The sequence below is a fragment of the Arvicola amphibius genome, chromosome 1, assembly GCF_903992535.2.
Source record: "Arvicola amphibius chromosome 1, mArvAmp1.2, whole genome shotgun sequence".
NCBI lineage: Eukaryota > Metazoa > Chordata > Mammalia > Rodentia > Cricetidae > Arvicola > Arvicola amphibius.
In genome coordinates, this window is record NC_052047.1 from 141151088 (window position 1) to 141289657 (window position 138570).

The following is a 138570-nucleotide window of genomic DNA, read 5'->3' on the forward strand; positions in this document are numbered from 1 at the left end:
GCATAAGAGAAAGTTAGAAGCTAGCAGAGGTGCATTTTTTTAAGCTCAGAGAAGAAAAGGAAATTGAGAAGAAATTGGCAGCCTCCAGCAACCACTGAGGGGAGGTTCAGACTAATTCCACTATGTGTGACTGTGCAGTACCCTAGGAGGTGTCTGCTCAGCAGAGGCTCCAGATGTGCCAGCACCACCATAATGGGACACATGGCCCACGGGAGGAGCCAGTTTGATTGCAGCCCTCACTCTCAGTGATCCTCTTGACCCAGCTTCTTTGAGCGCTGCCCCACATTCTGAACACTCCTGCGTGTGTCTCAATTACATTACAGTAAAGCTCTTATTTCTACTCTTTCTTTTCCAGAGAGAAAACAGTGTGCCTATGAGGACCCTTCAAGTGAGATTTCCATTATGCTCGATGGGCCATCCACAGTCCAGGAAATTCTTCCCTTGTGTGGATCAGAACGTATCCCTGACTGGAGGAGGCCCCTTCTGTCCTCATCACACCCTTGATAGTCTAGGGTTGTCACCCTCTGTGCTGAAGTTAGGAGCTTGCTCAGTGAGAGGTCGGTGAATGGATTAGAGCCCTTTGAAAGCACCTAGAAGTTGGTTGCCCTGGATGGTGAGCTATGCGGCCAGGTGTGACTGCTGCATTCAGCACTGTATATTTCAAAGCCCAGTAGGCAGGGGAAGGAATGAGAAGGTTGTCTGAAAGTATTAAGTTCATTTTATATTTGTGTCAGGAGAAATGATGCGGTATGGTGCAGTTGACCGAGTGGTTATAGACCTTTAGGTCAAAATCAGAGGAGAGCTTACAGGATCAGACACATAGGTCTTTTCTTCAGTGGCTGCAGGATTTCTGCTGGGAAATGCACTAAGTGCACTTGGTCCTTCTTGTTGTCATTCATGCCATAGTTTCTGATGCACTTGGACAAGGTTCTAACCCAGTTATTGCTTCCCTAGCTGAGTCTGACATTGGGTTTGGTCTTTGAGTCTGAAATCTTCAGTCCCGAGTGCATGGTATTGTCTGATTTAAATGGCTGCCTTCTCTTGGTCCATTTGCTGTACTCAGCACTGAATAGCCTGTATTGGTGATGCTGCCAGATCTGTAGGTGAGAGAAACCACTGGGTTAGAGACTGCTGGACTGTGCAATACAGGTATCTAGAAACTGTCTCAGTTCCGGGTAGCTCCCTGCCTACCAGAGCTCCTGGCCCAGCTCCAAGTGAACCTGCAAGAGACCAGTAGCTGATTGGGAACAAAAAAAAAATTGCACTGGAAACTCAACCCACCTCACATCCCTCTGTTTCAGTTGGATCATGGCTTTGCATGTTGTGTGCGTGTCTGAAATAACTTAATAATAACCTCGACACTGTAAATCACAGGTCTGGGAACTTCGGTATTTGATGTTGTTTGTTTTAAAGAAAGACTCTGTGAGAAAGAGAGGCATGTAAATAGGTACCAATGCCCATGAGGTCATTATTGTTTATGTGTAAAGTATATGTACATAGAAAGGAAAATGGCTCAATGAATGTTAGGTAATATCCCACAAACCAAACTGCGTTTCCACCCAGCTGTATTCCTGAAAGCACATGATTAGCTGGACGGCTGTACTCGCTTTAGATCTCATTATGGTTATTCATGTGTCATAAGCACCTTCTTGTCACATGATCCCAAAGTTGGATCTGAACTTTGGGTGCATGTGTGTTGGGGGGTTTACATGTGAGCCTTGGTTACCAATTCTTGCTGCCAGTGAGCGTCTGAAGAGCTCATGCATTTCAAAAGTAAGGTGCATTTTCTAAACCCCAGGCTGAACCTTTTACCCCAAGTGCTGGGTTAGTTGGGATTCCCTCCCACATTCGAGCTCTTGCTGTTAGCTACTAAGAGAGGACACCTGGGCGCAATGGCAAGAAGAGGGACCCCGACGTGTGCTCCAGGAGCTCAAATTGTGTCACTGAGGTGTGGGCCTTGACTTCGTGTTGCATTAAGTTGTCAGCCGGCTCACTCTGTGTGTGCATGACCCAGAACAGCATAAGCATTTTCGTTCGTCTAAACTAGGAATCCACATAAACCGCGGAGTCCTTTGTGAACAGCCATGTGGTGTCCATTTCGTTTCCATGGTCTAGCGTTCTGTTGCTGAAGGCCTACGGCTGTGACTTAAGTCTCTACCCTTGCAGACTGTGTAGCCTTCAGGAAACCCGAGTGCCTTACACGGCTTGTAAACACCACCTGGGAGTCAGGAGGGAGGGTGGAGAGTGGCTTCGAGGCACTGATAGTTGGTCAGCTCTTGCCATCACTCCGTCATTGAACCCTTACGGTGGGTTGTGTTATTACACAGTGATGGATTTAAGTTTAGGCTCAGGAAAATCGTATTGTGAATATATGTATCAAAGCATATATTTATTGTATCTTTTCTAAAAAGCTTTATTGTAAACTTATGCAAAAAGGAGCAGAACTTGGTTTCTCGTGGCAAAGTGCCAGGCAGTATTTGTGTTCAATGAAGCGATCCTTCACACCCCCTCTCTAAACACGTGACCTTTCCGTTCAGTGCTAAACAGTATTCCCAGGCTTAAACTAGGTTTGTATGGTGGTCAATTATAAATTTTACACATATTTTTGTATTGTGGTTCCTATAATATATACCAGAGAATTTTTACTTATTTGTAAATTATTGTACAGTTTTAATAAAACCTGTTTTAAATCCTAGCTCAAGGTGTCTCCATGAATATTATCAAAGTGTGAATTTATTATCTGTGTTAGCCTTTCCTGTCTTTACCACCTGGCCAGCAGTGCCTCTTTCCATTCCAGAAAGGGAATTTTGAATCTTGTGCCCACTGGGGAGGGAAGCACACACCTTACCTGCAGCCTCTTCCAGAGATACCTAAACTCATTGGAAGGACAGTCCTTTAGTAGAAAGAATCTGGCAGCTACTTGCCTAGAGTGGCAACCAGGAAGGTCTCTTCCAATGGCTTTATCCAGTATGTAGCATGGAGAAGAATTCAAGTAGCTAAGGAAGGGACAAGAACTTTGGTATCTCAAACAGTTGGCTACATCCATTGTGGAGACTCTCACATTGCGGAGGAGTGGAGGTTTACGGGTGCACTTGGGGAGTGGGAGGTCCCATGGCAGGTGGGAAGGAACCCGGATGACAGGTCCATGGGCTCCCAGTAGAGTGTCATAGCAACTTACTGTCCCAGCATGTGTTTGAAAGGAGTTGACTGAGTGGACAATGTGAAGGTGGGGGTCTTTTTGTTCAAAATCCATCATTGGAGATTCCACAGTGACAACAATGATTGTCCTGTGACCTTCTGGACTAGGGGTGTATCTGAGAGCACCTCTTCCCTGTCTCATCGCAAATCCTTGACCTTGGCTTTAGAATAGGCTGTTCTTGCAGATCCTTAGACCCTCTTCTTGATCATGACCCAGCATGGATGCTCCCACAGCACTTGGAGTAGAATAGACACCATCTTCATGGCTCTCACCAGGCATTCTGAGTGTGGGGCAGAAGTTGTGTCCTGAGGGCAAACCACCATGGTCCTTTAGGATAGTAGGCGTCTCTGGTCCTGTCCAGCTCGTTCAGCACCCTCTGCGCATGGACAGCATCAGTTCAGAAAGGCATCTGTGGGAGAGACTCTGAGGCTGCAGCACTACCAGTTCCATGGGTCCTGCAAACAGACCTCATGCTGACAACACCCGGCCTCAAATCTCCCACTCCCATCGTGATGGCATCGTGTCCCTATGTGTCTGTGAAGCCTCTGGCTGAACTCAAACTCGGCTGCCGTTGTCTTCCCTGCCTTGAGGACGCCATGGAAAACAAGAGGCTACCAACGGATGCAGCACTTGGCAGGGCAGAGATGCTAGAGTCAGCAAGCTACACCGGGAACCACGTGACCCCTTGGAAGGACCCCGAGGGTCCAGCAGAGATGATCCAAGCAACACAACCTGTTTTCCGGGCCGCCTAGCGTGGCCCCAGCCAGCGGGAGCCCAGCAGGTAGAGAAAGCAGGAACCAGGCTGTGGGCAGGATGTCGTACGGTGTACCCGAGAAAGACCAGGTGTGTGTCTGTCAGCTATGGGTTCCTCTGGATTTCTCTACCCTTTTGAGTCTCCACCTCCGTCTTCCCCGGCAGTCCCCAGCCCAGCCCTTTCATCTCTCTCCGTCTGGGCTGTTTCTCTCTGTCCCTCCAACTTGTTCTCTCCCTCCTGCCCCAGACTGGTGTGGCCTGCCAAAGAACAGTATGCCTAGCCACCACGGTTCCGTGGTCTCGTCAAGCTAGGCTCTTGCGTTCCAGCCTGAAGCCATTCCTTAAAGATGTCTGAATTTTGCTAGAGATACCAAGCTAGATTCCGGCTCCTGCAGAGCCTCCGCCCAGATGTGAGAATTGGTTTTGAACCCTGGAGCCTGGGGTGCCTCAGGCCACCACAGAACAAGGCTAGGTGGGGCCAGGCATCCCTCCTATCCTTCCCCAATGCAAACTTCATACATGTTGGTCCCGACAGGTCACAACCCATTCTTCTCCACTCAGCACAGGCGGAATGGGGTTCAATGCTCACAGTCTGTGATCTCTAGGGTGCTTTTGGGGGAGGGAAGGATAGAAGGAAAAGGAAAGGGGAAGGGAGAGAGGGAGAAAGGGAGATCCCGTGCAAGCAAGCACAAACGAGAGCGGGAAGGAGGGGCCCGGATGCAAATGAAATAGGTAGGCGGGGCCCACATGCAAATGAGTTAATCGGAGCCCTGCGCCCGGCTGGCTCACTCTTGGACTCCCTAAGCTCCGCGCGTGTCCCCGCCGGCAGGTCCAAGCCCGCGCAGCCCCTACCGGGGACTCACAACCCTCCCGCGGATCAGGATGTCCTTCCAAGGCAAGAAGAGCATTCCCCGGATCACGGTGAGTCGAACCCCCGCCCCCGCCGCGTCTGGCGCCCCTTGCCCACGGCGGGAGTGGCTTGCAAGCGCAGCCGACGATCCTCCGGGCCCAGCCTGTGAGTCCCACGCCTGCTTTAGTCCCCGGCCAGGCGCCAGCCTTCCCTCTCCTCTCCTTCGTCTGCTGCCAGCAGCGGAGAGAGCTCTCCAGGCCGCGTGGAACCCATTGCTCAGCCGGTGCACAGGCCCGCGGTCCGCCAGCTCTCAGGACTCTGGTGGTTGACTTGGATAGGCGGGGTGAGCGGCCTGCTACCAGGAGCGTAGGTGGCCAGCTTCCTGCCGGGTCTGGCGTGGGGCAGATGGGGATCAAGCGGACATTGCCTGGAGTTCTGTCTCCAGGATGTTCGGCGGTCGCAGCCTTTGTTGGCCCCGGGCCTGAAGGCACTACGATGTCGGATACTGTTCCTAGAGCAGCCCGTGGGCAGCCTACCCCCTGGACGCGCCGCTTCGGTGTCTTTAGTGCTTTGTCCGAGACAAAGCGATTTAGCCCTGACTACTAGATCTGGTGCCCCTGGAGGCCCCGAACCCCCGCGCGAAGCTGGGTTCGGAGACTCCACGGGAGGTGAGTACTAACTGACCGCTCCTACCAGCATCCCTGCAGCACTCCCTTTCAGGACAGACCTCCCCAGAAGCAGAAGGTCAGTGTGTCCACCGGGCCGGCCAGGAAACAAAGCCTTCCTACCGGAGGGGGGTGGAGGACGGCCCAAAGCCTGGGAGGAAGAGAGGGAGGCTCCTGTGGTCAGCTGGACCAGGTCAGGAGCTCTAGGGGGTCTCTAAAAAGCTCTGGACTTGTTCCCAGCCTAAGAGCTCTGGAGTCTAATTGGGGAGGTTAGCTTCCTAGCCTTCTGGGGGGAGTCCTCTCCTTTAGGAAAAAAAACCCTCAAAGAGGAAAGAGGCCCCACTTATAGGGACCAGAATTACTTCCTGCCTCTTGACAGCCTACTACTCCTAGGGATCCAGGCCTGAGGAGGAAGTGCCATTAGCCAGCTGGCAGTGTGTGGAGATGGTGCTAGCAGATTCCTGCCTAGTCAAGCGGTTCTGTTCATGGAGAGGGAGATGGCTCGAAGGAACCTCCATCCCCCACTCTTCTAGATGGGGCCTATCACAGTATGACTTGTTTCCCCAAATTCATGAGGACCCCAGAATGCAAATTCCACTGCCTGAAAACAGGAGCCTAAATAGGGACCCCAGAACTCAAGATTTCTGGCTCAGTGGTTTCTTCTAATGGCTGAGTTTTCCTAGTTGTTTTTTTTGTTGTTGTTGTTGTTGTTGTTGTTTTTTCTGAGAATGGCTAGAACAAGGGGGAAGAGGAGGGGTGTGGTCCAGAGTAGCAGCCCTGCGAAGTGGGTGGATGCAGTAGGCCTAGGTAGACACTAGTGCTCAGTGGGGCTGGTCGCTGAGCAGCTACAGACATTTGAAGAGAGACTTGAGCTGTAGCCAGGCTATGTATGGTCAACAGGCTACTTCCACCGTGGGCCAGACGGTAAGTCCCTTCAGCTTTGTGTCTGACCGTACCATGTCTGTCTCACTTAAGGACTCCTGGGCAGGGTGGTTTCATGGGCATGAATGAATCTATGAACTTCACCTGTAGACACTGACATGTGGATTCTGTAGAATGTTTACAAGTTGTTCTTTTCACACACACACACACACACACACACACACACACAATATAAAACTTGAAAACTCTCTGTGATTCTGTGCTGTACAGGCGGAGGGCTGGGTGGTGTGGGCTGGGACATAGTTGCCAGGCCTTTGGAAGTGTGTGATAGTGTTAGGCAGAACAGGAGAACCCAGAGAGTTCAGTCCAACACTCGGCTGCAGGGCGGAACAGAAAACTATACAAAAGACCCCCCCCCCCCCCCACACACACACACATATCCTTGCAGGCTCACAGGGCTCTGCTTGCCACACTCTCAGCTGCTTCTCCCGGCCTCAGACGGATGCTATAGCAGAGCGGAAGCTGGCCTGGGCCTGGCCCAGCTGCCACATGGGTCACAGAAATTTAGGCCATGTGTCCAGGCTTCCTTGTTCAGTGTCAAGTGCTTTCCTGCTTAGTTCTCAGGTAGAGTTGTGGCTCATGATGAGCAGAAAGGGACATCAATAGGTCTCCCCTCTCACATGTGCGCCCCCATTTCGTGAGTGTTTCCACTGTTCTCCACCAGAGCCAGGCCCTCAATTCTGAGGACTGTGCACAGTTAGTTCATCCGCAGTCTCGGCTTCCTGCCTGACCCATCCCTCCTGGTTGGTCCTCGAAGTGTCTGTCTTATGGGTGCTAAGCACTGGAACCAATCAGATTCCGTGCCTCTATTTTGCTGAAGTTAACCCACAGGGAGCTGTCCTTATCCACAAACCCTGTCTTCACACACGTGAATGTCTTCACACTGCAGCAGAGCCTGTGGCCATTTGATCCACCCCTGCTCCCCCACCTCCACTGCCCTCCCACTCCGGCTGCCCCCCCCCACTCCCTCCCATCCCTTCACGCCCATGGCCTCTCTATCCGTCAGTTCTCTCCATCAACTCCCAGCCCATGTTTTCTCATGCTTATGTCCATAAACACTGGCTAAGAGCCTCTCACCTTCCTGAACAACCTATGAAGCCACTTAAACAGCAATTGTGCCCCACTTTCTATATCATAATCTGTTTTTCTCCTGAGAGCCCAGGTGATCTCTGTATCAGTCATAACTGATCTAATGCTCTGTCCCCAGTATCCTCCCATGGACTCCAAATCCTGTATGTCCCAACCTGCACAGCTCCAATTTCTGCTCTTGCTCTTCCCACTAGCTGTAGCCCTTGTGTTCTTTTGAGAACCAACCCAAAGGCTTTCCTGCCTCAGGGGCCTTTGTACAGCTGCCTCTAGACTGGAACAATTCCCCCCCCCCACTTCTGTCACATTGCACGAGTGCCCCCAGAAAAGCCCTGTGATGCTCAAGGTGGCCTGAATCCCTCTCACCCTATCTCTGTGCTCTTCTCTGGGTTTCAGTTTGTTGACCTGTGCCTTGGTGGAGAGTAGCAGAGACACACTGCCTCCATCTGTCTATCCCTAGACTGTAATCTCTGGAGCCAAGACGAAAATGTCTGAGGTCTGCTCCGCCCCACACCTTCTGATACCACCACAGGCCTGTGGCATTCTTATGTATCAGCCTGGCTCTGTTATTGCCCTCCTAGCTTTGTCAGTGCAGGTGGGAGGAAAGCACGCAGGTGCCCCTTGAGAACGGTTAGGTCACCAGGTTTTCCCTTAGGCCCATCTTATTTTCTGATATTCAGATGGCAGGTTTCAACAAAGCAGCTGCTTCACCATACGTTCACCAACACAGCCTTGCCCTACTGTTCCCATTCAGACTCCCCCTCCCCCTACCCCGCCTTCCGCATCTGCTGAACAGTTAGTGCCGGGGTCATGTTGGACACTGTGCTGAGCACCCTGTTAGGAGTACTGTAAATAAACCTTTGAGCTGTTTCTTATGGCTGCAAAATGCATCCAAACATCTCAGTCATTCTAAGGGAAGAGGTTCCTAATGGTCCGGAAAGTCTCTTGACACCCGTTGTTTTGCCTCTTGTCAGAGTGACCGCCTTCTCATCAAAGGTGGGAAGATTGTGAACGATGACCAGTCCTTTTATGCTGATCTGTATGTGGAAGACGGCCTGATTAAGTAAGTTTCTACACGGGGGCGTTTATAGATATGTGTGAAATGTGTGAACGTTGGTTACCTGGCACTCAGGTGTCTGCTTTGGGGTGAGAACCATGCAGACGCTTTCTTTTCCAAACCCCTGACCGTGGGAACCATCCTGGAGGCATGCCAGTCTTCCCAGATAGTCACGAGTCCTGGAGCAACACAATGGGACCAGTGTCCGTGTATCTTCATGCTATCACCGCACTTAGGACAAGTCTGGTCCCCTGCAGACGAGCAGAAAACACTGACCTGCTCTCTCCTCTGCTTGGTGTGTCACGGAGCTCCGGTACGGGTGTGCAGACAGCAAAGAGGGACTCCAGTTATGGTCATTAGACAGCAAGCAGGGGCTTCAGGGGAGACCAGGAGGAGAGCCATGTTGGCATAGCACTGGGCCCTACACACTGCCCTCCTGAGATAGCAAGTTTTATTCTCTAGCATCTGGGCCCCCAGCCTGCTTTTTTTTCTCATGGTCATGACGCCAAGCCCTCGCTTCTTAGAGCCACTGCCAGGGAGCGTGTCTGAGTTCTGATCTGAGATCTCTATGAAGTGATGACTCTTTTTATTGCTTTCAGACAAATTGGAGAAAACCTCATCGTCCCTGGGGGCATCAAAACCATCGATGCTCATGGCCTGATGGTACTGCCTGGGGGAGTTGACGTCCACACCCGGCTGCAAATGCCTGTGCTGGGCATGACCCCGGCTGATGATTTCTGTCAGGGCACCAAGGCGGCCCTAGCGGGCGGGACCACTATGATACGTGAGTGTGCAGGCCACTTGCCAGGTAGTCGTGAAGCCTTGAATAGCACACTGGCTCTGGTTTCCGTGCATATTTTTGTGTTATCACAACACTTAGTATGAGGCTGGGCTTCTGTGGATGCTTAGGCACGCTGGGACAGTGTGTGACCCATCTCCTTGTTGCATGGAGTGGTTTCCTCGGTTCTGTTTCAATATTATAACTCCATCTAAAATTCCGGGCTTCTTCTGAGCCAGCTGCCCCGGCTAGCTCTAGGATACTGTTAGGCTCTGGATAAGCAGATGTGGGCCCACTTATTCCTTCCATGGGGCTGGCTGCTGGCCAGGAACTGGGGTTCAGAAATGCTGGTGCTCTGAACCAGGAGAGTTGAGCCTGAACCTTGCCTCTAATGTCTGTTTGAAGTAAGTTCTTGCCTGTGTTGAGAATTGAGGCTGTGGTGTTTGAAACAGGACATTTATACTACCCTGTTTGATCCCCTCCTGTGCACATCTCTATTTGGTCTCAATATTATGACCCCACATACTCAGGCTTGTATGCCTTCTCGGCAGGAGGAAAAAGTCTCTCCTCTCCTCTAGAGTCTGAGGATGAAAGATTTACCACACACATTTCTTTGTACACCTGAAACACAGCAAATACTGTCCCCGCTGCTACTAAGGAGTGCCATTCAGGAGACTCCGGGCACTTCCCAATGACACTCAGCCATTGCTACAACCACAGCTTGGTTTGGTTCACTCTGTCAGGCTGAAGGAAAACAAGCAGCAAGGTGGGCCACCTCAGGCTCCTGTGGCTCAAGTACATGCGGTGGGCCAGGTGAGCCAGTACAGCTGCTCTGTTAATGCCACCCGTTTGGGAGGTGTCTCCAGGAGCACAAATGGCATGCACACAGGGCTGGAGCATGGGCTATGTCGTGCATAGGCCTGCTCCCAGGGTCCTGGCTGGTGATCTGAGGGATGGATAGATGGGATGGAGGTACAGGGAGTACGGTATGGAGATGAGGCAGCCACTGGTTCCTGAAGTACATCATTTTGCTTAGTAGCCCCTCTGAGCTCTCTCCTGGTGCATCCCAGGCTTGGCCAGTGAGCAGTGTTTGGACTTTGGAATGGGAGGGAGACAGCACAGTGGCCATGTGCAGGAATGATTTGTACTGTTGGGGGCTTGTGGAGTCAGTGAGGCCATGGAAACTGACTCAGTGGAGGAAGTTTTCTAGAAACATGCATGTCCACAGGGTCAGCACTGTGGACAGCTGACAATCCCCTTCCCCCCCGCCCCCCCACAGTCACTGCTGTCCCCTGAGGAGCTGAGGTCTAGGAAGTGGGGGGAGGGGCGTTGAACTCAGGTCTGCCCAGGCCTGCTCAGGCCTGTGAGCTGACTGGAAGGAAAGGAAGGTGGACAGGACCTCCCTTCGCTGTGTCTTCCTCAAACCCCAGTCTGGTCTCCAGAATGTGAAGACAAATGTGAAACCCTTAGAGACAATAGTGGGACACCTGGGCCAGGCTTGGGAACCTGGCTGGACATGCTGCCCTCCTCCCCCCTACAGTGGACCATGTGTTTCCCGAGGCTGGTGTGAGCCTGCTGGCAGCCTATGAGCAGTGGCGGGAGCGAGCCGACAGCACAGCCTGCTGTGATTACTCCCTCCACGTGGACATTCCCCGCTGGCACGAGAGCACCAAAGAGGAGCTGGAGGCCCTAGTCCGGGACAAAGGTAAGTAGCAGGGACGGGTGGGGGTACCTGAGGACCTCTGTGCCTACAGGCAGACCGAGTGTCCCCTTCTGGATCTCCTGGGATTTTCTGCAGGCTGCCAGCCTGAACCCAAGGCAGGTGTTTAGGAATTGAGTTGGAGAATCGCCCAAGGTCAGCTGTGCTCTCAGAGGCTCTGGACGAGGGGGGCCCATGCCATGAGCACATCCTGTAATTCGTCTTCCCACAGACACTGCCCTGACCATGCTGTTCTTGGCTCTCTGTTTTCTAGAAAAGAAATGCCAGAAGACAAAGAAGTAGCCACATTTACCATCACTTGGGGGCTTTCTCTTAAGAGGTTCTTTTAGGCTCTGTATTGAAACGGACTCATCTGTAAATAAAGATTGACCCCATTCTACATAATCATCCTAATGTTAAAACCACACCAGAGGTTCTCAGTGGGCTTGACAAAGTCATACCGCACTGGGTGCTCACCTCACTGCCTTCCACGCGCTCTCTGTAGCTCACAGAAGAGCATACCCGTAAGGGACACTGCTGCCTGTCTGCTATGACCCCAAGGCCATCTCCTTTGGTTTGTGGTTCCCAGAGAGTGGCAGCCCTCACATTGGTGCCTTTCGGGGCATAGGACCCACATCTCCTCCACCTGGGTATAGTGGACTCTGCTACCCAGGTAGCAGTTAGACCCCTGCAGCTTCATATCCCTGACCCAGGTGCCTGCAGAGCTCCCTCTCCTTGTTGGGATTGCCTTCTAATCAGAAATTGTCATCAGACATCACACACAAGTTATCACCTGTGAGGATGGCACAAGGCGACTTGGCTTTTCCCAGTGTGGTCCACATTATTATTTTTTTTATCCAGCAAGGGAGACAGCGCCCTTGGCTGGGTGGGTTTGGGGCTGCCTTCAGGCCTCAATGGACCTTCATAGGTCCTGGTCCTGGGAGGTAGGCAGATGCTGGCTGTCCAGGAGTTAGAAAGGCTCAGCCTTGCTTCTGATTGGACTCTACTATTGTGAGCATCAGCCCCTCTTCCTCCTTCCTATGTGTCTGAGATCCCAGCCCTGAGACTCTCCTGCCCCTCGCAGAGTGTCATGAACATTCACTATGAGCTGTGGTATCGTGAAGCAGGACTCAGAACCTGTAGGCAGGTGACATGCCAGATGGCCCAAGAGAGGCTCCCCCAGCATGCCAGGCCTGGTTGCTTTTCCTGAACACAGCATATGGGACTTGGGCCACAAACAAATTGCACTACTCTGTGTCCTGCAAGAGTGGAGATCTGCCTGAGAGTTGGTGGTGAGAGCAGGTATATTCTTACCTGTGTGCCCACTAGGTGAGCAAACAGTCCCAAACGTGAGCAGCAGTGAGGCAAATGGCTGGGGCATAGCCGACTCTATCCACGTGACCTGGCTTGTTGATGGGGAAGACTTGCCTGCAGGATGCTATGCTATCTAGCACAGCTTCTGTGGGAGAAATGGCCCTGTCCCTGGTGTTCCTCTCCAGCGGCTGAGCCTCTCTAGCCTCTTTTCCAGGTGTGAATTCCTTCCTGGTCTTCATGGCATACAAGGACAAGTGCCAGTGCACTGACGGTCAGGTGAGGCCAAGTTCAGATGGAATGAACAAGTGGGGTGTCTTGGGCTGTTGCTGGAGAGACAACCCTACAAACACGGGACTCTGCCTTCTTCACAGATGTATGAAATCTTCAGCCTCATCCGGGACCTGGGAGCCTTGGCCCAAGTGCATGCAGAAAACGGGGACATTGTGGAGGAGGTGAGAGAGGTTATACCACCCATGGGGGTGACTGGGTAGGTCAAGCTGATGCCTAGTTTGTGAGCCCCAGTGGGCAGACAAAGCTGGGTGGAGTCTTATGAGAGCTGTGACCTCTCTGACACTTGGATGGGAGAAAGGAAATAGTAAGTCAAAGGTCAAACAGCCCATGAGTTAGGAGATCTTAAAAGACACTGAAACCACAATGTGGCTTTTTCTATGATGGTCACAGATCTTGCCAAAGTACCCCTGCCAGTCTCCTGGGAGATTGCAGTGTGACATCCAGGGTCAGGAGGGGCAACCGGGGCTGGCTGCCTACCAATAGCCTGAACCTTGGGCCAGCCTTCCCCAAGCCCACTCTGCTATGCATTCTTTGTGGTTGCTCTATTCTGGGATGGTCAGAGGCCCAGGACCATGTTCAAAGTATGGGGCTTGCTGGCAGGCAACTCATGTCCAGGGTTTGGGATCCTTGGGACTGGAGCAAAGCGTCCTATTGGTCATTTAGGAACAGAAGCGCCTCCTGGAGCAGGGCATCACCGGCCCTGAGGGCCATGTCCTCAGCCACCCAGAAGAGGTAAGTCAGCCCTACTGAGTATACCATTTCCCCCCTGACCCTGGGCTAAGCTGGCCCTGCTTCATGGCCTGAGCCATACCTTGCTCATCTTGTTCTCACCTTGTGGGCTTATGCAATGACCACTTGTCACCCCACGACCCTTACCTGAGGCAAGAAGGCAGTATACTTTGGGTCCCGAGAACTGAGTGTGTCAACCTAGATGCTAGACACTGGGCCGTAGGCTGGGTTCTTGCTCCAGCAGAGATGCATGCCCCCAGTGCCTATAGTCTCGGGTGATCTTTGGGTGTCCCAGAACTCACCTGGTCAGGAAGTCTCAAGGCTTCTCGTGTTCTGACTGTCCTCTCCCTTCACCATCTTCAGGTAGAGGCCGAGGCTGTGTACAGAGCAGTCACCATTGCCAAGCAGGCCAACTGCCCACTGTACATCACCAAGGTGATGAGCAAGGGAGCGGCTGACATGGTTGCCCAAGCCAAGCGCAGGGGTGAGTGCCAGTGCTCACTTCCTACGTGTTCCTAGCCTCCCTGAGCTCTGCTGACAATTGAGGACCTCTGGGCACTAAGGAGGAGAAGACCCAATGAAAAAGTAGGCCTCTTCATGGGGCACCTACTTATTTGAGTCCTAGGGGCGCAAGCTCAGGGGAAATTTAGGAGCCCTGTGTCCCCATGAGGGATGGGGCTAGACCTGAGTCTCCAGCCTTGTTAAAATAATAACTGCCTACTATGGGTCTTTAGCAAACTGGGGCCTTGTGTATCTGTTCCCAGGAGACCCAAGGGCAGAATTCTCTGAGTATGTATCTAAGAGGGGTTCTTGAGTCCACAGGAAGTCTCACTTTCCTATTTGCCATGGGTTCAGGAGCTGGGTGTCCACATTCTGATGGCTAAGGGACTCCAAGACTGTAACACCTAGACTAGCTAGAAGCAGACACCTATGTCCTGGCAGATTCATAGCTGTGGTTGCCAGGGGCTAGACTGTGTGGCTCACAGAGAAGCTGTGAGCTCAGAGGGCCAGAGAAGCCCCTGCGGTCACCAGGGTACAGGAGAGGGTCACAATTGGGGTGTAAGTCCAAGGTCATGCGTAAAAGAGGCAGCATGTTCAAGAACAATGGAGAATCTGGAATCCATTTTCCCACCCAGTCTCATAAATGAGACCTCATTTCCTAGTCCTGCTTTGAGACTGTGGAGTCCCTGGGGTGGAAGTGGATGCATACAGGGACAAGTTTTCTTCCCAAAGATTGGCACAGAAACCCACCATGTTTACATGGGAGAGGATCAGTAGTGTTGCCAGCACAGGATGAACAGACCCTGCAAGGCTTACCCAGGAGCCTCAGTACTCCTTCCAATTAGCTACTCTGCAATAGGACCAGTCCCTACTCCACTGAGTCTGGGGCTCATAGGAACAGCATCAGCCTAGTTCAGAGCTCTGGTACAAGGCCCAGACCTCTCTGAGTCTGAACTGACAGGTTTAATTGGTTAAGTCCTACTCTGTGGCCCAGCGGGAGTGCCCAGCAGTCTGACCCTCAGCAGAGGTTGTAGGTATAGAAAGGATCATTGTCTCAGCTGCTGTACCTCCCAAAGAACCACTCCACAGGGTCAGCGACTACTCAGGAACTCCAGAAAAAAGCACAAGTTTTTCCTGGTCATGAAAGCAAAGGACAGAGAGGTAGCCATGTGAGACCCATGCTGTGGGTGCAGGTTGCTGGGGTGCCTGCCATAATCCTTGCTCACTTTAGGGGTGGTCGTCTTTGGGGAACCTATCACTGCCAGCCTGGGCACTGACGGCTCACATTATTGGAGCAAGAACTGGGCCAAGGCTGCGGCCTTCGTCACGTCACCCCCTATCAACCCAGACCCTACCACCGCAGATCACCTCACCTCCCTGCTGTCCAGGTGAGAGCCATCCCACCAAAGCTCTGGTCAGCCTGAGGCCTCCGAGTCTGTGCTTCCTCCGGGCACCCCTTGAGGAATCCCAGGCTTCTTCAGGAAAGCCAGTTGGGGAGGTACAGGGCTCTCTGGTCCCAGCTGGGATTCCCCCACCCCTACGCCCTTCTCTTGGCCCCTCATAAGTCTGTCCATGGCCTTCATATTGTACCCACATTGTCCATTCTCTCCTCTCTGGACTTAAGTACCAGCTCAGATCCCTCACAGCCTTGGCTGGCTGCCTAGGAGGCTGGAGCTGACCCAGCAGTGGCCAGTTCTGGAGGGCCTGTCCCTGGGCCACTCTGACCCTGGCTTGTTCTCAGTGGGGACCTCCAGGTGACAGGCAGTGCACACTGCACCTTCACTACTGCCCAGAAGGCTGTTGGCAAGGACAACTTCACACTGATTCCAGAGGGTGTCAATGGTGTAGAAGAGCGCATGTCTGTGGTCTGGGAGAAGTGTGTGGTAAGCCTGGGCCTGGGGGGGGGGGGGTTGTGGCAAGGGCTGTGAACAGCGTGCTGTGGGGGGACCCCGCCACCAGAAATGCTCATGAGAGAGACCAGCCTTATCCCTTCAAGCCTTAGCTTAGCCATCCCTGGCACCTAGATTCTCCTTGGGAGGATATTATCACATCCATAGATAACCCTCCCTGGAGGTTAATGTCATATTCATCACCCTGCACACCACAAATATGAATTGTTATATGTTAATGAAAACCTTTACATTTTTGAAAATTTGAATGAAATGACATAAAATGGAAAGAATTCATTATAGCCAGGCAGGGTGTTGCAGGCCCATAGCCCCAGCACTCTGGAAGCTAAGGGGGGAACTATTTGGAGTTTAAAGTCAGCCTGAGCTACACAGGCAGGCAGGCAGGTATGTACACAGGCACGGGTTTAGAAGGTAGGTCTCCCTCCTCTGCATGCTGGCCCCTCTCTCGAGATCATCTGCCACGCGTAAAAACCGGGGTGACTGTCACAGTGTCTCAAGGGACATCGGTGTTAGTATCAAAGCATCCTCATTTATTCAGAGAGGCAGCGAGAAATGGGGCTGTGGCCACAGAAGCAGCCACACCGCTAGTCTGCCTTGGCACTGCCATTGGTGCCCTGTCTGGGTGGGCATTTGTACCACTATTGTTGCCATGGTGAGGCCATGGCTGGAGCCCCTCCTGAGCTTGGGATACCCCATGACATCCGCAGCCCACCCTCCCCCTCAGCTGGCTCTCTCGCTTCTCAGGCTTCAGGGAAAATGGACGAGAATGAGTTCGTTGCTGTGACCAGTACAAACGCTGCCAAAATCTTCAATTTTTACCCCAGGAAGGGGCGTGTGGCTGTGGGCTCTGATGCTGACCTGGTCATCTGGAACCCCAGGGCCACAAAAGTCATCTCTGCCAAGAGCCACAACCTGGTGAGAATGCCTCCCTTCTCAGCAGGGCCTCACTGGACCTGCTTTCCAAGGGAGCTACCAGGATAGGTGGGCAGGTGTCCACCCTGAGTGTGGCTCAGTGGGCAGCCCTGACCTAGACAGAGCACATCTGCCCAGCACCTCACTCAGCCGGTGTCTCGGCTGTTGTCCCCATGGGTGTGTGACTGGATCTGTTGACCCATCCTACAGATAAGGAGACTGAGGCAGAGGGTGCCACACCTGTCTAGGCAAGGACGGGCAACCCCCCTCCCTCTCCTCCCTTTGACAGCAGAGGAATGCCGTGACTTGGGGTGCTGGGTTGCTGAGAGTCCTTCCTTCTGTGTGTCACTTGTCTCAGTTGCTTTTTTTTTTTTTTTACTGGGTGGGGCCTTAGCACAGCGCGTGCAGATTACCTGTAGTGCTGGCCAGCTGCGGGGGGGAGGGAGGTCAGGGCTGAAGGAAGCTGCACCTGTGGGCCTCTCCCCAGAACGTAGAGTACAACATCTTTGAAGGAGTGGAGTGCCGAGGAGTGCCCACAGTGGTCATAAGTCAGGGCAGAGTGGTGCTGGAGGACGGGAACCTGTTTGCCACTCCAGGGGCTGGCCGCTTCATTCCCCGGAAGACGTTCCCCGACTTTGTCTATAAGAGGATAAAGGCTCGCAACCGGGTAAGAGGCTGACCCGGGCTGACAGGACATCGAGTGGGTGGAAGGCTTGGAGTTCCAGATACAGTCCGTGAGCTCTGGTGTGAGGTTCTGCCTCCTGGCTGACATGGCTTTGGAAGGCAGGGTGGAAGCCGTCACTTGCCCAAGGCCTACTAGATCATTGCGTGTTGTAGGGGGAGTGGCCAGGAGGCCAGTGGCAAGCCTGGTCCTCCTGTGCCTATCATCAGCTGCCTACTTGGTGATGGTGGTATATCCCTTTGGTCACAGTGGTCTATAGGAAATATGGGTATAAACTCATTTATAATCACCTCCCTCCCTGTGTAAATTCCCACGAAGATGCTAATGCGGTCCAGAGCACATCACCAATCTCCACTCCCTCTGAGGGATAGGGCAGGAATGGAGACCCTAGAAGGAATCTATAGAGGACAGCTCTGTATGAGGAAGGCCCAGTTCCATTTGCAGAGGGAGAGGGGACCATGGATGCTCACTGTCATCTGCTGTGCAGTGACACCCCTTCCCCTTGCCAATAGGATCTAGTCCTCCAGGGCTGGCTCAGACTACACTGTTGAGTAGGCCCAGGAGCCCAGAGGGGGGTGTCAGCCAGGAGGACAGGCCCATCTGACGTCACTCTTGGGATCACTGGTCCATGCTGGGGCCCTGGGAAATGCCTCAGGCTTTGGGAGCCATTTTCAGGGCAGGCAGAACCTAGAACCTCATTTCCATGCTGCCTCCTGACCACAGTTGGGACCTGGATCTGGCTCCAGTTCCAGATGGGGCTGCTTTGCTCTTGAGTGGCCTTGTCTGAATGTTTTTGTGACTGAGGTTACACTGATCTCTCTCTCTCTCTCTCTCTCTCTCTCTCTCTCTCTCTCTCTCTCTCTCTCTCTCTCTCTCTCTCTCTCTCTCTCTCTCTCTCTCTCTCTCTCTCTGTGTGTGTGTGTGTGTGTGTGTGTATTTGTGCACACTCAGGAACTCCTGAGAGGCACAGGTGTAACCACATGTGTCAGCTGATTGCTATGCAGGGAGAGCACTTAAGAGATGTGTGAAGCTGTGTGTGCTCCTCTATGCAGGGGAGCATGGGATTACTGAACTGGGATGAGGTGGGGTGCAGAGCAGATAAGCAGGGTACTACCTTCCATCACCTTAACTGGCTAACCCCCCAGCTTTCTCGGCCCCACAGCTAGCAGAGATCCATGGTGTGCCCCGAGGCCTGTACGATGGGCCTGTCCATGAGGTGATGCTACCTGCCAAGCCAGGGAGCGGCACACCGGCTCGTGCATCCTGTCCGGGCAAGATCTCAGTGCCACCCGTGCGTAACCTGCACCAGTCGGGGTTCAGCCTATCTGGTGAGTTGGGTCTGGACATGGGGTAAGAAACTCTCCTGCCAGGTCCAGCCTGTGCCCAGAGGGCTCTAAGCTCAGCTGGGAATCCAGGCCTGCCCATACACAGGGCTCATCTCAGGGGTGGACCTGTGGCTAGCCAGTGTGGATACTGTAGAGTAGAAGGTACTGACCTTGGTGAAGGGCCTCATTTGGGATCTTATGAGAGGCAAAGAGGTGTGCACCCCTCCTGTGGAAGCCCATTTCTGTCCCAGCATTTGCCTTTGGGGAGTGCTGTTGAGGTGAATGAACCTGCATCTTGAATCAATCTTGGAGAAGACATGTCAGCCCAGAACTTAACATGGAAAGAGAGGTGTCACCTCTGTGGGGACCCAAGCTATAATACAGCTTCCTCAGCGCCACAAGCTAAGAGTCACCAGTGAAGTATGAGGCATGGATCTGAGCTGTGTCCTCAGCACTTGGGGACACTCTAGAATCTACCTGCCATGTTGACCAACAGAGTTGCTTTTACTGAGTGGCTTCCCAGTCCCCCATCTTGCCTACAGACCAAAGCCAGACCACCTCCACCACTTTCCTCACCCTTGAGGGGGGACTACATTGCTATATTGTCTTTGTTATTTCCTCTCTCTCTGCTTGGGAGGTGATATTAGTTCCTGGTCACTTGGTAGGATAAGCTGGAAGTCCTTCAGAGTCCAAGATCACCGTGAAGGAGGGGCAAGCTCCCGCTATCACCAAGGGCCCACACAAAGACCAAACAGGGCAGGCTTCCTGGAGGGTTGGCCTTTGCCTTCCTGTCCCCACAGACTGTAGGGTCTTTGCCTATACTTTTCAGCCATACGGATAAGCAGCCTGCCTGGCCACCTTGCCCTATCAGCCTTGGCTTTGGGGAGAAAACCCACCCTGGGTGCACATTGTATGAGGTTACATAGCTTCTTTATGGTCCTGGTTTAGTGGGTACAGCCAGCCACTAAACCTTCCCATCCTTACCGCACTTACTTGCCCTTTCTCCAGGTTCTCAGGCTGACGATCACATCGCCAGACGTACAGCTCAGAAGATCATGGCACCCCCTGGAGGACGCTCCAACATCACCTCTCTTTCCTAGACTTGGGGTCCAGCACGCGGGTGCTTTCCCCACTGGCAGGGTGTGGGGACCACTCACTTCAGTTAGCCTCTTCCTTCATAGATGTTATCGTGAAAGGTGCTCAACCTTGCCCTCCTGTACCCCATAAACTCTCCCTGTGGACTCCCAGATCCCACTATGAGGTACCCCCTCCAGAGGGCTGAATCCAGGGAGAGTTCACTGCCAGAGAGAGAGGACGAGGCATGGCAGTGAGCTGGTGCCTCTTGCCCACCTGGCCTTACCCGGAAGGCCCTCCATGAGAATTCTCTGCCTTGAACCTGTGAGCTTTCTAGGGTCTGGGACTAGGCAGGGTGGGCATTTGCTGCTGCCTCCCTCTAAGGAATCACTGCCCTGTGGAAGCCCACAAGCTTCCACCAGCTCTGTTTCTAAGGTGCAGCTACCCCTTGGGGGGCCTGTCCCCCTGACTGCCCTGGTGTAGGGAGGAGAGCGGGCGAGTGGAGCCTCCGTCTTGAGGAGCTGCTGTGACTTCAGGGATCCACCAGTTACTCAGTGCAGGGTCGCTCCCTCCCACATAGACACTTACAAGGACCAAACCTGAGCTCCTATAGCAGCCCCCTCTAGGGGGTTTTATGATCCCTTAGCTAAGACACTTTCCTTTTCCTACAAACTGTGTTTCCATAGGTTTATTAGAGTAGCAGTTTTGGAAACCATAGCCAGGGATCTGCATGCTGCTGTACCAGATGCCGGCCACAGGCCACCGGCCACGCCTGGCGTGAGTCGGGTCAATAAAAAAGTCTGGGTTAGAAGCTGCCTGTGTGTTGCCAGCCAGACTTCCTGCCCTCCCAAGCAGTTGCACAGGGACCAGGGAGCCCCTTCTGTAGCTGCCACCTCTGGTCGGCTGCATGCTGTCTAGCAGAGTGGTCTCTGCCTGTTCTGGGCCATGGGCATGGCTGGATCTGAATGGTGGGAGGTGGGCTTCCTCCTAGGGTCTTGGGCTGTGATCCTCAGCCAGATGGTCAGCAGGAGGACAGCCATGTTCTGACTGGCCGGACTCGAACCACTCCAGCTGTGATGAGGCAGTGAACGGAACACTGAGGCGTACTCTGCAGGTGGGATGTGGTGTAACGGGCAGCCCAGGGGACCAGGGCAGGCGCTCATAGCCGGGCCCCACCCCTGGAAGGCAAGTGGCTAGGCAGTTCCTACCAGTGCCTTCTTGGGGTTTGAATTGCTGGGCTAGCCTCCTGGCTGCAGCCTCTTCTCATGGAGGTGGGTGGGTCTCAAGTTCTTTATCTCAGGCAAGGGATCCCCCCAGAAGCAGGAGGTCTTTCCCACACTGCTTGTCCCTTCTCCCCTCAACAATCTATTCTCAGCAGCAGGAGCATGTCCGTGCGGAGCTGACTGCGCTGTGGATATCCAGGACTGTCATAAAGTTTCTCTGGTCCTAGCAGCAACCCTACTGAAGGCCCAACCTGGCAGCCCTGCCACTGTTTTGGGAGGACATGTCCTCTGGGCCACATACACATGATTTTTTTTTTTTAAGACCCAGTCTTATTATGTAGCCTTGGCTGTCCTGTAGTCCCAACTGGCCTTGAACTTAGAGATCTGCCTGCCTCCCAAGTGCTGGTATTCAAGGTATGCACTACTATAACCCAGCAGCTTTAGACTTAAACCCTGGGCTTTGGTCAGCTGCTGTGCAGTGTTTTTTCTGCTTCCGCCGGCAAGGACAGGGGTGATGAAGAACTCTACATCCCTGCCACAATCAAAAAAGAGAGTGCAGTCTCACCAAAGTCACCCCTTACACACTTGTACAGACCCCCAGAATTATTCCCTTGGGTGTGCCTGACCTTGCCAGTTTTTCACTCAGAACCTGGCGACCTGAAGGGGCTGCAAGGAGGTGGTAGTGACCTGGGTACTTTGCTGTCCATCCGCCTTTGTGTGCCGTGCTGTACCTCTTAGGCGTAGGCCTCACTGGGAGCCCTATGGTTAGCCAATCCCGCTGGGAGTGGGGGGTGGGATGGAACCAGACAGGGCTAGGAGCTGCCTTCTCAGTCCTGGGGTTTTAGCTCCATTCTCAGCACAGTCAACAATTCAGACACTGTGGTCACTTCAGAGCCTGGCTAGGCAGGAGGACAGCATTTACTGGGATTTACAGGAACCACAGACATAGGTACAGATTCGTTGTATGATAACCAGGTTGGCAACTGCCCTGAGAGGGCACCATTCGTGACGTGGGATCTCCCAAGTGAACACACACAGGCCTGGGAAGCCCTGGGCTGGAGGGGCAGAACTCATCCTTGGACAGGAGAAGCCAGGGAAGTGGTTTATTCAAACTGCCTCTGTGACCACGGAGCCCTGGGGCAGATGTCATATTTTAGGATGTGATCCTCCTGCCCAGCCCTGTAGAAGCCATGTTGTCTGGTGCTACTCTGAGGCTCCTCAGCTTTTGACAATTACCGCTTGTCTTGGACCTTGAAATGGCTCTCAGCTGCCCACTTCTGGTTTCTGCCAATGCTGGGGTAGCCACTGCAACACCACTGTCCCGTGGCACCCGCTCCCCGGCTGCCCCAGCCCAGTAGACCTTCTCCAGGAAGACTGCAGGCACTGGAGGTCACCACTCCACAGGCAAAGGACATACAGAGCAGGCGACACAGCAGTTCTTAAGACTGTAATTCTCAGAGGTGAAAACTATACACAAATTGCAGAAATTGCCAGAGCAGTGTGTATCTCTAGAAAACATCCTTCGCCATCCCACCCACTCCCTCCCCCAACTCCCACCCTCCATGACATATCAGAATCAGCAAGGCCTGTTCCCATCCCCACAGCCTTGAGCAGCAAGCTCAAGGACATTCTGGCCAGGCCACAGCAAAGACTGGCCACAAGGCTATATACAGCCAATTCCAAAAGGGTCCAGAAATTCAAGGGCTCCTGCCCCAACGTACCACTCTGGGCATCTGTAATCTGCCAGCCTACAGTTAGAGGGGCCCACCATCATGATGGCTGCGTGACTCCCTCTATGTTGCAAATAACCATTGTCTAGGTACCAAGGGTCCTCCTTGCCCAACCACCTCTCTCCATGGGCACCCGTGGCTCCCAGCAGTTTCACCATACTGACAGCCTTGCGGGCAGGCTGGGCGGTCAGGCCTTTGCTCCACTGCTGCCTCCTCTTGGCCGTCCTGAGTCTTCAAAGCAGCCTGAGAGAGAACTGCCCTTGGACGCGGTCCACTTGGCCTAGCTGCTCCCAGATGAGGGGCAGATGGAGCCACACATGGGCAGGGCTGTGGGCTCTGGCTCACTGTCTGCGGTGGGATCTGTCATATCTGCAGTCTCAGAGCATGGGAGAGGCTCGTTCATGAGTTCCTGGCTCCTCTTCAGCCTGGGGGTGGGGGAGAAGACACCCAAGTGGATCTATGTAGCCCACCAAATGGCACAGCCTCTCTAGCATCCCCGGGACCCACTGATGCAGAATATATATGGCTTTTCCTGGGACCCATGGGATGCGTCCTTCAGGGATGTGGTGTGGGATGCCAGGAATGTCCCTTGTTGGAAGCCCTGTTCTGGCACATGCTGGGAACACAGGGAGCTGGACCATAGATACAGATGGTGCGACCATTGGAGGTATGGGAGGCTCAGCCCTCTGCTGCTAGCCACAGGCTCCACATGGCAGCTTATTCAGAAGAAGCCGAGGGAGCTCTAGCTCTAGCTTGGGGCCTGTTTCAGTGGGCAGTGCTGGAACAGCTTTTCAAAGAGCGTGGCCAAGCCCACAAGTCATCACGTCCTCTAACCACAGGGTGGGGCCAGTGTCCTCAACCAGACCCACATTGCTTATGCCTCTTCCCCAGCCTAACACAGAGCCACCGCCTCTGGGAAGACCTCCCTGCTTCCCAGGCAGGGGGAGTGTTGACCCCTTTCTTAGGCTCCACTATACCAGGCTCTCTTCACTGAGGCAGATATTAGCAGTCTGTGACCTGGCACTAGACAGCAAGGAAAGCTTTTCTGAGTGACCCAGCAGCAGGTGTGACTAAAGGGGCCACCAGGAGGTAGCTGGCTCTGGTCTGAGCCAAGTGTGTCCCTGTCCCTGAGATTCTAACCCCTAGATCTGAGTTCACCCAGAATGTCCCCAGGGAGCCCCTGCAGGGGCCTGAGAAGAGGCTGCTCAACTTGATCTTCCATATCCACTGCTGGTTCTTCCCCGAGAGCACGGACCAGGCCTTTCAGGCCACGTGGCTGCTGGGACATCTGTGGTGTGTAAGCCCTGTGCCCCACTATGGCCTCTCACATACATACACTCACTTTTCTCTGTTAAAAATCACGAAATCTTGCTGGATGGCATCCAGACAGTCTTGCAGGTAGTCATTCTCCTGTGGACAGAAAGACCGTCTCGGTGACTCGTGCTGGATGCCAGGGCCAGTTCCCAAGCGCTGCTCCGACCACCATCTCCTGAGCTCTGGGAAGGCAACTCCTGGCTTCTGGGGAGCTCTGCTCTTCAGAAGCCTGGATCTCCTACCTCTGAGAGCAGACGCACCTAAGACCAGCTGTGGGGGTGGGCATGGCAGGGCAAAGACACCGCCTCGACTCTCCTGTACTCACTGAACCTGTACCCGGCCCCTGTGTGTGTCCCTTCCCAGAGAATCTGGTAGGGACCCTGAAGGCCCTACCTCAATAGCCAGCTCCACATACCATTTCTCCCCCAGAATCTCATTTGTGTCTCCCAACAGCACAGCCAGGCTCAGAGGTGACGGGCTCTCTGGGGGGAGGGGGGCCTACACAGCACAGCTAATGGGTACCAGTGAGAACCAGGACAACAGCTTGGGAGAGGGCTTTAGGGCCATGGATGGGCTGTAAGTCAGAACATGAGACTCAAGAGCTGTGTCTCCAAGAGATTTTCTCCCCTGGCTCGGAATCAGTTTCCTGGTGTGGGTTGGGTTTCAAAACACGACAGGATGATTTTTGGAAATCTGGTTATGGGGTTCAAGGAAGAGTCCATATCATCTTGGAAGAATGCGGAAAAGTGAAAACACATGCCTGGGCGGACTGAAGATTAAAGGTCGAAGGACATACAAGATGGCCATGTTCTCCTACCACAGGGTGATAAGCAACAAGCTGGGGAGGGGGTCCTAGGATAGGAGATATTGCTAGAACCCATCTCCTTGTGCCCATGGTAGTGATGGTGCATCCAAGAAGCTGAAGCCCAGGGGGGCACACTGAGTCAGGAGGAGCATGTGGTAATAGCCAGCGGAACCTGGAGTTCTTGGTGGTCAGAGAGGTCAGAGTTAGCTAGGCAAAAGCTACCAGCTGCCCAGGGGCAGGAGGCAGAGCTGCACACCTGCTTTCTAGATCCAATATCTGTCCTACAATCCTTTACCTGGAAGGGGTTCGGTCCCCTAAGTGGGAGAAGGGATAGGTTGCAGCAAATGCATGCTGTGGGGACCAGGTCCCTACAGTTGTCTCCACAAAGGGGGTGTCCAGTGCTTAAAAGTCTGCTTAGACCTCAAGCCCTGCTCACAGAGCCCAGTGGCCACAGACCCACCCTTTCTCTGGATGCTGAAGGCAAGACCCCGGTAAGGCTTACGGCATCTGTCAGTGCTGGCTTTCCCACTAACTCGACCTGTGGGAAGCAGCTGTTATGATGAGGGGTGGAGGAGGCAGATGTAGGTTGAGAATAAAGTGTAAGTTATGCAGATCAGCACATTTGAGGGACCCAGTGTGTAGCACGGTAATAGGAGTTAACAATGCTGTGTTGTATACTTGAGGTTCCTAAAAGGATAGATTTGGAAATTCAGCCTTTTCCCCAGCTTCGCTTTGATGATTAGTTACCATTTTTTGCTTGTAATAACAGAGCAGTTTGTACACCGCAAGTGTCTATAGCTTTCAGGCCAATGATTCCTAAATAAAACTGTTTTTTAAATAGCTGTTGTAGGGGGCTTGGGCTAAGTATATAACACATTGCAATGCTGGGAGGCAGAAGCAAGCAGGCAGATCTCTGTGAGTTCAAATGCAGCCTGGTCTACAGGACAACCAGGGCAATCACACAGAAAAATCCTGTCTCAAACAAAAAACGGAAGGAAGGAAGGGAGGGAGGGAGGGAGGGAGGGAGGGAGGGAGGGAGGGAGGGAGGGAGGGAGGGAGAGAGGAAAGAAGGAAAGAGGGAAGGAAACAACAAAATCACATTGCAAAATGCAAGCCTGAGGATTAGGAGTCTGATTCCCAGCAGCAACTTAAAAAGATAGGTAGGCACGATAGCCCATCTGTAAGCCCAGTGCTGGAGAGGTAGAGGCAGGGGATTGCCGGGGCAGGCTGGCTAGTTGGACTAGCTGCATCAGTGAGCTCTGGGTTGTTCAAGAGATCATGCCTCAGGAAGTAAAGTCAACAGAGTGAAAAAGATATAGGACATCAAATTCTGTCCCCTCACCGTATACACATGTTCCCACATACCTGCACACATGTTTGCTCCCCACCGAACATTCACATTAAAAAGCAGATGTTATAATAAATACCCCAGGACCAACCAGCCTACACAATTACCAAGAAGCTTGTCACCCAGGCTGAAGTGACCAAAAATGGCTACAGTCAGAGACATTCATCCTCACCTCTGTCTTTCCATTACGGTGTCTCACAGATTTCCCATTCTGTTCATAAGTCATTCTGTAAGAACCAAGGTCCCCTGGGAATAGCCTTCCAGGGTTAAGGATGAGTGGCCCATACCTTATACCTCTTTCTACTGGGAAAGTGGCACAGACCCTGACCTGCTGCTTCATCTGTAGGAGGCAGATGGTTTCTTCATTCCTGTACAATGCCCTCCAGAACTCATCTTGACACCATGTCAAGGGTAGGCACATAAACCAGATGTTCATGTGTCTGTGTGTATCTGAGTGTGTGTGTATCTAAGTGTGTGTGTGTGTATCTCTGTGTGTGTGTGTGTGTGTGTCCGTGTATACACGTGCATGCTAAATGGTCCTTTCCTGTGGCTCTCTTCCCTGTCTTGGGGTCTCCTCTTCTTGTATCTACAGCAGGTACAGACCAATCAGTACTTGGCTGAAGGCTTGAAGGGACTCAGAAGCTCTCCATATCTCTACAGCTCTCTCCTTTGCAGGAGATAGTACAGCTGTGGCCACCCTGAGAGGGGCCCTCATCCAGCAGAGGAACTGACTTTAGTCACCAATAAGAGGTTGGACTCTGTTCCTAGATGGGCCTCGCTATGTCTCTCTGCATACCCTCTGATGGTGAGCAGACAGACAGAAAATCCTAGTCTGAGAAGGCAAAGGCAGTCACAAGCTCAGGCCCCTCAGGGATGAGGGTCTGAATCGCAGTTTTAGACAGGAATTGTCCAACTAAACACTGAGACTAGCAGAGGTGCATTGTGGGGGTGGGAAGGAACCAAACTGGCACTGAGGCAGTGGTAAAATAAAATCAAGTATCAGGCGTGGCCCTGACCATGCAAGCAGCACCCTAGCAGGGCGGTGGTCCATCCACTAACTGCCACATCGACACATTCCTAAGAAGACAAGTGCCCAGCGGCCTAAGGAGCCCCTACAAAAACATCTAATAAACGTGTTTCTGAGCTGGACCGTGGTGGTGCACACCTTTTTGGGGAGGCAGAGGCAGGCGCATCTCTAAGTTTGAGGCCAGCCTGGTCTACAAAAGCAAGTTTCAGGACAGCCAGGATGGTTATACAGAGAAACTCTGTCTTGGAAAACAAACAAAAAAGTGACTCTGAGTGAGACCAGAGATAGAATTGTGGACTCTGAGTGGCTCCACGAGCCTCTTTCCTACAGACTCTGCTGTAGCTGGCAGTCCTCTCTGTCTTGCCTGGTCCTGCTGCACCAGCTTCTTAAGTCTTCCAGGGGCTGTCCTCAGGAGGCCTCCTATGGTGTCTTCCTGAGCTGGTTCTACTGGGCCTCTATGCTGAGTACCCACGTTCAGCTCTTCTCCAGTGGCCTACAGTGGGCTGTTGGAGCCCTTGCCAATACACACAGAGCCACCGAAACCTAGGTCAGGTGTAGGAGCGTGAAAGCTCGGCTCCTTTAGAACTGGTCACATCCGTGTCACAGTCTGTGCCCTTGCTGGCTCAGGCTGAGGTGCGCCGCCTCCATGACGGCTCCCAGGCACACTTCCTTAGTGGATCATATCTATGCCGGTGAATCCTCAGGTCAGGAAGACATCAGCAAGGCTGGATAAATGCTCAGCGGCAGTACTAGACTCCAGATGCTGACAAAGAGCCTGGGAAATGGAAACCAAGTCCAACCCTGCAACAACAATCTGCAACAGCAATCTTAATGCTGTTGCAGACAGATGTGTTGAGGAACTCGGGTTCTGTTTCCAAACTGCTCAGAATTCGCTAGAACTGTAACAGATTCAGACCAGCGCAATCATCTCGAACAAAAAGAACAAAGTGGGAAGAGTTACAATTTCTGGTTTCAGCACTGACTTCAAAGTGACAGCCACCAAGACAGCACATGCTGGATGAGGACAGATCAATGGGCGAAGAAATTAATCCATAAATAAACCCTGCTATTTATAGTCAGAATGATTTTTGAAAACGGTGCCAAGAAGTTCCATGGGAGAAAAATAGGCCTCTCAACACATCTCTGTAACCATCTGATATCCACAATCAAAAGAATAAAGATGAACCCTCCCCCGACACCACACATAAAAATCAGCTCAGAGTAGATCACACACATAAATACGAGACCTGGAGCTAGCAACACACAGGCAAAATCCTCAAGACTACAGGTTCGGTGACTCCCCCACACAAAATACAAGCAGTGGATGCTCCCAGGAGCCCAGCATCAAAGACTCCAGCTGCAGATGACATGCCCACAAGGAAAAGACAGTCTGGCAGGAGAAGCAAGCATATAGCAGTCATCCATCTGATAAGCGTTTGCATCAAAGTGTAAAGAAATAACTCTTAAAATGAAAAACACCATAAAGATTTCTGCATGGGGTACTGCTCTGTAAACTACTTCCACGTTGCCACTCCTATTTTTTCAGACAAAAAAAAAAAAAGTTGATGTGCTGGAGATCAGAGGCTTTTCTTGGACCTGCCAGAGCTGAAGACAGGGGGTCAAGGTGCCCCCAAATCTACAAGGACAACAGAGTCCCAGATGAAAAGGGCTTCCCTGGAGCTAGTGGATCAAGAGCTGCAGGAGTACTTCCTGGAGGACCCCTGAGACTGTATTCCTAGGGTACCACCACTCGCCCATTCCTTTGTGGGCTTCATTCCAGGAAGCCAAAAAGTATTCATGGAGAACCCAGAAAGGTTCCTCACTTAGGACTAGAAGAAGAGAGAGGAACCGCCAGGTGAAACACACCCCAAGTCTCCCCTGTGGAAGTAGAAATTGGTTGTCCAAGGGAAAAATCCACTGTAGTGGGGAGGAGAGCTTTCTGAGAGCAAACTCTGCTAGCCTTGGCATCACCTGAGGGGAGGGAATGAGCTGGGAAACGTTGGTGAGGGTGCACACGTTAATACAGACTACAGACTCTCCCCACCTGACTTCTGCACGGAGCGAATGGCAGGGCATAGCACATGGTGAACAGTGCTGACAGGAAGGGACTTCCCACTGGATGAAGTCATGTTGTCTGAAGGTAAACTTTAATTGGCTATCGGCATATTGCAAATTCCACTACAACCACTGGAAATACTTTAACATTGATTTACGTGTGTGCATGTACAAACACACGTGCCATGGTGCATGTACAAAGGTCAGAGGACAACCTTCAGAAATCAGTTCTCTCCCTCCACCATGTGGGTTTCAGGAATCAAACTCAGGCTATCGGGCCTGTCAGCAAGCACCGCTCCCCACTGAGCCATCTCGCCAGCCCTCCTAAAACTATATTGGAAGAAGCGTAATTGGTGAACTGAGGGAGGAGATGGGGGAAGATCATGTCATGCTTCATGAAAATCAGAGAAGGCGAAGCTGGATAGGAAAGAACAAACACGGTAAGCGGACTGGCTACAAACAGTAGCCAGGAATCCAAGGACGTCAGCGTGAGGAGTGGTGCAAACACAGCACATTGTGGGGTACAGCAGGGCACACCCCTAATCCCAGCACTTGAGTGGTAGAAGCAGGAGATCAGAAATTCAAGGTCATTCTTGACAAGAAAGTGGGTTTAGGACCAGCCTTGGTTACAAGAGACCCTGTCTCAAAAAAGCAACCAGAAACCCAACAGAGAATGCAAACAAAATACTCCATCAAACCAAACAACATATATATAAAATCTTCACTGCTTCATACTCAGTGTGCAGTCCACAAGGACTTACACACAAATCTGCAGCAGTGTTACAATGATTCAAGAGCAGAAGTGGCCCAAAGCCCAATCAGGTGACAAATGGCTAAGGGAAATGTGATATAGCCGTGAATAAAATACTAAACAGAGGGGTTGTTTCTCACAATCAGAAGATGGAGGTGCTGGCCTTTGGGACAGCGTGGGTGAGTCTTGAAAACATTGTGTTGAGTGCAATAAGTGTGCAGGACCACACACTATGATTCCATCTAGGTGAACTGTCAGAGCAAGGATATCTACAGGGACAGAGGCTGCTGCCATGCCTGCAGGGAAAGCCTGGAGAAGAGTGGCTATAAGAAGGGGCTGTGGGAGAGCTCTCCACTCAGATTGTCCTGGCAGGTGTGCTGGAAGCCAGCGATACTGCACTCTGTGTGTGTGTGTGTGTGTGTGTGTGTGTGTGTGTGTGTGTGTGTGTTGTATGCTATGTGCCTGTAAGAAAATAAATAATGTGCCTCAGTCTCGAAGTTCTCAGTTTTCCATAAGAACGCTGGACGTTTTTCCAGTGTTAGCCGACTTTCAGAACACTTCCCACCCTCCATCAAAAGCCCACCAACTGCTGCAGGACGGCGCCGAGGTCTGCCCGGTGTAGGAGTCTACCAATTCATAGCCTCCAAAAGTCTGCACGGCAGTTAGTGTCTGTATACTCTCCACATCTGGATTCCCACACTAGGTCCCCACTCCAACACAGAGCCAGTTTCGATTCCCCAAAGTCCTGGTTCTAAGCACCCCAGCCAGAACCTCTGCCATGTCTACTCTTGGCACCTGGCCTAGGAGCTATCAGGCTGAAAAATGTAACACATGGACACTGGGGTGCCACGGGCAGTTGGAGGAGAGAGAGAACAGGAGCCCTACCTACCTATCTGGCTCTGAAAAGTCAGAGCATCAAGAGGATGACCCCAGCCCTGTATCCCACACCCACTCAGGAACAACACAGAGCCCATCAGATCTGGGAGGTCATACTTCAGAGAGAGAGGCCCAAGTATAGGGCAAACACTGACCATTGATCCTACCACTCGGGCGTCAGCACATGACGATTGCTCTCACCAGCTGCACCCTGGCATCAGGAATGAGACTGTGACTCCCCCCCCCTCAAATGTTCAGGATCTAAACCCTAGAACCTGTGGATGTGACTTTACATGGGATGCTCAGATTGGCAGCCACCCCAGAGCCAGAAGGGCGAGGAAGGACTGCCTTCTTGGAGGCTTCGGAGAGCAGAGCGTTGACAACATTTTGATTTTGGACACTGGTACCCCTGAGCACTGATGCACCGGGACACAAATCACCTGAGCACTAATGCCCCTGGGCATAGCATCAGGGGCTCTTCGCTCTCAGTGTGTGCCCCCCACTGGTCAGTTGGTTCTCCAGTTGATTGATGTATAGAAGGAGCAAGCAGCCGAGGGCAGCTTTGTGGAAAGGCCAGGTATGACCAGGGACGCTGGTAAGGATAGGGGAAAGTCCTAAGCTTCCTTGGGACTTTAGGAGACTATTGCTGGACTAGAGAGCACACGCTCTACCAGAGGCCATGCCAGAGTGCTGTGAAGTGACCTTGCACACCACACGCAGGGGTGGGGAAGACCAGCAGCCTGAACGCAGCACTCACCGACTGCGAGCTGTCCCTGCTGCTGTCCCGCGACTTGTTCTTAGCCAACCGCTTTTTCTTTTTGTGCAGGGGCCTCGACTCCAGGATCATCTCTTCCAGCTCAAAGGTGGGGTCACAGTGCAGGCGGCCTTTCTGTGTAGAGACAGGGTACTGAGCCCAGCCTGCGGGTGCCACCCCACCCCACCAGCCTGGACTTGCCTGTCCCAGCACATGGGCTTCTTACATTGGGCACAAAGCCCGGCTCCACCTTCTTCTCGCTCAGGTCATCCCAGAGCACATGGGCCAGTGATGGGGCTGTCTGCATGTCTTGGAGACTGGAAAACCGGTGCTCAGGGTTCACGGTGAGGAGCTGCAAGGAGCCCCCCTCTTAGACGCATCCCACAGAAGAATGGCCACCTGCCCTAGGTTGAAGCAACCCTTGAAGATGTCCACGGGTCTGAGGTGTTGGAACCTCAGGATCACAAGTGGCACGAGAGGAAAGGTGGCATCAAATAATATGGCCCAGGGGGTTCTGTGATCCCAGTGCCCTGATGCCCAAGGACAACAGAGGACCTGCAGGGATGTCCTACCAAGATTTGCCAGCAGGTGGCAGTGGTAGCCTGGTTAATGTTCTCTGATACTAGCATGTGGGCCTCTTATTACCGCGTAGAACCTCCAGGCTCTAGAAACCTAGGCATCTATCAAGTCGGTAGGGCTAGGTATCTCCTGTTCTGGTCTTGTATATAATAACCATTTCTCACACCTGTCCTGACTATGGGCTCTGCTATCTGCATCGACCCCTTGGGATGCTCCGATCAACAACACATTTAGAGAAAAGCTCATCATGTGATTAAGCAACCCGTAGTCCAGTCCCAGGATATGGTGTCCCTGCATCCCTGATAGCCGTTATCCTCCATCCTCCTTCCAGCCGTTATAGACAGAACCTGGCTGTGAGACAGGGACGGGGAGGTTGGCTTTCTTCTTTGTTTTCTCCCTGGGAGTGGTGAACCCAGGCTCTATGTACCTTTCAGGGTGGGGGCAGGAGCAGAGGAGACAAGAGCACAGTTTGAGCCATGCACCAGCTCGGTACCCTCTCCCTCCTAAAGGTATAATGCAGAAGGCTTGATGCCTGAATTCTTTGCCTGGGTCTGAGTATCTTGCGAAGTGGGTGATGGCGGCGTCCTAACGCATGGGTTCCTGGCAGGATTACAGACAGGGCTATGCCATTATTTAAGCCACCACGAGGGAGCAGTCAGGTTGTCTGTGAGACACTTCTGCAGAACTAGAAACCCTCTTCGCTGAGCCAGACAGGGTCTCAGAGTGGTTGTCCAGGAAAGGTTATGTGCTGGGGAAGGGGTCTGTGCCCACGGCAAGATGGGGTACCTCTCTGAGATGCTGACAGAGTGCAGAAGGGATAGGATTCTGCCAGGGGAGGGGGACGAGGAAGGAGGCTCACCTTCCGTAGCAGGGCGACCATCTCCTTGGACCAGGTGGGCACATACTGAACACTCACGGTGCTGAACAGCTGAACGAGCGACTCCACGGCGTTGTTCGAGTGGATGTCATAGGGCCTCTGTGGGCAGGGATGTACTGTACCCGGTGCCCCTCCCCACCCCTGCACCCAAGCACAAGTGCAAACACCCTGGGAGCCCATCTGCACTCCCTGGTACAGGACCAGCTCTGAAAACAGCAGCTACTTGATCCAGAGCCCAGGATCCAGCTTGCACCAGGACAGAACCGGGTTCCACAGCCCAGAAACTCAGCTGTCAAGAATATGTGTGCCCTACCATCACCAAGACCAAAGGCCTGGGTGGGTCAGTCTCAAAGGATGGGAGGTCCTGTGTTCATCAGACTGAGGTAACATGGAATGGTGGGGGTACCCCAAGAGAGGATACAGAGGGCAATATGAGGCCTTAGCAGATCAGTATCTCTGTTCTTAGAGAAAAAAAGCAAAGTCCCTTCCAGGAACCTGCTGGACACATGTCCTGTCCATCACTGGTCACTCAAGGAGACTCACTTGCTTAGGCATCTATCAAACTTTCCTAAAAGCCTACGTCCTCCTAGGTTTGGGTGTACCATCCTCCCTCCCTGGCTCTCAGCCAGTCTGGGGCAAGGAAGTGGCTAGCGTAGGGTCACAAGTCTCCATACCCATCCTCGTAGCAGCTCGTAAGCCATCACCCCCACAGACCACCAGTCCACCTCGAAGGAGTAGCCAGTCCCGCCATTGACGAAGGAGTGGAAGATCTCTGGAGCTTTCCAACAGAGAGAAGAAAGAGCTGAGCTGTGGGGCCAGAGGGCCTGATAACTGGGCAGCTCGCAGCCAGGCCTGGAAAGAAGGCTGCACGGGATCTAAAAGAGAACCTACCCACCATGATTCTGTACTGTTCCACCTGCACGGAGTAGCACCCTCCTGGAGAAATCCATAGTAGCTAAAACATTGTGCATAGCTAGACCATTTGGTTCAAGCTCAGCTCCTCTGTTCTAGGGAGTGTGCAGGGATGGAGGGGGCCATCTCATTTTTCCATCCATGACTCTCATCTATACCCGCAGAGTTTTCTATACATACACAATTGATCATATAAAAAAAAAAAACCCTTTCCCGTTAATCCTCTTGTGACTTTATGTCTGACCAAGGCAGGGGCATGGCCCTCCATGGCCAAGTGTCACCTGAGACCTTGGGCTTACCCATGTATGGTTTGGTCCCAGCTAAAGCTGTTGCCCTCTCCCCATCTTTTATGATGGTGGCGATGTTGAAGTCGGTCAGGTGTGCATGTCCTGTGAAGAGAGGACAGACACGGTTGTCCAGGTCCTGGGCTGGGTGCACACACTCCTCGCGGTGTCTCAGAGCTCCAGACACTCACCTTGCTCATCCAGGAGAATGTTATCAGGCTTGACATCTCTAGGAAGACAGAGGGTGACAAGAAAATTAGCTGGAACCCACGCCATTCCCGCCCTGACATCTCTGACAGTCAGGGGCTCTTCAGACGCTCCACCAGAGGCAGAAGCTGGAAGGCATGACTTGATATTTAGGAAGAATCCTAACATAGGACCTGGTGTGAGGTATGGAGGACACCCTCCACACTATTCAGAGGGCACCAAGGCCACTCAGAAGCCAGCGACAGAGAAGCCACCAGAAATCCATGTTCTGAGTCGTGGTGGCCAGAGAGTATCTAGGACTGCACAGAAGGGCACATACAGCTGAAAGCCCCCCAGGACTGTGGAAGACCTGCAAGGCCATGTTCCCTCCCCAGAGCGCCGGAACTACACGGAGGTGAACTCATGTACATTTCTCCCACAGCTCGGTTTTGGTCTTCTCCCCTTGACTTCCAGACACACAACTAGTACCAGTAATGATCACACACCCAAATTATGGTCAGATGACAGAACCCCCACGGCAGAGAGGCAGAAATCAGGCTTTTTTGACTAATAACACACCTCAGTTTCCACCAAGGCTGCAGGATTTCAGCCTAATTTCTGCTCCCTAATTCTACCTGCTTGCTAATTAGACATTTCCCAATCCCATCTGCTTTGCAAGAATACCTCAATCAGTGTGAAGTCCCAGGATGTGGTCATGGGACAAATAAGAGTCACCTGGATGGGGCCTTGTGATCCACCCATGAGGACTAAGTCCTCTGTGTCGAGACTCAAATGGGGTTGTTGGACAGGGTTGAGGAACAGGCATTTATGGGAGGGTAGGATACGAAGCCAGACCAGACTCTGCTAGACCAGGAATATCATCCCCTTAGGTGGTGTGACCCAAGGTTATTACCTGCCAACCATTCAACCCAGCTAGGCGCGTCATCCCACAGGTGTTCACGCACCTGTGGATGATGTGCTGGCTACGCAGGTAGTCCAGGGCCAGGGCCATCTCACAGATGTACAGCCTCACAGTGTCCTCTGAGAACTGGACGTTCTGCTGTAGGTGGTAGCGCAGGTCTCCACCCAGAAGCAGGTCCACCACCATGAACATGTCCTCCTCATCCTGGAAGGAATACCTGTGGGCGTCAAGGGAAGACCTGGCATGTGAATGACTGGGGAGCCGGAGCAACGAACAGCTCCTGCCTCACCTGGTCCTTCCTCCTTCCAATCTGACCGCCATCCTGCCTAAGGCAGCGACTACATCCTTGCTCATAGCTGCACCAAGACACCAGGGAAAACAGAACAGCCATGCCCCTGAGGGAGGTTTGGCTGTGGGGCAGGGATACCCATGAGTGACAACTGGAGAACCAGAAACAGTGACAATTCCTGGACTGTTTCAGGTTTCCCTGGTTTCTTCTATGAGAATAAACAAAACAAGACAAAAACACTGTTAAAAGAACATGAGACAGTACCAGTGAAATGCTTAGTACAGAGCTGGGCAAGAAATTGGTATTTAATGACCAGAAGCCATGGTGGTGGTAATGGTGGTGATGATGGTGACAGCAATGGTCATGATGGTAGTGGTGATAGTGATGGTGGTGGTAATGGTGGTAATGTTGGTGGTGCAGGTGGTAGTCATGGTGATGGTGGTGATGCTGGTGGTGCTGGTGGTAGTGATGGTGGTGGTAATGGTGGTGATGCTGGTGGTGCTGGCGGTAGCAATGGTGATAGTGGTGATGCTGGTGGTGCTGGTGGTAGTGATGGTCATGGTGGTGATGCTGGTGGTAGTCATGGTGATGGTGGTGATGCTGATGGTGCTGGTGGTAGTGATGGTAATGGTGGTGATGCTGGTGGTGCTGGTGGTAGTGATGGTGATGGTGGTGATGCTGGTGGTGCTGGTGGTAGTCATAGTGATGGTGGTGATGCTGGTGGTGCTGGTGGTAGTGATGGTAATGGTGGTGATGCTGGTGGTGCTGGTGGTAGTGATGGTGATGGTGGTGATGCTGATGGTGCTGGTGGTAGTGATGGTAATGGTGGTGATGCTGGTGGTGCTGGTGGTAGTGATGGTGATGGTGGTGATGCTGATGGTGCTGGTGGTAGTGATGGTGATGGTGGTGATGCTGGTGGTACTGGTGGTAGTGATGGTGATGGTGGTGATGCTGGTGGTGCTGGTGGTAGTGATGGTGATGGTGGTGATGCCGGTGGTGCTGGTGACAAACTGATGGTTATGGTAATGGTGATGATTGCGGTGGTTGTGGAGAGAGTGTTGGCTGATAGTGTTGACGGTGGTAGTGCTGTGATGGTGATGGTTGTGATATTGATGGTGATGGTTGCAGTGGTGGTGGTGATAATGAGAGTGGATTGGTAGTGGTGATGGTGTTGGTGACAGCGGCGGTGGTAGTGGTACTGATGACGGCTGTAATGACAGCGATGCTGGTGGTAGCAGCGGTGATGCTGATGTTGGCGATAGTGAAAATGATGGTAGCGGTAGCAGAGCAATGCTTTAAGGATGTCCTTCCACTCGGTAATGTCTTTTGTGAGCTCTCGGTGGTAACTCTAATTTTTACACAACTGACTCAGAAGAAAGTTACAGAGAATTCACTTTCATGTGATGTCCCACTCCCTGCCCTCCACAGCCACCCTCTCTCATCCTCAGTGGAAGGAGGCCTGAAGAAGGTGGCCCAGGCAGGAGTCTAAGGAAGGGGTCAGGAAGAGGGTCAAGGAGCAAAGAGAGCTGGGATGTCATGGTGACCCCATGCACACAGCCCTAGATGGAAGGTGACATCCCTCAGAGGGATGCAGTATGGAAAGCTAGAATGTAATATAGATTCTGAACTCCTAGCTTGTGGCCCAAGTCACACCAACACCCATTCAGCTGTGCACAGCAGCACTGGGGATCTCCTGTTTCACAGACGAGAAGACTAACCACAAAGACATCAGGTGTGCTGTCTACAGCATGGCAGGGGACTCAGTCCAGAACCCATGTACCCGACCATTAGGCAACACTGTCTTTTCGAAAGCCTGGGGAGGCTGGCTTGCTAAGGTCCCAAACAGGAAAATCTTGGTCTTCCTCTTTTCGAAGACATCTCAGTGCCAACGCGGTGTGGCTCCCACCTGACAGCAATTCCCCTCCTTTCTCCTGGTCCAACACTGTGCCTGGGCCTGACCTCCCGAGCTACTGCATGACAGGAGCAGGTTGGAGGGGCACTTCTCACTGAGACCTCCTCCCCACATTAGAATGGTGCTCAGCGTACTGACAACCAGATGGGATGTGCACCACAAAAATGCTCTCTGAACCCATCACTCTCCGGCCTGCCTGGCAGACAACAGCCATAGCACACTAGAGCGTCTGAGTAGGAAGGAAGCCACTGAGTCATGCCGCGTCGCCTCTGGGAAATGACCACTGTCCACTTTGAAGTTTCTTGACCCTACTGTAGCAAAAATAAAACAGCAGATTGCAGTTGTGGGGATGGTTCTGCGCTCCCCAGCCAGTCTTGGGTTCACTGCCAAACAGAATACACTTGCTTTCCACTACCCCAAACAGCAGTTAGCTGCTCCTTCCTGAAGCTCTGCTGATGGACACAGGGTCACCCACAGGGGCGGGACACCTGTGACTTCTAAGGGCTACTTTGCCAGAGATCCCTGCTGTTGGAAACCCTGTGGTCCACCTAGCCTTTGTCACTCATGCCTGTTGAGGAGCACAGCACAGGACGGTCTATGTGGGAAGTCTATATAGCCCACTATAGGAAGTGGTCAAGGAGAACCCCTGAGTCCAAGAGATCCATGTACTGGAGGGGGAAAGGCCCCTTTGGGTCAGGGAGCAGTCCTGCCATGGAGTGGACCCTAGGTCCTTCCTGGACAGCTCACAGGTTCTTATGTATTTAGCCCTCATTTTGTGCAGTGTGCTGGCCTGAATGGAAATGGCCCCCCGTAGGCTCATAGGAAGTGGCACTATTAGGAGATGTGGCCTTGCTGGAGTAGGTGTGGCCTTGCTGAAAGAAGTCTATCACCAGGGTGGGCTTGGAGATTTCAGAAGCTCGGCCTAGGCCCAGTGGCTCACTCTCTCTTCCTACTGCCTCAGGATCCAGATGTAGAACACTCAGCTACATCTCCAGCACCATGTCTGTCTGCATGCCGCCATGCTTCCCCCATGACAATAATGGACTAAACCTCTAAACTGTAAGCCAGCCCCAATTAAATGTTTTCCTTAATAAGAGTTGCCATGATCATGGAATGCTAAATCCTCGGCTCCTAGCAGACCCGTGGAGAGTCTATACAAATCCCAGCACACCATGGGCCCCTGGAACCAGTAGGCTCTGAGCACAGAAGCTGAAGAGATGGTGGGGACAGGGAAGACTTAGCAGCAGTGAGGCAGGGGAGCATCCCAGCAGTATTAGAGCCAAAGAATAGTAGGGCCCCTTGTCCCATTCCAGAGGGGCATCCCTGGCAGGCCCTCGGTGGGCTCACCAGAGGTTCACCAGGAAGACATGCTCGATCTCCTGCAGGATCTCCAGCTCCCGGAAGACGTTGCGGACCTCGTCGCGCTCAATGCATTGCTGCTTGTTCATGTACTTCATGGCATACATCTTCTCCGTGTCCCGCTTCTGCACGATGCACACCTGGGGGCCAAGGGCCAGTGAACAGAGTGCCGGAAACCGGACTCTCCAGCTGCCTCCACCCTGAAAGAGCCAGGGTTCCCAGCCGGCCGTGGGACAAGGCTGTGAACAGGCCCCATTCTACAGACCCATAGAACCCAGTCTCAGTGCACCCAGACAAGAGTCCTAGCTTCATGGTGGGCTTTCCCTTAAGGAGTGCTAAGCCTCCCCACCAGCCATGAGTGTGCGTGGTCACACCTGACACCAAGCTTCAGCATCCCCTTCCTTCTCAGGGCTTGCATCAGCAGGCAGCTTTGAGGGATGCTGGGAACTCTGGTGTGGTTTGAGTGTGAAATGTGCTCTCCACAAGTTCCTGTGTTTAAGCACCTAGCCTCCAGCTGGTGGCGCTTTTTTGGAATCTTGCAGAAGCTTTAACAGGTAGAACCTCGCTAGGAGAAGTAGGTCACTGTGTTTGGGAGCAGGGGGTGTGAGGTATAGTTTGGCCCTACTTCCTGTCTGCTCTCTGCTTCCTGGAAATGCCCTCACAAACCCTTCCAGAGGCATGTCTCTTAGTTGATTTCAGCTCCCATCAAATTAATGTTCAAGATAACCATCACCTGAATAAAGGAGAACCCACTTAGCACAAAACTGTGCGTCGGGGAAGCCTCCACCCACCACCGGATCATCCTTTCCACCCAGCAGGAACTGTCCACGATAGCAGGGCCCTGTACAGTCCTTAAGGCACAGCACTTTCTGAGCCCTGCACTGTCATGGTCAACCACCAGTGCTGACTGGCATCACTTAGCAGAGAAGAACAGGTGAGAAGAGGACGAGGTGAGCAGAGCCGCTGGTATCCTTTGTGGCCAGGAAGTGTCTATCAGAACCAAGGACAAATACTCCCAAAAGGAAACAGGAAGTTAACACTCAAAAAGCTGGTGCCAAGCCAGTGCCTGCCTCCACTGCAAACCACAGTGACCCTCTTGAGGACAGGTGACTCAGGTAACCAGAGCCACTGCTGAGGGTTTCTACAGACTGTGATCTCTAGGGCTTCATGGAACACTAGCCGCGGGTCAGAATAATTCTGGATCTCAGGGTGGGTAGGGCTCCCAGGTGTCTCTGGAAAGCCTGGAGCTTGCCATACACCCCAGTGGCACTGGCCTCAGACCAAACCTCTGGATCCACCCTGAGGGGACCCACATTCCTTTTCCTGGGAACACACACAAGGTAAAGGTTTCTAGGACTGGTGGATGTCCAGGCACGGCAAACTAAATGACCGCCACTCAGCCACTGAAGAGTCACCGAAAGGACTTTTAATGACATGTAACAACTTTGGGACACCAAGCAAGGACACTGAGCTGTGCAGTATAAACAGGAGGGTGACACACAGTCTGCACAGAAGCTAGACATGAGCCATGGAGACAAAAGCAGCCGGGGCAGATGGAAGCTGTGCAGAGACTTCTTGGCTATGGTTTTTGTCATTCTATTGTGAGGTTCTGGTGACAGCCGGTGGCGCTTCTGTGAACCCTGCCTTACAGCAATGGCAGTAGAGCTGTCTGGCACTCTGGTCTTGGATGAGGGTCTGTGGATGAAATGGCTGAGCAGTTCCTCTCAGTCCTGAGCCCTACATATCCTCCCACCACCCAGAGACACACCCTCTGTGTATCCACAGCTGCAGTTTCCAAGGCAACACTGCATACATAACACCTTGCCCACAGGCATCGTAAGCCCAAGGGAGCTAAGTCTGAGACATGAGGCCAACATGGTATGGAGGAAACATCTGACTGCCCCCGGGAGCCCATCCACCTCAGCAAAAACTCACCAGCAGCACAAACACAGCCAGGTCCCCATGCAGGCTACAAAGATCCTTGCAAAACTCTTCTGGAAACTTCCTCTGCAGGGGCTGATGCTCCAGGGAGACTCTGGCCCAGGGATAGGAGCTCACCCTGAAAAGGCATCAGCTTCTACCTCCAACGGCCACCATCACCCCTGCACCCCTACCTCAGCATTGCCTTTAAGGAGCAGGCCTATCGGAGCAGGTAAGGGGTACAGGGCCCATAGAGGATATTCAGAGAAGGGGTCTTATCTCTGAGGTAGGTTTGGGCAAAGATCCTTCCCAAATCTTTCATTAACAAAAATTTCAAAGCCAAATGGGGCTGAACTCAGTTGACAGAGCAGCTGTCTAACATGTACAAAGCCCTGGCCCAACCCCCAGCATTACATAAAACTAGATGTGGTAGCACATTCCTGTAAACTCAGCAATGAGGAGATGAAGGCAGTTCAAGGCCAACCTTGGCTACATGGTGAGTTCAAGGCTAACCTAAGTCATATAAGACCCTCTAAACACAAGAAAGAATAAAGGAAGGAAGATGTGGTGGTGGGGCCTTGTTAGAGTAAGCGTGCCACAGTGGGGTGGGCTTTAAAGGTTTCAGAAGCTCAAGCCAGGCCCAGTGGCTTCATTGCTCTTCCTGCTGCCTGCAGATCCAGATGTAAAACTAACTCCCCGGCTACCTTCCCAGCACCATGTCTGCCTGTGTGCCACCATGTTTCCTGCAGTGATAATAATGGACTGATATTTTCCTTCATAAGAGTTGCCATGCTCGGACCTTGGGAGAGGGTTGAAGAGGAGGGGAGAGGCATGGAGGGGAGCAGAGAAAAATGTAGAGCTCAATAAAAATCAGTAAAATATATATAATAGCTAGTTAGAGTGTAAGATCCAATGTCAAGCTACACAGCTTCGGAATGTCTGTCTCAGCTCCATAGGCGTTTGCTAAAATGCATAGACTTTGGATCTGACTAATTTTGATGTGTGATTTTTTTTTTCTTATTTGTAAATTCTTTACAATAAAGTCTTTATTAAAAAAAAGAATTGTCATGCTCATGGTGTCTCTTTACAGCAATAAAACCCTAACTAAAACAGAAGGGAAAAAGAAAAAGGGGGAAAGACAGATAGACACATATACACAGGTGGGTAAGAACTCAAAGGTTGTTTCCAAAAAAAGCCATAGCACTCACTAGCTGGCTGCCCAGGATATACAAGAATATAAATCCAGAATCTCCCCCAAAAGGGCCTCAACAGTCAAGTTTAACTTACCTGTCTGTGTCCCATAAGTGTTCCATGGACTGTCAAACTAAGTCAGTCACCCAGAAATCAGAATAACGCAAAGGAGAAGGTGAAAAATCACAGCTACTGGGCAGTTATGCAAATATGTCTGAATAAGCCCGGTGGCACTGAGAGCCAAATCACCCTCTTCTTCACACTCGCTCTGCAAACGCTCTCTCAGGACTTCTGAGCCTGCCGAGAAGGCAGCTGGATCCTCCTCTTGTGAGAATATCCAAATGTCCTGCAGGGAAGCTGCAGGCAGGACCCTGGGCAACAGGCAGAGCTGAACCCCAAGGTCAGGGTTCAAAAAGAAGGAAAACTCAGAATGCCTCAACAACCCTTCGGTAGGTAGCATCTGGCCACTTCTCAGAGTTCACCCACCCCAAAATCAGCTCTGGCACAAGCCCAGCCAGGTTTGTGTACAGGCGACCAAGTCCCTGAAAAATCCTGTCTGGCTCTCAGACTAGTTGGGTCTCCTGGGCATTCTGAATTTGGACAGACCTTGATACCAATCTCACTCCGTCACTCTAACTGTACAGTTGCAGGGAAAGGACCAAAAGCTGTTGCCAGAATGAGCTTATGGGCTAGAATAGGGCACCTCAACTCAATCTATGACTCAAGCCGAGTCAGCCACCACTGGGTACTAAACAACAGGCCTATTCAACAGTCCTGCCCACAGGGTTTCCCTCAAGTCAAACATGGAGTTCCCTCAAGTCAAACATGGAGCACAATGACAGTCAGGTCAGTGAGGGAGTTAAAACTATTCCACTCTGGCACACAGACTATTTTGAATTAAAGGTACTTTTAAAAAGAACAGGCATATGTTGTGGGACATTATTCAAAGATGCGTTACATTTGTCTATGTTGTGGAACATTTGTTTAATGATGCAAAGATGTGCTGCATTCTTTTATGTTGCATTTGTTTAACTCTGTGAAGCTGTGTTACTTTGCCTGCCTAAAACACCTGATTGGTCTAATAAAGAGCAGGATGGCCAATAGCAAGGCAGGAGAAAGGATAGGCTGGGCTGGCAGGCAGAGAGATAAATGGGAGGAGAAATCTGGGAGGAAGATGGAGGAGCAAAAGAAGGACGAGGAGGACTCCAGGGTCCAGCCACCCAGCTACACAGCAAGCCACAGAGTAAGAAGAAAGGTATACAGAAACAGAGAAAGATAAAAAGCCCAGTGGCAAAAGGTAAATGGGATAATTTAAGAAAAGCTGGCTAGAAATAAGCCAAACTAAGGCCAGGCATTCATAAGAATGAATAAGACTCCATGTGTGTTTATTTGGGAGCTAGGTAGTGGACCCCCAAAAGAGAAAAACACAACCAACTACAGGCATAAGCCAATAACTGATCATCCTGTCTCCTAAGAGCAAGAGCTGAAATCCCCTCCCTAAATTGGCAGGGAAATAACATCCTTATTCAGAACCCAAGACCAGGATGGGAGAGCTGTCTAGACCATACTTACAGCTGTTCCTGTTTAATCCTCCTGCATGATCTGTTTGCTCCTTTGCAGGTCAGTAGCTGTGTGGTGCCAGAAGCTCGACCATCTAGACAGTTACCTGCCTTCGGTGCTGCCTAAGTATTGGCCTTCACCACTACTGCCCTGCAGACCACAGAACTGCAGCCCTCCTTGGGCTCAGCTCTGTCCAGAGGCTTTACACTATCATGGAGCTGCTCCCCATTGGCACATGGGTCACGTCAGCAGCACCCACTGTCTCCTGGGCAACAGGAAGTCCCATTTGGGGACGGCACCTGTTAGAGGAGCTTATGACATCTCTGGTTTAAGATGTCTTTAAAAGAAGGTTGTGGAGCCGGGCGGTGGTGGCGCACGCCTTTAATCCCAGCACTCGGGAGGCAGAGGCAAGCGGATCTCTGTGAGTTCGAGACCAGCCTGGTCTATAAGAGCTAGTTCCAGGACAGGCTCCAAAGCCACAGAGAAACCCTGTCTCGAAAAACCAAAAAAAAAAAAAAAAAAAAAAAAAGAAGGTTGTGGGGCTGTAGAGATGGCTCAGAGGTTAAGAGCATTACCTGCTCTTCCAAAGGTCCTGAGTTCAATTCCCAGCAACCACATGGTGGCTCACAACCATCTGTAATGAGGTCTGGTACCCTCTTCTGGCCTGCAGGCATACACAGACAGAATATTGTATACCTAATAAATAAATAAATATTTTTTTAAAAAAAAGGTTGTGACTCAGACATTCCAGGCATCAGCAACCACCAAGGAGACCCAGCAACCTCACCCTCCTGTCTTCTATTTCCCTACTGGTGACAGCAGTCTCTGCAGGAGGCGTGACCTTCGGGCACCAATGCAAGGGCTGAACGATCGTTTGTCATCTCAGTCCTCTGCAGTAGGGACAGAGATCAGTAGGGGGAGAGATGCTTTGCAGGATTTTCTATTAATTAAGACTCCTAGACCAGGCTAGACCTCTTATCCTGTAGACAGCCTTAGACATGGCCCTCTGGCCTAGGCATCCCGGCCCCAGCTTTCTGGTAATGAGATTGGCTGTAGATTGATGTGAATGCCCCTTCTCACCCCCTGGAGCACAAAAGCAGAAGTCATGTGTTCCTTCTCTAAGCTCCAGGTGTTCCTCCCTGCCTCAGCTGCCCCCAAAGCTTCTGCGCCAAGACATTTTTGGGTGTCTGTGTCTGTATGCACTCTGCCACCTTCTCATGTACATGAGACCCATCCTGGACCATTCTGGAAAGCTTTAGGGGTTGTTCTGTGATCACAGAGAAACCTGCGAAGGTCAGCCATGTGGCCCCTGGAGGCGTCTGTCTGGGTCTGAGGCTAGTTCAACAGTGTTCCCGGAGTCCTCCCTCTGAGACGCACTTGCCCCCCACCCCTTCTCTCTTTTCCAAGGTTATGGCAGGCGGGCATACAGCAGACAGGGCAGTAGCAGAATGCTTGGCATAGGCTGGCAGAAAGCCCTTTTTTTTTTTTTTTGGTTTTTTGAGACAGGGTTTCTCTGCAGCTTTAGAGCCTGTCCTGGAGCTAGCTCTTGTAGACCAGGCTGAGTCTCGAACTCACAGAGATCCGCCTGCCTCTGCCTCCCGAGTGCTGGGATTAAAGGCGTGCGCCACCACCGCCCGGCCAGAAAGCCCTTTTGATGGCATGTGAGGGACAGCTTTTGTGGCTTGTGGGTAGGGCAGTGGGTGCTGGAAAACGTTAGTTACCCAGTCACTCACTACAGCTCCTAAGCAGGTCCTCTCCAGAAAGTGGGCGACACAGATCACTTTGCCCTACTCCATGGATGTGACAGAAAGAGCCTTTGTAGGGGGGACTACTGGGACATCAAGTGTGTGGACAGAGGACTCCTGAGGGTTTGAGAGGCCACGCCTACTCCACGACTGAACCAGCAGCAGGTTGGCAGACCACAGTGTCAGAACGACTGGAGAAAGCACAGGTGGCCAAGTGTTGAGCTGCAGACACCTGCTCCCACCTCCCACTCCCCACCCCCAGCTAGCTACAATCCTTTTTCAAATTATTATTTTGAAAGCCTACTGAAAGTTTCAGAATGAAAATAAGTGTCAGTCACAGCAGGCCACCCAACCTACCTGGTCCTGGTTCCAAGCCCTGCTCTGAGTGATGCTTCATTCTGCTCCCAATGAGCAGAATTATGGGCCTGCCAGTCCGAGCCCAGGCCAGTCAGAGAACGGACATGGAGGCTTCCTGTCTCCCCCCAATACACCCTCAAGCAGGAGGCAGAGAACGCCAACTACTTCCAAGACAGAAGTGGGCAGGCTAGGAAATTACCCAAGGAGGGCCTACCTTTTGGGGGCAGGAGAAGTCTTTGCCTGGCAGATCCAGAGTCCTAGGTTATTCCGTTCCTTTTGTGCTTCTCCTATGAAAGCCGCCTGCATAGCCCCCCTCCGCCTAGGGTCAGTCATATACACACACATACACACCACAGGCCCTGTCTGCAGGATCCCTGGGGAAAACATGTCCTCTCACTCAGCGTAGAAACCCCACAGCTATTGCCAGGGAGATAGAGTCTCCAGGGAGATAGAGAGTCTATAATTTTCACACTGCTGGCCCCAACAAGGAGCCACCAGGAGCTGCTACTAGCTGCAGAGCCATAGAGAAGCAAAGGGAGCAACATGCAGATGAGGTTTTCCTGGGACTTTGGGCTCATAATTCCGAGGTCTAAGGTGAGTCCAGCTATGGTGAGGGTCTCCGAAAACATGACCAAGCTGAGGGTCTGCAGGTCATGGATGGGGTTGAGCCCTAAATCAACAGCAGATATCCTCACAAAAAAAAAAAAAGTGGTAGAGGAAGACATTAAGGATAAGGCCACATGGAGATGGGATAGGTGTGAACACACTGGGCCTGATAATGGAGGCAAACGGTCACAAGCCAATGTTTGCTAAAGATCATGGAGACTTTGACAGCCTCCAGGAGCAGGGAGAGGCCAAGGGTCTTTCTCCCTTACCTGCGTAGTGCACCCTCAGCTGGGGGCACCTTCTCTCTCTTTCCTATCTGCTGATCTTGTCCCTCTTCCCTTCAGCAATCCAAACCTTCACTGTCTTTCCACACAGGCTGGCCTGCCCATGTCACTGCTGAGTAGGGCTAGCCACAGAGTTCTGGACTAGGGACACACTCAAAGCTGCTAGGGATGGTGCAGAGTTTTGCCCTTAGAATGGGCTTCATTAATTGCATCTAAGTGCCCTTTGGTGAAGGCCGCTGAGGACGTTTAAGCCTAGCTAGAAAAGCCTGGCTCTGTTGGAGCCAGGCCCTACAGAGAGACTCTATGGAGGAGTTTTATGCTGCCCTGATTTAGAGGGACTGCAGGTGTGGCGGATCCAGCAAAGCAATGTTCCAGAAGGTGAAAGGAGACTCATGGCCTCTTCCAGCTAAGCCTTTGCTGCAGACCCCACTGATTGTTTCCTCAAAGGAAACTGGTCTGGGCTTTCTGGGCCACTTCCTCAGTAATCCACTTAAACCAGACAAAGAGGAAGTGAGATCAGATCTCAGAGGAGTGAGCCCTGCTGCTCCCGGGGCGGCAGGGCGCCCTGCAAAATGCCACTGCTCAGCCTGGAATAAGCTGGTGACTAATGGCAGTGTAAGTGCCATTCTAATTGAACACTGTTTACGCATCTTGCAGATTTAAGTGATTCACCCCAAGCTCTTTTTCTTTCCAAGTCATTTTTGTTCCCCAGAAAGCAAAGGGCTGACAACAGGTACTTAAAGCCTTGGAACACTATAATGAACGCACCTCCTGGGAGTAGAAAAGCCCAGGGAAGGCAGACTGGACCACAGGGGACCAGGTAAGGATCCTGCCTTCCCAAGGATTCTGTTGGTTGCCAATGCCAGCAGAACAAAAATCATAGGATGGGTCCCGGAGAAGGTGGCTGCCAGATATTGGCAGGGGTATCTGGGTAAGGCACAAAGAGAACAGTGTCTTCAAAGAGAGCCAAGCAACCCCTGCAGAAGCACAGAAGGGCAAGGGCTAGACAGGTCAGAAAAAGGGTGCTCAGACGACTCACAGGAGTCCCTGACAGAGCAAGAGACCACACTAGTCTCCTGCTTCTCCCAAGAGGCTGTGATCTTGATCTCTGAGAGGTCAGCACTCCTCAAATCCCATCCGGGGCCCCTTCCTGGACCAGCTCCTGCTATTCCCCAGTGCCCAGCATCTCTCCTCAGCCTAGACCAACTCCCTTGCCTGGGTCTGCATCCGGCTGTCCCTTACTGTCCCCTAACCTCTGTGCCTCAGGGACTTCAGGGGAATGCTTGCCCCTGAGGAGGTACCATTTGGAGGGGGTACCTAGCTTCATGTAGGAAGGAGAGGGACACAAGAGGAACACACACAAGGAAGAGAGGAGCAGGGGGACAAAGACTTGGCTTTCTCAACTCTTAAGCTCTGCTTCCTGGCAGTGGCTGGTGGAACTAGAGAAGTTGTGGACGTCATGATGTATTAGTCACTTCTTGTCATTGTAACAAGACACCTGACAGAAGCAGCTCAAGGCTCAGATGATTTATTTTGGCTCACAGCTTTAATAAGGCACAGTTCACCATGGTGAGGAAGGGTACAGGAGGCATGACGGAGTTCATGGTAGCAGAAACCTGAGGCGGGGACTCCCCATATCCCACAGGATCGTGAAGCAGCAACACATGCTGGTGCTCAGCTTTATCTTGTTTTCTTCCCCTTTTCATTCAGTCTGGGTCTCCAGCTCATAGCATGGTGCTGGGCCTGTTGAGGATGGGTTTTCCTCCTGAGTTAAAACTCTGGAAACACTCTCTCACACACCAAGTGGTTACCTCTTATGAGTGTGTGTCTTATGAGTGTCTTATGAGTGTGTGGCACCGATACGTGGAGAGAAAGCAGGCCAGTGGGACAGAAGAGAAAATCAAGAATCACACCAAGCTTCACAAGGATACTTCTTGTGCCATTACAGGTGGCTTCTCAAACTTAAGTAAAAAAAAAATGACTTTTTAAAAAGTGATGTTGGGATCAACTAAGCCGTTGTATGAAAATTTGATCCATGCCTGACGTGACAACTCAGAATAATTAACTCCAGGTTATGAGTTTTAACCTGACACATAAAACCTAGAAGCAAGAGAAGAAAATATGAAGATGTCTCTAAATAGAAGTAGGGACAAATTAGGCTCTGAATCCATAAGAAATTTAGAAAATGATTGATTAAAAAAAATAAATAAGTAAAAATGGTTGCATAAAAGAAAAACACTGTGTATGGGAAAGAGTGTATAAATGAACCTGAAAGACAAGTAAACTGAGAACATATGTTGGCATTCCTATTAAATATATATCGAGCCCCAGTAACAAACAGAAATACCAACTAAAGAGGAAAGTGAAAAATAGGCAAATTAGCCTACCATATGAGAAATGCAAGGCAAAGCTAAGTGCGCTGCTGTGCCTTGTCTGTCAGGCTGGCAACACGCCCTATGGCAGGCACCCTGCGGATGGTAACGGTGCCACCCCTGTGCAGGGAGAGTTGGCAATTTCAGCACAAGTCATGTGCGCCACCCTCCAGCCCACGTACTCCACTTCTAGGAACTAGCCCAAAGCCACACTGCAGAAGCACACAGGCATGGCTAATGCATGAGGCAGAAGGACGGTGGGGCTTGTTGGCACACCTTCAGACTTAACGACAAACCATGGCATAAATGGCTGGCAGAATGATGCCCTCCGGGGGTGCATGGAACCTAATCCTGGGACCTGTGAACGTGTGCATGGGAAAGGGACTTTGCAGCTACGATGCTGATCTTGAGAGAAGGGCAGCATCCTGGACCAAAGGCATCTGATGTGGCCACATGGTCCTTACCAGGCAGTAATGGAGGCAGGAGAGTTCAAGTCAGAGAAGTGACCTAAGGCAGAAACAAGAGGCCCAAGGGGCAGCAAGACCACCAGCCAAAGAGTGAGGACCTCTTCTAGACGTGGGAGATGGATTTAAAATGGTTTCTACACAGGCGTGTCCGGAAGGAATGCAATCCAGCCCACACTAGGCTGTAATATAAGTGGTCAGCACTCAAAGACAATGGCTGCCAAGGTCAGCTGCACACAGGTCTCAGGCAGGAGCAAGGCTCTCTGGTGACAGCGCCTTGCCTTCAGTTACAGATGATCTGATAAAGACAGGGTCTCTCAGTACAGAGCAACCTGGGCCTCAAAAAGACGACACAGCAGGGGAAGGAGGTGCAGATGCTGAGCAAGGAGAACAACCCACTCTTGTACAAAGGTACTGTCAACCTGACTCAGAGAAGTAGTAATAATAACAGTCATGAGGTCACCAGAACGCTGATCCTGACCAGTGCTCATAGGACCACTCTTGGCTAGTTTGGCATGAAAAATTCTGTAGGTATGTTTTTAAAATATCCTTGTGTTGTGGAGACAACAGCTGAAGTTCAGAGGGAAGGGATGGGCTGTTCTCTGTAATTCAGTTGAATGCATAAGAGAGTCAAGAGAGAGGGCTGGCTTCCACAAGGGCGGTCAGGATAGACCCAAAGCTGCTGTTCATAGTCATCAGCGGAGAGGTACAGTCAGCTTAGCACTGGGCTCTGCTCTATGCAGAGGCTTGGTTAGGAGGAGATGAGGATGGCCTTCCTCTTGTCTACTGTCTCTAGAAACTTACAAATTATCACAAGGCATGAGACTCCCACAAGGGGGCAGCACACAGAGGCAGCTGAATCAGCTGTCTCAGAGCAGAGATGGGCCTCTGGAGTGCCTAGGCAGAGAAGGAAATAAGGTGCATGGTGAGCAGCCTAGACCTCATGCAAGGCACCCACAGCCTCCTGCGAGCCTCAACGCATGACGTGTCTCCTGGAAAGCTCTGTTTGCCAGCCTCGTGAGCTTCACCAACAAGAGGATCTCCTCGGGGCCCAACAAGCAGAGGGCAACCACCCTGCTCCTGACAGTCAGCAGGGCCACCCTCAGTTGCACACACCCCTATTTGGTCCTCCCAAGTCAAGGCTGCTCAAGGACCAGGTATAGCAGGGGGATGGTAATGGCCTTTAGCCGGGAAGAAAGCAGGAGCTCTCCTCCTGAGCCCGTCGCGAGGGAAACAGCTATTTTTAAGGTACCAGCACTGCCTCAGTGACCCTGAGAGGCAAGCCTGGCACATTCACATCGTGTTTTGGCCCACTTAGGAGCGTGTGATAAATGCTCTGCTGCATGTTGGCTCCGTGGGGTGGTGGCCGGGAGGCTGCTTTCGTCCTGCAGTGGCAGCAGAGGCAAGCCCAAAATGGAGCTGTTAGAAGAGGGTCTGGCCACAGGCTGCTGACGCCACAGGATTCCCAGACTTCGCAGTCCCCATGGCACCCTTGGTGCCCATAGTACCCAGAGCTCCTGTGACACTGCTCGGCTGCCACAGCCCTGGTGGTACCCTCAGCCGAGACTTTCTATAACTGCTCTCAGGAAAACCCCTCTGATCTAGTTAGGGAGGAAGCCCCTCTCCTTGGTCAGCTTCACTGTGGCTGGTGCTCACTTCACCTCCTGACCTTTGAGGAATCCCCCTGTAGCTATGCTCAGAACTCCTGTGGGTTTCACCTCCAATCCTGGAAGGGATGGAGTCCTGTTTGATCCTTAGCATTTTCCCCTCTTCAAAGTCACTGAGGCCAGCAGCCCTGGCTTTCATGGAGAAAGGCCACTGGTGGGGACAGCCTCAGTATGGGAGGGTACAGGGAGACTCCTGGAGTGAGGATGGGGCCCAGATGGATTCTAGAAGGGTCTGCACCTAGAGGCCCACAGAAGAGAAGTTCAAAGGACATTTGGTAGATTGAGTGTGCCAAGACCACTCTTCTAATGAAGGTCCAAGGCAGAAGAGTTCACAATTCACTCAAAATTTAAATCTCAGAGCCCGCCTGGGCCTGAGTGGCAGAGCTCTGAGGTGGGAAAATGTGGACAAGAACCAACAATGGCTGGGCCTGGCATCCACAGCATAGTAGCTGGGCCAGCCTGTACGGAACTCACTGAGACCTGACTACTGTCCATGCTGAGGGTCTCTACGGCCCTCCGGAGTCCATCTGCTGCTGTGGCCCCCTAAGAGGACACCAGGTCCTACTGGAAGGGCTGCTCACACCTCTCTTCCCCTCCACTAGTGCGAGCATGTTTTCCGCCCTCTCTTTCAATCAACAGCATCAGCGAAAGCACAAGCGAGAGTCGGTTTCAAGCCATCTTAGATCACAACCAACACAGTCAACAGATGCCGCTGTTTTGAGGTCTCTGGGGCACACTCCCTGACAAATGAGATAGCCCACTAAATGTGCTTGGCCCTAGAAGGTCTCATCAACCTCTGCCAGAGGGGTAGACTCCGCAGGACATCTGTGAGAGCAGACCAGGCCAGTGCATTAGCTAGAGCCTGTGTGCTGTAGGACCACAGGCTGGGGAAATGAGGCTCAGACACACGCAAGGAGCACAACAGCTACGTTCAGGACCAGCAGCACCAGGCGGCAGGCAGAGACTTCTGTAGCTATAACTGACATTGCTAACTCTAATAGCCACACCTCGCACTTACATTAGCAATGCTCGCCATAGATGCTACCTACCTTGTGTCAGCCAGGCCCATGATGGGCCATAAAGCAATGGCTGACCCTGATACCCACAGCACAAAGATTTGAGACGCTAAACCGTAGAATTCAGGATGCAAGCCCTGAATGTCTTAGGAGGAAAGGGTGGGGCTAATCTGAAAGGAAAGGAAGTCACATGGCACTGGCATCAGCATCAAAGGTAAGCTGCTGCCTGCATACTGCCCTCCATCCTGCTGATATCAGAATCCACTGGCTGTGAACATGGAGGATAGATGGTACCATCTGCCCAACGAAGCTGACATAGGCTGCCTCCCAATGAACTTCTCATCCTGGTGTCTTGGGTAGTCCATGCGGGCTGTAGGCATAACTGGTTCCAGCAGCCCCGGGGATGATCTAGGATCCATGATTCAACACTAACAACTGGGTCATATCCCAGAAGTCAGACATCCTCTGAGTTCTCTGTGGCTATGACTGACTCCCCGCTGCTGTGTGGAGCATCTTAGAACCAGATTCTCCACAGACAGACTCAGTGAACCATAGGCCCAGTGATGTCCCACAATACTCCTGGCAGGATGCAGCCGCTGAGAGAGGTTGCCATGGCAACCACAGTGCTGTCTTGTCTCTGAGATGCTGGGCAAACGCAAGGTGTTATCAGTGGGGGCTACATAAACAGATCCGCCAGGGAAGGACAAGGGAGGCCCTGACCCAGCCTCACACCAGCTAAAAGTCCCCAAACTGCATGTCCACATCTGAGGATGAGCTTCCTCTGGCTAAAGTCTCTTCTGGATCTATCTGAGGATTTGGTGATTCTGTAAGGGACAGAATTCCTGGAGTGGTTGGGGACTATGTCAAAGGCATTTTGCACCCAACTCTCCTGGTTTTTTACCCATAAGCTTAAGAACACAGAATTCGGCACATGCGCAGTGTTACAGGACAGCAGGAACAGGGTGACCCTGAGTGCTGAGACCCTGCGCGATGCTGAGCAAGTTTCTGGGCCCACGCTACCGGGAACTGGCCAAGAACTGGATCCCCACTGCCAGCATGTGGGGTGCCGTGGGTGCCGTGGGGCTGGTGTGGGCCACAGACTGGCATTTGATCCTGGACTGGGTACCTTACATCAAAGGCAAATTTAAGAAGAATGATTAGGAAAACTCCCGTCACACTCAGGATCTCCCTGGCACTAAACCCTGCTATCTCAGGAACAGCTCAGCCTAGTGAAGGACGCTGAGGAAGCTGGACACGGCGAAGTCCTGCAGCACCCGAGGGAGCCTCTGCGCTGATAAACACTTGGGCTGCCTTAATGAGTGTAGCATTAAACCTTGTTCTCACACCTCCAAAAAAAAAAAAAAAAAAAAACCACAGAATTTGTCTGTGAATTTGGGCCTAAGCCTTCCTACTGGTATGTACTCCCTCCTTACCTTCTTACCCATATAATGGCTCCATCAGTCCTTCTGAGAGCTCTGAGCCACAATGTTAGGCCCAGCTCCTTAGGAGGCAGACTTCATGCCCAGACTATAGTAAGAGAGAAAGAGGCCAGGTGTCCCTCCCCAGAAATCACTGTGTCCAGGCACCCTGGAGCCTCTGTGTGAGCTGGGACTGGCCTTAGCATGTGATGGAGGAGTGTTTATGTGTTACTTTCATTATTAATAAAGAAAACTGCCTTGGCCCTTTAAGAGGACAAAAAATTAGGTAGGTGGAGTAGACAGAACAAAATTATGGGAACAAGGAAGTAGAGTGGGGGAGACGCTTCAGGCAGCCGCCATAGGGAGTCTCCATGCTGCTCCTCTCCGAGATGGACGCAGGTTAAGATCTCTCCTGGTAAGCCACACCTCGTGGTGCTACCCAGACTACTAAATATGGGTTAAAGGAAGATGTGAGAATTAGCCAATAAGAGGCTGAAACTATGGGCCAGGCAGTGTTTTAAAAGAATACAGTTTCCGTGTAATTATTTTGGGTAAAGCTAGCCGGCGGCGGGTGGCGGGACGCAGCCCCTGCCGTTTCTCACTACAAGCATGGGGACATAAAGAAAGAGAAAGAGGGTTTAAGGAACATAGGGTGACCAGGGAAGTAGGGGGGGGGGTAGAAAGAAAGATGGATGGAGAGATCCATTCAATTGGAAACTGGGCCCATAAGGCCCTATGCAGGAGGAACATTCCTGCTGAAACAGCAACTTATGCCTGTTCTTCCAAAGCCAATTGGGGTGCTAAAACCCCACCTGGACTAGGGCTCCTGCAGGACATCCAGACTCGGGGGTCCTTCCTAGAGCTCCCTTGATCTTCCACTTACTGATAACAGTTCTCAGAGAATCTTCAAGACTGCCACCTTGCCCTATTGATAGCACTGACATTAACATTCAGCCTTGAGCTGAATGCACCTCTAAAACTCCCCACACCCATGGAAGCTGAAACCAGGTCCTGTCCTCCCAGCAAGAAATGCCCACAGGCTGCAAGGTCACCACCTTGACTGCATGGACCCCAGATGGGGTACAAGTCCTGTATTCAAGCCTGTCTAGTCTCTGCCCAGCCATAACAGAACTCAAGGAAGCAGCCTTTCTCTTCACTTCCGGGGAGTCGTTGCAGGGAGAAAGCCGATGGGCAGGGACCTACACTAGGATGCACAGACCAACCAAGTTTCCAAATGGAAAAATAAACTGCTTACTACAAGAACCAGACACCGTACAGAACGGTGTAGCACACGCTCTAAGAACATGCAACAAACAGCAAAATATGGGGCATGTGAAGGAAGGGTTCGGGTGACAGCCCCAAGCTTGCCACTTGATAAAGGACAGAAAGTGAACAAGAGCAGGAAAAGTTTCCTAAGAGTGCCCAGGTCTGCTCAAGACATGCCCTCCAAGGCCCTTCCCCTCCCCCTCACTATCAGTCTTCCCTTGTCCAGGAAGGCCTGCCCCCTTACAGAGGGCCTAGAGGCAGACCTGCCCCCAGAAAGGCTTAATCACAAGCCAATGCAGCTTACTTATACCAACAAGGGCCTCTGGGTGCTCCCAGATATTTCATGTACTCTCCGAGGGAACACTGCTTCTCAGATCTGACATTTTGGAGTACTCATTTTTGCTCGCCATGATGCCATTATACAAAAGAAATTCAAAGCTAATAAATACAGCTCTTTCTTCCTCTATGGTCAGCTCTGTCTCTGTGTCTCTGTCTCTGTCTCTCTCTCTGTCTCTCTGTCTCTCCTCTCTCTGTCTCTCTGTCTTTCTCTCTGTCTCTGTCTCTCTCTGTCTCTCTCTATCTCTCTGTCTGTCTCTCTGTCTCTCCTCTCTGTTTCTGTCTGTCTCTCTCTCTGTCTCTCTCTGTCTCTCTGTCTCTGTCTCTCTCTGTCTCTCTCTGTCTCTCTCTGTGTCTCTCCTCTCTCTCTCTGTTTCTGTCTGTCTCTCTCTGTCTCTCTCTGTCTCTCTCTCTCTCTCTCTCTCTCTCTCTCTCTCTCTCTCTCTCTCTCTCTCTCTCTCTCGAATGTCTCAGTGATACTGGTAGCTGGGATGGAATCCAGTTTTCTGGAATTAAAACAAGAAAAGTTTGGGGAGTTCTCAGACACAGCCCTCTCCCAACCTAAAAGGTTGCTAAGGTTTTAGTCAAAATGCGTGACAAGAGAGAGGGCGTGAGGGGAAAGGTAAGGCGTTGTAGTTGAAGGGCTGGACAAGCATCCATACCAACAGGGAAACAGATGTATTTTCTCGGAGTCCTGATTATTCTCACCTGGATGGTATGTCTTAGAATTAGTTAGGGCCACATCACTCCCTAGGCATCTGTTCGTTGAGGAGAAGATGGGATCAGGGAGGGACCCTAAGGGCTGTACTGCCTCCTGCAGAGGTCCTAGACCCCTGGGGAAGAGGCACACAGACCGCATACTCATAGGAGGAGCCTGAATGGTCCACAGCTCTGAAAGAGGCACCGCTGGAGACAGGAGAGTATCCCATCTGAAGCCTCATTCCCTCCTGGCATCCTCTGAATATAGTCAGGCTGTCATGATGCCCAAGGACCAAAGGGGGGGGCTTTACTCCATTCCCACACCTGAGGATTTTATTCCCAAGGTTGAAGAATGAAGACTGTCCCATCCCCAGCCTCCTCTCTTTCTGCTCCGAGATGTGACTTCTTCAAGTTCTCAGTAACTGGTGGATTTGATTATATCTCCTGCTCTTTAAGGGCAGCCTGTCATTTCCAGGATGGATGGAAGCCTGGCAGAAGAGCAAATCTAACCAGCAACAGCACCACGCCATTCCTACAGGGATGTCCAGGATTCCCATAGGATGTTTCTTCGGGCTTTGGTTAAACAAGGAAGCTGAGTGTGAAGTTCTAACCCCTAAGTCAGGGAGCTAAGAGCCTGATGCCGCCTGCGGTTGAGCCTGAGCGCCCAGTTCATGCTTGATGAACAAGTACCTTGCAAAGCCAATGTTCAGAGAGTGGTCAGGGCCAAGGTCATTCATTCTGGTTCGAACTGATGATGGGCATTTCAACCAGTCCCTTCTAGTTTTCATCTTTACCGCCATGACAGTCATTCAAGGTCTATCTTTCAATTTCTGTCTTCCTGATTTAAGCGATATTCCCAAGCAACTGCCTGTGTGTCCCAGTTCACTCCACCTTATGGAAACAAGGATTTGTTTCCATAAAATCCAGCAGCTACTTCTCCTAGAAACAACTTTCAGGGACTTCCTGCTCAACAAACCCATTACAACAAAATCAGCCCTCAACACTCCAGCAGGAGGTCAGGAGAGCCCAGACCCTTCCACAGCAGAGGCTTGAGTTCCAGACATCTAGACGTCACCCTCACAGGCTCCTACCGAGGCATGAATTTCATCAGCATATCTGTCTGTCACCGTCAGGGAAACACAAGGAGACAGCCTCTCCCTTCCACTGGGAAGGCTATGACCCAGAAACCCCCGACCCTGACAAGTACGGGAAGGGATAGGGAACGGTGTGCCCTGTGGTGGGACTGTAACATGGCGTAGCCTTTATGAAATAACATGGCAATTCCTCTAGGGTCACAAATAAGACTGCCCTGTGATATGGCGAGTCCACCTGAGCAACAGAATTTAAAACAGGAACACCCAGAAACTGTTGAACACTCATGTTCATGGCTACAATCCACAACGGTTCATCTGTGGAAGCAACCCAAGAGTCCATCAGCAGGAAAGCACTGGGCACGGGATCAATAGGCTCGCTCTACCTTCAGCGGAAGGGGATTCTGACACACGCTACAACACAGACACAACTTTAAGAATATTTTGCTACAAGAACCTGACCAGAAACAAAAGACAGACTCTGCATAATTCCACTCACTACCTCCTATTGGATGCTTGAGTCCCCGCAGATTTGCACATCGAAATCTTAAGCAATGAAAATTGATAGTAGCAGATTGTGAGGGTGGGAGGATTCCTGAACAGGACACTCCCTGAGCCGGAACCCCAGGAAACGCTGACCTCTTTCCACCATGCGAGGACACAGCTGGGAACTCAGTCTCCACCAGACACCATATCTGCCTTCATTCTGGACGTCTGGCATCCATAACTATGAGAGATATTTATTGCCTGAGCATCCAGTATGTGGTGTTTCCGTCACAGAAGCTAGAAATAACCAAGGCAAGGTGTCCTGGTACTCAAAACCAGAGATAGAAGCAGAACTCTGCTGCCAGGGCCCAGAACGAGGGCAAGGGAGAGTTATCACTAAATGGAGACAGCTTCATCTTCGCAAGATGAAAGTAGTCAAAGTCAGTCCTACAACATCATGGCCATGGGGACACGGGACTGTGCGCTCAAAACAGGATAGGTGACAAACATTATGTCAAATGTAGTTTACCAGTTTTTTTTTTTAAGAAATTGGGGGGAAAAGGTCAAGGAGTCGTTATAGCAAATTCGCATAACCTATCTCCAAGAGTCATAGCCCCAACAGGTGGAGCAGCCATTATAGTGAAAGGAACATTTGACTGGAAACACTGGTTTCAGATGCACATGCCCTGCTATGGCCTGGCACTCGGTGGGGCTTCAGTGGGCTTCGTCTCCCCTATAGAAAAGTGACTCACCCCCCTGAACCACAGCATACAAGTGGATATATTCTCAGTTCTACCAGACATCCCAGCTTCCTTTTCTGGTCCCCACTCCTTCCTGCCTGCGTGATGTCTACAACTGTGGCCACTGAGAGCAGCTGGAAGAACAGACCCCGACCTGTGACAGGCCTTCTTCTGACACCCAGCCTAAGACTCCCAGTGGCCTGACTGGGCAGCTAACTGGGATCAGTGGTCTAAGCACTACCCACGAGCTCAGAAAATGTGCCTGTCTCCCCGCCCCCACAGCAACCTGTTTCCAGGCCAACAACTTTCAAAACCAAGACTTGGTAAGAGGACCCATAATCTTTGGGTTCTGCAAACTTGTCATATGACAGGATACCCTCATGAGGACCAAAAATGCCCCCTGAAGGAGTGTAGGTGACAGTAGATGCAGGAAGGGTTGGGTAATAGATACCCTGAAAACCCCCAGAAATAGGACAGAAATAGGAAGAGTCCCAGAAAACAGCACCTACCCCTGCTCCTCATGACCGCAGGCTAGCCCACTAATGGTGGTCTTCATCCTGGGATGTGACAACCCAGCCCTCTCCAGACCTAGTTTGTGAATGTCTCCCAGTTCCAGTACCCTCTTGGCTACTTTCTTGAGCCCAGTTCCAGTACCTCCATTAGCTTCTTTCCAGAACCTAGTTCCAGCCTCTGTCCTCCACTATTCCACAACCTCCCTCCACCTGTCCTTCCTGCCTGCACCCTTTGTAGCTCTGGCAACATCAGCACAGAGGGGTTTCAACTGGTCTCAGTTAGGCTAACCATCTTCACAGTCTCCAAGCAGTAGGCCTGGAGGAACCCCTGGGACCCTGGATGTTAGGGACCCTCCCTATAGTGTTTTCAAGCCTGTGCAAAGTGCTCATCTGCTTTGACTTACATTCACCCTGGGCTCCAGCAACCAGAACAGCCATCCTTTGTGATCCAATGAAGTAGAGGCAATTAATCACCCTCAATCACCCTATGCTTTGTACTCTGGTGGCTGTACAATCTCTTTAGAGAGGGCTTTCAGAGCCTAAATAGACACAGTGCCCAGACAGCTGTGAGGCTGGAAGGGAGGGAGGTACCCGGACAGCTGAACAGAAACGTCTGTTCAGGAGGGGTCCATCCACAGCACACCACGCTGCAGAAGCCGAGGGCTAATTCCAGCCTTTTCAGAGCCCTAGTTAAGTCTCTTTGAGTTATAATTACCCCCAATCTGTAGCTATCACAAGGCAGCAATCAGGAAGTTAGATCTGGCCAAGAAAGAACAAGGCAAGTGGAGACAGGCTCAGCAAGCTGCCTGCTTGAGGGGTAAGAGCTTCGGGGTTGGTCTGAGAGAAAGCAGGCTGGGCCACCACACTAAGTTCTGTCCCCTTGCACCTAAGAAACAGACATAGGTACAGCCTGGCCTCTGGACTCCAGTGTGGCCTCAGCTGTTGTTTCGTTTGGCAGATCCATCAGATGTCACAGTAGCTCGGGGAGCTGGCTACACAACGCAGCCCTTCTAAGATCCCCCCTCATTCTAGGCCACAGTGCACCCCTTATTGAGGAATTCACTCGGCCTGCAAGATAGCTACAGTATCCTGAGTGGGTGGGTGTTAGAATGCAGAACATTACAGGGCGACAAAGGTTCTACAGAGCTAAACCAGGACACTTATTCTCAGCTGAGTCAAGAGCCCAGAGATCCTGCCCAGAAGGTGGTGGAGGGCTGTGCTGACAACCCCAGAAACGCCCAGAGCCCCTGCTTCTTCCCTGACCATCCTGAGCTTTTTGTCCCAGTGACGGAACTAGCTTTTCCGAGGAGTGATGGAGCAAGTCTGCGTGGCTCTGTGGTCCCACATGTCCCCAGTCTCCACTGGCCCACCCAGAGGTTCTTCCTTACCTTGCCAAAGCTGCCCTTCCCAATGGCTCGCAGAATCTGAAAGTGGTCGAAGTTCACTGTGGAATGAAGCAGAGAGACACCAGGTAAGGTGGTGGAAAGGCCCTGTGCCAGGCACAAGCCCCACCCTTGAGAAGTTTGCCCCTGCTTGGCAATGCTGCAGGCTATCAGAGATCGCCCACTTGACCCCTCAAGAGGGCTGATCATGTCTCTGGGTGAACTCCAGGTATACAGAGGATGGTTCAGACCCTCCTTGCAGGACTTGCAGGATTGCTATGGAGTGGAGGCAAGTATATGATCACCCGTAGGACTAGGGTTAATGAGCCAACACAGGCTCCCAGACTTCCTCTGCTGCAAACCTGCACCTAGCAACTCCCCTGACATCACACCCCATGAAAGATGGGCAACAGGAAGCACAGGCCTCTGGGCTCTTGGAGCACCAGCCCCTGCTCTGGGGTTCTCCAGCAACAGGAGGGAGCATTGGCCCCGGCGGCGGAGCTCACTGGACGAGCCCAGGATTGCAATGGTCTCTGATTAACAATGGGGGGCAGCACAGGACAGCATACAACACAGCTGGTTGTCCTTTCCAGGGGTCACCAGGGCCCTACTGATGGTGCCTCTTTGCTGTCACAGGCCTGGTGAGGGAGGCACCCTCTGCCGGTGCAGCAAACCTTTGTCAGTGGAGGATTCTGATCCCCAGACTTCCTGCTGTGCCCTGCCTGAAGCTTTCCTATGGGGTCAGTACGGGTCAGTCTCTCTTACTGTCCTTTTCTCAGGTAAGGCCTACGGGATGGGCTCAGGCAGCCTAGATTTCTATCTAGCCCCACTGAGTCGGACCCCTCCAGGCCAGCTCCCCAAATGTGTAATGCCACACTCTACCCCTTGGAGGGTCTACCCAGGGCGTTCAGCCTAGCTGCACAGACACTTACTCTGGGGAAACCTGACTGCCTATGGCTGGTGGTGTTACTAATTCACTTCATAGCCACTCCCTCCCACACCAGAGATTTGGGGCCGAGTGGGACTCCCATTTCTAGCTTATGTATATAAGACAGGTACTCGGCTGCTGCCCCAGACCAGGAAGCTGATTGGTACAGGCCTAAGTAGAAATTGGGTTGGTTGAGGAGCAAGATGTAGTAGATAGGGTGCCAAGAGCTGGACTGGCCACAAGGTTGGGAAGGCCCATAGAGAATGGGTCCACTCTTCACAGATGACAACACACAGTCACCTCATCCAAGCCTGTGCAGCACCAGATATCACATACCAGGCAGGGACCCACTGACACCAGGGCTGGGCTGCCTAGCTTGGGGCCACCTGCTGGAGACCTCAGCTTATTTGGTCATGTTTTGGTTTTGGTTTTGGTTTTTGAGAAAACTGCATACTGCAGAGAGAAAGCAATCCCAGCAGGGTGGGTGGCAGCCAGCCCCTCCGCCCCTCCTCTGAACAGGAAATCATGGTTGCTGTTTCATGTAAGCCACTGCATCTACCAGCCTGGGGAGGAAGCCTGGTTGTCCGAGCCTAGCCACATGGCGAGGACAAAACTAAAAGGATAAAGGAGAGGGTGGCGAGTGCATGGTGGGTAAGGGGGGGCTGTGCAGACTCCGTCCAGCAGAGGCTCACACGGACCTTGCTCTTCCCTTAAGCCCTAGGCTGTCCCATAGACACGGCTCTGCTCGGAGCTACGAAGCGAGGTGAGGGTGCCCTATGCTGAAGCCACTGCAGAATCTTTCCACACCTTGCAGTTTATGCTCACCCGTGACAAACACACCAGTACTGCCCGGTGATGAGTGTTATGCAGGGTTCCAAAACTAAATGAGCAGGGGTGGGGGAAGGGATCTGGGGTCAGGGGCAGGAGCAGCAAGGCTGGGAGTGGAGGTGAGGCGCTGCTGACCTTGGGGTTTAAAATAAGGTCTGCATCTTGATGATGGAGGGGAAGAGGCCTGGGCCGGCCATATTGCAGCTTCTGGAGAAAGGCTCTGCCAGCAAGCTTTGGGCCAGGGTCCCTCTGCCTCCCAATCAGAACTCAGATGCAGCTGCTGTTACCTAGAGGTCCCTGGTCTCCTATAGCTGCACAAGAGACCTAACACACTCAGGCACCCAAGTTAGGCAGCCTCGCCCATTCCCAACAGTTGATGAGATGCCCGCCTTCAGAATGGCAGCGTGGAGTCTGTTGGGCTCTATCCTAGCCCCATTGGTACCCAGAGTCCAGCCCAATGCCACTTGAGAAACAAGTTAGGGAAGCTCACTGGGATGTCCTCCGCAGCCAGCACAATGCAGGGGGCGTCAAGTGTCAGCCTGACAGCGGTAAGTTCACACAGGAACTCAGCCAAGACAACTAGCTTTTGCAGAGCCTAGGTATAATGTTCTGAGTTTAGCCTTTACTGGAGAAAAAGGATGAGAAATAAAATACATTAAATAACAGTCAGAGGCATGTGCGAGTCTCCTAGCAGCTGTCCCCTTCCATGCTCAGACACCTGCCCAGTCGAAATCACCATCCAGATCTGTGGGAATGAAGCCTTCTAGGAGGCTGGGTATAACGGCACATACTTTTAATCCCAGCACTTGGAAGGCAGAGGCAGGCAGATCTCTGAGTTCAAGGCCAGCCTGGTCTAAATGTTGCATTCAGGCCAGCCACAATACATAGTGAGACCCTTTCTCCAAACAAAGGGAAAAACACCAGAAAAGACTCCAGGCTCCTAGAGAAGAACTGGCAGGATCTGCTGAGGGACAGAGCCAGGAGGTGCACAGCGAGAGCTGTGGTTTGGACACTGGCTTGTCTGTGGCCTCTCAGCAGCCCCCAGCTCCCTGCGATGGGTCCTAGTAGCTCTGGAGGAGCCCGCAGTATGCCCATCTCCTTGGATCCTTGGTTTCCTCCTAAGCCGAGGGCCCATGAGGATCTCACCTGCCAGCTCCTGCAGTGGGTGAGGGAGACAGGCAAGCACTGCTGGCTGCAGCCCTGAGAAGATGCAGGTGCCAGGTGGCTTCAGGTTTCAGTACGCAACCCTCCTAACCTCATAGGCACATTCATTGGTTACAATTCCGTAACCAATTCATAAAAGCACACAGAGATGTGGTTGCCATGGGAGTTCCCCAGGGTTGGAAATCAATGTGGCCTGTACAGGGAAAAAACCCTGCTAAGACAAAGGGTACTGGGTTCGTTAAGTTGACCCACCCTCCCGGTAATTGGCCCTTGGAATGGAAAAAAAAAATCAAAATGAAGATTCTTGACTTTCCCCAAACATGTCTCATTACCAACAGTTTTGTTTTTCAAAATGACCAGGCCAGTTCTATTTGCTGTCCATTTCCTAACAAACTAAGCTGGCTTCACTTCCAAAGACCCCAGAACCCAGCGCTGCTACCCATCCCCAGATGCAAGCTCCTCCCGCTCCTTTTAGGTTCCCATAGCAGCCAGAGATCTGGCTATACATCCTAGCACAGAGAAGAGTCTAAAACCCTGGCAACTCTTCTCAGGCTTGTCCTTGTTGGGGAGACACAAAGAAAATTCTGCTGTGGAAGAAAACACTCTAGACAAACAAATAAGTAGGGGGGGGCAATGCAAGGAAAGGGGGTACAGACTGCCTGCTTTTACAAAGTCACCACAGGGACGCTTCTGAGCATGACCCTGAGCAGAAGAGCGGGCCTAGGGGAGGGCTGATCAAGTCAGTTTGCCCAGCTCCAACACTAGTTAGTTGCTCTGCAAGGGCAGGGTGAGATCCCTGCCTCTCCCCCGCCCCCACCGCCCAGTGTTAAAAACCTCGTAAATCCTCAAGCAGGTAGAAGAAAACACTAGTTCAATTCCCTACAGGTCCTTCTTATACGTCCACATCTCCTGCTTAAATCCAGATTTGCTATGCAAGAAAATGGCCCAGCTCAGAGCTCCAAGCCCCCAGATGCTCTCCCATCGTACAACATACTGAAGAGCGTGGGCACAGACTCTTCCCAGGGCAGATAAATATTTCAAAAATCAAGGGTTTTTAAAATATTTATTCTTCGAGGAATGCTTTCATTTTGCGGAGTGTGGCTGGAAGCCATCATTGCTATATGGGGACAGGTCACCTCTCTTGTACCTATAGCTCTGTAGCCTTTTACTACAGGACGAGGCACCAGGTGAGGTATCAGGGAGCCATCGAGAGTGCTGTTCAAGCCATTGGCTGGGGTCCCAACCGCTAAACCAAACCAACAGGAAAAAAGAGGGTATCTCGGCATCCCAAGCCAACAACTTAGAGAATTTCCGGACACGTGTTCTCCCAGGGTAGCATGTGACTACGATTCTGAATGCCCCTTCGATACTGAGGCTTAGCTGGGTAAGAAACACACACCATAGGAATGACAGTCGGCACTGCCTTTTCCCCTGGTTTCCCTGTGACTGCCGGCTGCTCTGACTGAGCAGCCTGAGCAGGTGTTTCTGCACACACGTGTCCTCGGCACCTTTGGATCACGTAAGGAGTGTCGCCTGTTGGTTTTCTTGCAGCAAGCAAATCAAGGGTGGCTGGAAGAGGCAGAGGGGGGCAATCATTCTGATGACAACATCAAGACCATATGTCGGCTAAAAACAGTCAAGAGAAAGCCAAAAAAAAAAAAAAACCAGATTCGTATACAGTTGCATACAATCCTAAGCAAAATCTACAGGTCTTATTTGAATGTACCTCTCCTACAAACAAACACCCCGCCTGCAGTTGACAGGGTCAGGCCTCCTCCCCTCTTCTACGTGGCTCCTCAGGTCTGTCACTGGGTTCAGTGCACGAACTGTGGTGGGCATAGAAGCAGTGCTCCCTAACAGGAAAGCAATGGGGAAGCGCTAAGTCACTAGGTTCTAAGCTAAAGCAGATAAAGGCATGCCCCTGTGAGGAAGGCAGAGGGAAGATGGTCCCTGGGAAAGTAAAAATAGACCAGCGGCTGCCGTGAGTCACGCTATTGTTATCGGTGACACAGTCAATGCACAGCCTGAAGGCCTCCCCCGCAGGCCTGGAGGGGCAGCTATGCTCGCTCTCCACATCCCAGAAAAGTCTCCAGAGAGCCCTATCCAAATCCAGGACGGGCCCAGGAAGTTAAGTGCTGGACAGAGAAAAGCCAGGGGTGAGGGGTGCTACCCACAGCTTCCAATGGATCTGAAGTTGGGAACCTTTCTTGGTACAGACTGCCCCTCCTGGTGACCTATGAGAGCCTCCTAACCTCAGCATCCTCCCACAGAGTCTCTCTCACCCACAGGACAGTTGAACATGAAAGTGAAACTCTCTGAAGTGACCATAAAGGATTTCAGGTTATAAGGCGAATTGGCTGTATAGTTTACAACCCAGGAAAAAATCTCATGAAGAAAATCTCCCACCCCAAATGACTAAAGGCCTGGTTCAGTATAGTCCTGTGACTTCTATGAAATGTGTTTATGGCCCAGGATCATGGGCTACCTGGGGTTACAATTTCTTCCCTTGGTAGGAACCAACGAAGAGTCAGGCAGCCCAACTCAGCCCTGCAATAAGCCACCAACATGGTACAGACAGAACCCAGGAGTGGCCCTCAGAGCTGCTCAAGACTGTGACAGCTGGCCTTTCTTTTCCTACATGAGGAAGCTGAGTGGGGCAGACCAGTTAGGTAGCAAAGGAAATTAGGTATTATAAGGGGTGAAAAAGAAGAACGTTCTCTACCCTGACTTGACCTCAGGCAACCTCTTTCCTCAGCCGGAAGATGTCTCTGGCCCCAAGGGGAAAAGTTCAAGTGCAAGGGGCTGGGAAGTAGATGTGTGTTGTAGCTCTGATGCTGGACTCCTCAGTTCAAAGTATTAAAGGTGTAGGTAACCCTGAAAGTTCTCGCTCATGGCTCAAAAGACTCAGTCAACGTTCCCCACCTTCCCCCACCCTGGCCCCAGGCAGAGCAGGGCAGCAGCCCTCTAGGGCCATGAACTTGTGGCCTATGCCTGTACTACCAGGGATGTTGTTCTCAGCAGTCACCCAGCTAGCCAGGCCACACCAAGAAGCAACCAGGCCCTGAGCCCCCAACTGGGAACTGCTTCTGAGAGCCTGCTTCTGCCTGGCCATCCGCTGCTCACCTTCAAGCCTTCTCTCAGAAGCTGACTGAGGTCTGGCCCCACCTCAGAGCACCGCCATTGTATCTTCCTCTAGTCTTTGTCTCCAGCCCTGGTGCTGGAGCCAAGGCCTCTTCCTGCGTTTTCTTGCAGCAGACACAGGATTCAGAAGTAGCTGAGATAAAGCTGAGGTCCCAAGGGACCCTGAATCCCAGAACAATCCTGGCTTCCTATAGCCAGGATCAGAACAATCCTGGCTTCTTATAGCCAGGATTATGCCAACAGCCAGGGGACCTGGTGCACCCTGCCACTAGTCTCCATGAGGGCAGTGACCTGGCCCATCCCCCACCTTTTGTTTACAGTAAATGCTCCTGGTAATGGCTTCCCAGACTGCTTTGCCCACTCTGGCCCCGCCACCTGAGCCAATCTGGAATCCTGTTCCCGCGTTCCATTTTGACATCCCCCGCCCCCCCAGACTGCACCGGAAACTTCCATAAATTAATGATTAGGGCAGCAGCCAGATCAATACGATGACTCTGGCCAGCCACAGCTCAGTTCCTGGGGCCTGCAGGGAAGCTGCCTGGGATGGGCAGAGAGCCTACCCCACAATGGTCAGAACATGGGGTTCTCCCTCAGTTGTGGGCAGCAGTGCTTCCCCTAAGATTACCCAGGGGAATCCTATTGTCCAAAGTCTGATTTTTGCTAACCGCTCAGGTGATCAACACCCTTAGAACCACTAGGGACAAACTTGGGAAGCCCCAGGTCCATTAGTACCCCATTAGACAAGGGCCTACCCTGTTAGACTCAGTCAATGGACACAGGACATGCTGTGACGTGTGTGGGGCGGGGGGGGGGGAGCTTTGCTTTCCCCGGCCATGACTTAACACTGAGACCCAGGCGAGCACCCCTGCTATAGCACCACAGCTGGCTTCAGTCACCACTAGACTTGGGCCTCCACCACCTCCTGCACTCAGGTGTTTGGGGAGTCAGAGACCCCAAACCTGCCTGGAGCCTCCATCCTTGAGATCTCTGAACTGGGAAGGCAGAATAGAATGGGGTTTTTATCCAGGCTCCCCTCCCAAAAGACCATAAGGATTTGGGGTCCAGCTGTCTCACAGGATCCCAGAACTGTGAACTCCCCTGCTACCCCAGGTTCTTCTCCTCCCCAAGTTGATCACAGCCATGCACACTCTTGGTAGCCCTCACTGCTCGCGGCTGTCCACACCTTGACTCTACTCTCTCTGGAGCTCCCCCCACTGTGAGCCATCCTGATCCTTTCAGGACACGGGAGCCCCTCTCCCCAGCAAATATGAACTCCGGGTTTGAAGAGCATGCACCTCCCGCTTGCTGGGGTGGGGGCTGGAGTACAGCAGTGGCTTCCGCAGCAAGAGTCCAGCCAAGGGCCTAGAACATTAGGCAGCTCTCCAGAAGTGGTACCCGGAATGTATTAGCCTTGCGTGAATGTATGAAGCAGACAGGCCAGCCTGAGAGAAACCTAGGATGGCCTCGCGAGGGACTTATATTTTTTTAATGTAGGAAGCAAGGAGGATGGAGGTGGGGCATGTAGCCAGACCAAGGCTTAAAGGACTCTACCCGAAGCTGCCCTTCCACCAGCCACTGCAGGCTCTGGACTTCTGCTGCAGCTCCACCAGGTTTCAGGCCACCAGTGTGTCCCCCCCCCACAGAAGAAAACAGAGGAGCCCTAGGAAGAGGCAATAGCCTGGCCGCCAGAGGCAATAGGTACTAGATTCCCAGTTGTAGACCTGGGGTGGACCTTGGCACTTCTAAACCGCTTCATAGGTGGGGGAGCCGCATCTACTGGGCAATCTGTGATACAGAAGAGGCTGAGGTCCCACGACTGACCACCCTGCAGTGAAGGCCAAGCATAGCAAGGCCCACAGAATCCAGGAAGGCCATCCACCTGTGCTAGCTCTGCTGCTTCTGAAATTAGTCAGGACCTGAGCTAGCAACTGCCCGCACACTCTGGCAAGTAAGTGTCTTGCAGGGGAAAAGCTGCCACCAGCACTTACATTCCCCTGCTCCTCCTAGGGGATGGGAATGGCGGCCCAGCTATGTGGACTCCAGGACTACAGTAGGAAGCAAAACCCAGCCGCAGGTCATGCACAGTCTTGTGCCCACCGCCTCCTCTCCACCACACCTGCAGAGACTCACTGCACAGCGATGGGGGAGGGAGAACAGCCAAAGTGGTGCCAGCGGCTGCCTAGTGCAGCAGGGCTTCCTCAACCAGACAGGCGTGAACTCACATCTTACTCTCGCACATTAACACTTCCAGAGAGGCGAAAACACCTTCCCCGACTGTCAACAGCACTTTCCCGGGCAGCCTCCTCTTTCTTGGAATGAAGGGCACAGGGGGAGCAACTGGTGCCCTGCCTCCCAGGGCTGTGCACTGAGGACAAGGGACACGTTAGGTGCCCTTTCTACTTGGCCTGCCAATCACAGGAATGGCACTGCCCCACACGCACACCCTGGCCCATGAGTGACAGGTTGAAAGGTTTTCTACCATTCCTCCACACCCTGAAGGGACAAGAGTTGGGGCTCTGATGTGGTACCCTGTGCATCTTGAGTCCCAGTTGCCAGTCCCTCTCCACACAGTATGCACAGATTCTCAAAAGAAGCCACTCATTGTCCCCTGATGTTTATGTCTCTGCCCTACTGACACAGGCTAGGGTACACATCTGAGTGAACCCCAAAGCCATGGCCCCCAGATACACTTACTTCGACACACTATAATCTCATCCCACACACAGACTAGGAGTGAGACTGGGCCACTTCGTCACCAAAGAGTTTTCTTCTAAAAATGTTAATAATAAATGGTAGGAAAATATCAACCTGCTATAAGCAGGCCCTCCACACTGGCCCAGGGACAGAACTCACTGCCTGAGATCTCTCTTCAGGGCATCGGGAGATCCATCGCCTCCTCGATGGCCCACAGGACTGAACCAGGAGATGCCAGAGTTAAACATTGCTGCCATGACACAGAGGGACCAGTCACCTCCACCCTTTGGGCTCAGGAAGCAGAGGAGTTCCTCGGGACAAACCAGGTCACAGCCAGAGCAGAGCCACCCCAAGGCAGCCCCTTCATGAAGCCCACAACCTAGGCAGCCTCCTCCCTCCTAGACTGCCCTGACCATAGGACAGCCTACACAAGTGGGTCAGTGGTGGTACTGGGCCCCCTCCACACACTCAATTACAAATACTTTGTTCGGGACACACCCTTCTCTGCTTTCTCATTTGAGAGGAAGGACCATAGCTCACCTTGCAATCTGAGTAGCCCTACACTCAACAAGAGCCAAAGGTTCTGCCTGGACGCAGCCTTGGTCTCAAGATCATGGGGCAACTCCAAGGAGGAGGTGGCCAGGCTCACTTGACCTAAGGCAATTGTCCATCAATTCCCAGGGTATCAGTCAAGTTAGGAGGCACCCGGGGAGCAGGCTATAAGTCCTCAGAAATTCCAGACCAGGCGGGCCCCACATCTGGATTTCATCTCCCCGGGCTTTGACAGGTCCTACCCCACTTCCCACTCCCATACCCTCCCCATCTCCTCCTCCTGGAGGGTTGACCGTGAAGGAAGCATCCAGGACTCAGCAGGATGCATTTCCTACACCCTTCAGCAAGACAGGGGCTTGCCAGAGCTCAGAAAGTTGCTAAGGCAACGGGCAAAGTGCAGTGTGGGAGGAGTCTAGAGCATTCATGAGCATCTGTGTCTGTACACATATCAGAGCAACATGAGGCTGTCTCCTCACACTCGTACCCATTATAACCCAGGGCCCAGAACATAAGGCACAGTCTTACACACTCAGCGCACAACTCCCACCCCCCACGCTCACACATTCATCTTACCCACACTGGCATAGGCACACTCACATTTTCACACAAAGTCATATGATTTCACACCCACGACAGTTCACACCCGCCCAATATACACACAGACTCTATCTGCTCCCTACCCAGTCCAGAAGCCTGGGTGGTCTCATTTCCCACCGGTCACTTATGTCCGGTCTGTAACAGGGAATTTGAAATTGTGCTTCAAGTTCCCACCCTACAGGAACAGGAAGGGACCAGGAGAGGCATTTGCCACAGAAACACACCCCTCCATCCCCAAGGTAATCCTCCTAAGTCTGACCTCAGCCATCACTGGACATTAAGCCTCAGTTGCTCAACCCCAAATGCAGCTGGCCTTGAGAAATCCTGCCCAGTACCATGAAAATATCAGCCATGAACTGAGAACACAAAGACTGAGCAAGCTAAACTTCACACAACAGGATTAGTCAGTTCTAAACCTCAGACTTGGGACCAAAGAGAAGAATAGCTGGGATCCTGAAACCTCTTGGGTACTTGGGGAAAGTCTATGGCATGTGGAGAGATTGCACCGTTTTATCTGACTTTTCTGGCTCTGCTCTGCCCGACAGAATCCCAAAAGACAGACACTGCTGAATTTGACAAGCCTCTATTATAGTTCAGCTCACAGAACTTCCTGTGTTGGGGACACTGGGACACAGTAGCCAAGTTGGGAATGCTGGGATTCTCTCGCCTGGGCACAGCCAGCAAAGTCATACACTCTCCAATTCACATTGGTTCCTCAGCTGTTTTTGAACACGTCAGGAAACATTTAAGGTACACATGTGAGAGAACAGAAGAGCAAATCCTGGGGACCCCCGGGTACACCCTTACTTCTCCCCTGCCAGACCTTAGCGTCCCAGTTTTACTTCACAACACCAGGCTCAGCGTGACCCTCAGGCCTTACCAGGACCCTCCATCGCATGTGCCTCCTGGAGTCTGTTCCCCTTCACAGCTGTGGACTACCCATAGCAATCTGTGTGGTTCTTTCCACCTCTGCCTGGCTTTCCGCTGAGGGTGCACACTCTCCCAGCTCTCTTACTGGTCCGTACCCAGAAACACTATCAAGAGGAACCCTTCTGTTGGGTCCCTGGGCTTCATCATTCCCTATGAACACTAGCCAGTGGCCACAATGTGGCTTAACAGAGTGTACGTTTGTTATCTTGTGGACCTGAGGACTGAAGTCTCGAATGGGTCTTGCTGAGCTGAAATCCAAGTGCTAACAGGCAGAGAGAGCATGGGTCTGCCCAGCTACATATATAGAACCTCCCCTCAGGGTGATGGCACTAATAGTGGGATCCTTCAGAGGTGTCAGGGCCTAAGGGTGCCTCATCCCTTGGGGGCCTTATAAAGGAAGATCCAGAGGACTCCCTGCCAAGTCCACCAAGTGAGAACATGGCAGAAAAGACACCATTCATGAACCAAAAAGTGGCCCTCAGCAGATGATAAATCTGCCAATGTCTTCATCTTGGACTTCCCACTTCCCACACTGTGAGACATACATGTTTGTGACTGTGAGAACGAGGACGGCCCATTTTCCTGAGGCTCCAGTGAAGAATCCTTCCTTGCTCTCAGTTTCTAGGGGGATTGCACCCTCTGCAGCTCCTCTTCCCTTCTCAGCCAGCAACCTACCTTCCTCTAGTTAGTCTCTCCCAATCTCTGTCTCTGCTCTCACAGCTCCCAGCCCTGTTGCCCTCCGGCCTCCCTGCCATGAGGGCAGCTGGTTTGCACAAAGGGCCCACCCCGGTATTGCATGGCAACCTCCTAGCCTCAAGACCTTTGGCTTAGTCACATTTGCAAAGTCCTCTTTGCCATGTAAGGTGACAGTCACAGCTTCTATAGAGTTAGACATGGCCACCCTCAGAGCACTGTCTGACCCCCAACGGCACGTGAGTGTGGACGGAAAGCCCCCTGGAGTTGCTAAAGGGACGCAAACCTGGCGAGGGCTCGGAGCCTGCCAAGCAGAGGACTCCTCCTCTCAGAGGGACTTTCACTTGCAATGGTTTGCCAGGTGATGCTTCTGGGTGCCAGAGTCATGTGGGGAAGGGCTGCAGAGCCCTGCCTCTCCCTGTGGGTTACACACACACACACACACACACACACACACAGACACACACACACACACACGCACGCAGAGTCGGAAGACTCCTACCTCATCCCCAGGCTCTGAACTCACTGAAGAAACACGTCCTAAGAAGACTGTCAAGCAGTGATCTCCTCCCCAGGCAGATTTCTTAAGAGGCACTGTCCCTACCTGTGTTAGGGTTTTCAGTGCTGAGGAGAGACACCATGACCACAGCAACTCTTATGAGGAAAATAATTAATTGAGGGGGCTTGCTTACAGTTTCATAGATTTAGTTCATTATTATTACAATAGAGAGCACAGCAGTGTGCAGGCAGATGTGGTACTGGAGTAGCTGAGATTCCTATATCTTGTAGGCAACAAGAAATGACTGTCCACTGGGTGGTATCCATAGCTTAGGAAACCTTAAAGCCCACCCCCACAGTGACACATGTCCTCCAACAAGGCCATACCCACTTCCACAAAGTCACACTTTCTAATGGTGACACTCTCTATGAGATTATGGGGGCCAATGACATTCAAACTACTACATTCTACTCCCTGACCCCCATAAGCTTGTAAAAATATCATAACACAAAATGCATTTAGGCCAGCTTCAAAAGTCCTCATAGTCTATCACAGTCTCAAAAAATTTTTAAAGTCCAAAGTTCAAAGTCTCTTCTGAGATTCATATAATCTCTAAACTGCAATTGCCTATAAAAATCAAAATAAAAAAGCAGATCACATATTTCCAACATATAATGGCCCAGGATTTACATGATCATTCCAAAACATAGAGAAGGGAGCATAGCAAGGAAATATTGGACCAAAGCATAACCAAAAACTAGCTGGGCGAACTCCAAACTCTGCATCCCCATGTCTGATGTCAAAACACTCTTCAGCTCTCCAACTCCTTTCAGCTTTGTTGACTGCAACACACTTCTTTCTCTTGGGCTGGTTCTACTCCATGTTAATAGCTCTCTTTGACAGGTATCCCGTGACTCTGGCATCTCTAACATCTTGGGTTCTCTCCAAGGCAATCCAGGCTTCAACTTCATAGCTTCACGCAATGGCCTCTCTACTAGGCCTCCATTCTGGGACACCCCTGACACATGCCTGTCTCAGTTTCTTTCTTTAGTCATGGAGGCAAATTTCAAAACCCCTTTCTTCTATCCTTAACTCTAAAGCCAGAACCATGTAGCCAATGCTGCCAAGTTCTGCTGCTTCCTGGTGCTGGAACACGGCCCTCTTGTTCAACTACATCCTCACCAGCTTTCTGTCCTTTGCTGCCTAAGCTTGGCTATCCTGAAACTTGCTCTGTAGACCAGGCTGGCCTCAAACTCAGAAACCAGACAGCTTCTCCTTTCCCAGTATTGGGATTAAAGGTGTGTCCCACCAAGTCCAACCCTAAGTTTTTCTTAGTTCCTATTCATACGTAGGAAACTTAGTTAAGTGGGATCTTGCCCAGAGGTCACCATTCCCTTTATTCCATTTCTTTATCCATTTATCTCCTTGAACACAGGATTTAGCTCTATTCCACTTCTTGGTGCTCTTTTCCCCTCAAAATTTACATCTTGTAATTTATCCTGTTCACCTTGCTTTTTGTTTTCATTATAAATTTTCATTAGAGCTACCATTAAAATCTACACAACAGAGTCTGTACTAAGCTGTCTTAGTTTGGGTTTTATTGCTGTGAAGAGACACTATGAGCATAGCAATTCTTATAAAGAAAACATTTAATTGGGGTGGCTCGCTTATGGTCCATTATCATCATGGAAGGGAGCATGATGGCGTACAGGCAGACACGGTGCTAGCTACATCTTGACCAGAAGGCAGCAGGAAGTCAACTGACAGTCACACTAAGAGAAACTTGAGCAAGAGAGACTTCAAAGCCCACCCCCTCAGTGATAAACTTCCTCCGACAAGGCCACACCTCCTGATAGTGCCACTCCCTATGAGATTATAGGAGGCCAATTACATTCAAACTACCACACTGCCCACCACTACCTGCCTGCCGAGCCGGCTGCTCTGGCGACTGCGGGCAATCAGCAAGGCTGCCATCTCCCAAGCCCATCATTACACATTTAACCAGAAACCATTCCTATTTGGAGACTAATGGTTCTGAGGGCTTCTTTCCAAAATGCAAATTCGTGACTGAGATTCTAGTCCACCTGGGCAGACCCCACCTTGCCCAGCATGCCTCTGGTGACTCTCAGGAATGTGACAGAACTCTGCGAGACAGGCCTCAGGATCTGAGCCACCAGGGGCAGTGCCAGCACTCATTGATGCGGTGGCACTACACGGATGCTGGCCAGTACCCAGGAATGGAACATGGGTCCTGGAGCCATTTGGAAGAGTTAGAGAAGGCTTCCTAGAGGAGAGGGATGGGCTGCCCCACAGCTAACTTAGAAGGGAGTCAGGCACTTCTGGGGGGATTCAGGGATCCTATGGGTGTGGCCACACTAAGAGAATGTGGGAGCACAGACTATAAGAGGAGATCCAGGATCCCAGTGCCAGGAGCAGGGCTGGACCCATTGGCAAACAGATGCCAAGAGTACCAGGGCAGCAATGACTCAGGCTGTCTGACAGGTGAGACCAGGGAATTTGTGCTCATGTGTACATAACACATATACAGGTGTTTGCTTGTATGTGCACATTTGAGTATTATGGCATGGCATGGCATGGCCTTAGTGGGGCTCACAGCCAAGCCATGGCCAGTGTGAAGTCCACCCACTCACCCAGCCTCCATCAGCCCCTATGGGGGACAAAAATGGGTGCTACCACAAACCCCTGGGCCCTGACGCTCCAAGTAGTCAGGGTACTATCCTAAGTGTAGACATGGGGGCCTGGTTCCCACCCCTTATCTGGGAGACCACAACACTAAAGGGGACAGTGCTGCTACCACAAACACTCTAGCAGGTACTGTTGGAAGCCATTCAGGTCCACAGTGCTGCTCTCCCAGAGGGCCTAGACCAAGCTTCAACCTGCGCCCTGCTTTTATGAACTAGCAGTGGTCACGGGGTACTATTTAATCCAGGGACAGTGAACAAACGTATCCAAGAGAGATCCATCACGCCAAAGCTATCAAGGTACATATGACCTTCTCTTTTTGCAAGCTGGTTACCCTAGTTAGGAGGTAGAGGCAGGACAAAGATTAACCATGAACAGTTAAAGCAGCTTTATTCTGACTTTTTTTTCTTTTACAAAAGGCATTAAAACTGCGCTAAATCAGAATCTGAGCCCTGCTTATCAAGCCTGTACTTGAATGCGGGGATGCAGTCACAACTGTTAGGTGCACCTCTGCATCAGAGCAACAAGGGAGGCACTGGGCACTGTGACCATGGCCTTATAACTGTATTCCCATGATCACAGCTCGGAGGGGGGGGGGAGGTGTGGAGCACAGAGCATGGGGCCAGATCCTGTGGCTGCCCTCCCATATGCCAACCCCCTCTACCCCCTTTCTTCCAGGATAGCTCAGTTCTCCGGAGCCCAGCTCCCTGACACACACTGCCCTGGTCTGATGGCTTCTAGACCACCATGGTTATTCATTGAGACAATGGGCAGAATATGAGCCTGAAGGAGGCTAGGGACATTCCCTGCATCTGGGAGAACCTGCCAGAGCCTGAACCAGTAGAGAATGCAGCTTATCTGAAATTTGGAAGCTGAAAGTAGCTGGCATCAGCCAGCCTCTGTGTAGTCCTTAGGACACTACCCAGGCTAATGCAGATCCTTCTTACTGAGGCTCAAAGTGAGGTTCAGCCCCCAACAGCCAACATATCAGCACACAGGGATTAAAAACAAGCAAAGAACTCAGACAGGAGGAACAACGAAAGACCTAAGACAAAAGATGTTGGCCTTGGTTATTCATCAAGAGATGCCAACTAGACCCCAACCACAGTCCTGCTCCTACCACAGCAGCCAAACCCATGCCACATGTGTGAGCAACTCAGTGTATCACTGGGATCATACATTTTAACTGGGTGTGACAGGCTGCAGTCACCATGTAGAAGTTGCACAGTTTCTTAGAAAGTCAAGCGTATACTGGCTAAATAGCCCAGGAATTTCATTGCTGGACATCAGCCCAAGAGAAATGAGGCACGCTGACGGCCAAGTGCCGGAAACCACAGGGTGTGGTCACAGGACACATGCTCAGGGGACTCCTGCTTTCTGCACTCATACAACAGACACCGCTTGACGACTTGCTGAGCTACTAATATTACTGATACCAAACAATGAACCCCGGGTGCACATGAATGACAGAGCCAGGCTGAAGGAAATAGGACATATTACACAGTGCCATTTGTACAAGAACGGATTCACCGATCCATGTAATGAGCCTCACCGAGTGGTGGCTCCCGGAGTTAGTGAAGATGGAGACTTCAAGGCCAGCCTGCACTACACAATGAGAAACTCTCAAAGACAGAGTGAGGGAGGGAAATAAAAGCAAAAGACAGGGCAAGGGGGAGGTCTCGTTGTGAGAACAGGAGGGAACTTTCCAGAATGATGACGAAGTTCTATACTCAGAAGGACTGTAGCTTCAGGGGACACACGCTTGCCAGGGTTTCCCAGCCTATGTGTGATTCTGATCTGCACATGTGATTCCAACTCAAAAAAATGCCTGACATATTTATGGGTCTTATGGGGAACTGCTAGGTATTTAGTCCATTTCTAGAAAAGCATTTGCTGTCTGATGACAATGACCCTTAGTGGCCTCGGTAATTAGAATGACCTCTTCACAATCAACTGATGGGCAGTGCCAACAAGACCCAAATCTGTCTCCAGGATGAGCATCAGAGCCAGACAAGAAGGTGAGACAGGCAGATCACAGGACTGATCTGAATAGGGCTAGGTTGTGGTTGGGGGCCAGTGCAGGGTGAAGAGGAAGGAAGACCAAGTGGCAGGGTGTTGACCCTAAAATCTCAGAAAGCAGGAATACTGCAGATGGGGAGGGGTTACAAGGAGAGTCTCTGAAGCAGGGCTATCATGGGTCAGAGCAGAAGAATTTCCAAGCCAGTCTGGGCCTGGGATAGCAACAGAGGCTGGAAGGGTTGATGGGGACTGGAGGACAGTACCCCAAAGAGCCAAAGCTCCATCTCCACCGCCCCCTTGAACTTCAAGAACTTGGGCCATCTGAGTGGACAGCAATGTCCACAACCCAAGGCTGGGCCTATGGTGACCTACCAATCCCCCACACTACCTCAGTCCTCTGCCCAGGGCTCAGAAGTGCAGAATGAGCCCACTGGGAACCACGCTCCCCCTTTAGAAGCAGAGTACGTAGTATAGGTTGTTGGTCTGTCTCGGGAACCCCTGGAAGACTGGCTATAATGGAAGATGTCTGTGTATAGAGTTCACTGAGTTCTTAGACGCACCTCAGATCATACATGTGTGTATGTGTCAGTGAGTGCAACTCTGTCCGTGTGTGCATGTACATACTGTATCTGTGTGTCGTGCATGAGTCTGAGGGTGCAGTTCTGTGCCCATCTCTCTGTGTGTGTACATGCATGTGTGTGTGTGCACGCATGTACTGCATGTGCAGCGAGGCACAGAGGTCTCTGAGTGGGTTGGTTTTGCTTCAGGTCTCACCGACACATATATCCTTTCCAAAGTCTGGACACAGCTCTGTGGTCTGAGCCCCTGGGGGATGGGGAATGAAGATGCAGCTAGCTCAGTTGGGTCATCCCTGGAGACCTGAGGCTCCATCCCATTCCAGCCTGCTGCTGAGGGAGAGCATGGGGCTCACAACCACTTATCCCATCAGGGCTCCGTCTGGAGCCACCACCTCCTCCCTGGGCTGGCTGCTGGGCCACAGCCAGCCAGCTGATGAAGGCTGCTCACTAGGCCGACAGGCAGTAGATGGCCTCACCCACCCCCCAGTCTGGTTCACAAGGCAGACCTCGGGCTGCTCTGTTTCACATTCACCAGGAGCGTTCTGAACCCCTACCTCATGCTGAAAAGGTGGAGTAGCCCAGGCTCCCCTCCATCCGCTTTCTCCTATGGGATTCACAAATCCTAGTTACAATGGCAACAGCCTCCAAGCCTCAGAGTTAATAGTAGGAAAAATCTAGGAAAGACCATGGCAGCTGGCATCTGAAGGTGGTCTTTCTTGAATGTGACCTGCTGTTGTTCTCTTGAGCCAGGCCCATCCCCCAAGGCCTGCACTGTAACTCAGCTCCACACCCCCACTCTCTGGTATCTGCCAGCAGGCCTCCCTACCCATGGTCACAGTTTCCTGGCAACCACCCAGGAATCTGCCAGCGGATCCCTCATCCTGGCCTCATCGGCCCCCTGCTGACTAAGAGTATCACCCATGGTCATGAGAGACCCGAAGGAGGCTGCCACGCTCAGCATTGGCTTGGCTGAATGATCCCCAGAAGCTCTCCAGGCCCCAATCCCTGGAGCCTGTGAATGAGTCACCTTCCACGGCAAAGAGGACTTTGTAACTGTGACAAAGTGAAGGGTCTTGAGGGAGGATAAGGAGCCTGCATTATCCTGCTGGGATAGAAGTAATCACAATGTCTTTGTATGAATGATGCAGCGGGGCGGGGGGGGAGGGATGCTCCCGGGAAAAATGATGGGACAGCTCAGCAAAGATGCAGCACTGCTGACTTTGAGGATAAAGGAAGAGGCCATAAGTCACAGCCCACAAAGAACGGAGCCTCCAAAAGCTACAGAAACATGCAAGAGCTTTCCCCCAGAGCCTGTGGAAAGAGAATGGCCCACACCACCTGATCAGTACATTGATCTTGTCCAGCCTGGAAGGCAGCTGACAGCCATGTCCTGATTCCACCCAGGGGAGGGCACCTAGGGTCTTAGTCGAACATCAGCCCCACATCAAATGGGCTCAACAGAAGTGACATATCACTACTGAGGAGGAAAAGTTGCTATTTTAAATTCTACCCCATGGTAAATATATGGTTTTATTTCAGACTTTTTTTTTCTTCGTATATGCTCTGACGGAAAGTCGATATGTGAAGATTAACAAATCACATGGTTATTTATTTTTGCAGGAAATGTGTGTTGATAAAGCCTTTCCCTCGGCTGTGGAAGCTAAATCAAAGAGCTGACATTTACCCAAGGTTTGAAATCTAATAGGATTGATCGCAGACCCTACCCTGACCCTTGCCTAGCATATCCTCCCAGGCATCAAACCTCCAAGTACTAGCCTGTCCCAAGTGCCTTTAAGAGACACCCCAGTCCAATGGCACCTTAGATTATAGGGCATCTCAAGCTCCAGGTCACCTGAGTTCGGGCTCAAGAAAATTAGACTGGAAATGGGTCATATCCAGGGGTCCTTTTGTTTTGTTTTGTTTTTCGAGACAGGGTTTCTCTGTAGCTTTGGAGCCTGTCCTGGCACTAGCTCTGTAGACCAGGCTGGCCTCAAACTCACAGACATCCACCTGCCTCTGCCTCCTGAGTGCTGGGACTAAAGATGTGTGCCACCACTGCAGGGACAGCGGTCCTTTAAAAAGAACCTCAATCCATTTTTCTCCCACTATTGGGAAAACACCCCACCTTTAAAGAGAGAGACAACAAAAAGGGAGACAGTCATGACAGGGACTGTAAGAAATATACCCCAAACCTCCACCACATACAGGGACAAAATGCACGCTTCAGAGGGTGAGGACTAACTCTTCCTGCCATTACCAAAGACAGCTGAGGCCCTGGGGAGCTGTCCCTGGTGCTGCCAGTCTACCCTCCCCTGAGCCAGTTCCTCCCCAGCTTTCCCAGGCCTCAGCCCAGACTACCGTGGCAGGGCGGGGGGGGGGGGGGGGGGAGGGGAGGTCTATCCTTCTCCACACACCCACTGTCTCCCAGGACCATGCTGCCCTTTGAGACCCTCACACTCTCCACATGGTCCTACTGCACAGCAAGCAGAATCTAAGATACTGGGCTCCACAGAGACAAATACAACATTGTCCAGAGACCATTACATAGCAAGGCTTGACAAGGGAAGAAGAGGGGGTGGGGTGGGGTGGGAAAGGGAAGAAGAACTCTCTCATCTGCCCATGGAAGGAAACCAAGTTTCTGGCATGGCTTTGAAAAGTCTGGCTCAACGCCAGGGATTGGTGATGAAAGGCAAGCCCTTTTTTCTGAATCTTAGCCATGAGAAAACCCTGCAAGCCCCAAACCCCACCAACTTCCTCTAAAATCACACTGGTCTCCCATAGATTCTCTGCCTCATTCCGCTTAGGCACACTTCCTTGAAGTATACGAGCCAGGTCAGTATGACCACCTCAAACTAGTTACAAGGTGTTTCCGTGGGGTCCTGACAGTATCCACAAATGCCAATATACCCATCCACAAGGCACATTTGTGGTTTATATGTGGCTAAACACCTTTAAAATACAAATAAGGATTCCTCTACTGCCCTTGTCTGGCCTGATGCTCCCCGATATGTCCACAGCAAAGAAGAGGGTCCAGCTATTCCTAACGATCTCAGTCATCCTGGCCTGGTCCACCCCTCCTTGTCTGCCTAGCAAACACAGAGTGTATTGTTCTCAGTGACATCTATTAACCTGGTCTGGCCCATCCATCCTTGAATATCAAGAGCAAACACAGCATCCAGCCAGCCCTGATGGCCCCAGTTATCCTGGCCTGGCCAATTCATCTCCAGCTGACCAGAAACCACAGGGTCTAATAGCTCTAAAGACTCAAGGCCACAGCTATGCTCCAGCTCGCTCTCCAAGTGAACAGCCAGTGGTGCCCCCCCTCCCCGCCCCGCCGCCGCCAGCTCCTTCCCTCTCTCCTCCTCCAGCTCAGGAGATGGGATTATTGCCCTGGAAAGGGGCATACCTATTTTTAACCAACTGAATTGAATTAAGGAAAGGCATTATTTCTACACAGAGCATAAGACTTCTGTTCTCTTTGATGTTTCCAAAAATAAGAGTCAAAGCCATCCCAGAGCTAGGAGTCAGCTTGAGCCTGTGGTTTCCAGGATGGGGGTCTTGGCCAGACACAGAAGCCTGTGATGGTAGGACAAGGGCAGCCGGGAACTCTGTGATGCTTAGACAAGGGTAGCCAGGCCTGGGGGGCCTTCCCTGAAAGCCACTTCAGAGGCCAGTGCCAACACCAGCGCTTAGGCCTCCAGACCCCAGCACAGTGATGCCACAAAACCAGCTCCAGCCCCATCTGTTCAGGCCGGATGGTTGGGGCCACAGCTACGGTTCTGAACCTTCAGGTTGTGCCGAGCTGTCTCTCCAGCCCACCTGACTAGGAAGCCTGCCTGACTCCAGCCTCAGCCCTGCATCTCCAAGCCCCACAGGCAGCTACAGTTAAATCACCTTCTGGTCTACAGTCTCCACAGTTTCCCTCTCCAAGACGGCAAAGGTCTTTATCTGGCCCTAACTTGGGCTGGATCACATTACCTTCATGCTTCAAGCAAAGGGTTACTTATCCAGTGCCCCAACACATCAACCCAGCATCTCAGGGCCAGCCTTGTCTCTGCCAATTGTCCTGTAGAAGCAGAGCCTCTGAGATCCTCCTGGTCCTCCAGGGCCAAGCAGGGGTGGTCATGATGGATACTAACTCCCCAGGGACAGACCCTAGACACAGAGCCCTTAGAGTCCCCTCTCCATCTGCTCCTCCTCGCAGACACAGTCCATGACTGTGTATTCCAAGGAGATAGAGGACCAAGTGGTCACTACGGAGCAAGAGGAGGCAGGTCATCAGTCCTGCAGAGTCCATAGAAAGATCCAGAATACTGGGAATTCAGTGTAGTGGGTGACAAAGGCGGCACTCTACATCAGAGAGGAAAAGCTGAAGGAAGCTGGATTTCTACCTCATTCCCAATGACAAGATAAACGGCAGATGCAGCAAAATTCATACACACATGGGGTGGGGGGGGGAATCTGCAAATATTCTATGGCCATGAGAAGTGGTGAGTTTATCTGCAGAGTTTTGTGGCAAGACAAGGCTTTCTTAGCAAAAAGTAAAGCCCAGAAGCCAAACGGGAAAATCCTGGATTTTAGATGGATGGATACCTGGAAGTACCTAAAACCTAGCGCTTCTGACTAGAGAAAAATCCATCCCATTCTGCAACTCAGAGCACCACCAACGGGAGCACAGTCTTACCACGCAGTGCCTTCAGCCATTGCAGCCATGCGAGGATGTGCCATGAGGCCCCACCCATAGACGGCACAGAGCTGAGCTCTTGGGCTTCCCAGCTTCCAGAACCATGAGCCAAATTTATCTCTATTCCCCACAAACAAACAGACAAAGTGGTGGTGGTGCCCGCCTTTAATCCCAACATTCAGGAGGCAGAAACAGGCGGATTTCTGGGGGTCTGAAGCCAGTCTACACAGAGCGAGCTTTCCAGGTCAGCCAGGGCTACACAGAGAAACCTTGTCTTAGAAAAACCTAAGCAAAATTAAATAAACGAACAGAAAGAAAAGAAAAGAAAAATACTATGAGGTAGGCAAAAGTGTTTGCATAAATACGATACATCGGAGCAATTCTCTTACAGTGAGGCAAACCTGTACAATCGATAAGAAAAAGAGCCCAGCAGAGAAAGCGGAGATGCTGGGGACCAATCTACAAAAGCCATGTCAGGTAGGAGCCTACATTCTAGCTTGTCTCCAGCTTAGATGCAGTTGAAATACCAAGGAGACAGTTACCAAATGAAACAGTGCTCACAGCCTGCATGGACCACCCACAAACCATGGTGGTATGTTATCAGTCACCCACAAACCATGGTGGTATGTTATCAGTCACCCACACACCATGGTGGTATGTTATCAGTGACCAAAGACTGAGATAACATTGTAGACAAACTCACAACCTCAAAATCATCTTAGCTCCCTGGGTCGGAGAACAATACTCACAGCTAAAAAGTGCAAAGTGGCGCTGGGGCCCTTCCGGGTAGTTATTTTCCTGCGACAGAGCCCTAAAATGAAACACAGCATTTAAACTGAAGTAGATTTAGGCTTAAGAGATGGCTCTGCAGTTATGAGGAGCATATACTGCTCTTTCAAAGGACCAGAGTTTAGCTCCTAGCACCCACACTGGGCAGCTCACAATCACCTATAATTCTAGTTCCAGGGAATCTAAGACCCTTTTCTGGCCTCCTCAAGCACTGAACGTACATGGTTCACAAACATACATGCAGACAGAACACATGTTCTCTTTTATATGTAGAATCAAGCCAATAATGTGTGTGTGTAAATGTACTGTGTGTACAGTATAACATGAAAAAAAAAACAAGAAAAGCTAAATATAAAGGGGTGAGGAGAGACTGAATGGGGTACATTGCACAGACCTGCACAAGAGCTGGCATGAAAGGGGAGGGGCTTCCCAGACTCCACCCACAGCTGAGGAGCCATGGACAGCTGACAGGTGCTGGAGGCAGAAGAGGCAATTTCTTTGGGAGTTTGGCTCATGGTAGGTTGACCATACTCCAGCAGAAGGCCCTATGCTCAAGTACACAGGCAGCACAGGTCTTGTGAATTGTAAAAATAAATAAAATAAAAATCTATGTTTTTAAGGAATGTGAAGTTGGGGTGGAGGTGGGATAGAGATGGGAGCTGGTGGTGAATATTATCAAAATAAACTCTATCCATGTGCTAAATTCTCAAAGAATTGATAAAATATGTTTTATATTTTTATTATTTCATGTTATTATGTTTTAAACCCATTGATTGGAAAATCACACAGTGACAATATAAAGTGTTTATAGACATTCAAACACGTTTCATGGGGTACTTCTCTTCATGTACACTAGAGGCTCTCTGTAGTAATCACACGTACATAGATGCCTGTGTGTAAAACACAGGAGAAGAAACATAAAAAGACACATAAAGGAATGCATGTGAAGACACACGCATGAACAAACAAGCATGGTGTGTGTGTGTGTGTGTGTGTGTGTGTGTGTGTGTGTGTACACAGATAGCGAGAGCCTTACTTCCCATCTGTTAGCCTCTATTATGCCCGTGTCTGAGCTGGAACATGAGGAAACTTTCTCTAGGAAAAGCCTACTGGCTCTCTTACGTCTCCTAGGAGTGTCTCGCCTGCTGACCTTGTACATAAACAGCCCCCACTATCCCTAGCTTACCTTCCTTCCTATACCCCTCCCCATAGGGGAAAAAAAAACAGCCATTTATATATAGCTCAGTCACTGTAGTCCTGAACCAACAACTGCAGATGTTTTTAAGAAAAAAAATAAGAATAAACATACATACTCAATTTGGAAAACACCATCTTCAGAAACTGGGTATTTTATGGTTTTTTTTGTTGTTATTGTTGTTTTTTTTTTTGGTTTTTTTTGTTTTTTTTTTTTGATGGGCTTGGGGATTGAGCCTAGGACCTCCTACATGCTGGGCAACTTTCTGCCTCAGAGGTACAGCCCCAGTCTTCTTCTGTAAGTTCATTTTGAAACAGGGTCTTGTTCTTTCAAGGTCTGTGAAGAATTTATGCCGGGATTTTGATAGGAACTGCACTGGATCTGTAGATTGTTTTTGGTAGGATTGCTGTTTTTCCTATGTTAATCCTACCTATATAAGAGCATGGGAGATCTTTCCATTTTTCTGATATCTTCCGCTAACTTCTTTCTTCAAAGACTTAAAGTTTTTGTCAAACAGTTCTTTCACTTCTTTGGTTAGTGTTACCCCAAGATATTTTATGTTATTTGTGGCTACTGTAAATGGTGATATTTCTCTGATTTCTTTCTCAGCATCTTTATCATTTATATATAGGAAGGCTACTGATTTTTTTTTAGTTGATCTTGTATCCAAGCACATTACAGAAACTGTTTATCGGCTGTAGGATTCCTCATAGAATTTTTGGGGTCCCTTATGTATACTATTATATCATCTGCAAAGAGCAGAAGTTTGACTTCTTCTTTTCCAAGTTGTATCCCTTTGATCTCCTTTTGTTGTCTTATTGCTCTAGCGAGAACTTTGAGTACCATGTTGAATAGGTATGGAGAGAGTGGACAGCCTCGTCTTGTTCCTGACTATAGTGGGATCGCTTTGAAACTGGGTCTTGTCAACTTGCCCAGGCTGGTTTTGAACTTGCTCTGCAGCTAGAAAATAAACTCTTTCCTGGAGTAAATGTCTGCCAGGTAGAGGCTGCTCCCACTAGCGGAAGTTCCCAGATTTGTTTGTTCCTATGAAGTGAAAACATGAATTTTGTAGAACATTTGAAGAACCTTTGGTTTTGATCAGGAATCCACAGAAGAACTGAACACCAGAGAGGAAAGTGCCACTGTGATCATCTGGGTTCCACTCAGTGGTCATCACAGACCTACCAGAGAAACCTGGGCCAGCAAGGGGTGGATTTGAACACGCTCCCTGGAGTGCTTCTCTATGGGAGTTGACTCTCCAGTGAGGGCTGTGGTCAGACGAGCTCCCAACTGGCCACTTGTACACATGGTACAGCGTGGAGTGTCTCCCGCTAAGGCAGCCCAAGAGTAGAGTTACCATCTGTATCCTACAGGTCTGGGGGTACCACACGTGCTGGGTGGGGGGAGAGGTGCCAAATTGTATAACATTCCAGGCAGTCACTGCATTGAGCAAGAGCTGGGCTGTGCTTAAAATACTCAGGCAGAACTTGAGAGGTGCCGACGATCTAGCAGCACCCTCACGGCCTCACAGAGCCACCCACTGCTGCTCTCCAGAGAGAAGTAACACACCACGCAGCCCTTCCTGAGCCACGTGTCCTCATGGAGCAGAATGCCCGTTCTGGCCTTCCCTGGGGGCCAGAAACAGTTAGTCAGGCACACTGTCCACTGAATAGGCATTCTGATAGCTTTTTGTTTGTTTGTTTGATTCATTTTTATTTTTTCCATTTTTTTGGTCTTTTTTTTTTTTTGGTTTGGCTTGGCTTGGTTTGGTTTGGTTTGGGTTTTTGAGACTGGCTTTCTCTGTGGAGCCCTGGTTGTCCTGGACTCAAACTCAGAGATCTGCCTGCCTCTGCCTCCTGAGTGCTGGGATTAAAGGCATGCGTCACCATCATGCAGCTGTCCTGATAGTTTCTTGAACACAGCTTCTCAGTGGCTGGATCCACAATCTGTGGAATCCTATTTACCACAGGGTTGGTAATTAGTGGACTTCTGTGTTAATTATGGCTCCTATGTACAGTAATGAGCTACACATACATTGGGCCAATGGAAAGAAAATGTCCAAGGGAACCTCACAGGTGACAGGCGTCTTCATGCGCTGAGAGCACCCATCATCACGTGGTGATGTGATTCTGAGAAAACCCACTGAAAGCTGGGTGCGTCCACTCACCCCTTACTGCCAGCACTCAGGAGGCAGCAGCAGGCAGGGTTCTATAAGCTCAGGGCCAGCTGGATCTAATAGCAAGTTCTAAGCCAGCCAAGGATACATAAAAAACACCCTGTCCTCAAAAAGTAAAATAAAAAAACAAACCATACTTAGAATGGATCAATTTTAGATATTCTTTTCACAAACTATACTTCAACAAAATATAGAAATATAGAAATCAGCTATACTCATATACATTGGTAACAAAAAAATCACATGAAAAATGTCACTTATAACATCAAATAACCATAATCACTTAGGGACAAATTTAGTGAGAATTGTGTATGACCTGATTGCCAGAAGATACAACCCACTAGTCAAAGAAATTCAAGAAAATCTAAATAAATGGAGAGCGTTTCACTCTAGCCCTGTCTCAAAAATGGATGGATGGATGGATGGATGGATGGATGGATGGCTGGATGGATGGGTGGGTGGGTGGGTGGATGGATGGATGGATGGATGGGTGGGTGGATGGATGGATGGATGGGTGGGTGGGTGGATGGATGGATGGGTGGGTGGATGGATGGATGGACGGATGGATGGATGGATGGATGGGTGGGTGGATGGATAGATGGGTGGATGGATGGATGGATGGGTGGGAGATATACTAAGCTGATGAACTGGAAGACTTCTGGTCTCCCTAAAATTGGTTTGTATATTTAATACAGTCCCAATCAAAACATCAGCAGGTTTTATGTGGATTCAAAATAAACTGATTCAAAATTTATATGGAAATACTAAGGACCTAAAATGGTCAAAATAAGTTTGAGGTCTGGAGAGATGGTTCAGTGGTTAAGAACATTTGTTGCTCTTGCAAAGGACCAGGTTTGGTTCCCCCTCCTCCACTGTTGGCCTCCCCAGGGCCCGACAGACCCAGCATAGCCGTGTTGAGGAAGTTGTGGCCCCCCTCTTCCACATCTGGTCACCCTCAGGTAGAACATGCCCTCTATTCCAGAGCTGGCCTCACCGGGATAGGACAGGCCCTGGGGAACCAGTCCAGGGAAGCTGTGCCAGCACTCACATACAGCTCACAAATGTCCACAGCTCTAGCTCCAAAGGCTTTGATGCTCTCTTCTGACCTCCCACAGGCACCCAGCATGCATGTGGTGCACATACATACATGCAGGCAAAACACTGATATCCATAAAATAAAATATCTTAAAAATAAGTTTGAAAATGAACAAACCTGAAGGATACATACTGCTACTACCATTCAAGACTTACAGTAAGGTTAAATAGCCAAGTGTATTGCCAGCACAAGGAAAGACAAGAAGAGGGAACAGAGAAAATCACTTATTTGCTGAGTTTTGCCAAAGGTGAGAAGAAATCCAGAGAAGAGACGGCAATACCTTTCCGTGAGAAGAGCTAAAAAGATTGGACATTCACACAGAAAACATGAACCTCTATGCACATCCATCCCAACTCATACTCTGTGGACAGAAATGGTATCTACATGCATCCTAGACCTCAGGGGATGGGAGTGCAGCTCTGCATGAAGTGTTTGGAATGGAGTTTGAACCTAAATGCCACAGTTGATTAAAGGATAAATAAAGATTTCTTAGACAAAAATGAAGGCACCACTAACTGAAAGAGATTGTTCATCAAAAGATAATACCACAAGAATGGAAAAGTGAGCAACAGCCTGGGAGACAGGAAATAGAGCATGAGTTTAAGAAGCTCCTATGACTCAACATTCTCTCTCTCTCTCTCTCTCTCTCTCTCTCTCTCTCTCTCTCCCTCTCTCTCTCCCTCTCCCTCCCTCTTTCCCTCTCTCTCTCGCTTCCCCCCCCCCCACAGAATGCAGAAGACTTGAACAGACACTTCACAAAGTGACACTCTCAGTCCAGGTTGTTAACAAATGACCTTTGACTGGGTAGCTTAATCACTTATATTTTCTTCTTTCCCATGGTTCTGGAGCCCAGAACACAATGGTCAAATCTAGAAGATGCCATGACTGGTGAAGACCCACTTTTTGGGTCATACCCATCCTCTTCTGCGCCCTCATATACTAGAAAAGAACCCTAATTCCATCATGAGGGATCCACCCATATGACCTAGTGACCTCCCAAACACCACACCTATCATCTCAGGATCTAGAATTTCAACATGCGAATGGGTGCGTGTGTCAAACATTCAGTCCATCACAGAAACCAATAAGCACATGAAGGAACAGTCAATATTATTAGTCATCAGAAAATGCAGATATCCCCCAAACCAGAGCTTCTAGGTCTTTACCTCTGAGAATTCTGTCAGTGCCACAGAAGAAGAAGCATTATCAGGATCACAATATGGTCCTCTAGTAACAGCAGGACACACTACGTGTTCCATGGCACACCCTAAAGAACACCCTAAAGAACATCATATGATATTCACGTGGCCAAACTCTCACAGGGTGCCTGGGTATCAGTTGTCCTTTTTCTTTGCAGCCCAGCTTAGTTAACTGCAGTGACTGTTGACTACTGTGCACAGACGCCTACTGTGCACAGACGCCTACTGTGCACAGACGCCTACTGTGCACAGACGCCTACTGTGCACAGACGAGTGAAGTCTTGAGTAAACTTAACCTGGCCCCCGACTTCACGGCTTTCTCAACTAGGTAGAGAAACGAGATCTTGTCTCAGGAGGTTCCTGAAAGAGCGTTTGTTCACTGAGGGCATGTAGGGGTTCATGTAGCTCCTAAGAGACGTCATTTCAAAGCAGAAAGCCAGATCTCATGGCTGGACCATCTGAACTGACACTCATGATGAGCCCTTCAGAAGCCAAAAGCCCAGGGAAGTCCCTGGGGTGATGTCTGAGGAACCCTCTTGTCTGCTTCCTGAAGCATTAGGCACTGGCTGCCCTGAGGGCCTAAGGCTTGGGCTCTTTACCCAGAACCATCCATTTCCCAGAGATACCCAGGGGCACCACACACAAGGAATTGTAAAGAATAACACCGAGGGTCATTGAACTAGAGATATCCATTCAGACATCCACCCAGGGACACCAAGCACCAAATGACACCCACTCAGGACACCCAAGGGAGTCAGCATGGGCAAGGCATCACCAGACCAGGGAGGGAACTTCTGCCTCATCCACCTCACCTGGCTGCTTTTCAGTTCCCTCCTGCTGACTCATTTGTAGCTCACCGGAGAGCAGGAAGGCAGTCGAGAGCCACTGCACTAGCGAGAGCCGAGCCCGCTAGACGGCAGATGTAATTAACAGAAACTCCTGAACTTTCCAATTAGCTCAGTCTGTGAGGAGTAGGCTCTGCTCTCTAGGGGATGACAAGGGTAATTCAGAGGAATCTTTGTTCGTTTTAGGGAAGTTTTTCTTGAGATTACACCATAGGAGAGCCCACTGGATACCACCACAGACAAGACCAAAGCGTAGAAGGACCCACCTGGCTCCAAGTAACCGCTGAACCCTCTGGTCTCTATCAGTCCACGATGTATCCACTCCCAGACTGCACATATGGGGCCTTAAGATGTGTATCATTCTTGTGAAGGGGCAGCCTCTGCCTCCCAAGGACCAGGGATCCTCAGGACGAGACACCACTCTTGTCAGCCTTTAATAAGCCTATAGCTAAGCTGCACCAAGTGAAGCCAAGATTCGTTGCTGACTATGAGAAACAGACCCCCAGGTGAAGATGGGCAGTGCCACGGGTCATTACCCCACTGCTGACAGAAGTAGGCCTTGGACCTCCCAGAACTCCCCTCACCAGCCCCGGGGTTACCGTTACACCATAGACCATTGTCCTCCTCTACAGACATCTAAGACTGAGCTCCACCATGAGCAGAGGTCCTCATCACCCACACAAAGTAAAACGCCCTCTCACCTGGCCAGGTAAGCCAGCACTGCCAACCCGGGCTTCTGGCAAAGCCATTGGGCCAGAACCGAGAATCATCATTACTAAGAACAGGCGTGTAGAGAAGCCACTCCTGGGGCTCTCTCTGGGTACCTGGGACCATCCCCCCTCCAGCTCTGACCATGACTGCTACCATGGAGCTCAGCTCGTAGAGCTGGTGGACTCAGATCACATGCCCACATATTACCAGCCTAACTTCTTGCCTCCGGCAGCCTAAAGAAGTATATGTGTGTATGTGTGTTAGGGGGCGTCCACATTCCACATGCCTCAAAAAACGCCTGCAAGGCAGAGCTCCTGAGGGGAGGCTCACACAGGCTTCTCACCAGCCTCTCTTCCCCTCCCAAGCTTGGGGGTGGGCCCATGCTTTAGACCCGAAAGGCTCTGGCTGCTCTGAGTATCTTCTGGCTCGGGTCTCAGGTCCTAGCAGACATAGTGCCTTGACGCTCCAGCCGCTTCTTAAAGATGCACCTTGTAAAGACTGCTCTGGATAGCAGGATCCAGCTCAGGCCCCTGCATCAGGTATCCACACATGTGAGGGTCAAGGTAGCGGAATCTGAGTTCGGGAGCCCCAGGCTAATCCTGGCCTGCAGACCCTAGGACAACCTGTCAGCCAAGGCTCCTTGCAGACACCACTGGCCTCAGTTTCCGTGCACACATGCACATACTACGAATGCTCATATTCACACCACCAGGTATGCACACAAACATCCCCGCATGAACTCTCTTGTGGATTCATTCTCATGCGTGCACAACAAGCAAACCCTTTGTACCTTTACATACTCACTCATACCCAGGGTGACCACAGACCCTCAGTAATAGCCTGGTTCTCTGGAACCCTTCCCCCAACAAAGCAAGCCTTGTAGTTGGCAAACAGGCCAGCAAGGATGGGGCTGTCCCATAGAGCTACTGTATAAACCCTGGGACAGCTGGTCCTTACCCTGGCTCTGTGGTACACACGAGGCCAGATGCTTCTCACAGCCTCTTCAGGACTGTCTCTCTCCAGTTTGCATTTAGCCCTGGAAGTCTCTGGAGGCTGTGAGCCCCAGTCAGGCTCTGGAAGCAACACCCATCTGCCACACTCAGCCACGGCTGCGACTGCACCCCTCCCCGGCAGCCACCAAAGCAGCAAGCCTTGGGCTTCTCACTTGCCTGCAAAGCTGCTCTCAGGGATATGTGGCAACCAGTTGCAAACAGAGAGGAGGCTGCTACTGGTGGCAGTGGACAGAGGCCAGATGCTGCCAACATCCCACAGTACTGGGGGGAGCTTCTCCCTTATGGAGCTACCAAGCCCCAATACCTACAGTTTGGAGTTGGGCCCAACCTGGGTTGAGAGGGCTCAGGAACCCACTCAGCATGGGAGCCTCACCTCCAGCCATTTAGGGACACTCCTCTTTTAGTTCAGGGCAACCTGTGCATAACACAGAACCAACCCTTGAGTGTGTATCAGTGCCACCACAGTACAGGGCATGAGGCTCATGCCCTTTCCCTAAACCAGATTTTCAGCTCACTTTGCTTCATAACAAGCCCCACACAGAGCTTCCTCAGGGAAAGAATTCCCAGAAAGGTGTAACTGTAGATGACCAAAACCCAACAGCCATACTCGGCCTGTCAAAGGGTGCTGACCAGCTCAGACAGCTCCCGAAATGTCCAGGCAGCCACGCAGCAGGCCACTCTCCTAAACTGCCCTAACACCAAGATTTGTCAGTTTCTCCATGCAATGAGAGTGCCTGCAAGGTTAGGTAAAGCACAGGACAGAAGACACACCCATAAAATGATGGGCAGGGAGCACGCACAGCAGCCAAAAGCTGAGAGCCTGATAGCTGGCAAGGCCCAGACCCGCTTGACCCCTTGACCCCAGGTCCTCGCTATCTGTTATGGGAATCACAGCTCAAGTCCCAGAAGTGCCAGGCCCTCTAGGAAGGGGCGAGGACCCTGGGGACATTTGCTGAGGTCTGGCTGAGTGCTATTCCCTGGGGCCTCCCATGGGAGATGCAGAAAGAGGGACACTGAAGTGACAACCTCCCACTACAAGAAACAGCACCAGAATCTCCCAAGCCATGTCCATTGCCCTGCAGACATCCCCAGCATTGGCAGGAGCAGTCATTGCTCCAGGAACTAAGTCACTCAGGATACAGGAGTAAGGACCCCCAGAGGTCTGTGCCTCAGGAGCCACCTTCTTGAGGACACATGAGAGGCACTGTGGTCAGCAGCGTGGAAAAGCACGAGGCAGAGCAGGTGTGGCTAAGCTAAGAGGAGGACAGGTGGGAGCCATTCTCCAACATCTGGCCCGGGCTTGGCGAGGGTCCCCGCTGAGCTCTGAGACTGCCACTGTGGTTTTCCTGACTGCTAAACTCTAAGTCACTGTCAAGTCAGGGAAATTCTTTACCAATAAGAACTTCCAGAGCCCTACTGCCCCTCTGACCCTCTGCTTGGGACAATGTAACAGAGACAAGGCAAGCTGTGCCCCTGGCTGGAGATGGACTTGGAATGAGAGACAGAAGAAAGTTCTGTAATCCTGATCAATGACTGGGGGACTTGTCACTGAAGTGCATCCGGTCATCCTGGCTATTAGATAGGCCAGATAGCCACCAAGCAGACAGAGCAGGAAGATGGGGGTTAGTGCCCTGGGAACACTGGGGAGACCCCCTGGGGACACCCCTGGGGGCACAGCCAGAGCCTGGGTAAGGACAGTGCTGGGAACACACGAGGAAACAAGCCAGAGGACCATGCTGTGCCGTATCTTCTGATTGTGGAGCCAAGAGGAAATCCTGAAGGATGGCTCAGGGACACATGGAAAAAGAGAGCCCTGAGGTTAGGTCAGAGGCCTGGCCCAGCAGGGTGGTGGTAACCCAGGGAGGTGCTAGGGAAGGACTTGGCTTTGGTCATGCTGAATGTGAGGTATTTTCAAAGACACGCAGAGAATCATACGAGGTCAGAAGCCAGGCAGAGCGTGTGGGACGTGGGAGACAGGCCCCAGCTGGGGATGTAAATTTGAAGTTGCTGGCATATAAACGACATTTGAAGCCATGAGATCACTAGCACATGAGTGGAGTGAGGAGAAGAGAAGGGTGGCCCAGCCTGATGGGGCTATGGAACCAGGGGTGGGGGTGGTGAGCCAAGAAGGCTGAGACGGATCCTAGAATGTCCATCACCAGCCGTTGGGGAAAAGAGAAGGGGTATCAGGAGCAAACAATCCTGCTGTGGTAAAGGTCAGTGCACCGAACATTAGCCTTAGTCACGTGGACAGGACCTTCTCAAGACAGTGAGGGGGCAGTGGACAAAAGTCCCGTCTCATACTGCTGAGAAGGTGGGGGTGCCAAGAAATGGGGACATAGGATCAAGCAAATCTTCCTTACCATGAGAAAAATAAGACACTGCTTATGCACTCAGCAATCACACGTTGGAATGCCACCTGGGGGGCAAGTGGTGTGTTCTACTCTAGGGACACAAAAATACATGGCTCACCCTCATATACCCTCCGGAGCTCATGGCATGGCAAGTCAACAATTAATTTAGCACAGTCCCCAGGTGACAGTTTTGTCTTGTAGCTCCAGGCACCCCCTCTGCCCAGGGGATGCTCCCCCAACCTAGTACCTTGGACAGCTCACCACCCAGCAACACCACCTTCGCCCCCAATCCTTGCACCCAGGGTTCTCTCCAGAGCCACTGACAGCGCCTCCCTCGGGGGTAGCGATGACTAAGAGTCCAGGGATATCTCTAACTTTCAGGTAGAGCTGTCAGGGCAGGAAGGGCACAGAGAAAGCTCTAGTCCTAGACCTGGGGACACTGCCTGGCGGTCCAGATTCTGGGTCTGCAGCTGAGAGGGGCTGTAGCTCCACAGGAGGGGGAGAGTGATGTGACAGGAAGGGTCACAGGGGCACAGGGAGCACATGTGGAAGAGTTTAGGAAGTGCTGATGTGTTGGGATGGCATCTACAGAATTTGATTTTACTTGTTTGTTTGTTTCTTGAGGCAGAGTCTCACTCTAACCCAAACAAGCCTTGATCTCACAGCCGTCGTCTTGCCCTGCCTTCCCGAGGACTGGGATTAAAGGCATGAGTCAACAAGTCTGACTATAGGACTTGCTCTTAACCATGCTGAACTTGGGACATCTTACAGGACATACAGAGAATGATGTCAAATCAGAGGCAAGAAAGTGAAAGACCAGCCCAAGCTGTGAGTGGCAGTTTGAAACCCCTCCCCTGAGCTTTCTTCAAGGGGAAGCTGGGCAGCAGGAACCCTGTGACCAACTCCTTTTCTGGGCAGCGTGGTGACGAGATGTGCCATACTGTCACATGTTACGGGTCTCCTGTCCCATTAGGAAAGGGTTCTGTAGCGTGAACACACAAGAATGCGGCATATATGACATCTGGATCCCACTCGCAGACCATGTGGGTATGCCCATTGGTGCCTCTGAGGACAAAGACATGCACGTCTTGTTGGGTCTCTGCTGGAAAATATACTTGCTGGGCTCCAGGCTCAACACTGCAGCCAGCCAAAAGCGTCCTGTGGGTAACATGGTGGATATAAGGCTCACTGGAATATGAGAGAGCACACACCATGGAAAATGTGAGGTGCCTCAGGAAAATGGTACTAGAAAAGACAGGGGACAGGTTTAGGGCTTTTGGTAGGTGAACTTCAAGAGGGTTTGAGGTACTAAGGCCTCAATGTACTTAGCATATGAGGTAACCTTATGATTGGCCTCTCCATAACTCTTCCATAGGAACAATGAGGCTACCCGAAGCAAAGCAGCCACTGTCCCCATGTTATCCATTCTGATAGACAAGCGGCAGCTCTGGCTCAGGTCAGCCCACATGGAAGCTCATCATTTAGGCTGACACACACCATGTGTCAGGCTGTGTTCAAAAGTAGAGGTCTTATTTTGTCCCAGTCCTAGGTAGCACAGTATCACAGGGTGTCCTGTGAATCTTTTGTGTTCTACAGAGACTAGCTGAGCCCCACTGGGAGTGTCAAGCCAGCTACCATTGGCAGTGGCTGCTGCACATCCCATAGGGCATGCAGAAATGCAGCTTCAATAGACAGCAGTTTTCCAAAGTGGGGCATCAGCCCACAAATAATGTGCAGTGAGTGCAGAGAAACACGATGAGCTGAATGAACGGCACAATGGGAAAAGCAAGATCTTAAGCAGGTGACACAGCCAGGCTTGTACTTTAAAGACAACTCTCCCCAGAAGCACGGCACATACCCAGTATATAAATCTCAGCTTCTACAACATCTTTCTAAAAACAGAAGCCAGTGTTCCTTGGAGAGTTGGCTGACCCTAGGGCTGGGTCAAGAAGCATACAGGCTAAGCCAGGAATAATGTGTGCCAGGATGTAAGAACATTTTCAACAAGAAGCAGCCATGATGCTGATGAGGCATGCCAACAGAGTCAGGGGAGCAACGCAGACAGCATACTAGGTACCTCTGGATCAATACCCACACCATGAAACAAATGTCTGTAAGTACACAGTAATGCAAGTGACAGAACGGTGAAATAATTGGAGAAGAGACAAATCCTCTATGCAGAAACAGGGGTCCCCTCAAGAAGGTGACAGTGAGCATCTTTGTACAAAACACTCATGGCTCACCAGCTTGTGCATGCTCAGATGTTCTCTCCCTCCCTCCCTCCTTCCCTCCTTCTTTCCTTCCCTTTTCCTTTCTCTCTCTCCCTCACTCCCCCTGCCCCCTCTCTACACACACACACACACACACACACACACACACAGCCCTTACTGCAAACTGCTCCATTGCTGTCCTCTCCAAAGCCAAGACAGTGGTTCCTCCTTCTGCTCAATTCTGAGTTTTGAGCCTCCAACAGTGTAAGCTAATAAAGCTCTCTGTCTCTGGAACAGAAGCCTGGGTCAGGTATTTCATTACAGTTCCTGAAAGCTGACTCACGCGGCCCCTTAGCCGTGTGATCTAATCTGTGTCCCGATGAACGGTGTGGACTATGTGAACTCCCGATAAGTCATGACAAATGGCATTTGCCTCTGAGGGCTTCCTCCCCAAATACCACAGACCCTGACTAATTCTGAAGGGGAAAAAAATGGAAGAACTGTTGACTGGGAGTGTGCTACAAACATATGAGTGGGTGGGTGGTGGTGGCACACACCTTTAATCCCAGCACTTGAGAGGCAGAGGCAGGTGGATCTCTGTGAGTTCGAGGCCAGCCTGGTCTACAAAGCAAGTTCCAAGACAGCCAGGGCTGTTACACAGAGAAACCCTGTCTTGAAAAACCAAAACCAAACAAACAAAAAAACTTGTGAGTGGCCATCAAGAACACAGGACATGAGATTCAGCTGCAACCGTGAGGGGCCTAAAGAGACATAACACTAACCTCATGTGGGATCCAGGTGGGGATCTAGGGACAGAGGGGACATTAAGAGAGGACTGAAGCAACTGAGTACAGTACAGACACTGTTCGTCACAGTGTGTCCCTATTGTGTCGCTGGCTTTGACACACACTGCATTTTTTTTTGTTTGTTTTGAGAAGGGTTCCTCCACTGTGTAGCCAAGGCTGGCCTTAACCTCACAATCCTGTCTCAGTCTTCCCAGGGTTGAGATTACAGGTGGGTACCGTCAAACCGGACTGCAGATATACCCATTAATGTAAGCGCTTCATGTGAAAGAAAATAGACATTGGGCATACAGGACCTCTACCAGCTTCACAGCTTTCCCGCAAATCTAAATACGCTAAAAGAAATGTATTAGAAAAAAAAGTTGTTAAGAAGCAATGTATGTGTTGTATAGGCTCACGTGTGGGCAGGACAGAGAGATGACGAACAAAAGGGGCTGCTATGTGAGTGCCGGGATTACATAAGACCACGGAGTTCTAAGGTTTTCCATCACTTTCATTACATAAGAAAAAGCTATAAAGGGGGGAAGGTCGTCTGGCGAGTATTTGGCAGTTAAGTAGAGGATCTATATAATTTATCACCCAAATCAGGACACTGTCACGAGGGAAGGGGGACACTATTAATAACCATGCTAGGTCAGCAGCCGGAAGCCAATGTCCCAGGTGACCCTAGGTACCTGATCACTGTATGGAAGCAGATCCCACAGGTCGGCTTCAATGACCCCCCAGGAAGGAATGTGAGGGTCAGCAAGGAGGTCAAGTTAGGCAAAGAAGGGCAGGAGGGGGTCTCTGGAGATGGGAAGAAGGGGTATGATCAAGGAGAATGAGGCGAGGGCCTGGGCATACCCGAATCTAGAATAGCTCTTTCTAGATTGCCCCCATCCCCACCCTGCCTGTCAGGGCTGATACCAAGCCCAGATTCAGGGTGACAGTCCTCTTCTTCCAGTGTTCTGGGTTAGGTTTGTCAGAACTCACTCAGTGAAGACCCATTCAGAAATGTGTGCTGTCCCTTCCGAGGTGCCCCCTCATCTCAGGGCACCTAGGGTCACCCTCTCAGCAACAGTCCGCACGTTCATGCACTGCCCACTTGCTCCTGTTTCTCAGGCCCTCATTGTTCGGGACACCACAGCACTGACGGAAGGGCCTGAGAGGAGCAAGGGACACGGCCTGAAATCCCGCCACCTCTTTTAAAGCCTTCTTGCATCTTCCCTCCTTTTTGTTTTATTTTTCCCCCATTTCCTCTCTGTCACCGAGGTTTATAACCCCCCTTTTCTGCCTATGAGGCAAAAAGATGACTCTAGAGATACAGAGTAACCTTAATATACAAAAGAAAATGAGGAGAATCGGGTGGTGGCATAGTCAGACATGCCTGCAAGATAAACATGAGGATCCGAATTCGGATCTCCAGCCACACACAAAACGCAAGGCATGGTGTTACACATCTGCTACCTAGCACTTAGCAGGCAGAGACAGGTGTATCCCCAGAGCTTGCTACTCAATCTATCCCCAGCCGGTCGAGGCAATCTATGAGCTCTGAGCTAAGGGAGAGATGCTATCTCAAAAACTAAAGTGGGGAGCCTCAGAAGACACTCAGCACTAACCTCTGACCTCCACAGGCGCGTATGTGCACATGTACCCACAGAAACTCATGCACGCACTACATACATATATACAAACACAAAAATAAATAAATAGGAAGAAAAAGCAAAACAAAGGAACTAAAGCAAACAGGACCCACAGACAGTCCTGGGCAGATCCTACAGAGGCCACTCAGGAACTGAAGCCAGAGTCTTTAAGTATTTCCAGAAAAGTCCCTACAACCAGATGGAGACAGGGACAGGTGAGCAGTGACACCCACCCCCATACACACACACACACTATCCCAAAGGCCTCAGTGCTTCAGGTACCATGTGCAAGCTAGTTGGCAGGGGGTGGTGAGTATGCTGAGTAGCCTTGGTCAAACAGGCACGATGTATGGCTCAGGTCTGCGCTGCCGGGAGAGGCCTTGTTCAGAATTGGGAGACTCTCTAAATGAAGGTCACTGTGGGTAGACATGCTGACCATGCACTTCCAGCATGTCCCAGCTACCTCCTGCCCCTGTTCAACTCTTGCCAACAGCCAGCCTTAACCTACAGCAACCTCAGCCAACATGCAAAAGCCAGATCTTGGCCCTGTGAAGTTTCTTTCCTGGGTCCAAGTGGAACCTGGAACTGACCTCCAACCAACAGATGCAGGAAAAGGGATTCTACCATCAAGCCTGCCCCTCAAGAAGCCTGCTATCTTCCACTTCTGCCCTGGTATCCTACCACAGAGACTATGGGAAGTGAGCAGCCTGAGACCATGAGGACAACTGAGTTCAAATGTGTCCTCAGGTTCTTGGGTGTTCCCTTCAGAAGGCCAAGCCCAAGCTCCCTCCCTCCTACCTATATACACTTAGTTCCTTGCTTCTAGAAGGATGAGGCTGAGGTGGTGTGATTTCAGAGGCTGGAAGTTCATTTGGTAGGGACTTGAGGCTGGAAGCAGATCCCATAGATCCCACAGCCCCTCCACCCTCAGAGAAGAGCATCCCGGTGGACATATCAAAATTTCAGGGGATACCTGAGCAGCTCTGCTGTGGAAGCCTCTTGAGGAAACTACTCCATCTTGTAGTGGTCGAATACTAGGTCTTGAGGCAGCTCATGAAGTAGCAGGATATCCTACCACACTGGCAGCAGCAGAAACTCTTGGGGTCTGACTCTGAGGTGAGATGTCACCTTGATGCCTGATCCCGTGAACGCTACAAATTCCCTGGCCACATAATCACAAGAAACAACGAAAATGTTTGTTAAGTCACTATGCCTTGGAGCACCTTATCAGAAGAAGACCAGCATGATCATCCCCAGAGCACCAAATGAATCTGCCTTGAGAGATGCAATGCCTGTGGGTCCTCTCGGGGGCCATAAATGGTCTTACCAGAAGCAGTAGCTCCAAGGCTAGCTATAGCAAGTGACCATAGCACCTTTGGGAAAGGCAGAGGTACCAAGAAGATGGAACTCAAGGTTGCCATGAGCCTTTCCTACCTTCGGGACCTCATGTCAACAACAACAAAATGCAACACACGCAAATGCTGGCAAGTGCCCGTGACACCCTGATGAACCCAGAGAAACTCCACACGCGTGTTGTTTACTTCTTGCTGTGGTCACAAGTTAAGCCTTCTGCATTTGAAGCATAAAGAGTCATATGGTAATTCTGAAAGCCCAGAAACCTTTCCAAAGTCAACTTCTTAAATCACTGTGAAAAATGGAATGTGCCTGTTCCTATTTTTAATAAATTGGGGGCGACACTGCCTCCCACCTACAGCATCTCCTTGGCTTCAGAACTGAAATAACAGTGAGCTGGGGTTTCACACAATCCACGCAGGCCAGAGTATAGGAGGAAACATGCTGAAGATTGGTGTGGGCTTCCAGGTCACGTTTGGGGGAACAGGGACAGGAGGAACTACTGCCTCATAGCTGGACCCAGGTAGGTTGGCAAGTGTCCAGCCCATGCTGGATTCCCAGCCACGATGACCTCTGTAACGACTCTGGTTCTTTCAAACAACGGGTTTCAATTCAATGGGAAGTGAGCTTGTGATAGAGCAGGCAGCTTTCCCCTAGGGGCCCTGGTCACTTGCCATTATCTATTTTAGCTTTTAAATAGCAAAACTGTATCAATTACAGTTTCCCTATATTGTCCTAAATTTTGATCATTATAATTCTTCAACATATGAGACAGTGGTGATTTAGTATCAACAATTTGATAGGATCTAGAATCACAAGAAAGACAAACTTCTGGTCAAGTCTGTGAAAAAGTTTCTGGATTTGGTTAACTGAGGTGGGAAAACCCACCCTGACTATAGGTGGCACCATTCCTCAGGCTGAGGTCCTTACACCACATAAAAGGGAGGAAGCTGAGCACCAACATTCCCTTCTTCCTGTTTCCTGACTACAGGCGGCACATGACCAGCACTTCATGCCCCTGCCATCAAGCCTTCCCTGCCATGATAGGCTGGGCCCTCCAGCTGTGAGCCAAAACAAACGCTTTCTTAAGTGGAGTTTGTCAGTGTCCTGTCACAGCAATGAAAAGAGGAACCACTACCAAGTCCCTGCCTGATTCAGGTGGGAGGGAAGCACTGGCCCGACCCCTGCTCATCCTAGGGAGGCAGCACCTTACCTAACGCAAAAGGGACAGCTGAGAAGACCAGGCCCCTGTTACGTGCCAGCAGAGCAGTAAAAGCTCAGTGGCACCAGAGTTGGTGGCACAGAAGGGCAGGGGGGCACAGAAACACAGCTCATCACATTTTCAGGTGCAAAGGAAAAGTCTAATCAGGAAGGAAGAATGGCACGAGTGGAGGCCCCAGCCTTTTTTTTTGGCTGAAGTGAACCACAACTGCAACTCTGAGCATCCTTCCGAGGAAGGAAACACGGGCAGGACCACAGGCCCCAGCACTCAACATCAGGACCAGTGACGGTGTGGACAGCCCCCTCAGCACCCACTGGTTTGGAGGTTGATGGGAACACACATCCTTCCCGTAGCTACACCTGAAAAACTAAGACACCATGACCAATAGACCAGCTACCCCTCAGCAGCCGTGTCTAGAGTGGAATCTTGAGCAAATGCTAAGGCCCGACCTAGAGACCAATTTGTTGGGTTGCTGAGCAAATGGACCGTAGGAACATAGTGTGCCAACCATGTTTTGGTTACATACAGGAAAGGAGTGTTCTGAAAACCTGTAAGGGGTGAGATGTAAGTAACACACTGACAAGGTTCTAGTGACAGTGGGCACAGGTGACAGCACAGTGAGAAGCGCCAGTAGCCACAGCTGGGAGTCGTCTGTGGCATCAGCAGCCAGCAAAGCCAGGAAGGTGTCTACCTTGTCTCTTGTAGCTCATTAGGGCCCAGGATATGCAGGCCTTACCAGTCCCCTGTCCTCCCTCAACAATACAGCTGCTGTAGACTCACTATATACTCAAAGTTCTTGCTATGTGCTATGTGAACTGTGTCCATGGGCCAGTGACATTTTCTGGGACCTGGGCTGGAGATAAACCTGTTATGTCTCTAGACCCCCATGAACCAGAATCTGTGTCTTTAAATCCCTCCCCCAGGGGTATGTAGGCACCAAAGATGCTTTGAGAATCTATGCGAGCTATCCTATCCAATTATTTCGAAGCAGTGCTCTCCCACAGCTTGGCCTCCCTCAGGCCCCCCTCAGCACTTCCATCTCATCAGCAGAGAGAAGCCCTAAACAAAAATGACTTCCAATGCTGCCTGCATTGCTTCTCAACTAAAAACTGGGTGGCTAAATTTTTAAACACAAAAACTGGCTTATTTTTAGCATTGTAAACTGCACAACCAGATGGATAGACACACAGAGATGACATTTGTTACATAAAAATGCCTGACAGTGGGTCCCAAGTCCATTCTAGAGGGGCCTCACTGGCCAGAAGAAAAGGGATTACTGGGCTCCACGGCCATCCAAGGACCCTTCTGGGCCTGTGTACTGTGCCTGGGACCCAGGAACTCAAGAGCAAACATCCAGAGAAGCAAGAAGACATGACCAAGAGAGGAACTACTGGCCAGGACCACATGCCCTCCTTCTCAACCTGAACCCAGGTCCTACCTACACCATTCAGACATGGCTACAACCAGGGAAGATCCTCATTGTCTGCAGCAAGAGGCTCCTAGACACCAAAGCCTCTCTGAGGCTGGGGAGAGAGAACCATTAACAAACCAGACCTGAGCTACACAAGAGTCCTCCTCCCCTCCCTTACCACAAAGCTAGAGGCGGGGCTGGGGAGATGGCTCAGTCTGTAAAGTATTTGTCATGCAAGTGTGATGGCCTGAGTTCGAGCCCCAGAACACACGTTTCAAAAGCCAGGTGTGATGTCACCCTTGTAATGCCAACACTGGGAAGGCAGAGACAGGAGGATCCCTGGAGCTCACTGGCCAACCAGCCTTGCCTACTTGACAGGCTGCAGGCCAGTGAGAGACCCTGTGTCAAAAACAAAGAAAACAAAAGGTGGATAATGTGCAAAGACCACCACCTAACCACCTAAGGTTGTCCACTAGCTTACACACACACACACACACACACACACACACACACACACACCTACCTCAAGGCCACAGCTGCCTTGACAACATCTCTTAGTACAAGGAGCCAAACAGACACTTTGAAACACAGAAAAGCTTGAGTAGGGGCCAGCAGCCCGGGGCTCAGCCCCTCAGTCTCTGCTTCCTGAGCTCTGGATCAGAACAACAAAAGAGAGGCTAGTGTCACTGCCTAACTAGAGCCATGGGCTGCAGGTGGCATGACATACCTCCCAGGACACCCAGTGAAAGTCACCAGAGCACTACAAAGACTAGTGAGGGTCTCAGAAAGTATCCATGGTCAAGATGAATAGACTTTGGCTGGTTGGTGTGCTCTCTGATTGTTAGACAGCCTCTTTATATACTCCAGCCTGGTCTCAAACTCATGATCCTCCTGCTTCAGAGTTCTAAGTGCTGGGATTACAACCAATGCGTGGCAAACAAACGTTTGAACCAGTCATCCCTTCAGTCAGCATTTACCATGTGAAGCAGAACCAAGTCCAAAAGCTCTGCCACAGACCAACAATGAAATGGAACCAACCCACAGGAAGACTGAAAGACTCTGAGCCTACAAACCCCTTCAAGGTGATCAATATAAGAAAATGCAGAACTTGGAGAACAAGGCGCTATTCTCAGTGGGCCAGAATTTTCAATACAGAAAATAAAACTGAGCCAGTGAGACGACTAAGAAGTTAAAAGGATTGTCTACCAAGCCTGACAACCTGAGTTCGAACTCTAGAACCCACATGTCAAGAGAGAACCAACTCTCTCAAGTTGTCCTCTGACTTCCACATGTGTGCCACAGTATGTGTATGACAGCTGTTGTTGTCTCTCCAACAGAGCCTCCACCCCCATCCAACCAAGCCAGACCGGTTACCTGTTAACATAGCTATGGCATTCCTAGAAATTCTTCCAGGGGTGATGGTGCCAAACACAGAGATGAGCAGGCAAAGACACTCATGACCATGTAGTTTATGATATGTCAAAAATGTAGTCCAGTAGGAAATCAAGTAAACAGTGTAGTCATATCTTCAGAGAAGAACACACACTGACTGCTCCTCAGAGTCAAAGGAACTTGAGAAAGGAGATGCCTAGCTGGGCCATGGTAGTGCACACTTTTAATCCCAGCACTCGGAGGAAGAGACAGGAGGATCTCTGAGTTTGAGGCCAGCCTGGAATACATAGTGAATTTCAGAACAACCAAGGCTACATAGAGAAATCCTGTCTCAGTAAAGAAAGAGAGAGAGAGAAAGAGAGAGAGAGAAGAAAGGAGATGCCTAAATCTCACTGTGAGCCAGTCTACCTCCACAAGCTGAATCTCAGCTTCTACGGGAGAGGATTTGGTGTCTTTCAAGCATGTCCACTCAGGGCTAGAGAGATGGCTCAGTAGTTAAGAGGCTGCTCTTCCAAAGGACCTGGGTTCAATTCTCAGCACCCACATGGCAATTCACAACTGTCTGTAACTCCAGTGACAGGAGATCCGACACCCTCACACAGACATACATATAGGCAAGATACTACAGTACATAAAATGAATAAATAAATTTTAAAACAAGATTTTTTTTAAAGTGTCCTCTGAACGTGACACACAACCCAGGTGGAGAGCTGCTGAGCTGCTGATGTGAATCCAGCAGCCAATTGATGCTTTGGACCTCTTAGATGTGGGTGACATGCTGATAAATAAAAGAGCGGGTTACAATAAAACGGCGCCTAGAACATGATCCCATTTCTGTACAAAAGGGAAAAAAAGGTGTCTCAACACAGCTGTAGGTGTGATTGCATTCCTAGATCCCTGGAAGAAAGCCCAAGAGAAGGCACCCAGGCGTTCACTTGGGGACCTCACTGCTGAACATGCACTTTGGCATCAAGCACAATTTCTTTGTCTAATGTATACTTTGTGACACACCTATAATAGAAAATGGGTTTTTCAAAATTTGTTTTTAAAGCAGTGTTTTCAGTGTCGGGGTTCCTGTCCTATGCTATGCTCCCTGACTTACTGCCCTAGAGAGATACCCTCACCCATTTCCAGGGCTCTGGATGAGAGCAAGCCTTCTCAGCTATTAGGAACTCCCTACTGTTAAGGGGACACTACCCTTGGTCTAAGATGGCAAGCCTCCGCCTGCTAGGGTGGACCACTGTCCCGGCAGGTCACACTAGTGGGAAGGAGCTGGGACCCCCTCAGCATCACAGGAGCACTGAGGCAGTGACAGGACCGTCCTCTCCAAATGGATTTCCAGTACAAGTCAGAGTAGAGAGCGAAGGCCATGGGGAAGGAAACGGGGCCCTTTGTTGAGGAAGAAGAGCAGGAAATTCTTCTTCACTTGCCCCAAATACCTGCTAGGGAGGAACAGCACACTGGGGTTCAGGGAGGATTCATAGGCGCAGAGGCTATTTGAGATCCTATTTGGCACAACTATACTCTTATAGTTGCAATTTACCTGCTACTTTGTTAAATTGCCCTCCTATTTTCCTCCTTTTTTTCCCTTTGCTGAGCAAATTTGATATATTAATTAGGTGTTTTAATCTAAAAAAAAATTCATCAGAAGGTCTCACATTGCCATGGCAACTGTACAGTTCCAGTACATGCAAGTCACCAGCAGAGCACGGCCCGCCTCTCAGGCCCCACTACAACAGGAAAAGGGAGTGACTTATGTACAGGAGTCCAGGCCCCACTCCCTCTCTGGAGGCTGTACCCTTATGTTAATGAATCCTACCTAACACCTTCGCAGGCAGTTCGCATGGAAGGAGCACCATATCATGACTCTCTTTTTGTCCTGCTAACGACACAGACAAGTGGTCACCCACCCAGAGAGCATTCTCAGCCACCAGGCCCAGTACCCCACTTGGTCTCTCAAACCCACCAAAACCCAGTTAAGTTCTGGGGGTAAATCCAGGACTGCACATCCGAGGATGAGCACCACCAGTGACACATCATACAAAACAAGGCCTGGTGAGCCACATCAGAGCATCATCCCTCAGAAGACCAGCCATCCTATCACAAGCAAGAGGTTAGGTTCCCAAGTCATGGTGAGCACCACAATTGACCTTGTTCCTGTGCCCCTCTGGTAAGACCTCCAGTTCTGAGACAGAGCACGGTGAAGAAGAAAGAGTGGACTTGGACCACCAATCATAGCCCCTGGACTGCATCAATTTCTGTTTCCAACCCCGCTGCCTTGGAGACATGACGCACAGACATGGAAGGGTAGCCAGCCCTTGGCTAGCACCAGCAAGTACTGAAATCAAATGTGTTTTCCAGACCACTCATTTTGTAGCCAGAAACCAGATGCAAGTCCATTTACTGATCTGCTTCTTCCAGTTGGGCGTTTTTGCTTGCTTGCTTGTTTGTTTTTAACTCTGAATACTGATGTTGAGAATGAAGGTGTAACATGTGAGTCTTGAGTCCCCAAGTTCAGAGCACAGTGACCCACCACCTCAGAACACACTGTGCCTGATGCAGGCAGACTTGAACGCCCCTCCCCCGCTGACCATACTCAGCAGAGGCCTAGAACTCACTGGCCTGACCCCATGCCTCCCATTTCCGAAAGGAATGCCGGCATGTAGCCCCACATGCTCTCCAACACAGGCTTGGGTTTTGATTATTGTAATTTCCTAAATGCTTTAATTATTTATTGGAAATAAGTAGCTTGGGCTCCTGTGCTGAGCTGTGTTCTAAAATTATAAAAAAAATCCATCATATCTCTGTAGGCTGCCTACAAATGAAAATGCATATTTCAACTATTTTAAGAAAATGTCAAAAAAACATCAAATGTGTCATGATTGTACCATTTAAAATTATCCTTATGGCATCTGTAGGGGAAAAAGCTTTATGTTTCATGTGAATCCATCACGGCTCCCCAAAAGCCACATCCAGCAGGTGCTGAGGTGAAAGGTCCCTGCACCCAGCATGGCCCAGCTGTTGTGCTTGCACAGCCAGCTGTCTGGCACCTCTCATCCAGGGCTTCCCACCAGAGGCTGGCTACCTTGCCCTGCTACTCAAGAGACACAGCTTCTCCAGGTCAACAGCTATCCTTTGCAGGTGGATTTCACAGAATCACGGAACCCGAGTTCCCCGAGGGCGGGTCTTTGTACAAAGGCGAGGATTGAGTGTGCAGCACAATTTAATGTATGTTCTGGGCTTGCAGGGCACACCGGGAACTGAAGGGCCCAGGCCCCCGTGCCACCTGTAGGGCAGCCACCTCACTTCATAAACTGCACACCAAGCGAGCACCTCCTGGAATTAAAAGTAACCACGCTGCCTGCACACCACCACCCATAAAGGAAACTGAAAACATGCAGTGCACGTTAGCGGGTGGAGTTGCGCCTGAGCCTGGAGCCTCCACATCACCTACTCTCACCTCGCAGGGCGGGCCAGACCCTGCCCTGCCCGCTGCACTGTCACTGGAAACAGGACGCGCATGGGGACTTCGGTGGTGGTCTAATAGTTTCTTTGGAAACTCAAACGCCCCAAGAAGCAGTCCCACCCAGGTGGCGACTGTGTCCCAACACAGAGAAATGCCACCTCTGCGTCTGCCCTGCGACAGTGCGCAAGGTCTCCATGGGCCCGGGTACCCGGTTGTCCCCGGGAGTCCCCAGTGGGCGGATTCACTCACCGTCCTCCTTGTCGTCAAACACCGGCCTCCGCGTGCTGGCTGCCGATATGGACGACATAGACATCCTCTTCTTCCACTTGCTCCACTGAAACAGGGGGCGCGGCTGCGCGCGGGCATCACCAGCGTCCCGGCCCCGAGGCTGGCTGGCTGCGGGTGGCTGCAAGGCGGGGGGCGCATCGGAGCCCGCGGGGCGAGCGCGACCAGGAGGAGGCGAGCTCGGGGGCGCCGCGGCGCTGCTGCCCCTGCGCTCGGCGCCGCTCCTCATCGCCAGGCCTGGGTGTGCGCAGCGGCCACAGCCCGGAACATGGCCCGCCGCCCGGCCCGGCAAGAGCAGCAGCGCTAGGAGCCGGCACCACCGGCAATGCGCCTAGTATCAGCTCTGGCTAGCGGGGCAGCCGACCCGCCCGCGGTTGCGAGCGGCGGGGCGGGGCCGGAGAGATGGACTCGGGGTGGAGTCCGGAACCTGGGCGGGGCCAGGCGGGGCCAGGGCGGGGCTGATATTAGATTCTGAACAACGCACTCAGCATGGGGTTACCCACAGAGAAGGGTCTGGTTCGCAAGGCCTCGAAAACCCTTGCACCGAAAAGGCCTCAGGGCTAAAAGACAAATGCCAATCTCCTTCCTTCTATCCTGAAGCGCCCGAAAGGCCAGGGACAGGGACTCTGTGCTTCACTGGGTGGCAGAGACCTTTGGGGACTCTGTAGGAATGCTGTGACTGGCGAGCAATCGGGAACCCCCTAGGCCTAATAATCTCCACTGACTTCGTAGTAAAAGTCGCTTGTAGATTTCTGCCACTCGATCCTTAGAAACCTCAAACATAAGGCCACGGTTTGTGCTGTGCATGCAGTGGGGGTCGCAGGAAGTAGCTGTGCTGCCCTGCGGTGGCAGTATGGTGCTATCCCGCTCTGAGGCCACAGGAGGCGCGGAATCTCGACGCTTTGGGGGTGAGGGAGAGCAGGGCGGGGTCTGACAGGCAGGCTCCGCCCAGCGCGAAGACCAGGACCCTAGTTACAAGAGAGCGCAGACACACAGACGCGCGTGTCCTGAAACCTAGTTTTGATGTACCCTAGTCTAGCTTCTCTAACCTCTCCAAGTATGGCTCATTGGACACCCAATAGACTACCCTGGTGCAAGTTTACGCCAAAGTCGTGGCGAGGAGCACAAGTCATCCAGAGTCCTGTGTTCACGCCAAGATTCCACTAGGTCTTAGATGGATATTGGGAAGCCTGGAGCAGAGTGAGCCTGTCATTGCTCCTTCACAAGGTCGGGATGCTTGGCTTCCAGCCTAAGTCCTGGTCACTGGGAACCCTTTTTTGGTTACTCAGTGGTCTAACTTTGGAAAGCCTCTGCCTACTTCAGTCTTGTCCTAAAGCCTGGTCACAAAGACAGCCTTTCTTTCCACCACCTGGAAGTCCTGGAGTGGCTTCCCTTCTGCCCCTATGTGGATTATAGGTGACCACAAGGCAGTAAGTTCCTCTCTCACCACAATTTCTTTTTTTTTTTTGTTTTTTTGTTTGTTTGTTTGTTTTGTTTTTTCGAGACAGGGTTTCCCTGTAGTTTCTAGAGCCTGTCCTGGAACTAGCTCTTGTAGACCAGGCTGGCCTCGAACTCAGAGATCCACCTGCCTCTGCCTCCCGAGTGCTGGGATTAAAGGCGTGCGCCACCACCGCCCGGCTCTCTCACCACAATTTCTACAGCATCCTTCCTTCAACCATCACAGGTTCTTCTCTTCGGAATTCAGTGTAAGGCCTCATAGCCCACTTGGCTGTAAAAACCTAAGTACAGAGTCCTGAGTCTTTTCTGGGCTGACACTATAGGAGCTAGAACTCCACTGGTTTACAACTCCCCTCCACCTTCCTACCCCCTGCTAAACAGAAGCCTTTTCCCCCCTTGGCCAAGACAATGAATGACACAGGACAAGCACCAGATAAGCATCAACTGTTTAGAGGTTTGGTGAGGGGGAGAGGGATTTGCTGTGTAGCATAGCTGAAGGTCAGCCTGACCATCTGCCAAGGTCTCCCTCGAGTTTCAAGGCAAACTCTCCAGGGCAGAGACAGTGGGATAAGTCCTGGCAGATGTCTACAGTTCTCAGTTTTCTGCCCTTAGCATCCGCCGCCTAGGCCTATAGATGCCTGCTGCATGGCCTGCTCAGAGGAGGTCCTCAGCTTTCATTGTGTGGGAGAGAGGAGAGACCAACCAACCCACCCTGCACAACAGAATTCCCCCAAGGGCCTTGTCCCAAACCGTGGCAGCCTTTCCCTCCCGGCCCGCTGAAAATGACAGGAAAGAAATAACATCCACACTTATGTCCTCCCGCTACCAAGAGGCAGAGGGAACAGAAGGAAGAAGAGATTTTTCACAGACAAAATCCTAATGAGAGAGGGGCTGGGTAGACAGCTCAGTTGGTAAAGTGCTTGTCTGCCGCATAAGCTTGAGTTCCGTTCCCAGCCAGGCAGCATGAGCCTCTAGTTCTAGCATGGGAAGGCAAAGACAGGAGGATCTCTGGGGCTCGCTTGCCAACCCGTCTAGCTGAAATGAGTGGGTTTAGTGAAAGACCTTGTCTCAGTAAGTAGAGAGTGAATTAGGAGCGGTGGTGTTGATGTCTCGACTGTCCAAGTATGATGATTAATACTTAAGGTACCTAAGTGGCTACTAAAGCACACTTCTGCATGTGTCCTTGAAGGTGTTTCTAGAGAGGACCGATGTGTGGGACAATTGAAGGGGAAAGGACCACCCTGGATGTGGGCCACACCAACCCATAGAATGGAGTCCTGGGTGGGATGAAGGAGGAGGAAGTCCACCAGCACAGACGTCTGTCTCTGCCCCTGCACACAAGATGAGCAGCTCGGTCTGCCTCTCCCCTGCTCTACTCCATTCTGCTGCTGTGATGAGACACTCTAACCAAAAGCGACTTAGGGGAGAAGGGTTTATTCCAGTTTACAGGTCACAGCCCATCATCCAGGGAATTCGGAAGCAGAAACCAGAGAAGGAAGCTGCTTCACGGCTCACTCACAGACCCATGCTTACCTGGCTTTCTTATACAGCCCAGGCCCACCTGTGTAGACATGGTGTTGCCCACAGTGGGCTAAGCCCACCATAATCAACTAATAATGAAGACAGTTCTCTACAGATGTGCCCTCACGCCAGTCTGATGCAGGAAATCCCCGAACCCAGTTTCCCTTCTCCAACGACTCTAGACTGTCAAGTCGAGACGGTTTTTCCTTCTCCCATCACTCTAGACCGTCAAGTTGGAAGTCAAAGCTAACTAGAACACTCGGGTATTTGCCACAGTGACAGAATATCTGACTAAAAGCAGGGTGACCCAGACGTCCAGCCATAGCTAGGAGTCCTGAGGTACGTAGGTCAGACAGTAAGAAGCAAGCTAATGAAGGGCTTATAGCATAGACAGGGAGCAACTGCTATACCGAGATGCATGCTGCACCTAGCTCTCCACCAAGGAGGCTGGAGTTGGAGCCAGCCCATGATTAAAAAGGGAGCTAGGCCAGTAGGAGGTTCCCAAGCTCCCTAATATTTTCAAGAGTCTGGACATAAATGCCAAGTCCTAAATTGCACCTGAGAATTTTCAGCTCAGAAGTCTCGAATCTCCTCATCTAAATCAGGCACATAGCCCCTCCCCTCCATCCACACACATTTTCTCTCTCAGCAGCTTCAGCTATCCTGGGTAAATTGTTGTCCAAAACACTTAGCTATGGAGGCTGAGAAGAAAGTTCTATCAGTACAAGCATATGGACCTAGGCTAGGTCCCCCAGAACTCATGTCAAGAGCTAGGTAGGTCGGTGCACACGAGCAATCCCAGCACTGAGGAGGTAGGGGTAGGCCAGGGCTGAGGTAGCCTAACTAAATCATCTTTTTCACTTAGTGCCCCCTCTCCATTATTAGATCCACTGTAGTGACATCTGGCACGCACAATTAAGTAACCCTTACTTTACTTCACACTGGACCCAAAGAGTCAAAGTTTCATTGTGGATTTGGACATATGCCCAGGAGAAGGTATTAAGCCCTTCCTGTAAGTAAAGAGGGAATGCGTTCCACTTAGGAAGGAAATAAAGAATCCTGTATTGAGACTGCTAAGATTGGTGGTAAGAATAAATCTTTCCTGTGAAATTGTGAAGAAATATGTGCTGGTTTTGCTGTCTCACCAAACTGCTAAACTCACACCACATTGTGTGACAAATGCCTTGCCAAGATGGGAAAGCCAGTGTGTGAGCAAGTGTGTGTGTGTGTGTGTGTGTGTGTGTGTGTGTGTGTGTGTCCCTGTCCCTCTCTTTAAAGCTCTTCTGGAGGTCTTGGATATATACTCAAAACTGCTCTCCACCTGGGGTCCCAGCAGCTCGGAAACAAATTATCTCCTTCCACACCGCAAGAGCAGGATGGTTAAAATGCAGGCACTACCATCCCAAGGGAAGAAATAAGGGGTGAAGGAACCACCAGGCCCAAGTAAGATGAAACCTAGTAGGAAAGACAGACTCCTCTGCACCTCCATGCTCCGCTCCCAGCAGCTTTCCCGCACTCTGTCCTGAGTCTGTCCATTCCAGCCCAAGCTGAGGGCACTTCTGCTGACAGAAGATTCTTTTTTTAAAAAAAAAATATTTATTTATTTATTAAGTATACAATATTCTGTCTGAGTGTATGCCTACAGGCAGGAAGAGGGCACCAAACCCCATTACGGATGGTTGTGAGCCACCATGTGGTTGCTGGGAATTGACCTCACGACCTTTGGAAGAGCAGGCAATGCTCTTAACCTCTGAGCCATCTCTCCAGCCCTGACAGAACATTCTTTAAGGCTTGTGAACCTCCTAGTTATCCCAGAAGAGCGCTCTGGAGCCCATCCTGACCCTGCCCCGTCTCAGCTCCTCACTCAGTGTTACCACTTCGGCCACCATTTAGGATGTATTTTCCCCATAGTGAATTTCCTAACTTAACAACTTTTGGGACCCGGATAGTCAGGAAGCTCCCAAATAATTAAATGCTAACCTGTTGTCACTTGACAGCTTGTCAATGGGCAGCGAGGCACCAGCCCAATACCTCTAATGCTCTGTTAGAAAAATCTCAGCAAAACATCCAAGGTTCTCACTCCACGTGATGCTTTTCACCCAGCAGTAGAACACTGTTCCCTCCCCGTGTTGCTGCATCACCGTGGGGAAGCATCTCCTCCCGTTTCTAGGAACATGCTTTCTCCTGCCCCCTCAAACCCAAGCACCTTCGTAGGCCATATCTCTAACCATCGCTCTCAACATTGAATGAGCCCCATCCCGATTATCAAGGATCATTTTCTGCTGTAGAATATTATTGTAACTGGGCAAAGATGTGCTACACTTGCTTATGCTGCGGGATATTACTTTGACTGTGTAAAGGTGTGTTACGTTTGTTCATGCTGCATTTGTTTAATGAGGTAAGGATACGTGTTTAATTACGTAAAGATGTGTTACATTTGTTTTACCTTGCCTGTCGGGAGCCGCCAACTTGTTCACACTTTCCTTAAAAGGGGAGTGAGGATTGAGGGAAAAAATAGACAAGAGACAGAAGATAGAGCTACAGTGAACACTGTAGCAGCCTCAAGTTTATATCTCATAGTCTTTATACACCCGAATCAAAAGGGAAGGGCAAAAGCCTTCCTTCCCACAATACAAGAGACAAACAAGCGTAATTACCTCTTTACATCTCAAAACACCTAGTAACCATGCCCTAAGTCAAACATCCTGTTGTCTGGTCTTTGAGGAGTAAGAATAGGTTTGAACTCCGACATTTAGTCAAGATGGAACGGATTGGGGCTGGAGAGATGGCTCAGAGGTTAAGAGCATTGCCTGCTCTTCCAAAGGTCCTGAGTTCAATTCCCAGCAACCACATGGTGGCTCACAACCATCTGTAATGAGGTCTGGTGCCCTCTTCTGGCCTGCAGGCATACACACAGACAGAATATTGTATACATAATAAATAAATAAATAAAATATTTTAAAAAAAAAAGATGGAACGGATTCAAAACTGTGGGCTCCCACACTTGCATGCCTAAGGCACCTGATTGGCCTAATAAAGAGCTGAATGGCCAACAGCTAGGCAGAAAATTGATAATCTGGGTGGTTGGCAGAGAGAATAAATGGGAGGAGAAATCTAGGCTCAAGAGAGAAGAGTGCCGGGCGGTGGTGGCGCATACCTTTAATCCCAGCACTTGGGAGGCAGAGGCAGGCAGATCTCTGTGAGTTCAAGGCCAGCCTGATCTACAAGAGCTAGTTCCAGGATGGGCTCCAAAGCTACAGAGAAACCCTGTCTCGAAAAAACAAACAAACCAAAAAGAAATGGGCTGGAGAGGTGGGCTTATCCTGAGTTCAATTTCTGGCATTCATATGGCAGCTCACAACTGTCTGTAACTCCAGTTCCGGGGGATCCAGCACCTTCTTCTGGTCTCCTCAGGCACCAGGTACACTCATGGTGCACAGACATGGATGTAGGCAGTATACTCATAGACAGAAAGTAAATAAATAATTTTTTTAAAAAGAGAGAGAGAGAGAGAGAGAGAGAGAGAGAGAGAGAGAGAAGAGAGGAGAAAATAAGGGAGATCATACCCGGGACAATAAGCCAGGCAGCCGCCAGACAGACAGACACAGTGAAATTAAGATAAGGAAGGAAAAAAGGAAGGAAGCGAGTCTCATACTTGTTGACAAGGGTTTCTGTCCTGCCCAGTTCTGTCCTGCAGCCATTCAGTCCCAAAGAAATACACAGACGTCTACATTAATTATAAACTGGTTGGCCTACCAGCCCAGGCTTCCTATTAACTCTTACATCTTATATTAGCTCATAATTCTTGTCTGTGTTAGTCACATGACTTGGTACCTTTATCAGTAAGGCATTCTCATCTTTGTAGTGGGAAGCGGCGGGGCTGCGTTCCCGCCGCCCAGTTCCCAGCAACCAGCTAATCCGCCGCCGGCTAGCTTTACCCAAAATAATTACACGGAAACTTTATTCTTTTAAATACTGCCTGGCCCATTATCTGTAGCCTCTTATTAGTTAATTCTCACATCTTCCTTTAACCCATATTTAGTAATTTGGGTAGCACCACGAGTTGTGGCTTACCAGGAGAGATCTTAACCTGCGTCCATCTCGGAGAGGAGCAGCATGGAGACTCACCACGCGACTCCCTGAAGCGTCTCCCCAACTCTACTTCCTTGTTCCCACAATTCTGTTCTGTCTACTCCACCTACCTAATTTTCTGTTCTTAAAGGGCCAAGGCAGTTTTCTTTATTAATTAACCAATGAAAGAAATATAGACAGATAACTCTCCTCCATCATTTCCCCTTTTTCTGTTTAAACAAAAAAGAAAGGCTTCAACTTTAACATAGCAAAATTACATATAACAAAACAGTTAACAAGCAAGTATTACAGTTACAATATTTAAATCTATTTTATCTTTTATCATAACTAAGGAAAGCTATAACTATCTATTTATTCTTCAACTCCATCAAAGACTCCAGAAGGATATAATGCTACCTAAGTAAATAAGAAATAAGTAACTTATAAAACTCTAGAAATGACAGAGACAACTCGCTGCCTGGACAGTCACCCAAAGTTCCTCTGTACCGTTGGGGCATCCATCTTCGGGCTTCAGGCCCACAGTATCCAGCAGACATTTCCATGAAGCAGAAAAATTCCAAAGACAGTTCAGTCACTTTCTGCTGTGTCCTGCAGAACGTCTCGCAGACTCTTTCACGAATCAGGAAATTTCAAAGACAGTTCAGTCACTTTCTGCTGTGTCCTGCAGAATGTCTCGAAGACTCTTTCATGAATCAGGAACCCCGAAAGACCATCTCACCTTTAGGCAAGTTCAGCAGTCCTCTCTCTGCGGGTTCTTTGTGTCCAGTCTATGCAACAGTCCAGCCAAGAGCAGTTTCTTGCCCAAATGGCTAACAAACTCCATAAGTAGCCTCTTCGATGCCCATCTTCCTCTTGAAGTAGATTGGTGCTGCCAGGAGCAGACGTGTCTCATTGTCATGAAAAACCCTAAGTTATTAAAACATTAAATGCCATATTCTGCAGTCTTTGAAAGATATGAAGAATGTCTATCTAACTGAAATATATCTCTACATATCTGGAAAATCTAATAACATAACTACAAGCTTAACTATTATCAATGATTATCCATTAACAACCTATATTTCCTAATTATACATTACATTTTTAAATGAATTACACAATCACAATACCTTAATCAAGATCAGAAATACATATACATATAACAAATTGACCTTAAAATCCATACCATTGCAAATTATTCATCTCTATATCATATCCCCCTTTAAATGTAAAAGAACATTTATAAGCAATATTTGGGAAAATGGGCGCAGTTTTTTCTCTCCAAACTGCTTCCTGCTGAATGGGGGCGCTGTTATTTAGGTCTTTCATGGTATAACCTGTCTGCTAGGTTCATCCCAGTCGGCAGTTGAGCGAAGTAATTTTTTGAGGGTGTTCACAGCAACCTTTCAGGAGGGCGTGGTCTATCATACCATATTGGGATAGAAGCAATCCACAGAGTCTCGTCCTCTGTGAAAACAAAAGAAGAAACTCTTTTCCAAAGCATCATGTTCTTAGATCCAAATCCTGAAGTCATACCATTAAGATGTCCATTCTGGTCTAGCCTGGCAGCCCATATAATGAAATGTCTCTCTGTACTTAGCTCCTTTACAGTCAAAAAAATCAAAGAAAACACAACAAAATACATAATCCAGACTCTCTGTGAATTTTCCATTTTTACGTGGCTTATTTTTACTCTATCACTTTACTTCTTTTAATCTATAACTATCTGTACTCTGTCTCTTTAAAGACTTTAACCTTTTTTTTTTAAGGCATTAACTTTATTCTCTATATTTTCTTTTTCTCTCTTTTAAGCCTACGTGAGCCATTTAAAGGCCTTCTATGTCTGAATCTTTTCTATTGTGAATCTGTAATTTTTTACTATCCAGGAGCATTTCTTAAAAGGTTAACCACTTCTTAAAATAATACGGTACTGCCTGTTTATAGCCAAGTCTAAACCTTAACTGCGCTGTTATCATGGTAATTACGATAGTTCCTGCCTGAGGTCAGCACAATTCAGCATGGCGGAGCAGAGCCAAAGCCGCTCCTGCCTCAGTCATTTGGTGCCCCTGGGCCGCACACAGTTCCAGGCACACAGCAGTCGACATTGGAGCCGCACTCAGCAGTTTAATTCTGAGACTGAGCGTGCAGCACAGAAACTCTTTTAATCCAAGTCACAGCCGAATCTGAGGCGCAGAGCAGTCTGAAAACACCTCTCTCTCTATTGCGGCAGGAATCCGCAAATGCTGTCCCGCTCGCCTAAGCCTGATTCCGCCATCTGCCCAGGTGCAGGAAGGGAGCAGTGAGCCATTGGCATGGTCTCAGAGAACTTTCTTTCCGATCCCAAGCGGGCAAGGTTTTTAAGTGGATTTAGTCACCACGTTGGAGCGCCAATCTGTAGTGTGAAGCGGCGGGGCTGCGTCCCGCCACCCGGCTGCCGGCTAGCTTTACACCCGAAATAATTACACGGAAACTTTATTCTTTTAAATACTGCCTGGCCCATTATCTGTAGCCTCTTATTAGTTAATTCTCACATCTTCCTTTAACCCATATTTAGTAATTTGGGTAGCACCACGAGTTGTGGCTTACCAGGAGAGATCTTAACCTGCGTCCATCTCGGAGAGGAGCAGCATGGAGACTCACCACGCGACTCCCTGAAGCGTCTCCCCAACTCTACTTCCTTGTTCCCACAATTCTGTTCTGTCTACTCCACCTACCTAATTTTCTGTTCTTAAAGGGCCAAGGCAGTTTTCTTTATTAATTAACCAATGAAAGAAATATAGACAGATAACTCTCCTCCATCACATCTTGCTTGCTCTGTGTCTGCCTTCCTGTCGACTGCAGACTGACCTTTCCTCTCCCCAGAATTCTCCTGTTCTCATCACTCTGCCTATACTTCCTGTCTGGCTACCGGCCAATCAGTGTTTTATTAAAAATAATACAAGTGACAGGATAAAAGACCACTGTCCCACAGCACATACTGACCTCCAGTCTACTATCAGCTCAGGATAACCTTGAACTTCTGCTCCTCCTGCCTCCATCTCCCAGTTGGTGCTACAATTACAGGCATGTACCATCACCCCTGGCTTTATAATGACGTTTTCTCAGGCATAGTAGCACAACCCATATGTGTAAAAGAAGCAGTGTAATTAAACTGTGTGTGGTGGCACACCCCTGTAATTCTACCAGCACTGTCGAAGCAGAGGCATGTGGGTTCAAGACCACTCTGGTTATATGACAAGACATTAACTGCTGTTGGGCCTAGCAAACTGAGTTCAATCCCCTGGATCCACAAGGTGAAAGAAGAGAACCAATGCCCGCGGCTGACCTCTGACCTCCACTTACCCTGGGGCATGGATAAGCAAGCATGTGAGCACTCACACACACTCACAGAATAGACAAATTAATGTAATGATATTTTTTAAAAGAAGACTGTCTCAAAGAAAGAAGAGGGGAAAACAGAAACCAAACAATGCATGTAATTAAAAACTTCCCCACAAAGAAAATGAAGTTGCGGAGGCAATGAATACCCACACAAGAATAATAAATAAACCCTTACACAAATAATAATTCAAAGTGAAAAAGAAACCAAAATAAGCCTCACACTTGGAAAACTAGAAGAAAGTTCTGATTTGGGGGTGGACAGAAGGGTAAACAGATCTGAAACAAAAAGCATGATCCATAAAAAAAAAATAAACTGATTCCGATTAACACCCAAAAATGTTGGCGCTGCAGAGAGTACCACAAAGAGAATAAAAAGACAGATTGGGCCAAAGGTAGTGGGTGGGGCCGATAGCAATTCCTATTTCTAGAACCAGACTTGTACCCACGGCACATGAAAGACTCTCACACCCAACTGCAAGAAAACAGCTCAAGCACACAGTGGATAGACTTAAATAGACGCCAAAGAAGTCACATAAACAGCTAACACACCCATGAGAATGTGACCCACAGCACAAATCACTAGGCAAGGAAAATCTAAACCACAACAAGGTGCCATTATCCACTCACAAGAATAAAAAGGCTGTAATAAAAAGGACAAACACCGCCAAGTGTTGGAAGTGGCCACTCTGGAGCTCACATTTTGCTCACAGGAATGTAAAATGGTACAGCTGCCGCTTTGGAAAACACTGTCTTAAAATTTTTAAGCACACTTACCATGCAACTCAGAAATGTAGGAATATAAAATATATGCCAACTCAGAATATGAATATTCAGAGCAGCATTATTTCATAATAACCGGAAGCTAGAAATCGTCCAAATGTCTGTCCCCTGGTGAATGTAGACATGAAAGCATGTCAATGCCATGAAGTGCCACTGAGCAATGAAGAACAATGGAACGCTGACACCTGCCACAGCACAGTCGCAACAACAGCCTGCCGAGCGAACAGAGCCATGTGGAAAGGCTGCATATTACAGCATGCCGTTTGTGAGAAATGCCCAGAAGGGTAAGGTATACAGAGACAGACAGACAGGTCAGTGCTCATCGGGCTGGGGTGGGAATGAGATAGCCTGCAGACAGTTGGAGTGCTGTGTACAGAGGCTCTCTGAGGCTAAACTGTGTTGGTGGGGAACACTGCAGAGTCACAGGGAATCTTCACAGTGGACTGTGGCCAAGGTCTGTCTTTCCTCTTTCTGCCGTCCTTTCATCTCTACCGAGTGTTGTGTTAGAATGTAAAAAGTCCCCCATAGGCTCGTGGGATCAACCGGTTGATCCCAGCTGGTGATGTAATGTGGAATATTAGTGAAGATGTTTCACACTTTTTTAACGCTGTGAAACATTTGTTTAATGATGCAAAGATGTGTTGCACTTTTTTATGTTGCATTTGTTTAACTCTGTGAAGCTGTGTTACTTTGCCTGACTAAAACACCTGATTAGTCTAATAAAGAGCTGAACAGTCAGTCACTAGCTAGGCAGGAGAAGATAGGCAGGATGGCCAGGCAGAGAGACTAAATAGAAGGAGAAAACGAGAAGAGGAAGGAACAAGAAAAGGAAGAGAGGAGTCCATCAGGGGGTCAGCCACCCGCTACACAGCGAGTCAAGACGTAAGAAGTAAAGTATATAGAATAGAGAAAGACAAAAGCCTAGTGGCAAAAGGTAAATGGGAAATTTTAAGAAAAACTGACTATAAACAAGCCAAGCTAAGGCCAGGCATTCATAAGGAAGAACAAATCTCTGCATATTTATCTGGGAGCTGGGTGGTGGGCCCTCCAAAAGAAAGAGTAATAAAAATCAAATACAGTGATGCTGTTTGACAAGCTTTTAAGACCTTTGTGGTATATCCTGGCTGGCAGTGGTGGGTTATACCCATGTCTGAGTCTGGTTCAAGCCCTCTGCCTTCTGGTCTGGCTGACAAGGAAGAAACTCAGATACACTTTTGCTGTTATATGGCACACACACACCACACCCACAACAGTAACAGTAATATTTTTAGATAAATGAAATAAAATCTTGAATGGTGAGTGATCCCACCTTCTTGTGCTCTGCTGGTCTAGGATAGAGAAGGCAAACAAAGTACCTGGAGACTACACAGACCCTAGGAGTTCAGGAGTGGGGGCCACCTCCCTTCTCACTTCTAGGGGGTGCCACCGTTAGGTGTAAAGTGAGAGTCACAGCTCTAGCTTCCAGCACTGTAAAGGTGGATCTGTGGTTCTCTTTAGGAACATCCAGAACCACTCTGAATTAAAATTGAATTGCAAAATCGACCAAACGGCTTGCAAACAGTAAGGACCCCACTGAGGCGCTGGGGAGGAAGTCATCCTCTTTTCTGCATCAGCCCCACCCTTGCCTTGCTCATAAAGGAATCCTGTCCAAGTGCTTCTAGAATCTTTAGAAAAGGGCCAAACCAATTCCTCACATCCTCTGGGTTTAGCAGCCCACGATCCTCTTTTCAAAATAGGCTTAGTGTCTCATCCGCTTTGGACTCTGTGAGAAAAGGGCAAGCTCCACAGCACAGCACCAGTCTTTGGGGGTACCGTCACTCTGGGGGGACCAGCTGCCCACCGTGCCTGAGGACTTCCTACCAAAAGCTCCCAGGAAGGTTTAGGTCTCTCCAATAGGCATAATTTACCAATGATACAGACTATAGTCTTCACTAGAGAAGTAGTAGCCCCAAGATCAAGGTCAAGGTCCACAATAACTTAGTCATCCCTATGTACCAAACAGTCCCAGCCCAGCATCCCAACCAGACCAGTGGGACTCTCAGCTAGAGCTTGCCCAGAACAGACACCTGTGAGGAATAGAGCCAAGGCTCCACAATAGAGTTACGCCTGCTGACCTGGCCACAGCTGCTCCTTGGATGATCACCTGGCTCAGGATCCCAGGATCATTCTTGATTGAGATCTAGCCCTGTGGGCAGAACCACTGCCTGGGCAGGGGATGCTGGACTATAAAAAGTGGGGAAAGCACACTGAGCGCTGTGCTCCTCTCATCTACTTCTCGACTGTGGATACAACGTGACCCTAGCTCCCTCTAGTTCCTGTCCCTGTGACTTCCCCACCGCCACGGACTGGAACCTGCCTGAACTCTGAGACAGTTAAAGACTTTTTTTTTTTTTTTTGGTTTTTCGAGACAGGGTTTCCTTGTAGTTTCTAGAGCCTGTCCTGGAACTAGCTCTTGTAGAGCAGGCTGGCCTCGAACTCAGAGATCCGCCTGCCTCTGCCTCCCGAGTGCTGGGATTAAAGGCGTGCACCACCACCGCCCAGCGGTTAAAGACTTTTTAAAGAATATGGAACACTTTAGAAATCTGCATGTCTTCCTACCAAAAAAAAAAAAAAAAAAAGGCCACGCCAATTTACTCAGTATCCTCCTGATTTTAGTATACATGCTGCCAAAGCAAAATTAACTTATGAGTTGTTTTGGTTGGAGCATTTTATCAAAGTTGTAGTAAAAAAATAACTAAAAGACTGGCTGAGTTTTAACTTTCCTGTTATGTTAAGATGGGTGCCTACAAAGGAAGCATGTAACAGACTGTGGTTTGAACAAGAATGGCCCCCATAGGCTCATATATTTGAATGCTTAGTAACCAAGGAGTGGAACTCTTTGAAAGGATTAAAAGGATCTTGTTGAAGGAAGTGTGTCACCATGGGGTGGGCTCTGAGGTTTCAAAAGCCCATACCAGGCTCAGGCTTGCTCTTTCTCTGCCTGCCAATCAGGATGCAGCTCTCAACTATACCAGCACCATGCCTGGCATGCCTGCCGCCATGCTCCCTGCCATGATGATGATGTACCACACTTCTGAAACTGTAGACAAGCCCCCAATTAAATGCTTTCCTCTGTCAGAGCTGCCCTGGTCATGGCATTCTCCACAGCTGAACACTGATTAAGGAACACAGGATTGTCCTGAAGAATGACAAGGACACACCCACTGGTGGCCTCCACTAGCACTTCATCTTCTTGTTCCCGGTCAGCAGGCTAGGCCACTCTTGCCTGGATAGGAATCCTGGGTAGGGAAGGACACACTCCTCAAATGCGCAGGTCAACAGGGAAAAGCAGCGCCAGGCCTGCAGGAGCAGCAGCAAGTGCTGCCCTCTAGTGGTACAGCTCTGGTGCAGCTCTTGGTTAGCTAAATCCTTAATTCCCTAGGTCCTTCTAGAAATCCAAGTGGCTTAGCCCTTGAAGGTAACTGCCATTACAGCTTTAGGATCTGGGGTGTCGGAGACTTGCGCCATAAAGACCTGACAGCTCTAAGGAACTCTTCAGTGACCAGGGCCTCAAGTTCCTCTTCTGACTTTATTATGGCCTTCTATCATCCTTCATCTTCTCTCTACCTCGGCTGCCCCTCTTGTTCCTGCCCTGCTCCTCTCAAACTGTTCCGCTGGGTCTTCCTGTAATGGTCATTGTCACCGTTGCCACCATTCAGGGCTGTTCTGGAGGCAGCCACTGCTGCTCCGTAGCTGGTGCTGTCTTGGCCACTGCTGCTCCGTAGCTGGTGCTGTCTCGGCCACTGCTGCTCCGTAGCTAGTGCTGTCTCGGCCACTACTGCCATCACCCGCGCTGCTGCCCCTCAGGCACTGGTGTTTCTTCATATGACCAGCTCTGCACACTCAAGGGAGCCCTTAGCTAAGCCTAAGACTGGAATACCAGAGAGGAAGAACAGGAGGCTATCTCTCCTAAGAGGTCCTGAACAGAACCAATCAGTACACTGCCCAAGTAACCGAGACTTGTGTTTGAACCAATGACAGAACTGGCTTTAAAAAAAAAATAATAATGTTAGCCGGGTGGTGGTGGCACACCCCTTCAATACCAACGCTTGGCAGGCAAAGACAGGTAGATCTCTGTGAGTTCAAGGCCAGCTTAGTCTACAAGAGTGAGTTCCAGGACAGGTCCTAAAGCTACAGAGAAACCCTATCTTAAAAACAAAACAACAACACGAACAACAACAATAATAATGTTATAACACTTTATTTCTATCTAATACACATTGAAGCAATATAGAAAGATTTCAATAGCCAAAGCAGCTGCAAAAATAAGCAAATCTGTTTTATTAAGCAATGATTCCAGCCCTGTTTTCATTAGCTTTGAATGTATTATTGAAAGTGGATATATAAAATTATTAGAAAATAGAATTTCATTGTGCTGAAGACATATTATTTTCATCTGTCGCCTACAGCAGTAGATACAATCTGACACACATTCAGCTTTACTGAAAAGCAGACAAGTACCTGTGGGCAGGCTGCAAATAACAGCAAATATTATTTACCTTTCGGGCCTCTTGCCTCACTGTTTAGAAAATATCAAATACCAGGAGGCCTTTGTTAATGGTATTTTTAAATGAAGTTTTAACTTTAAATATATGATTGTATCTCAAATATTCTAAGGCAATTGGGTGACCCTACAACATTAAGCTCCAGGCTCTCTGAGCAAACCACGATACGGCTAATATATAACACATGTCTCAGCCAACCTATTTAGTGAGATGGTAATTAAAAGGGTTTAACATTTTTCAACTGATGCTGGAAGAATGATGTGGTATCCTAGCAACAGGAATACTATCTCATTGTTACAAATGCAGAATATGCTCATCTAAACATGAGTTACAATTGCTAAGGATTCTATGGGGACTGGCTACATGGCCCAGTGGTTAAAAGTACTCACTGCTCTTGCAGAGGACCTAGGTTTGGTTTATAGCACCCACATGGTAGCTCACAACAACCTGCAATTTCAGCTCCAGGGAATCTGATGCCCTCTTCTGGCTTCTGCCGGCTCCCGCACTCACATGGTACACATAAATTCACACAGTCATTGCTGTCTGACACTATTCTTCTGGAGATATAAACAGACATCTACTTGTGCCAGGCAGGGAACCAAAATGACAAACCAAAGCAAGGATATTACCAAAGCCCAACTTGCTAACTACTGAGATTTGTTGGGGAATATGAGTAAGGGGTTACGTACAAGAATAGAAATGACTTAAAGACAGCTGTATCACCACAAAGCCCACCCCAGAATGGATGACAGTTCACAAAAGCTGGAAATCTGGACCTTCTGCACAGCCTGCAGGCAGTTAAACAAGTTGAAAAACTGTCTCTTCCAGGTAGCTCAGTTAGTCTGAGCCTCTTCGAGGAAGCTCAGTTTATCTAAGACTGTTTCTCAACAGTCGTTACTGCTTATAGATGGGTGGAGTGGGAAAGGCCTACTGAATCCGGTTGGCTTTAGGGACTTCCTGAAGCCTTTAGTTGTTCACTTTCTGAACTTAATGAGTTTCCTTGCAGGATACAGTGTTTCACACCCTCCTCGGGTATCTTGTTGTGCCCCTCCTTTCTAATACCCTGTGTCTTAGGGAGATTTCCTTCCCCTAAGATGGAGCATTTTAATCTCAGAGAAATTAATAATATAGTAAATAATTCTAGGTACAATGGTTCTTACTGTCTTTACTTTTTTTTAACAGTTCTTTTATTGGAAATACTTTTTTCCCCCACACAATATATTCTGATCAGGGGCTGGAGAGATAGCTCAGCGGTTAAGAGCATTGCCTGCTCTTCCAAAGGTCCTGAGTTCAATTCCCAGCAACCACATGGTGGCTCACAACCATCTGTAATGAGGTCTGGTGCCCTCTTCTGGCCTTCAGGCATACATGCAGACAGAATAATGTATACATAATAAAAATAGATATTATATATATATATATATATATATATATATATATTCTGATCAGTTTCCTGTCTCCCAACTCCTCCCAGATCCTCAATTCCCCATCCACCCAACTCCCTGCTTTCTTTCTCTCTCTTTAGAAAACAAATAGGCAAAGGAAACAAACAAGCCAGAATTTAGGGGGAAAAAAAGAGCACAAGAAAAACAGAGAGAGACGCTCACAAAAACACAAAATCAGGGGGCTGGAGAGACGGCTCAGGGGTTAAGAGCACACTGGGTACTCTTCCGGAGGTCCTGAGTTCAATTCCCACAACCACATGATGGCTCAAAACCACCTTTAAATAGGATCTGATGCCCTCTTCTAGCATGCAGGTATATGTGCAGAGCACTCATATGTTAAAATATACATACATATATACATATACACATATATGTATGTGTATATATGTATGATAATATATACATATATACACATATACATATATGTATATGTGTGTATGTGTATGATAATATATACATATATACACGCATATATATATATATACATATATGTGTATATGTATATATGTATATATGTATGATTAAAGAATACAAAATCAGAAACCATAATATAAAAGTCAAAGACCAGTAAGACAAAAAATGCCCAAATAAAGTTATACAAGTCAAAAAGTCTACAAAAATACCATTGAGTTCATTTTGTGTTTGCCATCTACTGCTGGGCATGTGGCCTGCCCATCTGATTAATATACCCAGTGAGACTCCATTGGAGGACACTAATTTTTTCTTGTGCAAGCAAGAGTCAATTAGGGATAGCTTCTCGATGAGAGGTGGGAGACTGTGTCCACTACCCGTCTCAGCACTGGAACCTAATCTGACTCGACGCTATTCAGTCCCTATGCAGGCTGCCGTAGTCTCTGTGAGTTCATATGTGTGTCTGTCCTGTTTGTGCAAGACACATGGTGTCATCCATCCCCTCTGGCTCTTAAAATCTTTCTGTCTCCTCTTCCACATAGATACCTGAGCCCTGAAGAGAGGGGACTGATGAAGATATCACAGTTAGGACTGATGCTACAAAATCTCTCACTCTCTGCACATTGTCCAGTTGTGGGTCTCTGTGTTAGTCCCCATCTACTGCAAGAGGAAGCTTCTCTGATCATGGCTGAGTGAGACACTGATCTGTGGACATAGCAGATGTCCTTCCCAGTCATTTTAGTGCTGTGCTCCTTCAGCAGAACAAAGGCACTTGGTTTCCCCCTAGACCTCCATATCATCTTATGGTTCCCATATGATCTCTCAAATGGCCCTTGGTGTTAGTTGTCCTTTCCGTATTCCTCCTCTACCTTTTCTTCCCTCCCCTTCTCCATTTAATCCTCCTGCTCCAACCTCCCCCAAGTTTCTCCGTAACTATATATTCTACTTCCCCTTCATTGGAAGGGCCTCCCCTCCCACTTAGTCCTTTATATCTAACCCCTGTGCCATATAAACTGTAACATGCCTATCAAGGCTTAACAGCTAACATCCAATATATAAGAGAATATATATGATATTTGTCTTTTGTGGTCTGGGTCACCTCAGTGTGATTTTTTTTTTCTTAGATCCAACCACTTATCTGCAACTTGTGTAATTTTAACAGCTGGATAATATTCCATTGTATAAATGTACCACATTTTTATTATCCATTCACCCATTGATAGGCACCTATACTGTATCTAATTTCTGGCAATTATGAATAGAGCAGCAATGAATAAGAATGAGCAAGTATCTCTGTAGTAGGATGTGGAGTCCTTTGGGTATATGCCCAAGAGTGCTATAGCTGGATCTTGAGGCAGATCTATTCCCAGCTTCCTGGGGAACCACCACACTGACTTCCACAGTGGCTGTACAAGTTTGCACTCCCACAAGCAATGAATAAGTGTCCCATTTTCTCCACATCCTCACCAGCAGGAGCTGTCATTTGTTTCATTGATCTTAGCCATTCTGACAGATGTAAGATGAAATTTCAAAATAGTTTTGATTTGCATTTCTCTGATGACTAAGGATGTTGAACATTTCTTTGTTTCTTGGCCATTTGTGTTTCTTCGTTTGAGAACTCTCTGTTTATATCTGTACTCCATTTTTCCCTTGGTATCCAGTTGTTTGGGGGTTTTTTTTGTTTGTTTTTTGTTTGTTTGGTTTTTGTTTTGTTTTGTTTTGTTTTGTATCTTAGATATCAGCCCTCTATTGGATGTTTCTGGTAACGATCTTTTCCCATTCTGTAGCCTGCTGATTTGTCCGAATGATGCTGTCCTTTGTGATACAGAAGTTTTTCAACTTTATGAGGTTCCACTTATTAATTGTTGATGTTAATGCCCGCACTATCAGTGTCCTGTTCAGAAAGTCATTCAAGACTATTCCCGCTTTCTCTTCTATCAGGTTCAGTGTATCTGGCCTTATGTTTAGGTCCTTGATCCATTTGGATCAAATGCTGTTTGCTAAAGGTACTTTCTTTTTTTCCTGTGTCCTTTAGGCTTCTTTGTCAAAAACCAGGTGGCCAGAGATGTCCACACTTATGTGTGGGTTTTCAATTTGATTCCATTGGTCAACATGTCTGTTTTTATGCCAACACCATGATGTTTTTATTACTATAGCTTTGCAGTATAATTTGAGATCAGAGATGGTGATATCTCCAGCAGTTCTTTTATTATTCGGGATTGCTTTAGCTATTCTAAGTTTTTCTTGTGTTTCCATATGAAGCTGAAAACTGTCTTTTCCATTTTATGTGAATAATTGTGTTGGCATTTTGATGGGAATTGCATTGAATCTGTAGAGCACTTTTGGTAGGATGGCCATTTTCACTATATTAATCCTACTGAATAATGAACATGGAAGATATTTCCATCTTCTGGTGTCTTCTTTAATTACTTTCTTAAATGTCTTAATTTTTTATTATAGAAGTCTTTTGCTTGCTTCATTAGAGTTATCCCAAGATTTGTTTGTTTGTCTTGCTAATGTAAAAGATACTGTTTCCATGGTTCTTTCTCAATCTGTCATTTGTATATTGGAAGACTACTGAATTTTGTGTGTTGATTTTGTATCCTGCTATTTTAATGAACATGCTTATTGGCTATAGAAGTTTGCTGGTAGAGTTTTTAGGGTCTTTTATGTATAAAACCATATAATCTGCAAATAAAGATAATTTGACTTCTTCTTTTTCTATATGAATTCCCTTGTTCTCCTTCAGCTGTCTTATTGCTGTAGCTAAGACTTCAAGTACCTATACTGAATAGGTATGAGAATGGACATCATTGTCTTGTTCCCAGTTGTAGTGGAAATGCTTTGAGTTTCTCCCCATTTAGGTTGATGTTGGCCGTGAGCTTGCTGTAAATTGCCCTTATTATATTGAGATCTACTCCTTATATTCCTAGTCTCTCTGGGACTTTTATCCTGAAGGGATGCTGGATTTTGTCAAAGACCTTTTCTGCAGCACATGTTTTTAATCCTTTAGTCTGTTTCCGTGGTGGGTTACAGTTATCGATTTATATATGTTAGTTCAACCCTCCATCGCTGGGATGAAGCCTACTTGTTGTTGTGGATAATCTTTTTTATAGTTCTTGGATTAGCTTGCAAGTATTTTATTGAGAATGTTGTACCTATATTCATTAGAAATATTGGGTCTATAATTTTCTTTCTTGGATCTTTGTACAGTTTAGGTATCAGAATAATTATAGAATCATAAAAATAATTAGTCATGTTTCTTCAGTTTCTATTTTGCAGAATAATTTGAAGAGTATTAATGTTAATTCTGGTAGAATTCTGCCCTGAATCCATTGGGCACTGGGGTTCTTTTGGTTGGGAAACTTTTAATTACTGATTCTATTTTTCTAAGTGCTATGGGTTTTTTAAAATTGCTTATCTGATCTTGATATAACTTTGGTAGGTCGTGTACATCAAAAAAAATTGATCCATTTCATTTATGTTTCCAGTTTAGTGGAGTATAGATTTTTGTAGTATGCCTTATGATTCTTTGGATTTGCTCATCAGTCTGTTGTGATGTCCCTATTTTCATCTCTAATTTTTTTAATTTGGGTATTTTCTTTTAGTCTTTTAGTGAATTTGGCTAAGGGTTTATCAGTATTGTTGATTTTCTCAAAGAATCAACTAGTTCATTGATTTTTTTGTATTGTTTTTGTTGTTTGTTTCTATTTCATTGATTTCAGCCCTGAGTTTAACTAATTTTGCTGTCTACTCTTTTGGGTGTTATCTTTTCTTTTTGTTCTAGAGTTTTCAGGTGGCACCACTAATAGGAGACTCCTATGATTTGTGTTTATTGTCCTTAGTGCTAAGAAGACTTGCCTCTTAGAACTGTCTTCATTGGGTCCCCTAAACTTGGTTATGTTTTTGGTTTTTTATTATTTTATTTTTTATTTTATGTTTTTCAAAACAGTATTTCTCTGAGGAGCCACTGGCTGTTCTGGAACTCTCTAGATAGGCCAGGCTGGCCTTGAACTAGGAGATCCGCCTGCCTCAGCCCCACCAGTGTTGCGATTAAAGGCGTGCGCCACCACCACCACCGGCTTTGTTTTCATTTTTATTCAGTTCTTAAAACGTTTTTAATGTCCATCTTAATTTCTGTCTTGACCCCTTTTTCATTCCATTCAGTTTCCATGAGTTGGTATAACTTCCTGTTGTTGTTGATATCCAGGTTTAATCCATGATGATCAACTAAGAAGCAGGATATCATTTAATTTTCTTATATCTGTTAGGATTTGATTTGTTGCCCAAGGGTATGGTCAGTTTGGAGAAAGTTCCATGAGTTGCTGAGAAAAGGGTATTTTTTTTTTTTTTTTTTTTTTTTTTTTTGGTTTTTCGAGACAGGGTTTCTCTGCAGCTTTAGAGCCTGTCCTGGAACTAGCTCTTGTAGACCAGGCTGAGTCTCGAACTCACAGAGATCCGCCTGCCTCTGCCTCCCGAGTGCTGGGATTAAAGGAGTGCGCCACCACCGCCCGGCTGAAAAGGGTATATTCTTTTGTATTTGGGTGAAATGTTCTGTGTTGCGGGATCTCCTTCTGCTTCTTCAGCCAATAGCTGCTGAGATACCAGCCCATTGGGGCGTGGTCTATCTCTTTTAAAAAAACGCGGCCACTTCCCTCCACTGACTCTCTGGCTTCCGGTGACTAGGCTCCTTTCCTGATTGCGCTGAGGGCTGTTGTCTGGGACGGTGATCTGTAAGTTTTTCCCCTTCAAATAAATAACCATTCTATTAATCATAATTCCAAACTGGTGTGGGATTGTTTGTGACTTACGCCTTCAGTTCTATAAATATCTACTAGGTCCATTTGATTTATGATGTCATTTATCTCCAGAATTTCTGTTTAGTTTTTGTCTGGATGACCTGTTGGCGAGAGTTGTGTATTGAAGTCACCCACTATCACCGTGTGAGGGCCAATATGATTTTAGCACGTACTAGTATTCCTTTTATGAACTTGGTGCCTTTGTGTTTGGTGTATACATGTTTAGAACTGCAATGTCCTCTTGGTGGGTTTTCCCTTTGATAAGTATAAAGTGACCTTCCCAATTTTTTTTTTTGTTTGTTTTGTTTTTCAAGACAGGTTTTCTCCTGCAGCTTTTTTAGAGCCTGTCCTGGACCTAGCTCTTGTAGACCAGGCTGGCCTCGAACTCACAGAGATCCGCCTGCCTCTGCCTCCCGAGTGCTGGGATTAAAGGCGTGCGCCACCACCGCCCGGCTTTTTTTTCTTTTTTTTTTTTTCCAATTTTTTATTTTTGATTAATTTCAGTTTAAAGTCTATTTTGTCAGATATTTTAAAAAGCTGCCCCTGCAAGAAGCAACTTGGGTCTGCTTGCTTGGATTATCTTTTTCTATCCTTTACTCTGAGGCGATGCAAATCCTTGATGGTAAGGTATGTCTCTTGGGTGTTGCAGAAAGATGGATCCTGTTTTCTAATCCACTAGTCTATATCTTTTATTGGGAAACATTAATATGGAAAGTTATCAATGAGCAGTGTTTTTTGACTCCTGCTTTTTGTTGTGGTGTGTTCCACCACCCCCCCCCCTTTTGATTTGCTGCTCTGGGATTATTTATTTCTTGTGTTTTCTTGGGTGTATTTAACCTCTTTAACTGATTTTTTCCTTCTAGTGCATTCTGATGGATTGATAGAAAATTGCTTAATTTTTTTTCACAAAACATCTTTCTCGTCTATTGGTGATTGGGGAGTTTTGATTATAGTAGTCTGGGCTGGCATCTGTGGTCCCTTAGAGTCTACGGAACATCTGTTCAGGCTTCCAGAGTCTCCATCAGCAGTCAAGTGTTATTCTAATAGGCCCTGTTACTTGTTTTTCTTCCCCTTGCCGCTTTTAATATTCTTTGTTCTATGTTTAGTATTCTGATTGTTAATTATGTGCCATGGAGGATCTCTTTTCTGTTCTTGTCTATTTTGTGTTCTGTATGCTTCTCGTACCTTGATGGGCTCCGCTCTCCTTCTCTAGGTTGGGGGAAATTTTCTTGTATGATATTGTTGAAAATCTTTGGATTTTTTTTTTTTTTGATTTAACATTTCTTTGAACTGAGATATCCATCCCTTCAAACCTTGTCTTCGATGCCTGAGAGTCTCTCCTTCCAAGTCTTTGGTAGGTTAGGTTTATTGCTGAGGTTTTGGGTTTGACTTCCGAAATTTTTTATTTTCAATTTTATTTCCATTTGGTTTTCTTTGTGTTTTTAGTCTGTTTCTTTGTTTAAATCGCTTTATATTGTGGATTGTTTTTCATTATTTCTTTCCGCTGTGTTTTCACAGACAAGGGATTTATCCATATCCCCTTTAGGGCCCTATGCGCATATTCTGAACTGGCTGTTTTGGAGTCCTTGTCCTGCATTTCAGCTATGTTCCATTTCTCCTGGCTGCTGCAGTAGGGCTACTCTGTGTTTCTGATGGAAGGATATTGTCGTGGCTATTAATGTTTGTGCTTTTATAGGGAACCTAACCCAGATGAGGTGGAAGAAGGCACCTGCAAGCAGGCCGCCACGGGACTCGGAGTGAGACCAGGGAGATCTTAACTGAGGAAAGCGAACAAACTTGCTGACCTGGTCCCCAGCCAGCGTTCGACTGCCTGCCCCAGGCGGAAAGTGTTTCTAGGAGGCCTACAGGAGGAAGAAAGCTGCTTCCATACCAAGGTTCAGCCGAGTCCCAGACAGAGGTGGGGTGAGAGGAGGAGACACCTGCTCACCCTTTGGTTTGGACTGATGTATCCCCAGGTTTGGTATTTAGAACTTTGGATCTTCTACCCTCCGGAAGTTCTGGGTTACGGGCATGTGCCCCAACATCAAGTTTATGCGGTGCTGGGGCTGGAAACCCAGGGCTTGTTGTATGCTAGGAGAATGCTCGACCCCTGAACCACCACTGGGGCTCGTATTCTACGCGTTGTTTTTCAGCCCAGCAGCTTTCTCGTGAAAGCTGGTTTAGCGAAACACTGAGTCCTGAATACGAACCAATGAAAGCACTTTCCTAAAACGAGCAAGGAGTGACAGTTCTTTGTTTCCTTGATATACGATGCACTCCATAAGCAACATTTTCCCAGGTGTGTTTGTTTCTGGAGCATACAGCTTGGGGTGTCTTTTTTTTCAAAAGACATGCTACCATCTGTTTTAACAGCTTCTTTGAAAACCAGTGTAGCAAGTTGAGGGGAGCAGAAATGAGTAAGAATTTTTTTTAAAAAAATGAAAAATTCAAAGTTCATTTCTTAGATAGCTATGGAGACCAGAAATAAAACATGAAATAGTCCCTAGTAACTGAAAAATCTCCCATCGGTTCAGGACACTTTTACCAACGTGGCTTTACCTAAGGGTTACTACTGACTCATATCACTCCAAAACAGGGGGAAGACCTCTTTCGAATCATCTAAAACAATATTCAGAAACAAGATTCTGGTCATTTCATGGGAAGAGCTGTATCTGATATGTGTAGACTCTTCATTGAGTCCCACCAATAGACTTCAGCTTTGGATGGCATTCAGAGAGCACCTTTGTTGGTGGCCCTCGGGCCAGGACCCTGGACCGACTGCTGGCTGCTACGAAGGCACTTGCAACCCTCCCCCTCATCCTCATTACAGTCTTTGCCTCAACAGTCATGGCGATTCTCCACTGGGCCACCAGGAGGCAGTGTGCTCCCTTGCCTAGGTGAAATGGTTGCCAGGTTAATTATTCAACTAAAATAGTGGGTACACCCATTTCCTGCCGCTTTCTGCCCTGAACTGAGTGACTCCCCCCTCCCTTCTCAGTCGGCTCTCGCTGCCACCTGTGAGTCCTGCAGTTTGGTTCACAAACCAGGTTTATTTCTGACGTTGGTGGTGACTGGGAGAAAAAGATGCAGGTGTGGTGGGACTGGTTCCTTGGAGATCTCTGTCCCTGGCTTGTAGATGACATCTCCTTTGTCCTCACGCCGGTTCATACTCTGTGGCTGTATCCTGAGCTCTTCTTATGGGGACACGAGTCACTCTGGATCAGGGCCCACTTTCAGATCCCCGTTTGACTTCATGGCCCCTTAATGGCCTTGCGTCCAAAGGGTGACACACTGAAGACTAGAGTCAGGACTCCAGTGTGTAAACAAAGACTCTGCCCTTGCTAGAGCCCCAGCCAGGGATCTCTGTCAGCCAACAACGATTTTTCTAAACTAATGAGCTCTAGCCTCGTTAGTAAGATCATCTCCCCAGTACCTTCCTGCAATTGTCAAGACTGCCAAGGGTGTTCTTGTTTGTCCAGCATCCTGCAGGCTGGCCACTTCTACGGGGCCAGTGAACAACAACCCCTCATGAACCTTGCCTGGACCAGCCCCATTCCCACTGGCTTGTTCATTTCCTCTTCTCTGTTCTCACTGAGCCCAGCTCCACCCTCCCTGATCCCTCTTTCTCCCTTTATGGGTTCCCAGAGCCCTAGAATCCAGATGAGCTCAGCTTCTCAGGCTCGGGTCTGCAGGGAGCCGGTTTTCTCATTCCCCTCGCCTACTGTTTGCCATCGTCCAGGGGGTGTCACACCGAGTCCCTGCAGGTCTCTAGGGGGTCCTCTTTCACTGCTTCACTGCTGCAGGCATTGCTCACCCAGGTACAAGGTGTGGCGTGCTCCACTGACTCGTGAAATCCACTAACCCACGTGTTCTGTCCCTTGCAGGTCTCTGATTAGTCACGTGACACTGCTGTTGGCCATGTTGGCACACGTGTGACCACTGCACGCAGAACTCAGATCTATAACAGTTCCTGTGCTGGAGTAACCAGTGGCTTCCCCAAGGTGCCTAGAGATACCAGTTCCCAGTAGGGGAGACCCGGCACGTGGACATTATGCCAGGCTTCTCATTTTGCCAAATGTGTATAAAACAATGTCCAATTTTGGATAAAATTGTATTTCCCTAGTAGCTGGAAAGGAGGTATATATACATGTATGTATGTATGTATATATATTAAAATTGTATTTGTGTGTATATTATATATAACTATTTATAAATAAGACATATATAATTGTGTTTGTATTTCCCTTTTTCTATTGTAAGTTTTGGTTCCTATTCTTTTGCCAGTTATTATCATATTTTTCTTACTGAATTATAGAAGCTTTTGTTAATTATATTACATATTCTAAATACTAGGCTGAGGAGATGGCTCAGTCAGTAAAGCACTTGCTTCCAAGCTTGAGGACCGGAGTTCAGATCTCCAGATTCCACATAAAAAGCTAAGTGCAATGGTTGCTAGCAAAGTGGGAGGGGACTGGCGGAGCTCTAGAGCTCTCTGGCAGCTAGCCTGGCCTATGTGGCTGATGACATTTCAGGCCAATGAGAAGCCCTGTTTCAAAGAAAAAATAGAAGGCACCTAAGGAATGATACTGAGTTTGTCCGCTAACCTCAGATGTATACCTGAATGCACACATTGCATGAACAAGAGAGACAGAAAATATTAAGACAAGCAAAATGAGGTTGCTTGAGTGTTGAGGAATATTATTTAAGGTGTGTTGAGTGTTGGGGAATATTATTTTAAGGTGTGCTGCTTTTGTTTATGCTGCATTTGTTTAACTCTCTGAAGCTGTGATTTCTTTCCCTGTCTAAACCGCCTGATGGTCCTAATAAAGAGCTGAATGGCCAATAGCAAGGCAGGAGCAAGGATGGGTGAGGGCTGGCAGGCATAGTACAAACAGAAGGGAAACTAGTCGTAGTGAACAGCAATGAGAGAACAAGGGGAGGAGGACAGCTGGGGGCCAGGTCACTCTAGCCAGCCATGAACTAAGAATGAAAGTAAGATATACAGAAATAGACAAAAAAAAAAAAAAAAAAAAAAAAAAGCCAAGGCAAAGGTAGTTGGGATAATTTAAGGAAAGCTGGACCAGAAGAAGCCAAGCTAAGGCTGGACATTTTATAACTAAGAATAAGCTTCCACGTCTGATTTATTTGGGAGGGTAGGGTGGTGGACCCCTCCCCCCAAAAAAAGCCAAAAGAGTGAAACATCGCATAACACTTGAGAACTCAACCGTTGAAGCATCATGCACCTAGTGGGAAGATTTAGTGGGCTGGCAGATGTCCATAAGACCCGAAATGGGTACCTCTCGAGAAGGGCAGCTCTGAGCCAAGGGGAGGAGCACGGTGAGGAAGTCCCACCAACGTGAATCACATATTGGGGTATAAACAAGTCATGCCCCAAAATGCTGGGAAGAACCTGAATGGAGGACACAGAGAAACCCCGGTGTGGTGCTCAGAGACACGGAAGTGGGATTGCAGAGCACGATGGGGACGGAAGGGCGGATTCCTTCCCTGAAATGGCAGCGGGGCTGGCAGCAGCCCTTCTCAGCAGCAGCCAGCAAGTAATAGCTTTAAATTCTGATAGAAAATTGCTTGTCACAGGGAACTCTGCAGCAGCTAAACAGTCATTCAAGAATTAGAGAAATAGAGAGGGTACATTCATAAGCTTAGAGGAGAATAGCCCAGAAGCACCTTGCCAAGAGAACTAAACAGAGGGCGGTTTGTAGCTGGAGAATAAGCACAAAAAAAAAAAAAAGGCAAGATAAGTTTCCATATATATAATTAACTATTGAATACAAAACTATTTCGGGGATTTTTAAGTGAAATCAAAACTTCAGATGACAGTAGAAGACGCAACAGGCCTCAGATGGGGCTGTGCTGGGGTACCCAACGCTCCCCAAGGGTGCCTATGGACACCAGTTTCCAGCAGGGGGACCCTGTGATTGAAGCACATGGACATTACACCAGCCTTCTCATTTTGTCAATCAAATGTGTATAATACAATGTCCAATCTGGGGGTAAAATTCGATTTCCTAGTAGCCGGCCAGTGGAAACATACACTCTTGTGGATGGGTATGGTCCGTGTGTGGAGGTTGATGCCAGTCCCCCATGCCATTCAACAAGCTGTCGACCTCGCTTCTTGTTGGAGACAGCGTCTCCTGGCCTGGAGGAAAGTGGGTTGGGATGGTTGTCTGGTGAGCCCTTGAAGAATCCACCTGTCTGCCTCCCAAGAGTGGGGATTACAGGCATACACTGCTGTACCTAACCTTTCAAGTTGGGTTCTGGGGGATCTAATTCTGGTTCCCACACAGGTGTGGTAAGCACATCAAGCCTGCTGAGCCATCAGAATAGGCTCTCTGAGGGCATTGTTGGCCAGGCAGGAATGGCCTATCTTCTCTGCTCCTGAAGCTCCTCTCTAAACACCTCTTGGCCCCAACCTTTACCAACATGTAACCAAACAAATTCACTGCCAGCATCCTTCTCTGCATGTTGAAGATGTCAGAAATATAAAAATAAAAAAAAAAGAGATGTCAGAAGACAGTTGCTCAGAGGACACCCAGCCACATATACCTGGGCTACTGGACTCCTATAGCTCTTGAATTTCTAAGCTTTATCATTTTGTTTGGGTTTTTGTCTGTGTGTGTGTGTGTGTGTGTGTGTGTAGTACAATTTAATCCCCATCTCACCTTCAGTTCTAAGTAATCTGCTAATACACAATTGAAAAACTATTTACAATTTATTACTGCATGAAATATGGGGCAATACCACGTTCATGTGTGGAGGCCACAGGATAACTTTGTGAAATTGGTTCTCTCCTACCTTTACTTAGGTTGTAAGAATTAGCTCAGTGAACTTACCCTGAGTCATCTTGCTGGCCGAATAAACCATTTTTGTTGCTATGTTTTTGGTTTTTTTTAGCTCTAGACTTCCACTTTGGTTCCATCTTAATACCTTCAGTACAGCTCCTGTTTTGCTTGCTTCAAAAAATGTTTAGCAAATTACATCCATGTGCCCGATAGCTGAGGACACAACGCACTGTTCTTACCAGTTCATTTCCGGTGTTTTCGTAGATTTGATCACGGGGTCGTGTGCCCTGTGTGACATATTACTCACTAAAATGGAACTGTTCTAAGATCGTAAGTTCTGGCCTCCAGAAAGGAATGACTCACACTCACCTAACTGTTCAGAGTTTCTGGGCCCGCGACGGAGTTTCTATCTCCCACCAGATCTGGTTTTAAGGTAGTTCACCAATTCTGGTAATCTCTTTTCTATTCAGGATCCCTTTCTCTGTGGAGTATGGGTGTGGTTTAGGGTGTATGCTTAGTTGAACCGACCTCCCAGAATGCCCAGTTGTGCAGGTTTCTAAATGGGTAGGGACAGCCTCCAAGTTTCCACATTCGGAGGGTCTGTGCCAAACCAGGCCCCGCTACAACACTTCTCCCTGCTTAAACCCTGTAGCCGGAGTCACGATCATGGCAACTCTGCTGCGGCGGCTGGTTTCTACGCAGGCGCGGAGGTCAGCGGTCGGCTCCGGGCCGCCTGTGGCCAGAAGGTCCAGTGTGCCCTGGAAGACGGTCCGCTCAGCGGAAGCACCAGCTCAGTCTCCTTCAGGTCCCCAAGCCCTCTCCGGTCCATCCGCCTACCCTCTCGAAGTCTCTAGCCTTGTCACCCACCTCCAGCATCACAGGCCATAAGCGCACGCGTCCCAAAGCACACCCCACCCCCACCCCGCCCTGCGGCTTGACGCCCTCGGCCTCCGTAGGGCAGCTGCGTCTCCGTGGCGACGGTCTGGGTCGCGCGCTCCATTGTTAAGACAGTGCCTGAGCTTCTCGGAGGCGGGGCAGCCGGCGTGCCGGGGCGGAGTCGCAGTTGGGCGTGGAGGCCTCGTGGGGAGGAGAGGGGTGCTGCGGCGTCAAATCACCGCTGGCCGGGCTGGACTGGAAGGGAGCGGGCACCTGACTACGCGCTGTAGGACGGGCCCCCGGGATGGCGGGCGTGGACTCCGGGGTTGATGGGCCACCGGGCTGTGGGTCTGTCTGCTGGGGGGGTCCTTTGAACATTGACCTCTGTAGCGCAGTGGTGGGAGAGGACTATGACTTGGTCCCCTGACCCTCTACAGTGGCCACGCCCCGAGATAGAAATTGAGGGCCCAATGTCGAGTTCTGCCTAACCAAGCCCCAGTGTGGAAACCGAACCGACCAGTCCCTTGCTTCTCTCCTGTCAACGCATCTTCCTTAACAGTGTAATCTCTGGAGGCAGAATCCTTTCCTCCTGATTCTAAGGTGTAGAAAAACAACAACAAACCACAGACTATGCAAATACCTGGAGACCTTAGGGAGTCCATCCCCGGGGCAGGAGCAGACCTAGGCTCCCCATGAATTGTACACTCTTGAGGCCAGATCCCTCACATGGAAAGTTACCCTTCTTAAAAAGGAGTGACAGGCAGTCTTTGGACGGACGTAGCTGACAGATGATCTCAAACCGATGAGCATTCCAGCCATCGTCTTCGCTGGGATTGGTTTTGAAAGTATGTGGCTGGCTAAGCAAAGAATTATTGAAACTCTAAGATGAAAGATTGTCATTGCCTAGGCAGAGAACCAAGGCGGAAACAGGAAACAGGCTTACCAAAACCCCTCCCCATTTTGCAGGTGGCTGCAGACTTCCCTTTTGTTTTCATTCTATCATGCTTGTTTTCGCGGGTACTCCCAGTTAAAGTTATATTGTAGCCAGGTATGTACTTGATTATAATTGCAAACATTGTCAAGGTAGATGCAAGGAGATTAGGATTCAGAGCCCACCACAGTGATTGGAGGCCTGCCTGGGCTGCCTGAACCTATAGCTCAGATCATAATAATCATTTTCTTTTAAAATTTTGTGTACAAGTGTGAGGAGAAAGAATTTAACCAGTGCCATCTTGTGTTCTAATATTTAC

General features: G+C 49.7%; 3 protein-coding genes across 3 annotated transcripts; 2 read left to right on the forward strand and 1 right to left on the reverse strand.

Moving 5' to 3' along the window:
* The first annotated feature begins 4834 nt into the window (after nucleotides 1–4834).
* Nucleotides 4835–19793, forward strand: Dpysl4 (dihydropyrimidinase like 4). Its single transcript, XM_038338338.1, has 14 exons — nucleotides 4835–4873; nucleotides 8470–8558; nucleotides 9152–9336; nucleotides 10871–11035; nucleotides 12558–12619; nucleotides 12715–12795; nucleotides 13298–13366; nucleotides 13727–13847; nucleotides 15096–15252; nucleotides 15606–15747; nucleotides 16519–16689; nucleotides 17174–17353; nucleotides 18531–18696; nucleotides 19702–19793. Exons 1-14 carry the CDS (start codon nucleotides 4835–4837, stop codon nucleotides 19791–19793), a joined length of 1719 nt encoding a protein of 572 aa, XP_038194266.1.
* Nucleotides 19794–23000: 3207 nt separating this feature from the next.
* Nucleotides 23001–107463, reverse strand: Stk32c (serine/threonine kinase 32C). The gene is made up of 12 exons (XM_038344682.1): nucleotides 107199–107463; nucleotides 60089–60144; nucleotides 38959–39110; nucleotides 35454–35627; nucleotides 34494–34531; nucleotides 34318–34407; nucleotides 33781–33884; nucleotides 33089–33205; nucleotides 31877–32002; nucleotides 31654–31785; nucleotides 24063–24130; nucleotides 23001–23145 (listed from the first exon to the last, which is right to left on the reverse strand). The coding sequence occupies exons 1-12, from the start codon at nucleotides 107461–107463 to the stop codon at nucleotides 23001–23003; spliced, it is 1467 nt and encodes a 488-aa protein (XP_038200610.1).
* LOC119824516 (cytochrome b-c1 complex subunit 10-like) lies at nucleotides 53112–53313 on the forward strand. The gene has a single exon (XM_038344696.1). It carries the CDS (start codon nucleotides 53143–53145, stop codon nucleotides 53311–53313), a length of 171 nt encoding a protein of 56 aa, XP_038200624.1. The 5' UTR covers nucleotides 53112–53142.
* Nucleotides 107464–138570: the final 31107 nt, after the last annotated feature.

Bases quoted from the DNA above. Each gene is read 5' to 3' on its own strand.
- Dpysl4 (XM_038338338.1), top strand. From the start codon at position 4,835: ATGTCCTTCCAAGGCAAGAAGAGCATTCCCCGGATCACG. The intron at 12,620-12,714 runs GTGAGGCCAAGT...CCTTCTTCACAG, and splicing joins GCCAGTGCACTGACGGTCAG to ATGTATGAAATCTTCAGCCT. The intron at 15,748-16,518 runs GTAAGCCTGGGC...CTCGCTTCTCAG, and splicing joins TGGTCTGGGAGAAGTGTGTG to GCTTCAGGGAAAATGGACGA.
- LOC119824516 (XM_038344696.1), top strand. From the start codon at position 53,143: ATGCTGAGCAAGTTTCTGGGCCCACGCTACCGGGAACTGGCCAAGAAC.
- Stk32c (XM_038344682.1), bottom strand. From the start codon at position 107,463: ATGAGGAGCGGCGCCGAGCGCAGGGGCAGCAGCGCCGCGGCGCCCCCG. The intron at 34,532-35,453 runs GTGCGTGAACAC...CTGTCTTCCTAG, and splicing joins AGCCAGCACATCATCCACAG to AGATGTCAAGCCTGATAACA. The intron at 24,131-31,653 runs GTGAGTGCTGCG...TTCTGTCCACAG, and splicing joins GCAGGGACAGCTCGCAGTCG to GAGAATGACTACCTGCAAGA.